The sequence below is a fragment of the Diuraphis noxia genome, unplaced genomic scaffold (genome assembly GCF_037042655.1).
Source record: "Diuraphis noxia isolate RWA-SAM2 unplaced genomic scaffold, SU_Dnox_SAM2 contig0006, whole genome shotgun sequence".
In the NCBI taxonomy this organism is placed as follows: Eukaryota; Metazoa; Arthropoda; class Insecta; order Hemiptera; family Aphididae; genus Diuraphis; species Diuraphis noxia.
The window spans coordinates 1,842,923-1,987,101 of record NW_028301716.1 but is presented as its reverse complement, the minus strand read 5'-3'; the positions used below and the strand labels follow the sequence as shown (position 1 = coordinate 1,987,101).

At 30.7% G+C, this 144,179-nt stretch overlaps 6 protein-coding genes and 1 pseudogene across 11 annotated transcripts; 3 read left to right on the top strand and 4 right to left on the bottom strand.

Moving 5' to 3' along the window:
* The first annotated feature begins 1,335 nt into the window (after positions 1–1,335).
* On the top strand, positions 1,336–1,955 carry LOC149054496 (uncharacterized; annotated as a pseudogene).
* Positions 1,956–3,526: 1,571 nt separating this feature from the next.
* On the bottom strand, positions 3,527–11,348 carry LOC149054495 (uncharacterized). The gene is made up of 2 exons (XM_089229970.1): positions 10,352–11,348; positions 3,527–4,520 (listed from the first exon to the last, which is right to left on the bottom strand). The coding sequence occupies exon 2, from the start codon at positions 4,518–4,520 to the stop codon at positions 3,867–3,869; it is 654 nt and encodes a 217-aa protein (XP_089086096.1). The 5' UTR covers positions 10,352–11,348; the 3' UTR covers positions 3,527–3,866.
* Positions 11,349–11,554: 206 nt separating this feature from the next.
* Positions 11,555–13,476, bottom strand: LOC149054494 (uncharacterized). The gene is made up of 2 exons (XM_089229969.1): positions 11,869–13,476; positions 11,555–11,757 (listed from the first exon to the last, which is right to left on the bottom strand). The coding sequence occupies exon 1, from the start codon at positions 13,446–13,448 to the stop codon at positions 12,363–12,365; it is 1,086 nt and encodes a 361-aa protein (XP_089086095.1). The 5' UTR covers positions 13,449–13,476; the 3' UTR covers positions 11,555–11,757; positions 11,869–12,362.
* Positions 13,477–21,222: 7,746 nt separating this feature from the next.
* Positions 21,223–58,663, bottom strand: LOC107169618 (uncharacterized). Of its 4 annotated transcripts, XR_016192254.1 has the most exons (9): positions 58,296–58,663; positions 58,169–58,224; positions 29,200–29,460; positions 28,804–29,118; positions 28,298–28,594; positions 27,879–28,213; positions 26,434–26,617; positions 22,630–22,848; positions 21,271–21,498 (listed from the first exon to the last, which is right to left on the bottom strand). XR_016192254.1 is itself a non-coding variant. In XM_089229967.1 (8 exons), exons 1-8 carry the CDS (start codon positions 58,319–58,321, stop codon positions 21,320–21,322), a joined length of 1,653 nt encoding a protein of 550 aa, XP_089086093.1. In that variant the 5' UTR covers positions 58,322–58,662; the 3' UTR covers positions 21,223–21,319. The 4 variants fall into 4 exon arrangements, 3 of the variants coding, with proteins under 3 accessions (XP_089086093.1, XP_015374905.1, XP_089086094.1); XM_089229967.1 differs by lacking the exon at positions 22,630–22,848 and having other exon boundaries at positions 21,223–21,498; positions 58,296–58,662; XM_015519419.2 differs by lacking the exons at positions 22,630–22,848; positions 58,296–58,663 and adding an exon at positions 30,655–30,940 and having other exon boundaries at positions 21,223–21,498; positions 58,169–58,183.
* LOC149054493 (uncharacterized) lies at positions 50,799–51,405 on the top strand. The gene is made up of 3 exons (XM_089230008.1): positions 50,799–50,972; positions 51,053–51,215; positions 51,284–51,405. The coding sequence occupies exons 1-3, from the start codon at positions 50,799–50,801 to the stop codon at positions 51,403–51,405; spliced, it is 459 nt and encodes a 152-aa protein (XP_089086134.1).
* A 12,629-nt stretch (positions 58,664–71,292) lies between the features above and the next one.
* LOC107169615 (GATOR complex protein Iml1) lies at positions 71,293–136,917 on the top strand. 3 transcript variants are annotated; one of them, XR_016192253.1, is made up of 27 exons: positions 71,293–71,552; positions 71,622–71,759; positions 79,616–79,911; positions 80,206–80,346; positions 80,574–80,716; positions 88,330–88,541; positions 92,851–93,047; positions 94,887–94,948; positions 95,244–95,471; positions 95,708–95,907; positions 95,984–96,160; positions 96,239–96,337; positions 96,405–96,536; positions 98,533–98,750; positions 99,417–99,598; positions 110,246–110,420; positions 110,549–110,758; positions 110,841–110,911; positions 111,016–111,102; positions 111,183–111,396; positions 111,476–111,587; positions 111,649–111,798; positions 113,916–114,076; positions 114,141–114,312; positions 114,733–114,867; positions 115,611–115,737; positions 136,095–136,235. XR_016192253.1 is itself a non-coding variant. In XM_089229964.1 (27 exons), exons 1-27 carry the CDS (start codon positions 71,507–71,509, stop codon positions 136,895–136,897), a joined length of 4,350 nt encoding a protein of 1,449 aa, XP_089086090.1. In that variant the 5' UTR covers positions 71,295–71,506; the 3' UTR covers positions 136,898–136,917. The 3 variants fall into 3 exon arrangements, 2 of the variants coding, with proteins under 2 accessions (XP_089086090.1, XP_089086091.1); XM_089229964.1 differs by lacking the exon at positions 115,611–115,737 and adding an exon at positions 136,703–136,917 and having other exon boundaries at positions 71,295–71,552; positions 136,095–136,291; XM_089229965.1 differs by lacking the exons at positions 71,293–71,552; positions 71,622–71,759; positions 79,616–79,911; positions 115,611–115,737 and adding exons at positions 84,403–84,478; positions 136,703–136,917 and having other exon boundaries at positions 136,095–136,291.
* Positions 136,918–141,461: 4,544 nt separating this feature from the next.
* Positions 141,462–143,656, bottom strand: LOC107169614 (zinc finger MYM-type protein 1-like). The gene is made up of 3 exons (XM_089230046.1): positions 143,627–143,656; positions 142,703–143,396; positions 141,462–142,525 (listed from the first exon to the last, which is right to left on the bottom strand). Exons 1-3 carry the CDS (start codon positions 143,654–143,656, stop codon positions 141,462–141,464), a joined length of 1,788 nt encoding a protein of 595 aa, XP_089086172.1.
* Between the last annotated feature and the right edge of the window lie 523 nt (positions 143,657–144,179).

The window sequence follows — 144,179 nt, the reverse complement described above, 5'->3', positions numbered from 1 at the left end:
TTTTTTGTTTCTATGATATTTAATTTTCTCAATAATGTTTATATTTTATTTTAACTTTTAATAAATATTATTTCTAAAAATATTATTAAATATGTGAATTTTGTTTTTGGTCCACTCGACCACTTCTTCAGCAGGGTGACTTCCCAAATTTTTATTTATACTTTGTTACTCCCTAGAGTCCCTTGGATCTTATTGGTTCCTTATATAATTATATGTGTTGAAGTTAATGTTTGGTGATACACATCATGATATAATAAGTTAAGTCGAAAATAAACATATTATATAGGCATGTACTTACATGACATTATATATGTTTTTTTAAATTAGTTGTTTTAATTTTAATTTCTATAATTATCTGTTATTTATCTGGATAAAATATTTTTATCTTTTATCTTTTTGTTAGATGAATTAAATTTGTTTATCTTTTATCTGTATCTTAGATAAAATTTAGTGTTGTTATCTTTATCTTTATCCAGATGATTTTTTTGTTATCTGTTCCTAACACTGCTGATAAGGTAAGATTCATTATAACTAAAACTGTTGATTTATGGTATTTTGTGTTTTGTATGTTTTATATCATTGAATTCAAATTTCAATTACAACCCTACTATTTTGGGAGTTTTGGTGATAGAACTGAACCACTTTCAAACAAATACGATGATGACACTAGTTATACAACTAGAAAGATTATAAGTACAGGTAGGTTAGGTTTACATCATTATTATTAGTAATAATAATTATAATAATAATAGTAATAATTTATTACATTACATTTTATTAAACATATTATCTAAAATATTAGATTTACGTAATATTTTAGTAAGTATAATATATAATTATTATAATTATATTTTATTATAGGTAATCTATAAGCTAAATTTTGTTCAATGAACATTTTTTGTAGAGCATATAGTCTATCTTGTACTTGTTGCATTTTACTAATACCTAATTTTGTTTTGATTAATCAACATTTTAAAAATATTCAACTAGTAACTGGAATAGTAACAAATGTTAATACTACTTTTGTTTTCTTTACTAATGAAATTACAATTTGATTATCTTCACATAATTTTATAGCTTTTTATGAATATTACCAAAATGAGATTCGATATTTCTCATATTTTTTAGTTATTTCTTTAATTATTCAAGTATAGTTTACTAGTTGTTTTGCAGTTAAAACATAAATATTTATTATTTTTAAAAATGCACCAACTTTTAGTTCCTATCAGACATAATACAGGATCTAGCATATTAATATTAATATAAACAATTACTTATAGTATAATATACTATTATTATTAAAAAAATTGTCAATCTAATAAATTATGTGAAATTTTTGATTATACACTTAAGGATGATCACATCATAGAGAATGTGGATGTGGAAGTTATACATTTTGATTGCAACGTTGAGGAATTTAATGTTTCTGTTGATAATTTGGGTTGTACTAGTAGTACTAGATTTAATAACATTTATATTTTAACCATATTATTTATATTAAACTAAAATTATCTGTACAATATCTTGTTGTCTATAGCTAATCTCAGTCCTGAAACAATAACCCATGACACAACTAATATCTCACCACAATTGATTACAAAGAATGCTGCTACAAATGCAGCTGAAAACGAGTTAGATAATGCTCATTAATCAATCACACCATTCAAAGAAACCAACACTAAAAATCTATCTTCTCAAAAACAAATTTGTGACGCTTTACAAGAGTTGACCCAAAATAAAATTAAGAAACTGCAAGATATGGGACGTATTTCATCAGAGTTAGATGACATAAAAATAAAAAAGTCCAAATTAGAGCTACAATTAGCAGCGGTAACCTTAGAAATACTTCAAACAGAACTTTTAACTAGAAAAATTGAAATGGAATCTAAAAAAAAAAAATGTTACTCCAAGAAGAAATATTAAACTTACAAAAACATAAAATGTTGAATAATTGAATATTTCACACTACTCATATAGTAGTTTTAGTGTGTGATAATACTGTATATAATATTATATTTAAAATTGTTCAATTTACAAAACATTTTTTCCAAATTTCATCAGCCCCCCCACTTTGTCCGATCCGTTCTAAACCAACTTCAATATTTAGCAAATATGAACAAAAACGCAATATATGATTTAAAATGTATTTAATTGAAAAACACGAAGTTAAATTAAATGTTTCAAAAATAAATTTTAATATGTCATTAAATAAAATGGATATCAAAAGTAACCCGCAGTATGTATAATCCTCAAAAAATCTACTTCGGAGAAGTAAAAGAGTCTTTCTGTGCGTAAGTTGAAGAGATTGGGAGAAAAGATAGAACTTTGGTGTTAATGAAGATGTGAAATCAATCTCAAAGTTCTGTGCCAAAAAGGGCCACGGTTGAAAAAATAGAATTTGGAGCTTATTAAAGAAGTGAAATCAATACCCAAATTATGTGCCTCAACTTGAAAAAATATCTTATTAAAAAAAATGTCAAGATGTTCAACTGTACAAACATTGAAAAAAAATATTAGCACAGAACGGCGTACAATAATAATGAATTACCCATAAATCGGAGTTGTTGACTTGTTTAGTTGTTTACGAGTTTAACTGTCTGACTAGAACTTTTGTTGATTATCTGTAATTCACGCCGTTCTGTGCTAATATTTTTTTTCAATGTTTGTACAGTTGAACATCTTGACATTTTTTTTAATAAGATATTTTTTCAAGTTGAGGCACATAATTTGGGTATTGATTTCACTTCTTTAATAAGCTCCAAATTCTATTTTTTCAACCGTGAGGATTTTTTGAGGATTTCAATTATTTTTTCGAAGTACGTTTTACTTTGATATCTCTGGACAATTCAATTATTTTGCTTCGAATACTAAAATGTGGGCGTTTTTGGAATTAATATATAATACGAGTGAGAGGTCCGAGCGCCGAGACGAAACTTAATGTATAATAGTCACGTTATCGGTCGGTGTGCTGTTACTTATGCACAGAATATAATATTTTTTTATATTAATAATACAATTACTTAATAATAATTATTATTATTATAGTATTAAAATAGTTATAATAGGTACATATAATAGCTCCCTATACATAGGCGCACATAGGGTGTGAATTTAGGGGGTGCTGAAATAATTTATAATACACAGACCCGTGGGGAGCGAAACCCCCCACTACACCACCCTAATACTATAACAATTGCATTGCAATAATTATAAATTTTATTAAAAATAAAAATAAATATTTTGTAATTATATTAAAAGTTATAATAACATGTAATCATTAATTATTAATGTTAGACAAAATTTAATTTTCTGTTTGATATTGCAAATGTTTGCATTATAATTTCCCCCTCTATTTTATTGGTAAGATCTCTCCTAATGCTAAGCGTAGATAGCTTGGTAAATCTTTCTATCTTTCTTGGCCCATATTGGTGCGTAACCAGTTTTTCAATCTACGCATAACTGAGAAGGAGCGTTCACACGTTGACTAAGAAATTGGAATTGTTATTCTCAATACCTTACAGACATTTGGAAACGAACTTATATAACATTGATTTTTCATGCCTTCATATATTGTAGGTGTTATCGGAATGGGGCTTGAATAATTACTCGACACGCCGTTTTGTATGAATACGTTTATTTACACACTTTACAAAAACACTCAGGAACGTGTGCAGCGTCGACGACGGTCGGGCAAAAGCTGCCGACCCCGCCGTCGCTAGCCGCCGCCGGCGGCCCGTGCCGCCGGCGACGGCCAGACCGGTTTTCGGTCGCGATCTCGCGGACGTCGATGGAGACGCCGCGGTCGTTGCGATAACGACCGCGACATACTCCCCCCCGAGTCCGCGAGGCGCGCCCGAGCAACCGGACTACTCCGGGTCGGGGTGCGGGGCCTCGGCAGTCACCTCCATGGCCTCAATCCAACGCTCGACCGCGGACAGCTGTTGCTCCGGCGTGGGTGGCAGCTGAACAGATGGCTGCTGGACGGTGGGCTGCTGGGCTGGTGGTAGGACGGGTGGCTGCTGGACGGAGGGCTGCACCGCGGGCTGCTCGACGGCGGGCTGCTGGGCTGGTGGTAGGACGGGTGGCTGCTGGACGGAGGGCTGCACTGCGGGTTGCTCCACTGCTGGCCGCTGGAACCTGCCTCGCCTATCCCGCACATCGTGGCGTTGGTACGCCGGCGCCGCTCGGCGGGGTGGTGCTCTCGCCGGAGGTCCTGCCCGAGTCCTGGCGGCTTCCGGCTGCGAGGTGTTCGCTCGGGTAGAGCGACGTCCCTCGGCGAATCCCCGCTCGAACAGAGCCCACGCAGTCGGGCTTGCCCGTATCCGGCCGAACGACGCGGTGGCCGCGCGTTCGGCTGTCCAACCGCCGACCGTGTCCTCTGGGCCATCGCCCGACAGCCTCCTGGCTTCCCGCAGCAACTGCGCGGCCATCGCCCGGAGCTTTTCCACATGAGTGGCGATCATGCCACGGGATGGCCGGTTGTTGCGGGTTGGTGGCGGATGGTTTGCTCGTTCTGCCATCTAAAACAAAGGTATGGTTAGCTAATGTTCTCTGACGGTCCTACAGCTCGCTTCATCGCTGAGACATGTAACTTAGTAGGGTGTTTACCCTCCGTCAAGAACACTCCGGTTCCTAGTGGCTTACCCAACTTAACCGGACCTAACCATTTCGGGGCGAACCCCGCGTGAAAACGCTTCTCCGCACTTGACTGCGGATGCGCTTTGTAGTATACCCAATCCCCAACCGACAGACATGCTCTTCCCGGGGATTCTGAGGGTATATGGGTACTGGGAGATTTGGGACCGAGAACCACCGGGTCACCCCCCTCCACCACCGGAACATCATCCGGTTCCACCGGAGAATCTTCGGTTTCTACCGGAGGGTTCCGTACTGCTCCGGACAACTCCGGAGATCCTTCGGCTAGCTCGAGCTGCCAATCTCCGGGGGCCTTGATCTCACGGCCAAACATTATTTTTGCGGGTGACTGTCCGGTGTTTCGGTTTTCTCGGCTTCTCACGGAGAACAACACGCGTGGCAGGTAAACATCCCACAGATGGTGAGGCTTATCAACGAGTAAGGTTCGTAACCCTTTCTTCAACTCTTGATTTTGCCTTTCTACCGGGTTGGCACGTGGGTGGTATATTGGAGTCGTCCATCCTTCCACTCCCCACCTCTTTAGTGCATCACCCATTGCCTTTGACACGAACTGCGGGCCACTATCTGACAATAATGCCCTCGGGTATCCGAACCGTGGGAACAACTCCCGTTCGAATGTATCAACAATCGATTTAGTTGTCGCCTTTCCTAAAGGGTACGCCTCTACCCAGCGACTGTAACAGTCAGTTACTACCAAAATCGTTGTCTTACCCCGCTGCGTTCGTGGGTATGGACCCATTAGATCGATGCTCAGCATCTCCCAAGGTTGACGTGGGACTCGGGTGCACATCCGATCTTCTGGTTTGCGATTCAGTGGTTTTACACGTGCACAGACGTGGCACGCCCGCACGTAGTTACGCACTGCTTCTCGCATACCGGCCCAAAAGAAACGACTCTTTATGCTTCTGTACGTTTCTTTCCACCCTGGGTGATTTGCTACTTCGTGGTCGTGGAACCTTTGTAGCATAATCGGAGCCTTGTCTACCGGGACGACCACCCCCTCTTCTCCATGCGTGATGGATCGGGGGTGACGGTGCAACACATTGTCCCGAATGACGTACAATTTCGGAGACGACCGAACCTTGCACCGTCTCCGGAGAGTTTAGCAACTATCTCCCGTATGTTCGGGTCGTTCTGTTGCCACTCTCGGACATCTTGCAACGTTACGTTTCCGTCGTCCTTTTTCGGTTGGATTGCTCCACACTGGGTGACACCCACACCAGATCCTTCGGACACGCCGGACAGATCACCGAAGACTCCGGAAATTTCTCCGGACACTCCGGGCCGAATCACAGGGGGGTCGTGGATATTATTCTCCAGCGCCTCTTCGTCCACGGTATCCGGTCCCGCCGGACAACGGGATAGCGCGTCGGCTGCTTCATTTTCTACTCCGGGCACGTGCCGGATTTCAAAATCAAAAGCCCCGAGTTGTAACGCCCATCGCGTTAGTTTGCTGTTGGTACAGCGAGCCTGCTGTAACCATCGGAGTGCCGCGTTATCGGTAAATAGCATAAACTTACCGGACTCAAGATACGGCCTGAACCTGTCAACCGCCCAAACTATGGCTAGACATTCACGTTCGACTGCTGAGTATCTTCCCTGAGCTGGATTCAGTTTCTTGCTGGCGTAGGAAATGATTTTCCTGTCACCACTCTCCCCCCGCTGGAAAAGCACGGCACCAACTCCGACCTCGCTTGCGTCGGTCTGAAGATTGAATGGCTTACCCGGAAGAGGAGGACAGAGCCGTGGTGCGGACACCAAAGACTCCTTCAACTTCCGGAATGCCTCTTGCTCAATTTCTGACCAACGCCATTTGGTCCCTTTGGCCAACAGACTCGTGAGCGGTGCTGTGATTTCGGCGTAGTGCGGCACGAACTGGCTGTACCAACCACAAACGCCTAGCACCCGCAACACGTCTTTTGTCTTCTTTGGGACCGGTAATTCCTGTATTGCCGTCAATTTTTCCGGCTCCCGGTCTATTCCTTCATCGTCCACGACGTGTCCTAGGAATTTGATTTGGGCCACACCGAATGTACATTTTTTCGGTTGGCACGTGAGACCGTAAGACTGGAGTCACTCCAAGACTCTCTGTAAGTGGTTTAGATGTTGATCGGGACTCTCGGAGTAAACCACAATATCATCCAAATAAACCAACACAAATTTACCAACTAACCCACGGAAGATTTCGCTTACCACGCGACAGAATGTGGCGGGGGCGTTTTTTTAGTCCAAAAGGCATTACCCTGAACTGGAATAATCCTCTTTGGGTCCTAAACGCCGTGAGTGGACGTGTCTCTGGTGAGAGACCCACCTGCCAGTATCCTGATTTAGAATCCATGGTGCTGTAAATCTTCGCTCCACCCATTCCTCGGACCATGTCATGGAGATCCGGCATCGGGTGAGCGTCCGACTCCGTCTGCATGTTCAGACGGCGATAGTCAACGCAGAATCTACGTGAACCATCCTTTTTCTTCACCAGTACCACCGGTGCAGCCCATGGAGATATGCTAGGTTCAACAAAACCCTGTTCTTCCATGTCTCGCACCATTTCGGCAATCACCTCGTTTTTCTCTCGGGAGTACCCGTAAGCGTTTAGAGCCACCGGATTTGGATCCTTGAGACGGATCTGGTGCTCTATGACCCGAGTTCTGCCTACTTCTCCGGAGAAAACCTCCGGATATCGGCATAGGACTTCCTTGACCCGCATACCGTACTCTCCTTCGGGTAAACCTGCGGTTGTTAAGTCCACTCCTACGGTGACCGGAGTTACTGGATTTCTCCAACTCACGGAAACACGTCTTTCTTTCCCCAGATGGATTATGCAACCACTGTAGTCCCATGCGACTTGTTGCTCCACGAGGAAATCATGGCCCAGGAAGACATCTCTAATGAGATCGTCAAACACTGCCGCCCTGAAGCTTACCTCCAGATCCACTATTCAGGCCCGAAATTCGGAAAACTCCGTAATTTCTCGGGTCCGACCGTTCGTCATCCGGATAGTCTCCGGTTCTTCGTTAAAACTCCGGCCAAACTTCTTTGCCACCCACGGTTTGACGTAAGTCCTCGCCGCTTGGGAGTCCAGTAGCGCTACTACTGCCCCGAGTGCAAACTCTAGTTCTATGGCCGGTAACGGAACATCCGTTACTCTTGTTTTCCCCGTTGACACCGTTGCAATTGCTGGAGACTCTAACTCTCCGGTCCGCAGATCCGAGAAGCGTTGTCTCAACTCAAACTTTGAGTCTGTATCTGAGTCTCTCCTCTTGCAATTTTCCCGTGGATAAGGAATGAACTCCTCGGAAAAATCTTCGGATGTGACCGGACAAATTAACAACTGCTGTGTTAAGTTTTCTTGTTCCGCATCACTTGAAACGCTGTTCGTGACATTGTTATCGGAAGGATAACTCACCTCGGTGATATCTTCACATTTGTCCGAAACATTTCCAATCCTGATTGATTTTCCCGCCTTGTTGTCCAGGTGGTCTTTCCACCTTTCCGTCGCAGAACCATTTACCCGGTCCATTGTCACGAACTGTGGTTCCTTCACCGGAACGTCGCTTTCAATGGATTTTCTCGGATGGCTTTGGCGATTTCTCCGATGTTTTTTCGGAGGTTCGACGGTTTTCACCGGACAACTCCTCACTCCGGAGGTTATCTTCGGGTGACCTAAGTTTTCCTCCGGAGGAATTCCGTCCTTACCGGAATTCGCCGGTTCAGAACTCGTCTGGCCCATTTTCTTCGGACCCTTTCCCGAGTCTCCGGTCCGTAACACTCCAAAGTTCCTTTTCTCCGGGTCAGTTTTGGTAGTTTGTGGTTCCTGTACCGAAACGTTACCAACTGCCGAAGTAGAACTTCGTTGCTTACTTCTCTTCGGACGACTCTTTGTTTTTTCGCCGGTTACTTCCTGGCCGGTCGGGACCCGGCGGTCCCGCCGGTCGTTTTGGCGTTTCCCGACTCCGACTTTCTTTTTGGACATGCAGCTTGCCAGTGGTCATGACTACCACATACTCTGCATCCTGATCCAGTAGTAAGTCGTTGCTTCGGATTTGGCACTTGGGATTTCTCAGCACTCTCAGTTTTCCGGTTATCCCACCATTTTAACTTTGGTGGTCCGCCAGTGCTCACTCCCGCCTAAACCGGTATTACGGCCTTGCTTCCATCCAGAACATGGGCAAGCGCTCGTAATTCACTGAACGCTCTCAGTCGCTGAATACGTGCATGAATTCTAAATTCATCACGCATGAGTCCAATCACTGTCATTACCACCGCTTCTTCAGTCAGCCCAAGTTTTAACCTCCGATACAACTGGTACTTGTGTAGAACGTACTCCACCAGTGTTTCGTTCTTGGTCTGAGCGGTACTTAACAGTTCCGATTGTAGGCTCGACTGTAATTCGTCCCCGTTGAACTTTTCCAATAGTTCAGATTTGAACTCTTGCCATGGTAAGTCCAACGCTCTCATGGTTCCCCACCATGTTCCTGCCTGAGCCTTCAGCTGAGGGGCCAAAACGGTCACCCATCTAGCCACGTGGATACCAGTTTCTTCGAGTATTGCCTCGGCCTGGAGCAAAAACCGCACTGGGTCTTCCTCCCTCTTACCGGCAAACTCTGGTATCGACGCACGGGCCATATTCAACTCATTCTGTGGAATGAGCAGGCTGTCGGGGAAATGTACGCGTTTTACACCGGAAGAACTACTCCGTAACGCCTCCCTTTGACTTCTACCGAACCCTTCGCCGGACACTCCGGACAGATCACCGAAGACACCGGACATTTCACCGGACACTCCGGACTGGTTAACGGAAACTCCGGTACAACTCCGATTTCTTGGGTTTTCCCCGGTCAATCTGCTCCGTATGTTCGCCCATCGGCTCTCAAAACTCACACTTTGAGTTTTTACCGGAAGATTTTGACTTTCGTCCGGGCAAATCTGATTTGCTCCGGATATATCGCTGGTTGATGGTTGTTGGGTATTTCCACGGCATGAGCAACTTGCTTGCTCCACCCGTTCGGTTGACTTGAGCTTTTCTTCGGCTAACTCCCTTTCCAAGCGTTCCACGCTCTCGCTGAGAGTAGCGATTGTCAGTTGCTGCTTGTCGACCGTTGTTTCCAACCCCTCCAGCCTATCCAACATCTGCTCCATGAACTGGTTTATCAAACTCTTTTCAGAGTCGACCTCCTCCTCCCCAGTTTGAGCCACCGATGTTTTCCCTCCCGGTACCTGGGCTGACGTCTCGTCAGTTTCCCCAAACCGTACTGATCCTGGATCCATATTTTCCTTAGCCCTAATATACTCTTCTAATGCTAAAAGTTTATCGGCCTTGGACCCCCCGGTCTCAATACCACGTTTCGATAATTCCCTGTAAATATCGACAATATTTAACTCACTAATGCGTTTAGCAACCATTGTGGAGATTAAATTTAATTGCTATTATCTATCTAATTAAATTACGATAGATACGAAATTACGTAACACGGGCTATCGCTGTTAGAGATATGTACTTTCCAATCTATAAATAGCCTAAACCACCTTAGATTGGACAATCCCTTAATATTTTATTTATAATAAAAAATCAGAATAACAAAAAAAATATTAGGAACCAATATGATCAGGACACCTATTGTAGGTTCTTTTAACCTGATATGTGCTAATTTAATTTAATTTACGTAAAATTATTTTTATTAAAATTAGCACTTACCTTACTCCTTTTCCGACTGCGCCAATGTAGGTGTTATCGGGATGGGGCTTGAATAATTACTCGACACGCCGTTTGGTATGAATACGTTTATTTACACACTTTACAAAAACACTCAGGAACGTGTGCAGCGTCGAGGACGGTCGGGCAAAAGCTGCCGACCCCGCCGTCGCTAACCGGTTTTCGGTCGCGATCTCGCGGACGTCGATGGAGACGCCGCGGTCGTTGCGATAACGACCGCGACAATATAAAGCTGGCTAATAGACTATTCATTAAAACCCGCAAAAGATAACTGTTGATATTTTCAAAATACCCTGATATACATAAACAGATTTATATAAAAATATTTCAAAAGATATGACTATGTAATAAATATTTTAAATAGTTTATGCGGTGCTAATTTTAAACCTGGGAGTGCTAAGCACCCCCAAGCACCCCCCTATGTGCGCCTATGTCCCTATAACATAAGGAGTTGCACCGCACGTAGCTGTTGTTTTGTATTACAATAAACCGCGTAAAATAATGTACAATGCACGAGACGACGAGAAGACGGTAGTATGTTGTAGGTTCCGCGGCGTTTGCAGAGTGAATAGCTGTTGTTGTGTATGAGGTTCGCGGTACGATAGCGGTACTGCGCGTGGCGGTTGCTACGGCGTTGGAAGGGGAAGTTTGGGCGGCCGCATCTCACCGTACGACGGAACGAAAGAAAAGACCCACAAAACTGCAGTTTTTAGCTCTGTCTCTCTCGCACTCCGCATTCAACCAACGCGTGCGAGTGAGAGGTCCGAGCGCCGAGACGAAACTTAATGTATAATAGTCACGCTATCGGTCGGTGTTACTTATGCACAGAAAGGAGTCTCTAGCGAGACTCTTCGATAAATTTAAATAATTTTGTTTACTTGTAAGTTATACATTGCTATTAATAATGGTATATATATAAGTTATGAAATTTTGTATATAGATAATTACATAAGCTTGAGAAAATTTAGTAACATTGTGTAATAAATAAGAGCAACAAATTACAAATAATTAAAATATATTTCATATGATATTAAAATGGTAATAAAATAAAAATTCAAACATCTTCAAAGACTAAAATTAATAAGACATATTATTTTATAAACGTTATTAAAAAATTTAAAATATTATTTAATAAATTAATGTCATTAACGAAAACCTTTTTTTTTAAATTATTCATAATTAATATTTAATAGTTACTTAGAAAATATTTTTGTGATTTATTTTAATCCATACATCAACATATGGGTCTTTATATACGTGTTTTTTGGACTACGACATGTTGCAACTTTTTTTGAAGATCATTTTGGACTTCCCACTGGCCTCCTATACGACGAGTGTACGATACATAATGTCCAGGTACATAAGCTATTGCTACATATAATATATAACTGTAACATATCATTAATGAAATTCTCAATTAAAATGTTTTAATTGAATAATTACCAATAAATGGTACAGTTGATCACTTTTCTTATTAAAATAAATGTTATAATACTCACTTTGTATTATTGACTTCAACTTCCAAAGGGAAATCTGTTAACATTGTTAATGCTTCATACATGTCTGTTTCAATAAAAAGATGCCCATGCAGTTTCCTTTTAGATACAGCATTATGACCACATTCTGTGCACTCAATTGGGATCTCTTTGCAATATTGTTTTAAATCCTTTTGAAGATTTAAGAAATTATTACTAAGTTTAACAATTATTGTTGGAGACCCAAATTCTTTCACCACACAGCTGTTATTTGAACATCTTATTATTTGCGTTGCTGATGGAATATTTTTCAGTAAAACATTAATTATATGAAGAACATTGCATTCTGCGTTAATAAGTATAAATCATTAAATCCTGAATCATTGTTGAATATTGTTTTTAAAATAGTAAGACGTTTTTTGTAAATAATTGAACTTGGTCCATTTTTAGCTAATTCTTCACAAAATAGCAATAGTTCATTAGAACTTTTTTTCATATATTCTTGATAGTGTTTGCAATCAGTATATGCCATAGCAAGAATAATGCATACTGAGTCGAAAGCACAGGTATTTGACAGTAAATATTTTTTTTTTATTTATTTTAATTGGTGTTTTCATACTGCCATTGATTAATAATGTCTGATGTTTTGACCGTAAACTTTTATTTAATATTCTTTCAATTTCAGGAGTTGGATCCATGTATTTAGAACTCTTTTTTTTCATTTTGGGCAAAATTAGATCTGTATTAGGATTCTTTCCTTTTCCTCGCCAGTTCTCGATATCATCATATGAACTTTCAAATGAACTTGAATCATTTTCGTTTTTTCTACTATTGAAGTCACTTTTTTTGCAAACATTTGATTCTAAATCATTATCTTTTCTGTCGTAAGTATAATCAATATTGTCAAAAATTGATTTGTAACTGCGTGTAAGACGATTATGGTTATCAGCAGATTTTTCAGTTGTTATGGTGTCCTCTTCCATGTTCTTACTAATTTCTTCTGAATCGCCATAATCATTATCATTCAAATTGTCTTCATTGTAATCGAAAACATTATTATCAGAGTCATTGTGATCACTGTTGCCATTGGCATTACCATCACTACTTGCTCTTCTATGAATTGTATTCTGGATTTTTTCATTGTCATGTGTAAATCTTATCTGTTTACTTCTGAATAATTTGCTATGTTCATTAATACTTTGAACATGCCGAATTACGAAACGGTCAGCAGTTATGGGTTTTTCTGAAAATCTTAATACTTCATTTTTGAGTTTATTGAAATCATTCTCAACAGATGAACTAATAGCAGTAACATAAGGAGATTTAAATTTATCAATCATCACTCCAGTCCATAGGGGAAAATTATAGCAATAACGTTTCAAATCTTTCATTAATCCTGGTAAGTAGTATGCTGATTTTCTATTACCTTCAACTAAAGCATCAATATTACTTTCATTTTCTTCTTGATCAATGAAAATCTTTACTTCGTCTTGCTCATAGATTGTTATTGAATTTTCATCAAACTCCTCAATTACATTTTCCAAATCTTGAATTTCCAATTCGTCGAAGGTATTGTCGTTATCGTGTGCTGTAGAGGTTTTCATTAATGACAGTAAAAAACTAAAAACATTCTACAACATTCTGAAGAATTTGGTGTCGTGTTGCATTCATCTAGATAACCATCTGTGGGACTTAAAATAACTGTCATTAAGGATTTTAATATTTGCTTGAACATTTCCAACGTTGTTGAAGTTAATAATAATCGAAATCCACGTACATAAAGTTCTTTTAATCGTTTGTTTCTAATTCCATTAAGTATTTTTAAACGGCAAAAAAGTTTAAACATATGAGAAACGTCTATTCTTATGAAACATGTGGGTATATCACAGTTTGAACCGTTCAGGTTTAAAAAACATTTTTTTACGTAAGTCCTAAGATCACATGAACAAAATGATTTGCACATGGCTCCAAGAAGAGCTTTTGAATAATCTAAAACTGCCTCGTTTGGTGGATTCGCTCCAGATTTGATCCACATATCTAGCCAAAAAGATATTACAGTTGTAGAATGCCTTTCAGATATCATCTGACTCACAGGAAAATGTCCAAACCCTTGACTAACAACCGCTTCATATAAAAATATATCTCCAGATATAAGGTTTAAACTGGTGCGCTTTAATTTCTTAACCAGACTTCCAGTAGCATCAACTGACAGTCTACAATATTCCTTATTCAAGAGGATCACATCCTATATTGTAAATGTTTCCAGCTAACGATGTATGTTTTAATTCAACCAATGATTCTCAAACATTTTTTTGGGGAATTTTAAGTAAATTGTCGGTATAATTTTGCTTAGCCTTGCTTAAAACATTATTTGTATATCAATTAGGTGGTGAAATGCAATCAAACTCCATATCTTTGGTATTTTTTCTTCTCCAATTTGCGGGTATGTCTGTGGCCAACTCCTCGCCTATTTTCAATCTTTTTGAACCCATAAGAGGTCTTTTTGAAAAATGATTACGCTCTTCCCTTCGAGTATCTTTTGTTAAAATATGTACTTCTAAAGGCTCAAGATTTTCAGGTTTCTTATAGCACCATCCAAATAAATCCTCATTGCAGTCCTTATATTTGGCTTGGAATTTTATAAAATATTTTGCATTATTAATATCCATACTAACTTTTGCCCTCTTATAGATATAATTGCAAGGTAGCTTATGTTTTTTAATAAAAGCGTAATTTATAACATCTGCCCAGGCATATTGCTTTAATATACTATAAGATCTTGATGTTTCTTTTTTTTTGTATCGCGTAGTACATGGTATTATACTAGAGTATTTGGAGTATTTGTCATAAGGAATAGTAAAATAAAAATCAATCCTATTCCCTTCTGATTCTGTATCTGAATAATTCGATGATTCAGAATCCTTGTTGTGAATTACAGTAGGAAGTGAGTTTTGGATACCATATAAATCACGAAGCCGATTTTTCCATCCGTAACGGTTTTGATAGACACATATGTAAAGACTATTTGGAGTTATTTTATTTTGAATATCAAATGATAATTCAGTCCATATTTTATCAGAAACAGGTTTTAATTTTTGTCCTATAAAAATCAGATGGTTCTTCTTAGAGAGAGCGTCAAAATCAATTTCAGGATTAATTGCTGGTTTTCTACCTCGTTTTTTATTATTCTATATAAAAAAAAATATAAATTTACAAATGATATAATGCTATTAAACATGAAATTTTTCATTTTTTTATCATGATATAGAGTTTTAATTTACATGAATATTCAAAACATACATGATTACGAACATTGGTTATTTGATCAATCTCTAAAGAAATATTGGCTCCTAAAGAATTTAATTTTACTAATACCTATAATAAAATATGTTTTATTATTTTTATTGTTTGCTGCATAATAGGTTACAATTGGGTCACTGTAATGGATGGTATTAAATTTGAATTCAATGATATAAAATCATTGTAAACGAAAAACGATTCTGAACGGAGACGGTTTATCTATCTAGGATACATTATAGATTATTAAAAATGTTCAAATCTTAGATATAAAAGGAAAAAATTTTATGAATTTCTATCTAAGATAATTTGAAAAATGCCGTAATTTCAACGTATGTTGTCGAAATTCAAACTTTGAATGCTTGTAAAAAAAATTATAACTATGAATTTCTTTTATTTTTCAACTGCTATTGTAAAAATGTGTTAGGAACCTTGTGTTAAGTTTTCAAGCTTTTCTACCCAACAAATAAATCGATATTTATATAAAAAAAACTAAAAAAGTTGAAAAATTAAAATGTCAGTAAACAGCTCAAAACAAATCTAAATATTTTGAAAATTTTATCAAATATAGAAAATGTCTATATAAAATTCAATGAAAATTTCAAGTATCTGCGTACATTTCTTTTAGAGTTACACCAAAATAAGGAAATCGCTAAATGTGAAATCCAGTGAAAATCCAATGTTGTAAAAATTTAAATTTCAAATCCTCATAAAAATTTCATTTGAACTTCCGGTGGACTTTTTATTTGTGATGATGATTGACAAACTTGAAAGGAATCTTGTATTAAATTTTCAAATCTTAGATTTAAAAAGAAATTTTTTTATGAATTTCTAGCTTAAAATAATTTGTGAATTTTTTTGATTTTTACGTATTTTGTCAAAATTCAAACTGAATGCTTATAAAAAGAAATTGTGGCTATATATTTCTTTTATTTTTCAACTGCTATTGTAACAATATGTTAAGAACCTTATATTAAATTTTCTAGATTTTCTGCATATCAAATAAATGTTTATCGATATTAATTTAAAAAAAAAACTAATAATGATCAAAAATTTCAAATACCTATGAATAGTTCAACTTAAGTTGAAAATTTTTGAAAATTGTATGGTGGATAGAATATACTTATATAAACATTCGGTGAAAATTGCATGTATCTATGGTCATTTGTTTTAAAGTTACATTAAAAACCAAAATCGATTTTGTCGAAAACTGTTTGTGCGTAAAATTTCTCGTTTTCCCCTTAATTTTTAGTTTGTTTTTCTCGATTATTTAGAAAAGTATTAAGAATTTTTTACTTTTGACCGGGGGGCCCCCCCCCCAAAGTACCAACTAGATTCACTTTCTGATCGAACGAGGTACTGAAGTAAAAAATCGAAGCATTTTTACTGCCCCAAAAACGTGATGACTAGGGATGAGAACTTATAGGAGCTAAAATAGACATAATATGCAAGGAGAAATTATGGTATATGCATCAAAATTTGAAAATATGCAAAAAATATATTATAATATGCAATTTTTTTTATAAATAAAAAAACATGTTTACAATAAATTAATATAAATAATATTTCGTTAAATTTGATTCTATTAAAATATAAATAATTTTTAATTGAGTGATAAAAAAAATAATACTAGGTATAAAAGATATGGTATATATAAGGTATGAGATAATAAATGATTGGTAGGTGTATTGATTATATATTGATTGTCAGGTTATTTAATCTAAAAAAATAAAAATACAATTTTTAACCTAACCTAATCTAACCTGTAAATCTGTGCATTGAACCACCAAAGTTTTTTAATATGTTCGACATCCAATCTCCGACGATTATCCGAAAGAATATTTTTGTTATATGTATAATGTTATTGGTTATTGACTACAAACTTATAAAATTCAATAAAATAATAAATAATTTTAATAAATATGCATTTTTATGCACAAAAAAACATCAGTATGCAACTTTTAAGAAAACTACCAATATATGCAAAAATATGCAAAATTTAAATACCAAATTTAAATTCATTAGGTTATAGAACAGATTTTTAGCTCACCTAGCTATGAATAGGAGATATAGAAAAAAATATGCAAATCCTATGACTTCTCATCTCTAGTGATGACAGACAGAAAAAAAAATAAAAACACACATCATGGTAAAATCAATATATTCATCGCTCCGCTCAGAATCTAAAATCATAAATAAAATACCGAATTTAATAAAAATTGTGCATTTATTAAAAAAATTTAAAATAATTCTATAATTCATTTATTAAAATAATATCTAACCTCGTCAAAATTAAACTTCAAACAATTACATAAAAATACGTGTCTATGTACCTATTTTCGATAATTTTAAACTACAATAAAAGAATAAGTTGTAAATTATAATGAACCTTGTATTAAATGTTTAAGCTTTATAACCGAGCATATCATTTTATTGACACATAGTTACTAGGTATATAAACAAATAATTTTATAAAAATACTTGTTATATTATTATAAGAAAAAAACTTTTAAAAAAATCGAATATATCAATCATTTAAAATACCTGTTTGGACTGCCAGCTATTCACTCAGCATTTGGCTGGGCAGCCACTAGAATAAAGGAAAATGGTGTTCGACTTTGGACGGGATAGGTGACCAATAAATATAAATAATAGCACGTCGTATATAAATGACAATAATATATTATAAGGCACGAAAAATGTGCATATGTTGGCCAGGAAAACGTCTTTTCCCGGGCGCAACTCAAAATAATAATAAACAATAAATATCAAATAATGATAGGGCAATAACGACAATTTACAATAATAATGATGATTTGATTACCGGTCGGCACATGCGCCGCGGTGGAGTGGTGTATCGGCGGCGGCGACTGGAACAGCTGTTGCGATGGTGCGGTGACACGCAGGTGAACGGGGAGCGGTGGCTGTTGGCGGCGGCGAATGACCGATTACGTGATGTGCAACTTACGTAATCACGGCACTGAAATAGCGTCGCACGACGGATACACACACAATAATAATAATGCCGGGGAACGATGTACCGGGTACGAATTATAGCCCGTCGGAATCAGACGACTGTGATGTACCGGCACGAATAAATAAATAATAATATGTGCGCGAATATCGGCGGCACCCACGCGACGGCGAGTAACGGTCGCGCAACGGACAACCGGTCGACGAAAATCGGTACGACGTCGAGAACGACGACAACGGCGTCGAACGGCGCGACAGCGAAATAACACAAATCGCGGAACAATATAATTACGACCAAGTGCGGATAAGTCGCACCCACGAGGTTGTCGCAAAACGGCACCGAATAACGGCCGGACGCGATACACGCACGGTCCGCTCAAGTCGAGCGTACGAAAAAGACAAGTTTTAGTCGCCGGCGGCGACTTGGCCGAAGCCCGGTGTCCGCGGGCCGCGCGACGCGCTGTCTCGCGGACCGGTTGCCGAATGTTGCGCTGGAAGCGGCGGGAAGTTCAAACAATACCTATTTAAGTGATTGATATAAGAAAGTACCAATCTTAATTGAATACATTTATTTTAAGCACTTTATAACTTCTCCAAATAAATACGATGAATTATTAAAAAAATTAATATTCTCGGTTAATTTAAGCAGTATAAAAATATTATATTAATGTATAATATTATGTAAATAAATTGTATTAAATTTTTCTTTTTTCATTGATCTTGACAATTTTTTATATATATTTTACAATTCGTGTGATTAAATATGGCAGTTTGTGAACCTAGGCTTGACACAAAGCACCTAAAATATTTTGGTAACAATTAATTTAGGCGTACCTACAAGTGCTACAACAAGATTGAAATATTTTCAGCATAAATGAATGTAAAAATAATTTAAAAATAATAAACTAACCTGACTGATGTTTAAGAAAATTAGTGAACAAGTGAAAGTTAAATAGACATAAACTTAAACTAATATTTGTAATGAAAATTAATTTATTTGGAGGTCCCTTTAGTAGTTTCATACAATAATACCTTTTACCTACCTACTTTTTATTATTTAATACTTTGATATTTAATTTTAATTAATATCCCACATCGTTTCAAGGTTACAATTTATAACAGTTTGAAGTTGGATATTTTTCCACAAAGCTCTATAGTTGACCATGCCTTTAATACATTTTGTTTTATTTTAAAAGTACGTTTTTTTATTACCTACACTGGAATTTGATGGAAAAATCATATATATATATAGTTAAGTATATTTATTTTTACATATTAGTGTTTGCATATTCCTATTTCCGATTATTCATGATCAGTATCAAAATTAATTTCGAAAAAGAAAGACTACCTGGCCATGAATTGCATTTGTTCCAACGACAGTGACATTGTATTATTATAATTGACGAACTTTAAAAGACAATAACTTGAAACGAAATCTGAATGAATACTTCTGATTGCACCATCGTTTTTTGATATTTCAAATGCTTTCAATTACTTTTTGACATTTGTATTTTAAATACTTTGAAAATATCTGTTATTTGTATTTTATTCCAGAATACTAATTATCAACTTATTTATCATCGGTATTTCATGGATTAGTATTTTTGTGCCGAATATTACGATTTAAAAAAATATTAGTAATATTATGTTTTATTTTAAATCTTAGGTCTTCATTGACCTATGAGTGTATCAAAGTCCACAAATTGACCGACTTGCCTTAGGGCAAACACGTGGTGCAGCATGTGGGTCACGAGTGAAGAGTTCCCCTCGCTCATAACGATTTTTATCTTCAAAATTTTGACGGAAACAATTTTTGTGTTCAAAATTTTGACATTCAAGGTTCTGAATGTTCAAGATATTGACATAATATTATATTCAAGATTTTAACGTACAATATAATGACGTTCAATTGTTTGTTGTTCAATGTTTTGAAGGTCTCCCAAAAAATTATATGAATTTTGTATGTCAAATGTCCACGTTCCAATATTTTAACTTTTAGAGAGGTCATGTATTCGCCTTAAAGACAACAAGATAGCTGATCATCCGCAAAAGTTGTAACTGTACTGATAATATGATCTATTATTAAGTCTAGTAAATGAAAACTTAAAAATTAAAATTATCAAGTAAATTTGGTAGATAACATCAAAATATTATTTAGGTATTTTTAAACTAGGCACCGATGGACAATCTATAGTACAAACTATTCGGTAGGTAGTGACATCACTACTTAAATGCATCCATGGACCAAATATCTTAAAATAATATATTATGCCAATAGTAAAATATCTCAAAAACCATTTTTTTTCTTTTCTTTTTTTTTTGCGGGACGGAGATGTGTAGCGTCCCAGCATACAGGAGGACAAACGACTGGTGTTGAGGTAGATGTATTGAGTGTAATAAGTATAACAACTTAATTTGTGATTAATTATTAGATATCTATTTGATTACTATGTAAATAAAACACTTTTTACTGCACAAATGATTTAGTTGCATAATATTCTAAGTCCGAATAATTAAATTGGACTGGTGTCTGGCGTGAAGGTGCTTGTTCTGACTCTGGTGACTCACGTCTGAATTGGGTCTAATCGGGGCTCTCCTATATAGTCCAGATAGTCCTACTCCCTGTGTTTCCTCTTCTATCGATAAGATAAGTAGGTATGTGTCCATGGCCGAGTCGCGCAAAAGCGTACGCGTGTAATTTTATGATATCGCAGCTTCCCACGCTCGTGCGACCGGTCGGTCCACATCCTGGTTATTCGCGACACGTAATCTCAATAACCAGATGACATAACTCCTCTCTTTAGATGTGCCCGTCTATACTACGATTTCATATTTAGCATTTCGGAGAATTAAAGTTAACGAATCCGATACTACGATTTCATCTCGGGTTTCATATTTAATATTTCGTATAATTTTACGATACCGAATTTCCGAGAAGTCTAGGAGTTCGGCATTCGACACAGATATTGAGGTCCTACACTAACATAGCTGGTTGGCGAAATCGTACGCCCCGAGGACACTTACGTACACTTACGTGTATATTCGGTTTTATGTGTTTTAGCGGGACGTCAGTACATACCAGATGAAACAGTAAATAAAATGTTCGTCTACACCTCAAACTCATTTATTTATGTTATGAAAACTAAGGAACATATATTTTAGTGGACAAATTATATTCTTACAATAAATCAAAACAAACAAACATTTAATTTTCAAAATATCTAATAAGTTGACTTTCTAATTGGTAAACATTAACTTTTGATAAGAGCTGCAGTGAGTGTTTATCGTTCATGTAGAACTGGCCAAGTGTATTGATAAATTCATATGTTACTGATACAGAAACTAATTCTCTGTAACCATCTTCGTCTACATCCATCACATTCACTGGAAACAATAAAAATAGATTAGACTATTAATATAATTTATATTATGTATGATTTAAAAAAACAATTTGCTAAATAATTGATATTAATCCATACAAATGATAAGAAAAAATGTTATCTATTATTAGTAAAAAAAATTAGATATGTTTATAAATTTATAGAACTTAGAACAAAAATTTAACAATACAAAATGAGTGTTACATTTGTATTACTCTATAGGTTAAACATAGTGTATTATAAATTATCATTCGAGTTACATAATGTTTAAGAGATAAAATGAAATAACCAAGATTTATTTTGTAATTTAACCGATATACATGTTAAAAATTTACTTTGGCAACTTCAATGCTCCAAATTTATATATTTTAGACAAAAACTTCTAGATTTTAAAATAAAGCTATCCACATTGTAGTGCATTTAACGATGACTCAAACTTGGAGCCAGCATGTTCTTACGCTGTAAAGTTGATTAAAAAAAAAAAATTCTTAGAAAATGTGTTTTTAATTAATTCCTCTATTGTTGATTATATGTAATATGTTTGACAGATTTTTTGAACATAAATATACAAAACCTACCAAATATTATAAGATAATGATAATAAATGTGTAATGCTTGTTTAGCATCTATCAATTAATAATATTAACTGTTCGGAACACCGATAAGATAATATGATATGATACGGCCATCGTCCTTCGATACAAACGATTTGAGTGGTAGTATACAAAAGTCCGCGACAATCAACGGTCGACAAAATCAATAATGTTTTAATTTATACTCTTAAATAAAACAGTATTATAATAATAACTATAAGTAACAGTTAAGTGTAGTATTTATTATAAATTTTGTTGTAATGTTATAAGCTAATAAATAAATAGTAAAAAAAAATTAATAATAAATTTAAAAAGTGAACGTACGAAATTAAACGAAAACATATACCTCATTTCCCGTTCCAAAATTTAAACATTAACAATGTGCGATTCTAGTTGAGCATATACCTACCTATCAATGAATAATAATAATAATAAACAAGCTCGTTTAGCATGTATCAATTAATATTAATAACAATGTGTTATTTAATTGAACATATACATAGTAATGAATAATAACAACAAACAGCTCATCAGCCGATTACCTGGAGAGCTGATGTCTGTTAACGGCTTCAAACCGAATGCTACCGCCTTGGAATTCACATATTTGCACAATAAAAACTACCATATTGTAAAACTAAAATATGTGACAATCCCAAGAACGTATGACTAACAAGTCACCAGCTCAAAACTAATAATTCAATGGGCACAACACGCAAATCACCAGACGAAACTTGCATATTTCTGCAAGTATGTTGTACGCCCTGAAGTGGGGAAAAATATTAATGACATGAATTAATGATTTTATGACTGAACGATACTTACAGAAGTTTTAAAAGAGACACACTATAATACAGTGACAAATATGCAGCGTGTGGCTAAAAATCGAAATTAATAACTACACACAATGAAAAAGAACTACATAAAAACATGATTTTTTCGGGAACTGTCAAAATCTATTGCTCGACCGACAGCCAGAAGAAAAGTACCGAAGTTTTTTGTGGTTAAGATCCACACACTAACTAAAAATAAGATACTGTTTATCAACAAATATTCACAGCCCTTTTTATCACAAAACATAACGGCTGGATCATAGACCTTATACTCATAGACGGAGCATCACATGTTGGCGGGGTTGGGTGGTGCGATCACAGCTATCCTTTTAGTAGTGTTGTCATTTCTGACGACATAAAATATGATTATTTATTTTTTTTTTTATAATAATGTTATAACATATTTATTAGGGCTAGGAACTATCATAGACCTTATACTCAGTATATATATTATTATCATACAATACATTTTTAAAACATACACAACTTGGAATTCTGCTGCACGTGTTCGTAGGTCACCGAGTCCTGTTGAGCAGCACAGCCTTGCAAGACTTCAAGAGCTACACCCTTACTCCGTTTATTACATAGTATAAGGTATATGGGCTGGATACACTTACCGGGCAGCTATCACGCTGCAGTGATAACTGTGTCAGACACGGGGATAACGTATAACCAAATCCACTATCACATCAACACATCATAATCAAAATGAACTACACTGGAGCAAAAAGTCTAGAATTCAAATTAAATTCACTAACGCAACATATTCCTTCCTTTTGAAGGAGTTACCGTAGTAACTTTAGTACCTTTATACACATGGATATTGACCTAACAACGGAATAAGCACTCCAAACACATATCTAAAACCATAAGAACCGCTTTGTAATCAACTAACTTCCAAACAATGATACAATTAAAATACCTTATAACTCGGCCCTCATTATAGTACTAATAAGAATTATACAATAATAAAAGTAATACACACAAAAAAAATAAATAATAGCTTTATCATTTTTACAACAAAAACAAGCAGAAAAATGTCCCTAATCTTCATCTTTCGTGGACGGCAGCAAAGACAATTGTATTACTGGACGTCTGAATTCGGAACTCGCAGCATTTCGCACGGTTACTGCCCTCACATAACCATCAGCTCCAGGTTAAATAGCTGTTACACGATCCATTTTAGTGGAGGAATACCATCATCGCGCAAAACTTCTAAATCACCGACTGAGAATTTGCGATTCACATTTGTCCTAACTTTTCTCTGCAATTACGGCAAATACTCCACTGACCAACGCATCCAGAACACTTGAACTTGTTTTCGTTTAAGTTGATATCGCCTTTACACGGGGAGGTGGAGACACTGAACTCGGAGCAAACACAGGTGCAAGTAAAAGTGGTGGAATGGACATTGACCAAGAGTCAAGAAACAAGTGTGGACCCTCAAGTCCGGGTAACGCAGCGGAACCAAAGAAAAAAGCCTTAGAGGCGAGTAATATTGCTAAGACGGTCATTGGTCACCTTGGATGGATATTACTCTGGCAACGCCTCAGATAGGGAACAAAGTCCATGATTGGTGTCTGACAAACTGCACCGACAGCGATCACAACGTGCTATAACTTATAATGTCAGAATAAGTTCTGCAAGACCACCAAGGTCAATGGAACACAGGTTCAATGTAAAGAAGGCTAACTGGGTAAAGTTCACCCATAGTTTAAGCAGTCTCAGAATTGAAATAGACAGGTCCACAGTGGATCGTTATGGTAGCACGATTATCCAAAAAGCGGCGTTGGAGTCCATACCACAAATAAACAATGAGAGGCGTAGAGTAGGAAAGCAACCTTGGTGGACAGCTGAACTTCCTACGCTAAAAAGAGAATTCGATAAGAAAAGAAGACTAGGTTTACATATAATAAATCGACCGTTATAAAATCAGGCGCGTAATAATTACCTAAGCAAAATCAGATCCGCAAAAATGACTGCATGGCGGTCTTTTACAGGCGACATCAATGTGAATACATGGAATAAAGCCTTCAAATGTGCGAAAAATGGCACACGGACAAAAAGAATACCCGTCACCATTGTCCGTGTACATGTTACGAATACACAAACGATTGATGAAACAGCTGAATTATTTCTAGAGTCTTTTTTCTCAAGGGATGCGACTAGAAATGAGTACATTATACAAAGACCGTAAACGAGTATCAAGGTGAAATCGATTTTGAAAGAGTAAAGGCGGCGATATGGAGAATACGCCCAGGGAAAGCTCTAGGAGTAGATGGTATTACTGCAGGGATGCTGCGGAAAGCATGGTCAGTATTATATGAGGATATTATATACCTCTTTAGAATGTGCATTGAAAACGCCAAATTCCCGTTGACATGGAAAAGTGCTAACCTAGTGATCATACCCAAGCAAGGAAAGAAGGACGAAACAAGTCCAAAGGCATACAGGCCGGTTAGTCTTCTGCCCACCTTGGCAAAAGCGCTTGCGACAATAATCATACAGGACTTAGAAACCGAGACGAACCTAAATGGCTTCAGGCAACAACATAGTTTCGTGCCCGGGAGGTCAACAACCACAGCCATGAGAGCGCTGTATGACTGGACCAATGGTAGCAACAGCCGGCACGTTTTTGGGGGTGTTCCTGGATATCACCCGAGCATTTGATAACATTGGTTGGTTTCCGGTGCTCTCTAGGCTAGAAGCGCTGGGCGCCACGATAAGAACAGTAAGAATAGCAAAATGTTATTTGGAAAATCATGTGTTATATTTTGTATAAAAAAGTATATAACAACTTTGTAAAAATAATAACTTACTTTTTCTTAATAACACAATGTGTATTAAAGAAACATGGCATACAAAAGAATTTGTTACAACCCAAACATTTTGTTCTGAATTGCCTAGTGTTACGTACCAATAAAATATGTACGAGATTGTGATATAAGTATTAACTATGACTAAAACTAATAAGCCATTAATATCAAAAGAAAGCATCCTATTCTACAATAGGAACGTGGTGATATAAAATTGATTAAATTATAAAACTGTTTTCACACGGGTCTACAGTCATTTCTGAGAAGAGACGAAGAAAGGATACGAAACGTTCAGCATATTAAGTTGAATCACAAGACCGAATGTTAACATGTAATAGGAAAGTCACCACCACTCCTAAGGACCAAATCATATATAAGAGAGACGGGGACAAGAGCTCGTCAGACGGTTTTTAAAATGTGAGCCAATTTTATAACAATACAAAGCCAAACAGATGTTTATAATTCTAAGCAAAATATGTTAATACACAAAAATTAATTGCATTAGATTTGTGATAATGGGTCTTATAAACAATTTCAAGTAGCCTTCGTTAAAGAATCTTTATTTATTTTCTAAAATTCAATGAGTATTTTGACTATAATTTTGAGTGTACTAAAAAATGTATGGTTGTTATTGTCACATTAAAAACTTGGGTTTTACATTTATGTGAAGACGAAATAGCTAACCAAGAACAATACTTACATGAATATTTTTGATATTCTAGTCTAGGCTGACAGTTTGATACATTTTCACAAACTTGTAAAATTTTGTTTGAACTTATGTTCTTAATGTGGAAATCTTCAGGTCTGGATGAATTATATGTAATTACTATAACTTGTTCTAGAATGTACTCAACTTTTTCGATGTTAGTGAGCTTAATTTTATTCTAAAAAACATGATAAAAAAAAATTTTGTTTCATTAATTCTATTCTTTAATTATAAATTCAGGTCGTAGCCCTTTTTGTAGATTTTTATTTGAAACTAGTTACAGAAATGTTTAAATTGTACCTAACTTGAATATTGAGTTACATACTAGCAATATAACTCGCAAAACACGCATATTCTACAATTGAAATAAATGCAAAAGTATTTAGTTTGTAAATAGTATGTTTTGATTAAGCAATCATCATATATATTATGTGGTGATACATTTTCGTGTTGTTTGTGAACTGTAATAGTTTCGTTATTTCAAAATACTAAGAGCCAATGTAAAAATTCAACAATCCGACAAAGACGTTTCTATCATATTATATATAATATATATTTCTGCAAAATTAATAAGAATGTATAGTTTTATTTTAAAATAGAAATATAGCTTATATAAACGATTACTTTGTTTTAACTATCACTTAATCTGAATCTTAATTAACATTAAAAAATGCCTCAATCTTACTCATTAAGAGTTTGAACACCAAACTTAAAATAAGCCAAAACAAAGGACCCATTGTTGAAGAAATCGACAAACAAAAAAAACTATTTTGAACCGATTAAAAACCTAACATTACATCGACTTCTTAGAATAATCTGAATTAAATTTTATAAAAGTATTTCGCTCTGCTTATTTTGAAGGTTTGGGAAGTATTAAGTAGTCATATCTTATAAATTTTTATTAAAAAAAGAAATGTTGAAATGATTACCCAATATTGTCAATCGAAATTGGACTTCTTAAATTTAATTACAATTTCATAAAACAAATCCCACACAAAGTAAAATCTAAGATTATTAGATCTAAATTATGAAATTAATATGTGCTGTTTTCAATATTCTAAAACATTTAATATTTGATATTCTATTCACTAAAAACATCTCACAATATTAACTACATTATTTTTTTGTTTTAGCTTGTTTTCTGAGATTCTGTAAAAAATTCCGGCCACTGAGAAATCACTATTGGGCGTCACCCAAATCTCGTCCGTTCTCACACATTTCCACTACCAAACCTTACATTTTTCTGGCCACCACCGCGTTGCAAGTGGGGATATTTTGAGCGTCGAATAGGTATTAGAGTGGGAGAAAAATGTGTACGATAACGCGGAGGTCGTTCATTTGGATGCGCCAAGGAGTAGCACGGTCTCGGTGGCTGGAGTATAGCAATTAAAAATGATAATTTGTTATAATTAATATTATAAATAGAAGTAAAAACTTACCTCAATTGTTTGAGTATCCCAAGACCAAATTTTGATAACAAATCCAGATATATTGTCGCGGAATTCAAAAGTTACTGGCTTCATTACATAAGATCGATCAAATTGTTTAGACCAAATAATTTTTTTAGTCCTATTAATCACATACAAAACTGTCATACAATCAGTAGAACAATTGTAATGGCTATTATTGATTTTAAGATAATAAGGCCCAAGCATTAAAAAATATTGATTTTCTTCAATTTGATCGTGTTCTTGTTTGGTTTGGTGAACAGAATCTGGTATCCAATCACCAGAACAATTTAACATAGTTTTAATAGGAATTGTTTCTAGAGTGTCTAAATATGTATAAATTATAATAAATCAATTTTAATAAAAATAATATGTTTTGAAGATATACTTTAGTGTTTAAATCTACATACCTACAACATTATTTTTACGACAAAAATAAACTAAAGACATATCATATTTTAAAATTAGATCAGTCATCTTAGTACAATTATCATTACTAATACTCCTCATTAATTTGTTTCCACTTTTGCCAGATAATATATCTAATGTAGGTATATTATTTTCATGGTGCACAAAGGCCATTTCATTAACACCATCAGAATTGCAATCGGGTATAATGATAGGAAACTCCATGTACACTAAATCGTTTTTGTTATTTAATTTAGTAGTGTTTAACTCTGATCGAATTTTCTTCCATACAAGTTCACCTATAGAACAAAGTAATATAAATATATTTTTTAAACATCATTTAAATTAACAAAATTACTTTACAAATAACAATAATTAAAAAATAACATATACACAAACAGAAATCACATAGGTTTCAATTCCTACATTTACAATAAAATAACAAGAAATGTGTATGTTGTAAAATTCATAAAACATTTGAATATTAATATTCCAAATTAAGAAGTACCTTTATGTTTATTGCTGGATATAACAGCTAATATATTTTTATTTGAAGCTCCTACTATACAATATACATCTTCATTTTCTTTGGACTGATTATTTAGTAATGTACAATCAATAGTATCAGGTAGTGAATCTAATCGTTTACGCCACATTTCTTTACCAGTAATTGTATCAATTTGCAAAAGACCACCACCAATAGATGGTAAACGTTCTGTTCGAGGTGGTACATTTGGACTGTTAAGAATTGATCCTCTAACTATAAACAACAATTTTTTAAGTTTCTGGTTTAACTCAATCATACTCGGCTTGCCTTTTAACTCTGTTGATATTCAAATAATAATAATGAATTAGCTACATGAAATATAATTAAACAAGAGATATATATGATATACAAAAATACCTATATCAAAGAAAATAGAATCAGACCAAATTAACTTCATATTTTTTGAAGAAATACAATTCGACCATTCACATGGTTCTATAAATAAAACACCAAAAATGACAGCAAAACCAAAGAAAATTGAGGATATAAATAAAATTAATCTGAATGGTGACATATTGTGAATATTCATTATGAATTCTTCTAGTATAGTATTCTTACTGTTTATTGGTTTAGTACGATTTGTTGAAGTTGCTACCAAATTAATTGGCTCTGTAAAAACTAAAATAAAGTAGGTTTATATTATCATAACAAATAATACATAAATTTTGTGACCAGTCATAATTTAAGTAATATGTTATATAAATACAATTTAAATATTTTTTGGACAATATAATATGATACATATACCGGGTGATTCTTTTATAATTGAATACTGATTATTTCAAAGATTACTAATGTTTTTGAAAATATTTTTTTACATGATTTCAAGTTGCTCAAAAACCAACGTTTTTATTTAAAAAATTTATTTAAAAATATTTTTTATCCTTATCATTTTTTAAGTTTTTACTTTTTTGAATGACAACATAAAGTTTTAATTTCATATCCCAAAGCAGAATATTTTTCTAAGTATTTTGATTCATAAAAATCAAATTTAGGACGAGTAGTTTATGAGTTATAAGTATTTAAAGTTTAGATTGGCAGTGTGGAGTGGTACGGGGTTACCCTGCAAAATGTTTGTCCACTATTCTGCCGCTTGTCCAAACTTTAAATACTTATAACTCATATATTACTCGTCCTAAATTCGATTTTTATGAATCAAAATACTTAGAAAAATATTCTGCTTTGGTATATGAAATTAAAACTCTATTTTGTCATTCAAAAAAGTAAAAATTTTAAAAAATTATAAAGATAAAAAATATTTAAAAATATAATTTTTTAATAAAAACGTTGGGTTTTTAACAACTAGAAACTATGTAAATAATATTTTCAAAAACATTAATAATTTTTGAAATAATGAGTTTCAATGATAAAAGAATCACCCGGTATAGTATAGTTAGTCATGAAATATATTAATTTTTGTAGTATGTATACACACAAGAATGATTAAGAATACAAGATTAGGAACTGTTAGGATAATGAATTATTCATTATAATGCCTTGACAATTTAAACACATTTTTGAAATAAATGATTATAAATAAGTATATTAGTTTGTACTATTTTATTTAATTATTTTTATTATGAATGACAACAGTATCCATACTCTGGAAAATAATACATACATGATAAAAATAATTGATTCATGATTTTACAATAGAACGAGAATAAATTAGCCAGTGGTACTGAAAAATGTGTTAAAATTATGTTATAGGTAGTCATTTCTTACACGTTGCGCTTTTTTGATTAGGTAGTTTTTTCGAATGGAAGATAAGCCTATTTACGTTTTTAAAGCATCAGAAGTTTTGATATTTACCTATCACCCAAATCTTGAGTTTTTCTGATCCAGTAGCATTACAGCACTCCAATAACACTGCAGCACAACAAAACGGTCAATCTCTTTTATTTCTTTATTCCCCTATGTTACTTCACTCCTTTAAAATCCGTTGAACGGTCGAGCAATAAATTATAAAAACCAGTGTTTTTAAATTTAATATCTTCTCATCAATATTTTTACTTTATGATTTCTTCAACTGAACGGACTTTTTAAGTCATTCGTTTATGTCTCTATCTGCAACTTAATTGGCCTCGCCGCTCAAAACCTGACAAGAATTATTATATCATTTTTAAAATCTCCATAACCAACCATCTGAATTCACCATTTGCTCAATTCCATTTGAAATGCAAATCTTCCTTGCTTTCTTCCGCACAAATGCACCCGACAGTGGAATATTGAATATTTTAATTTTTTGTTTTTGGTATATTTTACAAAATCATCACTAGATGGTCACACTGATTTCATAGCTGATTAGTGATTATCGGGTCACGATTATGTTTTTCTTTGATGTATTTAAATTATAATTTAGAATAATATTATTATATTAAGGATTTAATAAATATAAAATTTTTATTTAATTTGAATTTAACCTATATAAGGATTTAACTCAGATAATATAATAGGAACCCTGATTATAACTATATCTAATTAGTAATTATAAAATATTAAATAAACATAAATCAAGAAATTTATATAGATAATTCATGTGTTTTGAAACTTTTTAAGCATAATTATACGAATTTTATACTTAAATTTTACCACGATTTAAACAAAAATATATGTTCATAATTTTTTGACGGTCGGTACGTGTCATAACATGCTGTCTTATACATAGCAGTAATAATTTAATGACAATTCCTATGATAGTAAGGGTAAGCAAATTACGTGTGCGCAGATTTGAACCATATATGGACTTTTGCGATCATACCATGTATTATTAATTGTACTGTACCTACCACAAAAGTTAATAAAATTGAATAGTGTACTGTGTACTCACTACTCAGTAAAATGTTTAATAATTCAAATTTCATCATTTCGTACATTGACAAGATAACAGAATAACGTAACCATTGATAACCAGGTTACCATAAACAATGTTAGTCTGGGGCTCTTCTGGCACGCAAACCCATGGGTTGTAGGTATTGGAATAGCCTATCCTCTATATATTATCTATGGAAACTAGCCACGATATTAAATTCATACTTCTGATTGGCCTATTTGAATTGGGCGCGAAATTAATTTACTATCAGTTGTTATCATTAGAAATAATATATATTATATTATATATATAATAATAATATATAAAATATATACAGAAATATGCATTTATATTTGTAAAAGAATTAAAAACCATACAATTTGCAGTATTATGCATTATTATGCCAAGTAAAAAATAGTTTACTTGATTCGATAGAATATATAAATTGGATTGATAGAAAAGTACATGGAATGTCTTAAATATCTGAGCCCTGCAGTTTATTTATAAAAAATATAGGTATAAATAATTGATTTTTACAAGTTAGTTAAAAAATTATCAAGTTGTTATAAACACAAATAGGTTATATTATCATGAAGATAACAATTTATTTGATGAACATGACTATAAATTATTTATTTTTTTTTTTAATAAGTGTTAAAAAATAATTAAAATATCAACATTGAACTGTTTAAATTTTGATTCTAACTGTACTGTTATAAAAAAAAAAAATGTAATAAGTACTGATGAATTCAGTGTTACTATTCGAACTAAAATTGAAATCGAATCAAATTCTTACAGTAATGCATGTGATGAATGGGTTCATATGTTTTCGACCTCCGCAAAAACTAATTGGATTGTAAAAACCACATTTTCAAATAAAATTAACTATGCTTATAGAAAAGACTATGTGTGTCAGCATTCTTCAAAAAATAAAAGTAAGAATCATCTTGAAGAAAAAAATAGGACTAGGGACAAAAACTGCAAAGCTTTTATAAAAATAGTTATAAAAAAAGATACAATAGATACCAGAAGGAGAGATCAATACCTACAAAGAGGATTAATTTTCGAAGTACAAGTATGTTCTCAATTCTTGTATTTGTTAATTTTAAATTATTTAGTTAGGTGTTTATTTTTTACCTAATTTAATGGACACACATCATAGTAGGCATCGTACAAAACTGCCCAATCATTTTATTTTCTATTGAAAAAAAAAAATATTTCACTAAATAATTGTATTATTAATTGTGTTTTTAAAAGATTGATTTTATGCACTCCCACAAAGTCCACAATGCAGAAGCATATAGCTTTTTAAGAGTTAGCAATGAAGTACAAAACGATTTTACTAACTATTTTAATACTGGTATGACTCCAGCAGCAGCAAAATCCTATCATGAAATAAAATTAACCACGCTCAATGACTTGGATGATGAAATGGAATATATAAAAGTTTTGGCCAATGCACAATTAAATCCAACTGAAAGACAGGTTTATCAAATGTTTGATAAATGGAGACTTGTATTAATTTAGGTATTCTAAATTATAACAATCATATTCCATATGGTGTTTTAGTAACTTAATTCTATGTTAAAAAAAATATTACGTACATATATGTATTATAATTTATATTTATTACATTTTATGATATACCAATATTAATAATTATTAATATAGGTATCTTAAACATTCTTTAATTTACAATTATGAATACCTAGTTCAAAAATACCTACCTAATATTTAGGTTCTTATCTATAATGAATTAATGAATTAACTTATAGGAGTTTATGTAATGTAGATCCTTATATGAAGGGAGTCATTTTTTTTTTTTGAAAATCAATATTTTTTGATTAGGTAATAGTTAATACACAACAATATTAATACATACAAATTTATTTATAATTGAATGTAATAATAACTATTTAAAAATTCATATATATATATATATATGTATACATATAATATATTACTGTTATGCTTTATGAAAGTAGAAAATCAGATAATCCCAAAGTAAAAATATTAAATATTCTTATTTTTTTATAAAATATATTTAAAGCATTGTTTGCGGTAAACTTAAAAAAATAACTAATTGTGAGAAAAAACGGATGAGTTATTCCATACCAAATCAAGTTTATGATTTTAATAATGAAATTTAATGCATTGAATATTAAGAGCCTTTAATAATGATATTATATTTCTTGTACTAAAATATTTTCATTTCTCTATTATAGTTTGAAAAAGTGGGCCTATTTAGTTTTTGCACCAAAATTTAATTTTTCATACATATATTTTTTTAAATTCAAAATAGATTAGGTAGATAAAAAACAAAGTATAAAGGAATTTATTTCCACGTAACACAAAAGTAGTGTAAAAATATCAAAATTGAATATTTATATGTCTGATTATTTATATTTATTAAAATATTTTAGTTTTAACATGACAAAAATAGTGGTTTTAATTTATTTTTATTTGAAATCACCAATATTTTATAGTTAATAAGCAAGTGATTTTTGTTTTTTCTGTACACATTTTGGTGACCACACAAATAGTGGAATTATAAATATTTTGAAAGAAAAACAAAACGTGTTTCAACAAAATGGAGGTTTATTAGAAATATCTGAAAATCCATTTGCCTTAGCAATTGTTACACCAATTATGAAAAGAGCTCACAGTTTCTCTTTCTCAAATGATATTGTTTTTGTAGACTCGAGTGGCTCATGCGACCAAGGTAATTCTACTATCACATTTTTCTTTGGTATTTCTAAAGTAGGTGGAGTTCCCCTTGGAGTAGTTATTCATCAACATCAAACAAAAGATGACTATCTAAATGCATTCTTATTATTGAAGATATGTTTAGGTGAAGAAGCATTTAACGGTTAGCTGCATCCAACAGTTTTCATTTCTGAAAAGAATAAAAAGCAGATTAAGGTCATAAATGGGTCAAGAAAATTTGGATGCCTTAGGAATACTTTCAATAGAAAGCGATGTCACGGCAATTATTGATTTTGATGAAATTATAGATGTATTTTCCAAACAAAAAGCCAGAAAAAAAAGTTTTTAATCATTTATTACAAATTATTTTATTTTATAATTTTTAATTTTATTTATGGACAAGTGCTTGCTTTAAAGAATAAAGTATTATTTTGATATTCATATTGTATTTTTATATATTTATTCTTTATTTACATTATAGGCCCAATTTTTTATTTTGTCCTGGGTCATATATTTGATAAATCAGGCTCTGAGTACAGTCCTTCAATCTTCAATTTAGTTATTCTATTAATAATACTGATCAATATTCTAAACATATTCTTTAGTTAATTTTATTAGGTGATTTCAATTAAGGCTATCCTTTTCATAATAAAGTCATATTCTATAACGAATATCTAATTGAGAACACTCTCTGGATATTATGATACAGACGATAAAGGAGTATTCATTTTATCGTAGGTAATACATTCGTAATTTTTTTTTTTATAATCTTTTACGGATAATCAATGAATAATATGATTTTATTTTTTTTTAGATTATCCAATATATTACCGTTCATAGATAATTGTTACGTCCCGACTGAACGTCGATTCATACATCAACGTAGAGATGAAATACTGATGTTTACAATGTAATAATGTCTTTATTTTCACAAGTTATTAATAATTTATACAAAAATACAGTTTATATGCTATAAAGGTGTTAGTGAGCGGTGTTACGACCTTACTCTGAAATATTGTTTTAAATGACAATGAGTGGTTTTATGACCTGCCTCTAAGTGTCTTAAATGTCCCTAACCGTCTGATGAGCTTTTGTCGTGGTCTTCCTTATATATGCTCGTGTCCGTAGCAGTAGGTGGTCGTACGTGGTGGTGAAATCTGGCACAAGGCAGAATTTGAGTCTCCTGGTGTAATTATTCTAGTCGATTCACATCCTTTCTTAGTAACAGAGACTTTTTCCGAGAAGATACGCGCGACAATGCTTTTATAGTTTAATTATTTACGTTTTTTACGATGACCTCAGTATGTTATTTTATATTAATTGCCTACTTAGTTATTTCACCACTCATAGTAGAAATGTACACTATGTTTTGAATATTGATAGGGTACGTAACATAATACAAGAATATTATTATATTATTTGTCAATGCCAGTGTTTAATTATAATTATTTAATTAATTACCAAACTATATATAAACTCTATACTCTATACAATATATATATATATATATATATAATATGTAGCATTATACCGTAGCTATTATTATAATAATTTATTATTAGGTATCTATATTACAAAATTACTTGTGTTGATTTATAGACTGTTAAGTGTTTTAATTAAATATTATGTACCTACATCCAAATTGTACAAATGTATTTGCTACATCTTATCGAACAGTTTAAATTTAACGAATTAATATATTATTAAAATACCATTTTTTTTTTACAAAAATACCCGAGGTAGATCTAAAGTTAATTCGCTGAACAATGAACAGCATAGGGGTTTATCGTTTGAATCGTGTAAATCCTATGATATATACCCGTAGTCGGCTATCTAGTTGTTTTATATGTCTATGGGTCACTCACACAGTTACACTACCACGACAGTAATACAGGCATATGTATATTATACATAGACATATAAAACAACTAGATAGCCGACTGGCGACTACGGGATAATATTGAAGTCAGCCGCCATATGCCAACAGGGCAATGTTTACAAAATCGCATGGTTGATAAGAATATTTATTAATGATAACAAAATTAATATAAATATTTATACTGTATCTAGTATATTATGTACTTATTACTACTTTTTGTAATTTAATTTGTAGTTGACATTTTGACTATAGAATATGAAAAGAAATTCGATTTTTCATTATTTGAATTATTATTTATTATCACTGATCAATATAGGTATCTTATCTATTGAGTTTTTATGTAAACATTGCCCTGTTGGCAATTCAGTGTTGCCAAGTTGGTCTTTTTATAACTAAATCTGGTTTTTTCTTGCTGCATCTAGTTGTTAAATTTTAGAATCTAGTTGATAGCCATTTTTCTAGTTTTTTCTTTCATTTTTTCCCCCGCTTTTTTTTGAAATATTGCCTTATAATGTATATTATTATACTACGTCGTCAACAATTATATTATACGGTAGTATACGATTGAGAACGTTTTACCTTTTTAGCAACGCGATTAAGAACGATTGTCGGCAGATCAAAGAAACAGTATTTCGTACCTTAAAATCAAACGATTGAGAACGATTTTTCGAGCAACGTTGCCATTTATCTTAACTGTGATTTTGATGCATTTCATTTTTTGCATTTCTTTGACAAAATTCACCTTAAATGCATTTTCCACAATTTGTTTATAAAATGAACTAAAATTCTTGTGATTAACAAAACACTTTCAGAAAACTGTCAACGGTTAATAATAAATTATTATATAGCACAACAAGGTATCATCGATAACCATTTTATCATAGCCAGGCCTTTCCGCTCAAATTACAACCGTTATAAACATATAAACCATACATACATACATAGGTACAAGTTATCGTCGATGACAACAGCTAGGCCTCGACAAGTATTACTGAATTAGTAACCAATTAGTACGTCCAGAACTAAACAAGTAACAATACTATAAAATATAAAACTTAATATACTTATTTAGTAATAAAGATAGTAAATACGATAACGCGATTTACGTATCTGCGTAAAACCAAAATATTGCCAAATTCAGTTGTTTGGTGGACAGTGAGCGCGGTAACAACGCATTATAGGTAGTGTTATAGTGTAGGTATGGTATAGTGTCGTATAATGGAAAACTTTAAAATCATAACGTCTGAACGCGGAAAAGATCTTATATTATTAAATAATGATAAATATTTATTCGCAAGAACACGCAAAGACGGATTAATGAAATGGAAATGTTCCAATAACAGTTGTAGTGCCGTTTATTAACGGAAATAGATAAAACTTTTCATTCGCCAAATGGCGAACATGTAAATCATGCAAGTAATAACAATCAAAAAATTGAAAGACAGATTTTGAGGGAAAATTGTAAACGAAAAGCTGAAGAAAACACATCGACAAGACCGTTAAAATTTTAATCTTGAAAAAATGCCTTAAGATGAAAAATAAGTGATAAATGTATTGATTTTACAATGATCCGTTTGTTTACTTTTATTTATCAAATTAATTTAATTTATTCTGTAACCAAAAACTCAAAGTAATATAGTAATTTTATATACATATATTGTATATTTTATTTCTATTTTGTATTTTTAACTAGGAAATGTGGCAACGTTGCATAAAAGTTATCAGGTAAAAACGTTCTCAATCGTGTTATTAAAAAAGGTACTGCCGATAAGGACCGTTCTCAATCGTGTTCTACCCATATTATAATATCCTAACCCGTGTGTTCGAAACTGGTTTTGATTTGAACAATAAAAATAAGTACCTGGATCTATTGTAATCATTGTAGGTGAACACATTAAGATAAAGAGTATAAGACTAGAGATATGTAGTATTCTAAAGCTATTAAATATGTTACCATATTACAGAATAGAACTCTAGTACTATAGTAGTAGGGGCATGTAAAATATAAGAATATACAAATATGATTAATAGCTGGAAAACTGGTATTTTATATTTTCCAAATAAATTGACAAGAAAAATTATTTCAGTTTAGTACTCTACAAATCATTGAGTTCCCATATTGTTTTTTTGGTTTTCTTTTGATTTTATGTTGTTTTGAATTGTAATTTGCACTTTGGTTTTACTTCACTTGCTTGACACGGCAGTATCGAGTATATTAAGGTGAATAATGGGAAAGCCAACATATACACAAAACTTCCGTCGAGTGTGGAAGAAGGACAAATTATTTATGGACTGGCTGCAAGAAATGAAGGATGATACAGAAAAAGCTTACTGTAAGGTATGTTGTTGTAGTATCCGAGCAAGAAAGGCTGATTTAGTTAGTATTTAGCCATAGTGCGTGTAATAATCACAAATCTGCACAAGATAATCCCAATCTAATTTTAATTAGATGTGTGTGCCACTCACTCTAGTTGGCCACATCACAAGCTTGTGCCGAAACAGTTCCAAGACATTTAGATTTTCTAATTTCTGAATCTTATAATTGGTTTTCAAATTCCACACTACGTCAACAACGCTATAAGGATCTTTATAAATGTATTAATGAAAATCATGAACCACTTAAAATGGTTCAAGCATGCAATACGCGATGGTTATCCATAGAAACTGCCATTGTCAGAATAATTGATCAATGGAACGAACTAAAATTACATTTTGAAATTAGTAGATCAAAGGAAAAGTGCTATTCTGCAGAAATTCTATATACTCTTTATAGAGATGAACATAACTTAGCATATTTGCTATTTTTAAAACCTCTCTTAGGAGAAATTCAAAGAGTTAATAAACTTTTTGAATCTGAGTATGCAGACCCGACAAAATTGGGATCAGAGTTAATATCACTTGTCACTTGTTTGGAAAAAATTATTGTTGTACCATCATTTAATTTTAGTAAATCAACTAATTTTACTGATCATTTAAATCCAAAGCCTTATCTTGGGTATGGATTTGAAAATAAAGTTGATGAATTAAAAAAAAAAAGGTAAACTCTCATCTGATCAAGAACAAGTACTTAGAAGTAGGTGTATATCATTCATTATATATGTTACGGGTAAAAGTCGAAATCGTAGTAAGTCATTTTCGTCATTTACATTATTAATTATATCATTGGGTAAAAATGACATTTTTAATCCAAGACTAACTTTTTTTCCAAACATAGCCTCATATGGAGGTTGTTTGATGCCAGCATGATAAGCACTATTTTTGGCAAATTGACAAAATCTCAATCCTTCACTCCACGTTTTAGACTGATTTTCTTCCATCCAAGCGTAAATGATTTTTCGATGTCCTGGTTAGCTCGCTCAACACTCCCCTGGCTTTGTGAATGACGTGGCTTCCCGTGTACAATTTTTAAACCATCCCACATTAGAACTAAATCATTTATAATATGATTCACAAACTCTCTACCATTGTCTGATTGTAGTATGCACGGAGCTTCAAATATACAAAAAATATCTATAAGATTGTATGCAACTTCGCTTGCAGTTTTTGTTTTTAAAGGTCGTAAAGAAACAAACTTAGTAATGTAGTGATCACGTCGCCTACAGGTATCAGTAGTCAAGGATGATGTTTGGAAGGTGACTCTTGAGTTAATTACACAACGTAGAATTCTTCTTAATTAGATTAATTGTTTATTTATTGTGGTAAAACATATATTTATTTATAACATGAAAGCTGAATGTAAGTTAAGTATTCTGAATGATTAGAATTAATTCGGTTTGACTCGAATATTTTCTAAGTTCAAAATATTGTTCATAAGAAATTTTTTAAGTCCAATAAATTAAATTAAACAACAGACTGGCGTGAAGGTGCTCTGGCTAGTCTGGTCAAGTCGCGTCTGAATACAGGCCGTTTCGGGGTCTCTTATATAGTGCTACCCTCTACTCCGCATAGTCTACTTGCTCTTGTCGCTGTTCTCACGGATGTGGTATGGTTATCTAGATTGACGGAAATGCCACTCGCCCACGTACGAGCTAAATGCGCATCCCATGCAGCTACAGTCCTCGATAATTTATATTATTATTAACATTATTATTATGTAAAAAATATACATTATAATATTACATTATGATATTGTTTCTTGTAACTTTTGTATTGATGCATAACCCCCACATCCTGTGCACACCTATCAACGATCTTTTATGGTCGTCTAACCACATGATTTCGTGTTGCCCTAACGTTAATGATTTCCACGAAATGCTTTCTCTCTTATAATTACAAAGTTGGTCGCACCCTACCCTATCTTGGTTCGGCTGGTACCTAGTTGACCGTGAACTAGACAATGCGGGACGCTAGTCCATAGCAGTAAAATGGTCATTGTAAACCAAGATAAATTTAAAATCACCATCTTTATTACTTTGCATATCTATCAGATCGACCTGTGCACCAGAATTAAAAGTTTTAGATAAAATTGGTTTTATTACTAAACCTTTTTTGGGATGAGCGTATTTTTTATTACATATTTCACATAACTGTAAATATAATAAAATTATATCCCTGGTAATATTTTTGTATTTTTGTTTTATTGAATGCTCCATTCGGTTTCGACCACCATGACCACAATTTATATGAGCCATGTGCAATATATCGAACATTTCATTGCATTTTATAAATGTTGTTTTACACAAATGGGAAAAAACTAAATCTGCGTTAGAATTTCGGTCTGAAGTTAATAATTTCACTGATGCTGGTGGTAATAATCCATTTGAAGATCTTGTTGATTTGGCTTTGACAATACTTTCCTTGCCCTGGTCTAACGCTGCATGTGAGCGAATCTTCAGCCAAATGAACATTGTCAAGAACAAGTCGAGGAATAGAATGAAATCGCCAATGTTAATATCACTTCTACATATTCGTTCAGGCTTAAAAAGAAACAAGAAATGTTGCCATAATTTTAAATTCCCAGAGTGTTGTTAAACTTATTGGGACAATGGATGTTTATAGTAGTAGTAATGTAGATAAAGAAGTATCTGAAATTACTAAAATGCTTGATGATCTATACCAGCATTTATGTAAATTTATTTATATATATTTATGTTTTTTTTTAAATTAAAAGCACTAGTGCAGTACACTCATTTTATAATAAATAAATATACTAAATATGTTCTTACTTCTTATATTACCAATGTTTGAAAAATATCTGGTTGAATATATAGTGATAGTCATTTAAAATTTTTTCTGGTTGAAATCTGGTTGATTTTTATCAGGTAACTAGTTTTTCTTTAATTTTAATATTTGGCAGCACTGGTTGGCATATGGCGACTTCAACGTTCTTATGGGAATGTAATTCACAGTCGGCTATCTAGCTGTTTTATATGTCTATGATATTATACAGTATCGTCGTCCGTCGTCCATCACTCGTCACTCCGACTCGGATAGTTCATACTATACTATAATTTCGTATATAAATATTGAACGATCATTTTAAGTTGAATACGTTATTCACAATATAGTGCTTAAAGCTTAATAGTTTGTACATTCGCTGTTTAAAGTATGTTAATAAAAGCATCATTGTCCAACGTGGTTAACAAATATTGAGCTATAATAGATTGGCCGTTTGTCGTTAAAAGTATGTAAATAATAACATAATAATTTACCAACGTTTAACAATATTATACAGCTTAATAGTTTTGTCATTCGTCGTTTAAAGTATGTAAGTATAAACATCATTGATCATAATTTTAATACCTATAAATAATAAATAATTATATATTGTAATTTTATATTTAGTGAATATTGCCTATAGGTATAACATGTAATATAATCTAGGTATCAACTAATACAGACTCAATTTCATATAATTATTCATAATACATAATATTATAAATAAATAATAAAATATTAATCCATATAGCCATACCTATACATAATCCAAATATTAAATAATCACTGTCATTGAGCAAGATATTCTGAAAATATTGATTGTTATCCATGCCTATATAGGCTTGGTTTCATGGTAATTATGTAGCTAAATAATAAACCTAGGTATAACTTATAAGTAATAGAACAGAGAAGCTAGTAATAAGCTTTTGTTAAATTAAATAGGTAGTGTTGTTGTCTTGATAGTATTATTTAATTTTAGTTAGGTATAACTCATATAATATAATGGATAATTCAAGAAACGGTTTCAGAAAAAAAAAAATTGTTTATCAAAGGAACTTAATTCTTTAGATCATTTAAGAAAACACAATAATACAACATCTGTTACTTTACCCGTTAGTTCCAATATTATTTCAAGTGCACAAACTCAATTTAATTTTGAAGATACATTATCTAACAATATCTACCCAAATGATACACTTTTTAAGAAAAATGATGTTATTCCACTTAATATTTCATCTCAAATTTCTTCTGAAAATAATAATTTTGTTTGCCAAACATTATCCCTATTGGATGGGTCTAATTCTACTACTTCATTAAACAACCAAAACTCAAATAACTACAGTGCCAACTTTGAAAAAACATCAATAACTGATCAATTAAGAGAGTGGGCTGTTAGGAATAAAATAACTCATACAGGCTTAGGTGAATTATTATTAATTCAAAGGCAAATACCAGAATTTGAAAATATTCCAAAAGATCCTAGATCATTTTTAAAAACTCCAAGACAAACAAATTTGTGCGACGTTCATCCTGGAAAATATTATCATTTTGGATTAGATAGTGGTAAATAATATGCTGAAAAATGTAAATTACTATGATATTCCCATGACAAATAAGACAGGTATGTCGGCAACATCCGAATTTACAGCAGATTTCGCGCAAACATGGCCGCCGGCTTTCGCCTATTATCACTAAAAATTATTATCATTATTTACATTCTAAATGTTCTGTGATATTACAATATTACATTATTACCTATAACCTACTGTTTTCAATATTATAACTTTTATGGTATTTTTTATTTTTTTCCATAATTATTTTCTTTAAATATAATAAATTATCCTCAAAATGCCAGTGTGTGTTTATGAAGGTTGTTTTAGCGGTAGCAAAAGGCAAGACAAAGAACAAATACCTGGTGTTCATATGCATAAATTTCCTAAAAACCCTGAGCTGCATAATAAATGGTTCCAACAAATCCAGAAAGGAACTTCAATAAAATTTGTGAACTTTGAAAAAGGTAGGTATTACAACTATTTAAGGTTTAGTGAAAATGGTTGTTGATAGGTGTATGTAAAATATAATAATAATACCATCAATATATTTAGATTTTTTATTGTATTTCGTGTTCATATTAATTTTTATACAGTAAAGTGTAAATGAGTAATTGAGCTATTATTTTACAAACTAACAATTTTTAGATGTGGTATGTTCTCTGCACTTTTCTGCACATCATAAGATGGAAAAATCGTATGCTCAAAAAGTGGCTGGGTATTCACCCATAAATAACAGAAGGCTTAAACCCGATGCAATACCTTTAAGGTTAATTAATTTAATATATATTTTTTTTTCAAATAATAGTATATAAAAACCCTAAATTTTTATAGCGTTGAAGGTATAGATTATGATGATATCCCATATTTAAGATTTCCATTAATTACAACACCAAGTGGAGTATTTAGTATAACACATTTTGAAGAGTCGTCCACCATTAAAAATATCCCACGGTAAAAATCCTAATATAATCACTTTTGTAATTGATTATTAATTATTTACATAAACATTTTTATTTTTAGTACATATATTGACAAAGTTGGAGAATATATAAGATCACCTAGCGGTATTTTTAACATCAGCCCAGTTGATAATGTTAATAATAAAAAATGTCGTGTTGAATTATTTACCAATAATGATGAAAATGTACAGTCTAATGAGCCAGGAGTTGAGCCTCTAATTCTTGATATTTCATCAAATAATTTGATTGAGAGGTAACAATTATTATGAATTATTATTATTATTTTGTTCTGTGAGCATTGTGGTAGTATTTAGTTAATGTTTTAGTATAGCTTCTAACATTTTATTTGTTTGTATACTAGTGCAATGGGAGAAAAATGAAAATATGTAATTAAAGAATATAGAATTCTATGTTGAAAATATTCGTTAATGGCTCATAAAGGGTTATATGTGTGCATATACAATTAAAATATACCTTTAGAATCATTAACTTGTATTTGATACTAAGAGATATTTAACAGTTGAATAAATGTTAGTTAACAATATTATATTATATTCATTTTATGTTGCGATTTTATACATTTATGTGAATTGCTTTATTTGTGATTAGATATGACGATTTATATAATTAATTAATTTAATAATATTAATTATTATATATTAGATTAATAATATGTTTTGAGATTTTTTGTAAGTAATAATAAACTGATTTATATTTGATTAACAAATGTTTATTTTATTTTTTTATTTAAATATACATAAATATCCTTTGTCCTTTTAACATATAGATTACAAAATGATTTAGAACAATGTAAAACTAAAAATGAAATCCTATTAGCAGAAAACAATAAATTAAGGACAACTATTAAATCTTTAAAAGATTATATGAATTTAGAAGAGAACCGCTTTGAAAACCGTTTTGGAAAGTTATTATCAAATTTTTTTACTTCTACGCAAATTAAATTTATCCTTCATCCTACTAAAAAAATTTGTCGTTGGATGCCAGAAGACATATCGTCTGCAATAACATTACGCAGTATCTCGCCAAAAGCTTATCGCTATTTGAGAAATAAAAAAAGTTTACCATTACCAGGTTAATGACCAACTCATATTAATTGTATTATTTATTCATATACTAAAAATAGTTATACATTCTAAGGTCTTTCTACGCTTAGAAGCTGGGCTTCAAAATTTTCTGTTGAACCAGGTCTTTTACATGGAGTGTTGTCATTAATGAAATCTAAAGGTAATTTAATTTAATCAAAATAAATAATAAACTAAAACTCATTATAGTAAATTAATTAATAGTATTATTTTATTCAAATTTCAAGGAGATACAATGGAAATTAATGAAAAATTAACTATAATGTGTTTTGATGAGACTTATATTTCAAAGCGAATATGTTTTGATAAAAAAAATGAACAAGTTATAGGCCCTCATAAATCTGTTCAAACAGTGATTGCACGAGGTAAATAAACAATAAAATGACGCCTATAAAAATCAAACATAGTTAAATCAACTAAAGGGCTACTAGCATTTGATAATAATCAATTTTCTTTAAAATAAAGGACTAATAAATAACTGGAAGCAACCAATATATTATAACTTTGATGAGCGGATGACTAAAGAAATATTGTATAAAATAATAGAGGAGTTAAGTGAAATTGGCTTCAATGTAGTGGCAATAGTCAGTGACAGTGGTTCTACAAATGTAGGCTTATGGAAAAGTTTAGACATTTCCATTAATCATACCTCATTTGAACATCCAAAAATAAATGCCAGAATCCATGTTTTTGCTGATGAAATTAGCTAGAAACCATTTACTTGATAGGTAAACACTTCTGACTTTTATAGTATTAAAATAAGTAAATAATTTATATTAATAATAATTTAAGTGGGTTTATACTTCCAAATGGTAAATTCATTGGAAAAAATATACTCCAAGAACTTCTGAATATTAACCATGGTAAAGATTATAAATTTGCTCATAAACTATCTGAGCGACATCTTTTTGTAGAAGGATCAAGTCGCATGAACGTTAGATTGGCAGCAAATGTATTTTCTAATTCAGTTTAAAAAGCCATTGCATACTGCGGAGAAAAACATTATCTGGATAAATATAATTGGAAAGAGGTGATTATATAAAAATAAAAAATGTATAGGTAATTATTTATTTTTATTATTATATATTATGTAATTTAGGCTTCAGAAATTATACAATTGTTTAACGACTGGTTTGATATTTTCAATACCCAACATAAATTTGACAAAGGAGTTGCAAGCTATGGACTAAATATAATAGATCAAGACATATTAATAAATAAAATGAGTGCATTTATCAATGATATGAGAGTACATGGAAAAAAATCATTACTTCCTTTCCAAAAAGGCTAGTCTATTGGTCCAATTGAATAGTTTTATAATACACAGCCATAAATAAAATAATATATAAATTAGATATACTTAAGTATCTACTTAAATTAAAATAATATCTTATGCTTGTATCTTGCTTTGTAGGTATTTTAATTTCAAATAAATCATTGAAATATTTATTAAATGATTTAAAAAACATTTATGGACTAGAATATATAATAGGAAGGAAACTAAATCAAGATGTGTTGGAAAATCTTTTTAGTTTCTTAAAAGGAATGTGTGGGTATGCAAGTAGTAACATTACTGCTTTAGATTTTAAATACAGGTATCTAATGAAATTGATCATCTAATGGTTTTAAAATTATAATGTATACTATATTCGTATACCTTTTATTAGCAATTAGATTATATTGTTTTATTTCAGCTTACGATGGTACATTTTAGGCAAACATTCTGACATCATATTTACTGAAAATACCAATTCAGAAGTTGGTCTCGAAACCAGTCTATTGGATGGCCAAGACTGCTTGGTTGGTCAAATGTTCAAAAGTTTAGATCTGTTAGAAACTAGTGTGCCAGAATCCAATAGTAATATTGTCAATGTTCAATCTAATAATGAAGTGATAACAGGATCTATTTCAAAAACAAATTTAGATCTTTTAGAGAAGTTTGAAGTAAATAAACATATTACCAATTATTACTTATTAATTAATACATAACTAGGTGCATATTTACTAGAAACTATTATGCATGTGTTAACAGCTAGAAACTATAGAGCCATTTGAAGATTTGGAAGAGGAATGTGTTGAATATGTAGGCGGATATATTGCAAATCGGTTTTTTGTCAAGTATCCATATCTAACTAATGAATCAAGTGATTCTAAAGTTATTGATAGTTGGACTAAATTTATTTCAAGAGGAAACCTTAAAATACCTTCTGATGATCTTCTGCGAGCAATGAAAATAGTAGAAATAGACTTTAAGGAGCTTCACGGAAACTATTTAAATAAAGAACCCAATATTATTAAACAATTAAGTAATAATATTATGAGAAAAATCAATAATATACCTGAGGAAGTTATTAGGTGTATTATACGTACTAGAACATATATTAGAATAAATAATTTGAATAAAGATATTTTAAAGACTAATCACAAATATAAAACAAAACAAAAATTTACGAAATAAATAAAACTGTACAATATTGTTTATCATGCTCAATAGTTTTAGTTATTTAATTACTTATTTATCTATTAATGGTTAAAAAAAAACTTGTTGAGTTCTTAATATAATTAATTAATAATATACAAATAATTTTATTATTATTGTGATAATGTAATATCTCTTAACTGTGATAATAGGCGAAAGCTGGACACCATTTTATATAGTTAAAATATGCGTATCATGACGATTGCTGACATACCTGTCTTATTTGTCATGGATATTCCTATATTCCTATACTATAAATGTTGCTATTAATATTGATGGACTCCCATTCAGTAAGTCATCTTCAAGTCAAGTTTACCCAATACTATGTTTGATAAATAATATTAATGTATTACTTTTAAATACATTTTGTGTGGGCATTTATCACGGTTATGAAAAACCATCGGACTTTAATGTATTTTTGAAGGAGTTTGTAGAATATGAAGCCATCACATTAACATTGAATGGTATAAGTATTGCTGGTAATCATTATAATTTCAAAATTAGTATGTTCTTATTTGATGCTGTTACTAAGGCGAGTGTTTTATTTATAAAAGGCCATAATAGTGGATATTCATCTTGTTCCAAATGCACACAAGAAGGGGAATATATACATTCTGTTTGTTTTCCTGAAATTGAATTTATCAAAAGAACTGATAATGATTTTATAAATCAAATTGATGCAGATCATCATACTGGCCGTACAATTTTAGAAAAGATTCCAAACATAGGTCTCGTGACAGAAGTTCCCCTTGATTACATGCATTTAATTTGTCTAGGGGTTGTAAAAAAAATGCTGGTTTCTACTTGGTGTTTTGGACCACCACCACACAAGTTACCAGCTAGAATTGTTAAGAACATATCAGATTCACTAATAAATATGGTTCCTGTGAATTTGTTAGGAAACCTAGGGCTCTTACGGAAGATAAACGTTTTAAAGCTACCGAATTACGGCAATTTATTTTATATACTGGTGTTCTTGTTTTAAAAAACAATCTGGAGAAAAAGAAATATGATCATTTTTTAACTTTACACTTTTCAATTAGTATATTATTATCAAACCAAAACATGCAGACTATGACCGATTATGCTGAAGAACTATTAAAACATTTTGTTATTTGCACAAAATTAATTTATGGTCCACAATTTATGTCTTATAATTTCCACAATTTATTAAATTTAACTGATGATGCAAGAAAATTTGGTAATCTTAACAATTTTAGTAACTTCTCGTCAGAAAATTATTTACAAAAAATTAAAAAAGTGTTAAGAAAACATAATGATATTTTACCACAAATCGTACGTAGATTATCTGAAATATATACCTGTCAAGTATCACCAATACACAAAATAAAATCAGCTATCAAGTTAGAAAAAGAACACAGTAGTGGTATTTTAATCAATGATACGTGTGACCCACAGTATAAAGAAGCAGTATTTTCTAATTTTAAACTTAGAAACAATGTTCAAGATTTATGTCGTAAATTAAAATGTTCTACTGTTATTGAAATTTCCAATTTTGCATTCAGTAAAACACTTAATCAGTCTGTTGTAATTGGTAAAAAGTATAACAGAACTACAGATTTTTATACCAAACTTTCCCCATCATCACTAATTGGAATTGAATTAGTTGATAATTTAAATGAACATTTTACCTATTGGTCTATAACTCTCGTTCATCAAAAATTAATTCGTTTACCGTTTAATTCTAGTTTTGTAGTATTCCTATTACTTCATACTTATGAACGCTGAATAAAAAACCCTGTATTTATGTATAATGTATATATTAATATTATTATTATTGTTGTGTATTATAGGTATTAATTATATTAAATAATTATACCTAATCTAAATATTGACTCTCTATATTTAAGAAAATAACACAATTCTCACTTGAACATTCTTATACTAGTTATACTTATATATATAAACTATAAAATCATTATAATATTTCTTACAATTTAATTGTAACAATATGCAGAAAAATGGTTGGTACATTGTTAAGTTTATTAATGAAAACACCATCGAAACAGTACCAAGTAGCTGGATGGTGAACTTTGATAAATGTGTGTGGCCCATCACACTAACAACCAACAAAATAACTTTAGCTATAAAAAGTTGTTTAAACCCTTCAAAAAGTTCCAAAGATTGGAAATGTTGTTAAGTAAAAAGCTATTGACAAATTTCAATGGAGCTTCAAAATTAAAAAATGATTTTTTAACACAATCTTCCACTGAAGCTAAATCATATCCAAAAAAAGTATTAAAAAAACGTAAAAAAATTATTTAAAAAAGAGAGAAGACTAGTAATATTGACTATTGTTCTGAGTCCATTCAAAATAGCAGCAGCAGCAGCTATAGCAATAGCGAAAGTGAAACAGGCCTTCCACCATTACCAAAATTTTCAAGTAATATATAACAGGAGTATATTTTTCTTATTTTATCAAATGATTATTATAAATACAAGGATTTAATATTTTAATTTATATAATATATTGTATTAGATTTTATATATAATGTGTTTCATAAAAATAATTATGAAGTTTTAGAAACTGACAAAGTACAAACAAATGCTGCAGAAGAATATATTTCAACTAATGTGTGTGAAAAAAATTCTATTAAAAATATTTTTAGCCCTGAAAATGTATCTCCAGAAGCTAAAACAGGTTATTACTTATACAGTAATTTATGAAACACAACATTTTTACAATTAGTAGTTTATTTCCTAGTATATTATTTTATATTCAAATAGGTCATAAAAATCATAGTTCTATGCTTGAAAATTTACTGGCCGATGAAAATTGGATTGATAATGTTTCAATAATTAATGAAGATAACATTCTACTAAATTCAGATGATCAAATTCAAGAAATTGGTGGTATGTACATATATTATTATAATGTAAAAACAAAAAAATTGTATTATAACTGCAGTTGGGTAAAATTTTGTTTAAATTATCTGTAGTTATTATAGATGAAAACGCTGATAGTGTAAGGATTAATAATAACTAGATTCAAGAAGATCTATCAGGTATAATAGCTACTGTATTTATTATATTTTATTTTATAAATACATTTATATATTAAATACTTACCTATAATATGTATGTTTCATAGATTTTAGTAGATTTTAAAATGTTATTTTATATTATTTTAAAATTTGCGTTCAATAATTTTGTTTGTCTAGATATAATATACTTTTATAATATGTTTAATATTTTTAAAATATAATTGTAGAAGTTCTAAAACAAATTATTCGTCAACTGGTTACTTTAAATGCTCAAGTTAAAGATCAAGGTGAATACACACTATCATGATGATAGTAAGCGATGTGCAAGAAAAACAAAAACTTATAATTCAACCGAATACAGCATTATTGAATAATCAAGAGTTTGAAAGTGCTTATAAAATGCTTCCAATACAAAATGAATATTCATTAAATAGCTTAAAAGACATTTTATGTTATGATACCTTACATGATCAAACTGTAAGTATTTGTGAAGTACCTTCTTAATATTAAACCTAAAATTGTTACTATATTATCTGTTTCTCTAATATGTTAAAAAGGTAAATATGTTGTCCAAAATTGGCGGTTCCAGTTATAAAGAGACCATAAGGAGAATTTTAAGAAAACTGATGACTGATGAATTTGCGAAGTCGTACAGCTATACTGGTCATAAAGGCAATAAAAATGCATTTAATAAAACAGTCTTATGTTCTCTACTACTAAGTAAGTTATTATAGCCAGTTAGCAGTTATTGAAATTATTTATAATATTATTTAAGTAATTAATTTTAGAAGCGGTACATTCTTCTTCTTTCAACACCACAACAATCAAACATATTGAAACTGTTGCAAGTATTTGGCTCACAAAAGCAAGTGAACGACTTAAAACAACAATAACACGAGTTAATTGCTAAGCTTAATAAATTGTATTCATTTACTTTTTTTAACCAAGCAATCTGTACTAATTATTTTCATAAATAGTTTTTTTGAATGTATTTTTTTTTTATAATTTCTTTTTAAAATTATCACCTGTTCTACATATTCAATTCTAATCACTATATAATTTAAATGCAAGCTGTGCAAATATTATATTAAAAAATACCTTTATTTTTATTTATTTTATTAATTATATAAGTAATAATACTTAACTTATATTTAAAATGTTAATCTAGCTCGGCTAGTTACATATTATATTGTTAAACAATTTTTTTTTGAAATGTATTTTTTTATAATTTCTAGGGATGGGCCGATATCACTTTTAACCGTTAACCAATAAGCCGATATGTTATGCAGATTTAAATCTGATAACCGATGTATTCAAAACTTTGAATTTCTATCCAAAAGCATGAACCGATATTATAAAATACCCGATAATACTTACCGATAAATACTAAGTAGTAAGTAATAATACTGTAATAATCAATATTATTATATATTAATATATTATATAATGATTAAATTAAATAATTAATAAATATTAAATATTAAATAATAATTAATTATTTAATATTTAATACAAATAGAGTTAACACTGTTGTACATAAATAATAAATATTAAATGACAAAGTTAAAAATTTAAAATGAACACTTTTCTTTTTAGTTAGTTGATAATGAATTATAACTTATTAATTTAAGTTATAAATTTATAAGTTTTAACTATAGTCTATAAGTATAATTTTAACTTTTTAATAAAACAAATAAAAATTATAATAAAAACAAATCTCATGTGTAATATTTAGTTATTTTTCAGTTATTAAACATTCCTTGTTTAAGTCTTTTTTTAATACAATTAAATATTTAATCTATGTATGATAATTTTTTTTTTTTCATATCGGTTTTTAAAAAAACCGATACCGATAAAACCGATATTGCCAATATCGGCCGATAATCGATATCGGTTTGTATATCCGCCCAGCCCTAATAATTTCTTTTTAGAAATTATCAACTAGCTGTTATACTATAATTCATTTTTAATCACATATAATTTAAATGCAAGCTGTGCAAATATTATGTTAAAAAATATCTTTATTTTAATCTATTAATTAATTGATTATATAAGTAATATTATATACATTTATATATTTATAATTTATACTTAACTTATACATATTTAAAATGTTAATTTATTGCTCGACTAGTTTTTGTAATAAAGTTTTTATAATGTATTTCTTTTAATAAAAATTAAAGTTATTGAAATCTAAATAAATACATTGTCTTGATTGAATATAAATATTTAAGTTGAAAACAAATTATAAACATAATAGATAATATAATAAAAAATATTTTAGGCATATATTATGATATATGTAAATTCACACATGAAATGAATTATTCTTAGTTCATAGATTTGATTGATATCTTCATATCAATATTATATTATTCCATGATTAGTTAATTTTGAATGAACTACTTATTTCTCACTAATCTCATCATATTATTATTATATTATTCTATGGTAATTCCATTTTGAATATACTTTGAATATTCTATTACTAATTATTAATATACTATGAATAATAGATATAAACTATTGATAGCACATTGCACATTGATAGCATATTCATAGAATGATTAAAAGTGGCGCATTTGACCATTTTTGGATTAAATTATCAGATTGATAGAAGAATGATAGACCATTCAAAAATATGATATGAATATTCTGTACGAATAAGATGAATATTCATTTCATAAACTATGGCTATTTTGGTGCTAGTTGGGTACGTATGTTTATTAATTTATATTTAACTAAAATCTGCTGAAATATGGCACACTTATTGGAGCAAAATACTTGTCTTTATTTATACGTTTTTTTTTTTTAACAATAATTGATTTTGTATTATAAAGAAGTTATTGCTAATATTTTTTATTTCATTGTATTTAAATAGAATTTTTAACGTTCAAAATCTTCCTTCAAAAGATGTTAAGAAACCAAATTTTAAGTACGAGTTAAAGATACGAGTTAAAAGGTAAGTTATTTTAGCCAAATCAATTAAAAAAAAATTTAATCATGTTAAAATTTACTTCAACTTTCTAGTTAAAGTATTATTTATATAGATATAATATATATATATATATATAGATCTAACTCTTATAGTTTTTTCATTTAAGTATCATAAACACCATGATTCCTATAATAATAAATTGGGATTAAACAAACAATTCAATTTTTTTTTATATTATGTCTCAAATACCCAATGATTATTTTTGTACTCATAAACATTTTGTAGCAAATGTATATATTTTTTTTTTTATGTTGCCATAGAAATTAGTAACACGGGCAAAAAAACTAAGTGATGAATAAATGGCTGAGTTATTTTAAGGGGATATATCAGACCTAGAAGAACTAGATGAAGGTGATGACATTAATATTGACAATCTAAATGAAATATTGAATCAATTTCCTGATAACATTGAAGTGAGTATCTCTATATATTCTATTAAACTATACATTTATTGAATAATATTATAATAATAATTCAGGAATTGTTTCTTACGCAAATAATTTATTGGAAGAGGATGAAGTCAATTTTGAAAATAATTTAATTATGCTTAACCAGAGGGAAATAGAAGCAGAAATTAAAGAGGAAAATACCATATCAAAACCCTGATTCAACATGGAAAGGAAACTTACCTGATCCACCTACTCACATTTTATCTCCCTATGAATATTTTAAACAGTATTTTGATGATGATATTATTCAGAATTTATGTGAACAAACTAATATTTATTCTGTACAGAAGTCAGGAAAATACATTGCTATATCATCAGCTGAGATTGAAAAATTTATTGGAATTCAAATGTATGTATTTATTTCTCACTTATAAGTTAATATAAGTTATTCTGTTTTTTCAAAAATATCATGCTTTGTTTTGAAAAATGGATATTGTCAAAATGCCATCTTATAGAATGTTTTGGAATGTTTCCAAATGTTTCTGATGTAATGGCAAGAAACAGATTTGACAACACGTCAACACAAGGTCTTACATTCACGTTAATGAAAATACTCAGATGTTACCCAGAGAACATAGCCAACATGACAAATTATTCAAAATCAGACTTTTTTTTTTTTTTTAAATACACAAAATTAAATTTATATAAGAGTAATTCAAATTATTAAATGAATCAAGATTGTCGGTTGAAGTAGAAATTATTTTATTTATTTTAAATTTAAACTGTTTAATTTTTCTTATCGATGTATAGTATATTAAAAACCACAATGTTTTATTTGTGGAAAAGTCCTTGCAAATGGAGGCATGAAACCAGCTAAACTCAAAGCACACTTGGTTTCATAGCAGAAGTTTCAATTATGGATGCAGCCGAAAAAATAAGTTCATTTGTAAATAAAATGCCCCTGTTGAAGAGAAGATTGCAGTCGGATAATTTAGCAAACTTAAAGTAAAGTTAAAATAAGTGGCGATTTGTGCCGCACAATAAATAATACAAGTGGCGATTAGCGCCGCACAATAAATAATATAAGAATAATTGACGATTCGTGCCTTACACAATATACTCAATTTGAGTTGCTATAATTTAACTACAATAAATTTGCACACGCTGGTGTGAGCACGACAACGTACGGTACACTACTATAATACTATATCACGGCGGCCGTGTTAATAATTCGCCTAGACGGCGCGGCAGCGTATGATAACATGGTGTAGGTAATCTACATGTTATATAACTCACAAGACATTAAAAAATTCAATTATAACTATAACTATAACAAAAATAAACAATACGATAAGTGATTATGTGTGTAACCAGCTATTTCTCCTGTGATTTCTTATTTCTTAATTATTATCTATTTACATAACATATATATATTTACATTGTTGCGGCGGCAACAGATGCTTTATTACAATGTGGAAAACTTCTAACGCCAAAAAGAGGTAGACCATTATCTAATACACCATCAAGTAAAAAAAGAAGAACTTTTACTTCAAGACCAACTAATGATGTTAGACATGATGAAACTGGACATTGGCCAATCCGAGTCATAGAAAAACTAAGGTGTAAGAATTGTATAACATGTTAGTCTACAACAAAATGTGATTAGTGTAAGTTACACTTATGTTACAATTTAAAAAACAATTGTGTTTTAAACTAACATAAAAAAAGTTTCTATATTTTATCCTATCATAACGTCTGAATATTAATCTAAGTACCTATTGTTATAATAGGATTATGTTATATTTTAAAGTTTTTATTTAAATTTTGTTTTCATTAAGTTTTGATTAATATTAATTTTGTTATCAATAAAAAGCAACAAGTCGTTGAATTTTGTACACAGTTTGATTTATATTTTATTTTATGTTCTATGATTTTAATCTTACCTAACCTATTGTGTTGTGTAGTTTGATTTGGGGTTATAAGTTAACTAAATAAATTCAATTCTTGTAATTTGGAAAATAAAACAAAAAATTTTTTAATTGCTTTTTCCCAATGATCATTTTAAGCATCATGCCTGTAAAACGTTGGCAAGTTTTTCAAAATTATAAAAAAATTTTTTCTTTAATTTAACTCAACAAAAGCCAAAATTGAGAACAGAAATTTTTTTTTTTAATTAATATTATTGCTTGAAGGGGTTAAGTATTTGCCTATTAATCAAGCAATTATAAATGGTAGTTTGGCTATAATAGGTTTGTAATTATAGCTTTATAATATATATATATATAATATTATACATAAACTTATTGAATATATTGTGATATAATAATATGTGTACCTAAACAATGTAATTTATTTGTTAATACATTATACAGGAATAGGACACACACAACTAAGCGAACTTTCTGCTTCAATTGAGATTCCTTCATTATCTTCTACTGCATATTTAAATAACAAGTCAACTATTAGTGATGTAGTTCAAGATGCCGCAATCGAAGAAATGATTAAGGCAGGTGATGAAGAGCGTAAGTTAGCTTATGAATGTGGAAATATTGATAAAGACGGAACACTAGTATGTATGGTTATTGCTGATGGACAATAGTCAAAGAGGAATTACCAGACAAAATTCAATGTATTTTCAGGAGCGGTATTTGAAAAATAAATTTAATTGGTTAATTTAAAAGTAATATGCAGTTTATATATTTTTTTAAAAGCATTTATAGTTAAAACAATATTGTTTGTAACATAACTTCCATAATTAAATCAAATTAAATTTTTTTATACCATGTATAATTGAATAAATAATAAAACTAGTGTTTTTAACTCTTAAATGTCCTGCAGACAATAGTAAAAAAATAATATATATAGGCAACAATCATTGGATTTAAAACAACTAAAAAGGTTTTATTTGTCAGAATCAGAAATAGTTATTGTTCAATTTGTCAACAGGCTATGACCAAGAAGGTTAAACCACCAAAGCATAACTGTTTTATGAATTGGAAAAAATATATAAAATGGCAAAATGCTTGTGTGTAAAAAACTCTGCAAAAATAAGCATCCAACTATTTCGAAATTGATTAGAAAAAAAAAAATGGAAATTCCTGCAAATGAAGCACACCAACTTTAGATGCTGTATGAGGTTAAAAAATATTAAAAATGGGACAAACTCAGACTGTAGAAAAATGTCTACAACATCTAATTTTAATTACAAAATACAAGCGTACAATATTGATGTGTTCGATTTTTTAATAGCTAAAAGTCATAACCTAAGAAAAAGGTGTACCTAATTAAAAAACTAACTTTTTATAGAATTATTATAATAACTATTTAGGTTCTATAATTGTATTAAATTACATTATTTTAGGGAACGGAAAGTCTCGAGGAAAAAGTCTCTAGGGCACAAATGTTATCACACTGTATAATTTATTAGTTTTGTGTAAAAATAAGTTGATAAAAATATAAAATCTACTATTCACATGCTATATCTAATCATATATCTTATATTTAGTGTGGAAAACTACAAATAAAATTAAGTTAACAATTATATACCTGCAGTTTTATATTTCAATCGTACAGTATAGTATAGGGATAGACAAAACACTGATCATTTTTTGTATTTACCTATGACGTCATCAGTAGATTATAGATTTGAAAGTGATATAATAAAATAAAACATTATCTCATAACCCGTATTATTATTTTTATAATTGTGTGACTTCTGGTATAGTATAAACTATAGACAGTGCAATATGTGTAACAGACGTTGAGACGTAGACATAGTACACAGTGATTTTAAAATAGTTTCAATTTTTCAAAAATGGAAAATTTTAAATCTAATAAAGGCAACATCAATTTTGCCTATAAAAGTTAAAAAAAAAACCTGCAAAAATCATATACAGTAGAAGTATATAGTGGATCCAAACCATCAGCATTGAAATATTTTGCAAATTTTACTACTGGTTTGGATTAAATTGGTCCCAATGTATGTATAATTAATGTATATAACGGGGTATATAATGTATTTATAATCGTATTAAATTATATTATTTTAGACATTTTTAATTAATTGACTTTTTCCAAGTTTAGGATTTAATTTATCTGGACTTTTTTCCGTGATTCATTAGATAATATTGATTTAAAAATATTAAAACAAACTTACAATTCATTATGTTTCAATGTATACTGAGTAAAACTTATATATGATCTAATTAAGTATAGTACATAAAGCGCACAATAGTGAATTGTAGTGTAAATAGTAAGTTTTCATTGTTGAGCAAACACATAATTACCTGTTATTGGTTGGTACATGGTCATAACTTGTACTCTACTATAAAGAAAAACAACACTTAAGTACAGTTTATAGCTGTTCACTTAAAACATGTCACACATTTGACATTTCTAGAATTCAGGCCGTACCTTGTGAAACAACAGCAAAAGACCATTTGATATGCCCATGCCGATCGCGCAATTAAAGGATCAGATTTTGATGTGCTGAACCAGCATATAGGTACAATATTTTCAATGTACTTGTTAAATTGTCTGCTGCAAACAATATTATGGGTTCTGGAACTTTCAGACTGGAAACAGCTACATAAAGGTCGACGACGGCAGCAGCCAGATAACGATGGGCTCGACACAATAATGAACCAGCGATTTACAGATTTTTTTAAACTTATAAGCTCGGACTAATATAGTAACACGTTAGGTTTATAGTAAATAAATAAAGCATTCGAGATTTGACTAATAAGTCACAGTGAAAAAGGGCGCGCAGTTATCAGAGAAGCGTTCATAAAAATTGTTATCAGGAAAAATTTTGACAAAAAACGAGGTGACATTAAACTGGTCAATGATCACATGGATCCCTTGACAGAGTTCTACATAACTGACGCAATACAATCTAGTTGCGGAGGATTAGAATGAACAAAAAAATTTTATGAATTGTAAACTTTTATACAATTATATGATTAAGCATGCTTTGCGCAGGGGCGTAATTAAGAGGGTATAAATCTCCTCCAAAATTTTTTTTTCTATTAACATTTTATATTTGGTGGGGTAGGTTACTGTATGAGGCTTACAGATTTTCCTAAAAACATATAATTCCCCCCTCCCAAATCAAATTCCTAATTACACCACTGACTCTAGGTTATTGTATTGTATATTTGTATAGTAAGCAGTAAGGGCTAGTTCACATGAAAAGCGTTAAACGCGCGTTAACAGTAGTAGGTACCTAATGTCTGGAGCAGAGGCGTGCCCAGGATCAAATGTATCTAGGTCAGGACCGGTTATAATTATTTTAAATTATATATAATATACATTGTACACAATACCTACACATTTTTTTTTTTTTATGAAACTTAATAATATTAGATTCTGAGGGGAGCGATGAATGTATTGATTTTACCATGATGTGTGTTTTAGATTCTGAACGAAGTGATGAATGTATTGATTTTACAATGATGTGTGTTTTTTTTTTGTGTGTCTGTGTACAACATAACTAGACGAAATAATGCTTCGATTTCAAACTTTGGGGGTGGTTTCCGATGTAAAATTGAAGATCCTTGGTGCATTATAGAGGTCAAAAGTAAACATTTTCCAACAGCTTTCAAAAAAAAATGACAGAAAAACGGGATTTTTTACGCAAAGTCAGTTTTCGACCAAATCGATTTTTTTATATGGTTGTAATTCAAAAACTAATCACTGTAAAAACTTGAAATTTTCACCAAATGTTTATGGTAGTGCTATCTATATACAGTTTAATTTTCAAAAAATTTTGACTTTTTTTGAGTTATTTATAGACCACTGAAATTTTCGACTTTTTTTTTGAAGTGTCGGTAAAAAAAAGTTGGACGACCAAAAAAACTTGAAAATTTAATACAAAGTTCCTTATGAGTTGTTCTTATTATAGCTAAAAAAAATTAAAAATCGTAAGTCACGATTTTTTTTAATAAGCGTTTATAGTTCAAAATTTTACGAAATCTGTCAAAAACGCGAAAATTTGCAAGTAATTTTGAAGTTGAAAAATCATAAAATTTTTTGCGTTTATAACTAAGGATTAAAAATACAACACTAAGTTTTCCATGAGTTTTCCATCAAGTAGCTATAGAGAAAACTCGAAGCATCATTATAGGAAAAATTTTAAGTGCGTTTGAATTTTAAATTTTTACGAAATAGTGTACCGATATAACGATTTATCTTGAAACGATTTTAAATATTTGTTATTATTCAAAAAGTATAAGTCGTAGATACTTGAAAAATTTACCAGTTATTTAGATTGGCATTTTCTTTACATGATTTAATTTTCAAAATATTTTGACTTTTATTGAGGTATTTATAGATAACTGATATTTTCAATTTGTCTGAAAATTTTTTTTTGAAGTGACGATAAAAACTTTTTGGGCCAATCAAAATACTTGAAAATTGAATACAAAGTTCCTCATAAGTTATTCTTATAGTAATTAAAAAATTATAAAAATACATAGGCACAATTTTATTTTATTAGCATTTGAAGTTCAAATATTGACTTCCCAGAAAACATTATAACAATTTAAATATTATTTGTCAAATATTTGCTAGTTTTTTTTTTAAATTGGACATCATTTCTATAAAACTTTATTTACATTTGCAAATATCAACCAAATGTTTGATAAATTAATTAATACGTAAAAATGATGGCAATATTCAAATTATCTTAGATAGAAATTCATAAAAATTTTTCTTTTTAGATCTAAGATTTGAAAATTTAATACAAGGCTCCTAAAATATTTTTACAATAGCAGTTGAAAAATAAAAGAAATTTATAATCACAATTTTTTTTTAAAGCATTCAAAGTCTGAATTTTGACAAAATACATAAAAATCACGAAAATTCGCAAATAATTTTAAACTAGAAATTCATCAAGTATTTTCCTTTTATATCTAAGATTTACAAAATTTAATACAAGGCTCCTAAAATATTTTTACAATAGCAGTTGAAAAATAAAAGAAATATACATGAATACATTTTTTTTTTTTTAAAGCATTCAAAGTCTGAATTTTGACAAAATACATAAAAATCACGAAAATTCGCAAATAATTTTAAACTAGAAATTCATCAAGTATTTTCCTTTTATATCTAAGATTTACAAAATTTAATACAAGGCTCCTAACATATTTTTACAATAGCAGTTGAAAAATAAAAGAAATATACATGAATACATTTTTTTTTTTTAAAGCATTCAAAGTCTGAATATTGACAAAATACATAAAAATCACGAAAATTCGCAAATAATTTTAAACTAGAAATTCATCAAGTATTTTCCTTTTATATCTAAGATTTACAAAATTTAATACAAGGCTCCTAACATATTTTTACAATAGCAGTTGAAAAATAAAAGAAATATATAGTCACAAATTTTTTTTATAAGAATTTACAGTTCAAAATTTGATTAAATACATAAAAAATACGGCAATGTTCAAATTATCTTAGATAGAAATTCATTAAAGTTTTTATTTTTAATTCTGAGATTTGAGAATTTAATACATTGCTCATAATATTTTTTTACAATAGCAGTTGAAAAATAAAAGAAATATATAGGCACAATTTTTTTTTACATGCATTCAAATTTTAATCTTGACAACATACGTAAAAATCACGAAAATTCATAAAAAATTTTCCTTTTATATCTAAGATTTGAAAATTTAATACAAGGTTCCTACCATATTTTAGATTCTGAACGAAGTGATGAATGTATTGATTTTACAATGATGTGTGGTTTTTTTTTTTGTGTTTGTCATTACGTTATGGGGCAGTAAAAATGCTTCGACTTTTAAGTTATAACTTCAGTACCTTGTTAAATCAGAAAGTGAATCTAGTTGATTCTTTAGGGGATCAAAATTGAAAAATTCTTAATATTTTTCTAAATAATCGGGATAAACAAACTAAAAATTAACGGAAAAACAGGAAATTTTACGTACAATCAGTTTTCGACAAAACCTATTTTGATTTTTTATGTAACTTTAAAACAAATGACCATTGATACATGAAATTTTCGCCGAATGTTTATATAAGTACCTATGTTCTATCCACCATGAAATTTTTAAAACAATTTTACTTAAGTTGAACTATTCTTAGGTATATGCAATTTTCAATCATTATTAGTTTTTTTTAAATTAAAATCGATAAAAATATATTTTTTGGTAGAAAATCTTGAAAATTTAATACAAGACTCTTAACATATTATTACAACAGCAGTTGAAAAATAAAATAAATTCATAGTTACCATTTTTTTTTTTATAAGCATTCAAAGTATGAATTTTGAAAAAATACTTAAAAATCACAAAAATTCACAAATTATTTTAAGCTAGAAATTAATAAAAAATTTTCTTTTTTAAACTAAGATTTAAAAATTTAATATAAGATTCCTTACAAGTTTTTCAATCTTTATCACAAAAAAAATGTCCACCGGCAATGCAAATTAAATTTTTATGCTAAGCATTTGAATTTCAAATATTGACAAAAATTCGTCAAAACCATGAATATTTGCGAATTATTTTGTAGTTCAAAATGCATAATATTGTTTGTATTTTTATCTAAGGTTTTAAAATGCAACACTAAATTTTCCATAAGTTTTGCTTCAAATAGCTATAGAGAAAATTTGAAGCGTCATTATAGGAAAAATGTTTTGAGCGTTTGAGTTTTAAATTTTTATGAAATCGCGTAATGATAACGATTTATCCTCAAATCAGGTATTATGAATTATGATAACTACATGATAACTACACTAATTGATTAACCATGCCTTATGCAAAATGCGTCTTAATTGAAAAATCAAATATTTGTTTCAAAATAGAATATATGACAATATTTAAATATAATATATCCTAGACTGACAAATCATCTCCGTTCAGAATCGTTTTTCGTATACAATGATACCTATCATTGCATTCAAATTTAATCCCATCCATTACAGTAACCAACTGTACAGCAGAGCGACATCCACGACTTACCTGCTTTTTTTTTTGTGTCTGTCATCACGTTTTGGGGCAGTAAAAGTGCTTCGATTTTTGACTTCTGTACCTCGTTGATCAGAAAGTGAATCTAGTTGGTACTTATTTGGGGGGTCAAAAGTAAAAAATTTTGAATACTTTTCTAAATAATCGAGAAAAACAAACTAAAAATTAAGGGAAAAACGGGAAATTTTACGCACACTCATTTTTCGATAAAATCGATTTTGGTTTGTGATGTAATTTTAAAAAAATGACCTTAGATTCATGAAATGTTCACCCAATGTTAATATAAGTATATTCTATCCACCATGCAATTTTCAAAAAATTTCGACTTAAGTTGAACTATTCATAGGCATAACACATTTTAACAATAGCAGTTCAAAAATATTAAAAATACATAGGCACGTATTTTTTTTTTAAGCATTTAAAGTTCAAATTTTGACTAAATACGTAAAAATTACGGCAATGTTCAAATTATCTTAGATAGAAATTCATAAAAGTTTTTCTTTTTAATTCTAAGATTTGAAAATTTAATACAAGGCTCCTAAAATATTTTTACAATAGAAGTTGAAAAATAAAAGGAATACATAGTCATAATTTTTTTTTAAGCAGTCAAAGTTTGAGTTTTGACAACATATTTTGCAAAAATCACGAAAATTCACAAATTATTTTAAGCTAGAAATTCATAAAAAATTTTCTTTTTAAATCTAAGATTTGAAAATTTAATACAAGATTCCTTACAAGTTTTTCAATCTTTATCACAAATAAAATGTCCACCGGAAATTCAAATTAAATTTTTATGAGCATTTGAAATTTAAATTTTTACAACATTGAAATTCCACTGGATTTCACGTTTAGTGATTTTCTTATTTTGGCGTAACTCTAAAAGTCTAAAACAAATGACCGCAGATATTTGAAAATTTCTCTGAATGTTTATATCAAGGCTCCTAACATATTTTTACAATAGCAGTTGCAAAATAAAAGAAATAAATAGTCACAATTTTTATTTACAAGCATTCAAATTTTGAATTTTGACAACATACTTATTATGTAAAAATCTCGAAAATTCGCAAATTATTTTAAACTAGAAATTATTAAAAATGTTTCTTTTTAAACCTAAGATTTGAAAATTTTTAATAATCTATAATATATCCTAGATAGATAAACCGTCTTCGCTCAGAATCGTTTTTCGTATACAATGATATAAATCAATGGATTCAAATTGAATTCCATCCATTACAGTAAGCCACTTGTAACCTACTGTACAGCAGAGCGACATCCACGACTTACCCGCCTTTTTTTTACATCTAAAATACGTCTGTACAATACATTTGGGTGAATACAAAAAATAGGAAAAAAATTTGGTAAAAAATGGTGATAAATCCGCTAAATATCGTCTAAAGTCATTTGTATTGAACTAATCATACTTTTTTTTTTAAATTTATTTGTTAAGCAGAAAAGCTTGAAAATTTAATACAAGGCTCTTAACATATTGTTACAATAGCAGTTGAAAAATAAAAGAAATTCATAGTCACAATTCTTTTTTATAAGCATTATTCAATGTTTGAATTTTGACAAAATACGTAAAAATCACGAAAATTCACAAATTATTTTAAGCTAGAAATTCATAAAAAATTATGTTTTTAAATCTAAGATTTTAAAATTTAATACAAGATTCCTTAAAAGTTTTTTAATCTTTATCACAAATAAAAAGTCCACCGGAAATTCAAATTAAATTTTTATGAGCGTTTGAAATTTAAATTTTTACAACATTGGGTTTTCACTGTTAGCGATTTCTTATTTTGGTGTAACTCTAAAACAAATGACCGCAGATACTTGCAATTTTCACTGAATGTTTATGTAGGCATTTTCTATATTTGATAAAATTTTCAAAGTATTTAGATTTGTTTTGAGCTGTTTACTGACATTTTAATTTTTCAACTTTTTTAGTTTTTTTTTTCTTTAAATATCGATAAAAATTTATTTGTTTGGTAGAAAAGCTTGAAAATTTAATACAAGGCTTCTAACACATTAAATAATAAATAATAGAAAATAATAAAATGTTTGATATGTTGTCATTTACAAGTAAAAAATGTTTGTTACGATTTGTAATTAATAAATAACTTATATTATCTAAAGAAATATGTAATTCATTCAAGTCCTTAGGTAACTTTGGCATAATAGATGATCAAGCATATTATGGTGAATATTTTTTTTTTATTAATGTTAAATCGTATGTTGTCAATGTGTCTACGTCTTGTGTAAGGTGGCTATGAATAATTTTACTTGGCTTCTCAGTTCTCATTAATATCATCGATAGCTTTACGTTTCACTTGATAACTTACAGTCTGTCTGTTTAATGTTTCATCACTATCTTTTTCGTGGTGTCCATGATTTAAAACTTTTTTAATAATTTCGTTATTATTTAAATGAATATACGCTGCATACGTTTTTTTAGTACAGCAATATCGAACATTATTTTTTAAATTTTTATGAAAACGAAATTTATATCCATCGATTACAAATAAAGTGTGATTTTTTTCACTCAAAATTTCATTCGACATTATAAATAAATTAAAAAAGAAAAGCGACGGAACGTTCTTAGCGGTAGTAAAGCGACGACTAAGTTGTACTAATATAATTGGTATCTAGTATTATCTACAATCTACATTATAGGTAGTGTAGTCTGTAATTATATTTTATCAGTCAAGATTAAATTATCTAAAATTAAAAAAAACCCGGGCTGCAACTCGTCTGTACCGGACTGTAATTCGGATTAGACCTTTTTTCGTAGACATTTTCGGGACGCAACTAGTATGCAGCCCACTGTCGACTCTCCCATCGAGTCATAATAAGCAAGAAATGTAATTTTCAAGAAAAAATAAATATTTACTTTTCTTCTCAATGATGGAATTTTTTATAGGGAATGAACTCTATGAGTTAATTCAAGTGACCATACCAATTACATACTAATTTTATGAATTAGGTAGTACCAGGCCCGTATACAGGGGGGGATTTTTAAAGTAGTTATATATTTATAAAATGTTATCGCAATCTTGTCGGAAGACGGACTTAAAATATTTAAAATATTAAACCCCCCCCCCCCCCCCCGAAAATTGATACTTGCTTGGGTAGTACAATTAGTCACGAGTTGAGTCACGAACAATAGAATATATTAAATATGAATAACAGCCTTAATCTTACACTATTCATAAATTGTAATTCTATATAATTGTATACCAAGGACTTTTAACCAGTTCACGAATTAGCTTAATATCAATTGGATAGTAAGGTTAGGTTATTATAGATAGTATTCACAAGGAGGGTTGCAGCACACGCGGATCGTGAATCATAAAGGATTCGACGTGATTTATAAGGAAGGTCAGAGCACACCAGAGGGAAGGTGACACCATAACCATTGACACCAGAGCACTTTAACACCACTCATAACAATATGGATTGTACACTCTATAATTTTACTTAAATTTATAGAAAAAAATTATAGTCACTTGTTTTAGATTCTGCAGAGCGGAGCGATGAATGTATTGATTTTACCATGATGTGTGTTTTTATTTTATTTTATTTTTTGTGTCTGACATCACGTTTTGGGGCAGTAAAAGTGCTTCGATTTTTAACTTCAGTACCTCGTTAATCAGAAAGTGAATCTAGTTGGTACTTTGGGTGGTCAAAAGTAAAAAATTCTTAATATTTTTCTTAATAATGGGGATAAACAAACAAAAAATTAAGGGAAAAACGGGAAAATTTACGTTTTTGATGTAACTTTAAAACAAATTACAATAGATACATGACATTTTCACCGAATGTTTAAATAAGTATATTTGTATATTCTATCCACCATGCAATTTACCAAAATGTTCGACTTATAAGTTGAACTATTCATAGGCATATGCAATTTTCGATAATTATTAGTTTTTTAAAAATTAATATCATTAAAAATTTATTTGTTGGGTAGAAAAGCTTGAAAATTTAATACATGGTTTCTACCATATTGTTACAATAGCAGTTAAAAATAAAATACATTCATAGTCTTTTTTTTATAAGCGTTCAAAGTTGGAATTTTGACATAATACGTAATAATCACGAAAATTCGCAAATTATTTTAAGCTAGAAATTCATAAAAAAATTTAATTTTAAATCTAAGATTTGAAAATTTAATACAAGATTCCTTACAAGTTTGTAAATCTTTATCACAAAAAAAATGTCCACAGGAAATTCAAATTAAATTTTATGAGCATTTGAAATTTAAATTTTTACAACAATGGATTTTCACTGGATTTCAGATTTAACGATTTTCTTATTTTGGTGTAACTCTAAAACAAATGGCCGCAGATAGTTTAAATTTTCACTGAATGTTTATGTAGGAATTTTCTATATTTGATAAAATTTTCAAAATATTTAGATTTGTTTTGAGCTGTTTACTGACATTTTAATTTTTCAACTTTTTTAGTTTTTTTTTCTATAAATATCGATAAAAATGTATTTGTTCGGTAGAAAAGCTTGAAAATTTAATACAAGGCTTCTGACACATTTTAACAATAGCAGTTGAAAAATAAAATAAATTCATAGTCACAATTTTTTTTATAAGCATTTAAAGATAAAATTTTGACTAAATACGTAAAAATTACGGCAATGTTCAAATTATCTTAGTTAGAAATTCATAAAGCTTATAAAAAAATGTCCTTTTATATCTAAGATTTGAAAATTTAAAACAATTCTCTTACATATTTTTACTATAGTAGTTGAAAAATAAAAGAAGTATATAGTTACAATTTTTTTTTATAAGCATTTAAAGTTCAAATTTTGACTAAATACGTAAAAATTGCGAAAATTCGCAAATTATTTTATGCTAGAAATTCATAAAAGTTTTTCTTTTTAAATCTAAGATTTGAAATTTAAATAGGGGAAAGGTGGGTAAAATGGGGTAGTCGAGTAAAACAGGGTATATCCGTATAGGTGTTATTCGTCACACTGGAATCGATTGATGATAACTAAATCGTAAATTACCAATACAAGGCTTATCAAAACATGTGATGTTTAAATATTTGTTCTAAATCAAATATTCTTATCACAAAAAAAAAATTAAACTTTTAGCGTGTAGTCTAGAAACTATTTCACTGTCAGCGATTCACGTTTTTATGGTCTCCTTTCGGACATTAGTAACAGTTAATTATTATTATTAATTTAGTACTTTATAAGCTTTGTTTTTAAAAACTTCCAAGTTAAATCGTCAAATCTAAATTTTCATAGAAAATATTTTGTGTGACTTGTTAGTTTTGTTTAAAATGGGGTACCCCATTTTTAACTACTTTATTTTAAGCTTGGTTTTCATAACTCTTAAGACAGTCATTTTTTTTATGTATGATATGTTTACTAATTAAAACTAAATAAAATAATATAATGAAAAGAAATATTAATTTTAAGGACATTTTAACTATTCCCCATTTTACCCAACCAAGTACCCCATTTTAACCTACCATTCGGCTAAAATGGGGCGAAATACAATTTTTTTTTTTATATAAAAAAATAAAAAAACTATTAGATGACTATAGAATTTAATTACATAGATGTTTAGTGTACATATTAAAGAAAGTTCTTTGGTTTAGAAAAGTTCATTAAGTTCAACAGTTTAAGGGGTGAAGGCTATTTTCCCTTATTATGGTCCCCATTTTACCCAACTTTCCCCTACAAGGCTCCTAACATATTTTTACAATAGCAATTGAAAAATAAAATAAATATATATTCACAATTTTTTTTTATAAGCATTCAAAGTTTGAATTTTGACAACATAAACATTTTTCTTTTTAAATCTAAGATTTGAAAATTTTTATTAAGTTATAATTATATCCTAGACAGATAAACTTTTTCCGCTCAGAATCTTTTTTCCGTTTTTCGTATACAATGATATTATATATCATTGGATTCAAACTTAATTCCATCCATTACAGCAACCCACTTGTAACCTACTGTACAGCAGAGTGACATCCACTTTCCCGCTTTTTTATTTAATAACCACTATATAATATCTGGAATGCTGGCAACAAGTTAATTTCATATAATAATTGTCCTATCTACTCGTCGAAGGTACAACATTATCAAATTTATTTGATTCTATAGTTTCTTGAACAGATGTATCCTCAATTGACAGGCCCTGATTTACGCAAGTGGAGATGGAGCACTTGCACTTGGCCCCCAATTTTGGGGGGCCCCCGATCTCCGTGAATTGTAAAAAATTGTCTGTATTAAAATTTTTTTTTTAATTAATTATAATTCCCAAAGACCTTATACTAGTATAAGTCATTCCACGCCTCAATATAACATATTAAAATAATAATAATAGAAAATTGTTTGAACATCGGAAATATTTGATACATAATAAGTAATAACTATTTATAGATTTCTTCCATCCAGTATTTACTTATTACCCGTCGTTGGTAACGCATTTCGCTCCCACAATTACCATTTTTGAACCATTGGTTTAGGTTATTCAATTATCCAAAGAAATGAATTGCGAAAAACATTAATTAAATGTTATAATTATTATAAATAAACTAATTTAGTTATTGTTGTCCAATATTGTCGTACATCATGTTAGCGTTGTGCCCGCACGTCACTGATCGCTTTACCATATATTATTTATTTTATGACAATATTATTATCTTGTTATTTTATTATTATGAATATTATGCTTTGGCTGTTATTTCATATTTTCATAATTCTATAATAATTGTCAGTATCGTGGTTTATAAATTTGTACGCTTGTCACTCACACGAGTTACACGTGTACTTGAACAGGTGAGCATCAATGTGAAAATTTATAATATTCGAAACTTCTTTTTTTAAATTTTCATGAATATTATTTAGACTTTTAAATATAATTGTTTTGAAAGTTTAATAGGCAATAACCAATAACTAATATGTCGCGGCTGTATTTAAACGAAAATTTAAATAAGGAAAATAAGAACAAAAAAAGCTATCAGGGTCTATGGATCGATTCTTTGATAAAATACTAGTTTTGGCTTGTGGTGGTGGGGGTAGGGGACCTCCAAAAATATTATGCACTTGGCCCTAATTTTATTAAATCAGTGCCTGTCAATTGAGGAACACGCTTTTTCAGATGAGTTAATTGTTATAGTTTGAAGAAATAAAATATTATTATAACTAGGTACACTGAAAGCGGTCTGTCAGCAGTATAAACACGCGCGCGGCTTTGCGTTTCACATGTTTGACACTACGGTATTAAATAACTCCCAATTTTTCTCGAAAACAAAAAAAAAAAATCATAAAATTAACAAAAATAAAGTTTTGAAACATCAATATTTTCAGAAAAATAAACTCTATAAAATGGCTATAGTGAATTATTTTTTGGAAATAATTAGATAAATAAATGTATTTTTTAGCTTTTTTATCAAAACATTAAAATATGAAATAATTATAGTTATTAGTGTTATTACTTATTACCCCTTTGAGTTTTATTACAAAACAAGAATTTTGATATCTCCATTATTTCGGGAAATATCGTAATGGGTAAATCCTCGCGGGACACTGTATATTATGTGATGTTTATAAATATAACTTCTGGCAACGCGCGTCATAATCTTAATACACTTGTTCGGTTATGGAGGTAATGATAATATGTGAATTAGGTTGCCAATGATTTTCTCCTTAATAAATAGTCAGCACCAGGAGCCTTAAGTTGAATTAATAAAAAAAATGTTCGAAAGACATTGCTTTTTAAAATGGCATTGTACTTATAGAACTATAATATATAATTATATTATTGTATACTTTAAAAGTTTCACTCTAACCTACTCATGAATAGGTTTTATTTAATAGTTTTTAGATTACAATAAAATACGCAAATTTCCTAGGGTACAAATTTGTAAATTAATAGTATAATATAATTCTTTTTCTTTTTAAATGGTACTTATTTTGCTTATAATTAGTTAGATGAGTTTAAACAATATGGATGAGAAAGATTAATTTTATCATAGCTAGGTGCCTAGAGTAGGTACCTACTAGGTACAGTATTCTTATATATCTACAATATTATCCATATATAATGTAGGAAATATAATATCATAAACCATATATTGTAATATATATTATTATAATATACCATACTTATATTACATATTTAAATAATGGTATTTTATCATAATACCGTATTATCACTACAGTTTTACATCGTACATTTATAAAATAAAATGTAAAATGTAATAACACATTTTTCCATGAATAGTATTAATATAATATACTCCCTGAATGGAGGTATCGTGACGCAACGATTCAAAACGTTCCACATATTATACGCACGTGAATATCATCCTCATTATTGTTGGGCCGTGACTTTTGAAGAAAAGAATTTTGTTTGATAATATCACATGTTAATTGTTATACTTTGTATCACGTTAAGTATTTTAGTATTTGTTATTTTGAATTTTTTACCAAAACTTGTTGACTACATTTTTGTTAACTATGTAGATAAAAACATTAATAACAAAATGGTGGTCAACGACTTATTCTCATTTGTTTAACTTTAAATGTATGGTTTGCCAGTAAATTTATATGTCTTATTGAGTAAAACTCAACGATTCACTATTAAATATTCAAATACTCATCACCATGATGAAGACTTACAAATTAACCGTTCATCAAAAGGCTTTCAGTAGTGAGTATATTACATATTGTTAATTCATGGATATTACATTCAGTTTTTTTTTTAATTTAACAATTTAAGGTTCAGAACTTATTGTCAATATTAAAGACTTTCCGAAAGCAATCATAGGTGATATTGTAGAAGTTTATCATTCAGACTCTGAACAAAATAAGTTGTTGCTACAAATTATGGCGTTTAAAGATGATTTACAAAGTAAAGGTAACTATTGTCTTACAAGTTTCTAATTCATATATGATAGTTATCAACTATTGTATCAATAGGTAACATATGTATTTAGACTTAGGGGGTAAGGGGCAGTTGGGATTTTGGAATTTTTCCTGTCGTGCTAGTTCTATAACTATTTTAAAATAGTATTTTATGTAAAAAAAAAAAAAATCATAATGAATTATACATTTTTTTCAAGGACATTTTTTCTTCTAGTGCTTATCAAAATCAAAATAGCTATTGGATTTGTTAGGTCGCTGTTTAGTTTTTTTAATATCTGTGGTAATTACTTTACTTTAAAAAGAGTCATAAATAATAAAGAAAAATTTAGTACTTGGTTTTATATGATATGAACATTGTTTTGTATATTTACAAATCTGAATAATCTATAGACTATAGACGACTAATAGTACTATACAAGATACAGTCAAATATTTACTAAGCACAATTATGGAAAGATAGATTTCTATCTTTAATTGTGTCATAAATTAAACTTAAAATTGGTAGGCATTTAATTGAATTGAACAAATAAAAACAATATTTCAGATAGTTCTTAACTATATTGTATACCAATTTGGAGGCTTAACTATCCCTACAGCTAAAGTGGTTCTATCCCAACAAAACAGGTTTTTGTGTGTTGTTGGTTTGTAAGACAGAAATTTACATGCGAGTGTAGTGTCCTCTTAAGTGAGAAAACTTGAAGATTTTATTCTCTTGGACCATGGCAATAAAAAAATAATTTATGTACAAAATAGATTTTAATAAAATTATTAAGTAACTAAAGTTTTAAATAATTTATTATGAAATAAACTTTCTTATTGAATGTAAAAATTGTAATAATAATAATTTAAATTATTCACTTTTACTGTGTCTTATAGGTATAAATAAACTAAGACTATTGATGATAAATATATACTATATAATAGGTATATACTAATACAGCTTTTCCAAATATGTAAAACAAATTTTAGTTATATTTATATAATAATAATGCATGTTGGCTAAATTTTAATATTTGGTAAATTATGAAGTATGCTAGTTACTTTTCTGGGCCGAAATCTTTCTTCAATTTGCCCATAGCTACCTTTATATATTTTAAAAGCAATTTTATATTATTAATTAAAAATAAATAAATAAAATTAAAGCTTAGGCTAACCTATGTAATCGAAAATATCTTTATCTCATTTTGTTTAAAAGTTATTATTTATTTACAGTAGAACCTCAATTATCCGAACTAATTGGGACCATACCAAGTTTGTATTGGCAAAAATTCGGATAGCAAAAATTAAAAATGATATTATTTGTACAATGGATATAGAATATTATTATTGCATATTATTGACTTATTATACTTATAATTACATGTTATTTATTTATTTTTTATTTTTATTTTTTAATTATCCCGCGGCAACTAAGGCCATTGGGAAGGGGGTAGTACTGTAGGTCCTTGTGGAACTGTAGGTTGGTTTTACACGTGGGTGAGAGTTTTGGCAGAATTTCTATTGGGGTACCCGCAGGTTTCTGTCATGCACCGGAGTGGGGGATGGCGTCACTTGTTCTCCGGACACGTATTTACGTATCCCACTTGATTTGAGCATCATAGTGCTAAATTCAGGTACGATTTGGATACCAAAAAATTAAATACATTCCCTACTGGTATTCAGCACTCATATCTTTTAAGACTATATATATTATATTATTATTATATTATATTTTTTATAAGTATTTTATAATATTGAAAATTTTCAATTTGACAGGTTATACATTATAATTATAAGTAAAACAGTTTCTAATGTTAATATGAATAATATGAATATAAATATTAAAATATATTTAATGAGTTACTATGATTTAAATAAATAAATAAATAAATAATAAATAATAATAATAATAAAAAATAATAAATAATAATAATAATAATAAAAATAATAATAATAATAAATAAATAAATTCAAACAAAATTAATTTTTGTTGAATCATTAGGTTTTGTTATTGAAATTAATAGTTTATTTTAAAAAGACATTTATGGGTTAAGTTAATAAGTTATTAAGCGTTAAATATATTTACTTTTATTTTTTCTAATATATATAACAATAGGTTATATCATCATTATATAATTATATAATAAATATATAAGGTTAGGTATGTTACATTATATATGACAATATGTTAAGTTATATATATTATATTATTTTATTATATTTTTTATAAGTCATAAACAAAATACTGAAAAATTAAATGTATTTAATGAGTTTTGCGTTTGGAGTATTTTCATCAATATTTATTGCCAAGCATCTTTTCTTTTTCCTTTTAACTTGAAAGTTTGCTTCTGTTTTTGATGGTCGGCCAGCTTGTATGCGTTTAGCACCTCTTGAAATAATAGATTTGCGTCTAGAACGTGATGTAGATTGTGTTCCAATAATTTTTCCATGTCGTTTACGGACTAAATGTTTTGAAAATTCAGATAATTGTTCAACTGAAGTAATGCGACTCAAGTAATTATTTATGTTTTTAAAATTTTTTATGACAAATTTATCATTTTTATTTTTTTCCACCAAACATTTAATATTGTCCATATTAGCTTGAAATTGTTGAAATTTCTGAATCAATTATGACCCCAAGTGTCTCATCAACCTCTGAAGTACTCGTTTTCTGAAAACCACTGTTACATGTCTTTGTGATACAAATATCTTTGTTTCTTTGGATAGGTAGATTTAACAATCCAATTCGTTTTAGTTTCTAGAGAATATTTCTGAATCCATTCATCACATGTAGTACTATAAGATTCATGACTGTACTCCAGTTTGGTTTTCAAAAATATTTCAGAAACTGTTTTACTTATAACCTGACAGTAATTGTCAAATTGAAAATTTTCCATCTTGTAAATTACTTATTAAGCATATATTATAATGAAGTTAAAAATTAAAAACTTAAAACAGTAAAATAATGATTAGTTAAAAGATTATTGATAACATGATAACATTATGAAAATGCATGAAAATATAAATATTAGGACGATTTGAGTGCTGATATATGCGTAATATTTAATAATCAAATGTATGACCGTGCTAAAAATAGATTTATTCAAATAAAATAAAATATGATAATTTATTGATAAAGATATTATAAACATGATAACATTATGATATAATACAATATGTATTATAATTTTGTTTATGACCATATAATGTAACTTACCTTACCTTATATATTTATTATATAATTATATAATGATGATATAACCTATTGTTATATATATTAGAAAAAATAAAAGTAAATATATTTAATGCTTAATAACTTAACTTAACCCATAAATGTCTTTTTAAAATAAACTATTAATTTCAATAACAAAACCTAATGATTCAACAAAAATTAATTTTGTTTGAATTTATTTATTTCAAACCATTGCTATACTTAAGAATAATTACAATAGCATTAAGTAATTAGATTACCAAAATATTATACAATAGTTATTAGTTACCTATACATAAACACAAATAAAGAAGAAGTAAAAATAATATTTGGCAATCAAATACTGTTAAAATATACCTAGGTACGTAATAAAAGTAAAAATTTGTGAACAAATTTTTATTCTTAATCATAGTAACTCATTAAATATATTTTAATATTTATATTCATATTATTCATATTAACATTAGAAACTGTTTTACTTATAATTATAATTTATAACCTGTCAAATTGAAAATTTTCAATATTATAAAACACTTATAAAAAATATAATGTAATAATAATATAGGGAATAATATAATATATATAGTCTTAAAAGATTATTGACAATATGATATAAAAATAATATGAGTGCTGAATACCAGTAGGGAATGTATTTAATATTTTGGTTTCCAAATCGTACCTGTATTTAGCACTATGGTGCTCAAATCAAGTGGGATATGTAAATACGCTTTCCGGACACCGTGACTTGCCCGGAGAAAAATGCTGCCCGATGGTCGAGGATTGAACCCGGTCCGGCTGAGCCACAGCCAACGCAACATTATTTATTATTTTATTACATATTATGAATACAAGACTATTACTAAATATTATAAACTTTATAATGTTTGAATTTTCATTTGTTTTTTGACAAACTTTATCAGTTTTTTTTTACGAATTGCAGCTACACGCTAATAAACTGCAGCCAGGCGTGTGATATTTTATGTATTGACGTTTGGATAAAAGTATGTTTGAATACATGTATTGAAATGATATAATGTTCGGATAATAGAGGGTTTGTATAATCGAGGTTCGGATAATAGAGATTCTACTGTACTATAAAATATACAGGCTGAGCTCTTTGTACATTTAAGTAAATAAACTTACAATAATTTACTAAAATATACTATAATTTAGAAAATTAAGACACATATTTGTTTAATTATGTGTACAATTAAAAATTAAAGATGAGGTCTATTTTTGCACGAGATATTAAATGTCTTATAGGTTCATTACTCATATAGTTTATGCAACTGGTAGGTAAGTGTAACATAGCAGTAGAGTTAGAGGACCGTTGGTTTTTATAAGAGAATTATACTTTCAAATTAAATAGGAAGACCAAATTTTAATAGTATTTAGATATTTAGTTACTTGTAATTTGAGGTTTGTGATTTATATATTTAGTTGAAAGTTAATCAAATTAACTTTAAATTCATACATTTAAGTATAAAGATCTTCTTTTAAAATATCAGATACTGCTCTCACTGTTCTAAAATCAGGTTTTCTTCTTTTTGATTTAATATAATTTATTTCTAATATAACTTTACATAGTGGCACAAAGTTTGAGATATCAATTTGCAATTTATGGTAAGATTAAACGTTATTATTTGAACTAGGCCAATTTTCTTTATTAGTTGGAATTAGTTGCATCAGGTTTAAAAGTTGATGTAATTTACACTGGCCTTTTAAGGACATACAGATACACAATTAACAATATTAAATGCTATTGATAATGTTTCCCTTGTAAATAAGCTCAAACTTTTTGGTGTAACTACTGTAACTCATTCCTTGTTATGGTTCAATTCTTATCTTACTTTCTGATCTAGATTGTAAAATACATAGTTATTCTTCTTCCCACATTACCATTACCTTGGTTGTCCAATAGGGAGAAAACTCTTCTTTGCGGCTATTTAATATACTTATTAACAATGTGCAATGTTTTTAATTCTGTAAATTTGCACTTAGCTAATGATCTGAAGGTATTTAATATTGTAAATAACTCTTCTGGTTGTATAGATTCCCAAAGATGCATAGAGCATAGATAATTTTCATGATTGGTGCTCAAATAATGACTTAATCATTTTATACAATCCTTTTTCTGAATACATTCACTTATACATTTTAATTATTTTATTAATTCCACCTCTAGTTCCAGTCTTCACTATAAAAGATTTAGGTATTATTTTTTCTACCTATCTATCATTTAATGATTATATTAATTATGTTTTTAGTAAATACTTGGATTTATAAATCGTAACACTATCTGTCCCTCTAAAATGTATATATTAAACACCATATATATGTTACTAGTTAGCTCGGTGCTCTAATACGCTACTATTATTTGGTCTTCTCATAAAATATCCTATATTAATCAAATAAATAAAGTACTGCAATGCACCTATTTCGTTTATTTAAACCGAGTGGCGGTTAATATTTATACCAAATCCTATTCAGTTAAGGAGTAGTCGGTTATTTATTTCTACTACACGAATCGGCCTTGAGAACTGGGCTGTTGGATCAATAAAAATAAAGTTTCCTAAGTTATATTTTACAGTTCTTAGGAACTTATGACCTGCGTTCATAGACTTACACAATTTAACAGGGTATATTAACAAAGACAATATTTATTTAATGATTGACTAATAATTATGTTTGGTACACTATTACCTATACTCTGGTCTTGAGGGTAGTATATTAAAGATTACAGGAGTAGTGTAGTATGAGTTTAACAATTTAATTATGTAGGCTTGACCGTGGTTCAGACTTGATCGTGTTATAGACCCTATTGTGTTTCAGACTCGACTGTCTGGCTGTGCCAATAATATATATTATGCTCGCAATCTACGTTCCTGTGTTCTGTTAACCTAAGCAAATTTACTGAGTGTGACATAAATGACGAGTCAATAATCTTTAAATTGTTACAGTACAAAACAAGTTATTAAAAATGAGCTTATTTCTTTGCTCTGCAATCCATGTAAATTTAAACCTCTAACTGAAAGATGAGTTGATTTTTATGTTACCTTTATTTATTAATTATTTAATATTGATATTGATGCTCCAGACTTACTTTCTAAATTATCATTAGCAATTTCTTATTTTTATTACAGAAATTCTCAAACTTTTAGAACAAAATTTCTTTCCATAACTCACTATTATAAGTTAACTATTATATCAACATTTTCTTGTTATTTCTTACTATTTTTCTCTTTTTACCTTAAATTATAATATATTATCAGACTTTGTACTGTACTTATGTCCCCGAGGCATTGATATTTACTTAAATAAATATATAAATTAATTAATTAATAATATTATAAACATACAGATAATTACTTTATTATTTTTCTAGTAATATTTACTGCCTAGTTGTTGTCATTGCTGTGTATCATTCCATAATCAGATCTGAGAGAGCATATATTCATTGTTTTTATTATTTTTATATACAGGGTGATTCTTTTATCAAACAACACTCATTATTTAAAAAAGTATTGACTTTTTTCAATTTTTTTTTTTCAAAATTGTAGATTTACACTCTTCTTGAATTGTTTATTATTTTTATATTTTTCACCCTTATATTTATTAGATAAACCACTATCAACTTTTGATTTTCAAACGGTAACCTATACTTAAAATTTCATAAATTAATAAAGCTATTTTTTTTATTAACTATTACGTTAAAATTTTAAATTTAGCACTAGTAGTTTATGAGTTATAGGTATTTAAAGTTAAGATTGGCAGAGTGGAGTGGTACGGGGTTACCCCGCAAAATGCTTGTCCACTACTCCGCTTGTCTAAACTGTCTAAACTTTAAATACTTATAACTCATAAACTACTCGTCCTAAATTCGATTTTTATGTATCAACATTTTTAGAAAAATATTCTGCTTTGGAATATGAAATTAAAAAACTTTGTTGCCATTCAAAAAAGTAAAAAACTTAAAAAATGATAAGGATAAAAAATATTTAAAAATATAATTTTTTAATAAAAGCATTGATTTTTTAACAACTTGAAACTATGTAAAAAAATATTTTGAAAAAAGTCAATACTTTTTTAAATAGTGAGTGTTGTTTGATAAAAGAATCACCCTGTACTATATTAGTACAATAAACCTAGAATATCAAAACCATCACTAAACTGTTTATATTTTAAGTTTTTACTTAAATTATCTTTTATTTACCATTTTTAAGTATTATAAATGCGTTAAACTAAAATTAAAAACCACAATATTATAAGGGTTTTTTTAATAAAATAATTTTTCTTATATAAATTTTTTTTTTCCTTTTACCTATTTATTTATTTTTTTATTAACATAATAATATTGTAATAATATTATATTATTCATCTAGACTAAAGTGGTCTATATTATTGGGTATAAATAACACTCACTTTATGAATATTTTTGACATTTTATGTTAAAAGCTTTTAATAAATATTTATAAATGTTTACTCGAAAACAAATTGAAGGTTTAAATATCATCAAGGGAATCAAATAATATTTAAACAAGTGGTAATAAAAATACTAATAAGGTGAATTCTATGCGTATCACAATGCCAATGACCTTTAAAAAGATAAACTATTTAATGGTATTATAGTATCTAATATGTTAAAAAAAAAATTTCAGATACAATTAGCATTGAACATAGTGTTGCTAGCTTATTTCAATTGCATGCATATAGCGATGTAACAGTAAATATTGTAAGTCCAGAATCTGTCATGCTAGATTCTGTTGAATTGACATTCAGAGACCAATATCTTGGACGATCTGAAATGTGGCGTTTAAGAAATTCAATGATTGATACTTGTGTTTACAACAATAAAAAAATGGAATTTTGTGGTGGATATACTCGTGTTCAAGTATATCAAATGTGGACCAAAGGAAAAATTGTATCTTGTGGAGTTATCAGCCATAATACAAAGGTTTTTATTAATTCATTTTAATATCAGTAATTTGATGTACTTTTTAAATTATTTTTATTTTTTGCCTAATACAATGCTTTTTTTGTCAAAAAAAAACATATAATTTAACATACCAAATATATTGGATAGTATTATTTTAAATTAACTTTAAAAAAAATCAAATTAAAATAATTTCACTGATACATATAATGAATGCTAAGTATTTGTGTTCCAGGCCTTAATTCTATTGTAATTTATGTGATATTTTTTTACTTAAATTATATATTTATATTTATTGAATTCTTATTTGTTTAGATAGTTTTTAGATCTGCTACAAGTATGGTGTATATTTTTCTTCAAATGACTTCTGAAATGTGGGAGTTTAACTTCTTAGGAGATACTTATTTTGAAAAATCTGTGGATGGTTTTCTATTTGATTTATTTGAAAAATGGCGGGTAAGTTTATAAATTTAACGTAAATTTCTAAATTTATGTATTACTTCAAATCATAAAGTTAATACTATGTCTTATATAATTTATAATGTGTATTAACTATATAATTATGTAGTGTGTACCAATTACTAGTAATTATTCATCTAAATTTGTATCAACAGTAATTAACTATATAATTATGTAGTGTGTACCAATTACTAGTAATTATTCATCTAAATTTGTATTAACAGTATTTTGGCAGTAATCATGAAGTAACACTTGTTGTATTTTCAAGAGTTTTTTATAAAGCTAATAAATTAGAAGAATTCCCCGAAGCTATGAGAGAATGTCTTCAAGTTGATTATAAGAATCGTTTTTATGAAGATTTTTACAGGTAAATTAATAAATATAAAATAAATGCTAAAATATGCATCTAATTTTTTAACAAAACATTTTAGAATTATTGCTTTGACATATTTAGAGGTAGTCTATGTATGTGAGAGTTTAGAGTAGATTTTTTTGTTGAATGAAGAATTTGATAAATTTATTTTTATATATAATTTAAAAAATAAACCCATTAATAATTTTATCTCAAAAAATTTGATGTGTATAAAAATATTATTTATTATGATTTCTTTTGAAATTTGAAACTATTTTATGTATAATATAATCACACCTAACTCAGATATTTTTAAATAATATAATAGTTATTGATGGAGAAAATATTGATAATATTGTTCCCGTTGTCTTTATACCATCATCCAGTATCTGAACCACTGCTTACTGTGAGATTTTACCGATATATATAATCTCTTTATGGGTATAGGGTAGTTGTCAGAAAAATGATAAGAATGTTTAACCACGATTTATACCAGTGAATCAGCAGTGACACAAAAGTCAAAAATAATAATTACAGCCTACAATAATATAGAAATCACTGATGACAAAATCTTTACATAATATTTAAATTTTTTTTACTTTTTAGCTCTATACGTCTATACTCTATACCTCAGATTAAATAAAACTATGCAATAAATAATATAATTTTCAAAAAAATGTAACAATTGTGGCATTTCTGAATGTTAAAGAATTATTAAAATTGAAATTTTAGATTTTACTAGATGGACTCGACGTAGAATGAGTTTGTTTGGAACTTAACCATAAAAATTTTCATCAGCAAAGTAGCTGTGTTATTTGGAACCTATAAAAAAAAAAAAAACAATTCTTAAAAAATTTAAATGTTGATTATGAAAATTAAAAAAAATATATTAACGGCTACCAAATACTACCATTGAGTAATTGCTATAATATGTCTCTCATTCTTCATAATATAGCATATTTGTATATATTAAATACAATATAACATGGTGGTAAAATATAGAGTAAAATTAATTATTATTACTGGAGATTCCCTTTGTAGAAATCATAGTATAATATAGAATAAAATAAGTTTTTATTACTGGAATTTCCTATGCAGAAATCATAGCGACCTTTTCATAGTTAATCATAAAATATAACCAGTGGTATAATTATTTGAGTAAACAAGATTTAGTCTGTTGACAGTCACTGATGCGTCAATGTGATATTAAGTACTATAAAAATTAATTCTGTTGACATTTAAAATTTCTGTTTTAATTAAAAAATTTATTGTATGAGCTTTTGGATCACGATTACTTACAAAGTAGTTTTACTCTTCTAATCTATATTATTTTTATAATAAATGTATATATATTAATTTAACTATGTATTTATAAGTACTTAACCACTAATATGATTAACTATATTTATAAATTACAATGTGGCTATGTGGTTATGTCGATTGTTGAACCATAGAAATATATAGTTAGTACCATGAACTATGATTGATCATATGGATAGTACCACAAAAATCCATTTTAATTTTATGAGGTTGGCAACACCCTTGTTGTCGTATAACCATAATATTAAACTGCCGGGTAACCACTCTTTTCATTTTTCTGACAACAACCATTCTACGTCTCTTTAATTATTTTATTAATTTGGTTGTATTTATCTGTAAATATTATTATTATTTGTTATACATGCTCATACCCAAAAAACTATTATCAATATATGAATATTTAAAAAAATGTATCTATGCATATCCCTTGATTAATTACTATGATTTAAAGTTACAAATTGTGAAGTATAGAGAGAGATGCTTGATTTTCAAACTCAAAATTGAGTTTATTTCAGTGTTTCTTAACCTTGTATTATGATAAATTATTGAAGTTTGAAATATTTTGTATTTTGCAAAAGGTACATTATAAAAGAATAAAAGTTACAATTGGGGCCTGATTTACTCACTTAAATCCAAGGACTTTAATTTTCAATAGGTTACTATCCCCGTGCATTATGTGACAATCAAAACAAAGTACTACCGACTGTTGGCAAATCTTGGTTGATAGTATGATTACATTTTAATGCTGATAAGTTCTCACTTTTAGGTTTATCTTTATTATTATTTTATTAATTGATACAAAAATGTTGTCCTTAAACAACTTAAGTGTAGTAAATTTAATAAATCAAAACAATGCCTTTCATAAATGGAGGCCAGTCAACTGACTAGTCACCAAGGTACTTTTCTAAATCAAGACCTGGTAACAATGAGTAAATAGTATTTAATATATTTTAATGCTTAATTTTTTTTTAAAGTTACAAATGTTTATTAATAATAATGAAACAATATGTATTTAATGAAAAATTTAAGACTGATGTTTCTCACATAACATTTATACCCCACATTACAGCAATTTCTTAACTTCTCTTTGATATACATTAGTAATCCTTCCTTTATTTAACTTTATTTTGTCCAAGGCTTAAAGTAAAAAGCTACCTCACATAAATTTAATGTTTAAAATTTGGATAACACGGGAAGAATTAATTTTGATTAATTTTGATTTTTTTTTTTTTATGAAAATCTGATTTGTTTATAATTCTGCAAGTCCTTCTTCCTCTATTATATAAGCTGTATTATTTCCAAACTAAGATAAAATGGATTCTTTTACTAATCAAACAGTTTTAAACGAAGCGATGATCAGGTTCTTTTTCAGGTCAAGTTATGTTAATAAACAATTGATAATTGACAAGGCTGGACAAGTAAATTATTTTTTAAACTTATTTAAATAAGAAAATATTTAAAGTGAAAGTGAATTTAAGTTTTGGGTGACTTAGTTGAGTTATAAGCAGGGCTTGGGACTTATAGCACTTATAATCATTAAAATATGCGTTTAAAAAAGCTTTTAAAAACATCATTACAAGCAGTCAAATAAGCATTAAAAAAAATGTAAGCAAAAAATTATCAAAAAAAAAAAAAACTAAAAAATTCTAACTAAAAAATCAAACAAAATAAAAATAAATCTTTATCTTTATATTATAAGATAAATTAAACTTCACTTTCGAGATTTTAAGAATTTTATTGATTTTCCTAGAGATTTTCTGAAAAATGAAATATAAGCGATATTTATAATAGTTGAAAAGATTATAAAAACGTAGAAATACTGGTCAAATAAGCAAAAATAATCAGAAGAACTGGAAATTGTTTTGAAATAACACTGAAACAAGCGAAAATAAGCACTTTCAAACTTCATAATTAAACGTGATAACATTTCATACATTTCCATAGCACTGTGCTACATTTTAAGTCAATCCATAAAAATAAGCAAATGCTTTCAGTCTCGAGCCCTGGTTATAAGTTTCATAAGTTAGTACACATTTTTTTAAACATTTTTATTAATTGAAAAAAGTTTATTTTTTTTTATGCATCGATAACATATTTTATACTTGACTAACCAAAAATTAAATAATACACTAGTGCTTACCTTTATATAGTATTTACATATATATATTTATTTCATTGAGTTTTTTGAGGGTATTCTTTTAAAGTTTTTTTTTTTATATATCAACCCTAAGGTTGGTTTCGCAGTTTTCCGAAATTTCTCCACTCATCTCTATTCTCAGCTAGCTTTTTTAGCTCCTTATAATTTGTTAGACCAGTATCGGAAATCATCCTTTTTATGTATGACGTTTTTCGTAGGTTATATCTTCTTTCCTTTTGTGTAGGTTTCTTCAGTTTTTTATATGCAACATTGATTTTCATCATTAAGAAGTTATGGTCGCTGTCCACATCGGCGCCTGGGTAAGTTTTACATCTCCGTACTTGATTTATGTAGCGTTTTCTTACCAATATATAATCGATTTGGTATCGTCCAATGTCCCCTGGCATTTTCCACATATGTATACCTTTTCCTCCAATGAACATTTTGGCATGTGTTTGTTATGACCAAGTCATATAGTTTGCAGAAATCTACAAGTAACCCTTTCGTTTCTAGTGCCCAATCCATCTAGACACGCTGTAGCCAAGTTCTAGCTAACAGAACTGGCGAGCAGCACCGTGTGTAATATTACACGAACCATTTGGAGCCACTTTTGACCCCCTCATAACTCAAAAACTATTCCACATAAACATGTCAAATTTGACTCATATATTGAGACTTAGAGATACATATGTTTTCCAAATTTCATAAACATACCTCAAACCGTTATTTAGATATTAACGTCCCTAAATCTTCATTTTTATCACTGACTGACTTACCTATAGATCAAAATTCTAACCCAGTTCCAGATAACCTGGAAAGTTCAAATTTGGCATACAAATAGGTAGTTAGGTTAATACAAAGGAAAAAATCAGAAACTTGAAAATTTTTAATTTTTTAATCAATTGATTTTATTAAATTTTTTAAATTATTTAATCCATTATATTTAATTTTTCAATTAATTAATTAATTGCCTCTAATTTAATGTAATGTTAAATGGACGGAAATGGATGTTGACTTAAATACTCGTAGCTCCGCCAACCTTTCCAGTATCGCGGCTCCAAAAATACGTCCAGTCGAATATGTGTCGTCGTGTCGATATTGGCGACCCGCGCGCAGCAACATACTTCTTTTCTATGTATGTAATTAATATTAGTTTAAAAAAAAAATACAATTAAAATAATTAAATAATTAATCTTACAATTATGAATTACCCATCAGTAGAAATTATAGTAAATAAAATTATGATAATTAAAAATAATATACTCAAAAGGAGATAAAATAATTTTATATTAATTTTACATATTTTATACTCTGTATACAACAGAAAATATTTTGTAATAAATACCTATTATTAATGTTAGTAACTGAATTATAGTATATAGTAATAAACTGTATTTATAGAATACGTCATGGTAAATTATTTTTATCGACGATCGAAACAAAGTCGTTTCGGGGGAAAAATTAAAATCAGTACTAAGAATAAACAAAAATAAAACCAATTATATTGTTAGATAATAATATAATAATATATATATATATATATATAAATATTATTTATATTTAAAAACATAGATAATGTTCTCATCATCGGTCAAAATAATGAATCGTCAAAATGAACAAAATATTTGCCTCGGTGTAGCGGGGAAGGGAGCGGTGCGATAAAACCTTGACGTGAAAAAAAAAAGAAAAAAATAAATCCAGATACTGAATGGGTAATTCACTCCAACATTTCAAAAGTACAAGAAAATATAAATAATAACACAAAAAAGACAATTATAACCCGTAAACGTAGGAAAATACAATAATTTAGCAAAAACCATTTGGAAATAATATTATTGTGAATAAGTAGCAATTAATAATTTACAAACAAAAAGTAATGATATCCCACCAAAACATACATGTAAAATGATAGCCAAGTTCAATACTATAATATATACCCTGGTTGTTGACTTCAACGACAAAAGAAGTGAGATCTAAATGGATGCCAAGTTCAATGGTCAATCCAGAAATTTATTTATAACAACATAACATATAATTTCTTCTTATCACTTAAAATAATGTTTTGAAGCCTAAGGTCTGACTTGGCTAGTTGTCATATACGAATTATTATTAAGTAGGTACCAACTAAAACAGTCATGGAAGAGCACTATGTTCGATAGCTAGTTTCTACCAGCAAGTCAAATTTTTAGAGGGATAAAAAATAACTCACAACTTTAGAATTTGTGAAGGCTATAACATAATTGGTATATGGAAACTAGCCAAGTCAGACCTTAGGTTTCAAAACATTATTCTAAGTGATAAGAAGAAATTATATGTTATGTTGTTATAAATAAATTTCTAGACTGACCATTGAACTTGGCTTCCATTTAGATCTCACTTCTTTTGTCGTTGAAGTCAACAACCAGAGCATATATTATAGTATTGAACTTGGCTATCATTTTACATGTATGTTTTGGTGGGATAGGATGCTACTACTTGCCCTTCAGCACCTTCGCCTACAACAGCGTTCCAATCCCCTATTATTATTAAGTTGTCACTACCTTTCGCTAATTTACAGAGTTCCTCGAATCCTGCGTAACTTTCTTCTATCTCGTTGTCCTCTGCTTCAGTTGTTGGAAAGTATACTTGAATTACTTCGATATCGCTGGGTTCAGCTTTAAGTTTCACCATTATAAGTCTGTCATTGTATGCTATCTTATTTATCACTTGTTGATCCCGTTTTTTGTTTATTAGAACTCCAACTCCGGCTCTTCCTGTTCTTTCATCTCGAGAGTGTATAACACAGTAATCATCAGACCAGAAATCTCCATTTCCTACCCATCGTGTTTCACTTACATCTAATATATCTACGTCTAACCTTGTCATTTCAACTTTAATATTTTCTAGCTTTTCAGTATTTAACATAGTTCTTACGTTCCACGTTCCAATGTGACGCTTGCTGACGACCTGAGAAGCCTTGTTTCTTCTCCTGCCGAGACAACTGATATTTCCGAATATATATCTGGTCTAATAACTTCCATCCCTTCATAACTTCGGTTCATACTGCTTACTAAGATTTCTAATGTGGTGGTATCCTTCTCCTTCCACATCACAGTTGATAGGCCAGTATTTGGAATATGCTCAATCTGCCCCATCAAAACCTTCCATTGCCGTTAGTTCTGTTGCAAAACTCGCCGATGGTCAGTAGTAGCGGTTACTGCTACCCTCCGCTACCTCCTTTTAATCGCTTTCTACGATAAACAGGAGTTACTGTGGGTCTATTCTAATCATCGACCCCACAGGGAGAATTCCTTTAAAGTAGGTGATAAAAAAATATACACAATTTTTAACTTTAAAAATAATTCACTGTAATTTTCTTTTTACATGAAAACAAAATAGACTGGAATAGTAATATTTTAATAAAATTGAAAACAAAATAATTTAACTTAAATTACTGCTTAAAATGAAAAATTAATTCGTTAATTTCAAGTTAGTTAAATATAACGAATTCAGTGAGTCAATAGTTAAGTTAATAAAAATACAAAAGAAAATAGTTAATTTAACTTATTAATTAGTTAATGCTCAGCTTTGATAACTGCTATAATTTTATCAATAGAATTCATACATTTTGATTTTCACCTAGCATGCTTAAATTTAAAAAAAAAATCAGTAATTTGACTTTGTTTGTTTTTGGCTTGTCACATGAACAATGCATGGGAAATACGGGTTACTATCAAAATAAAATTAATGATCCATATTAATGGTAGATAACTTAATTTTAATCATCGCCAAAATACCAGTTAATTTTTATAAATTGTGTTAAAAATGCTTGTACATTTTTCATAATTTTATATACTTTATCTTATGCAATACTTGGACTTATCTTGTGACCCACCAGTGTATTACAATTAATAGACCCTGATTTATCATTTAATTTCATAGCTTTTGTAATCTGAAAATTTCTCTAACACTTAGTTGTACAATAAGTATTAAAGGTATTAGGATATATTTTAAATAATATAATATTAAAAATGTTTGTATTTTTATCAATTTTTTTAAGCTTATAATAACAGTATGTTCACATCATTATATAATGTTAAACATTTTAAAATGATTCAAATATTTTAAATATGTTAAACTAAATATTATAATTTAATAATGTTAAATTAAATATTTTTATTTCTTTTTTTAGGGTAGTAATTCAAAATGAACGTTATGAAGATTGGGCAGCAGCTTCATTAATGCTTCTTCGACGTCTTTATTATACATACAAAATAGATATTTTAAATTATCATCATAAATTACTTCAAGATTCTGGGGTTTCAATTAGCTCTATACCTGAAGGTTATTTATCACATGCTTCTCAAGGCAACTTTCTTGAAGTATTAAATATGGCATTAAACGGTAAGTAGATACATGAAATTGTTATACAGTATCATGCGTAATAAAAATATTTAAAAAAAAGTACCAATTGATTTTTTGTGTACGGATGTATCAAGAAGTTTTAGTATACCTATAGAAGTTTTATATCCCAATCATTTATTTAAATATTTTGAATTACCGAGGTAACTTAAAGTTTTTATTTTTATTTTTGGTCGTTTGAGACTTAAAAAAATTCGGAGGTTCCACTGTTTTAAGTGTCGATTGTACTTAAAAATTGAGGAGGCCACAAAATGGATTTGTTAAATTGGAATTCAATGCTAGATAATAATGTACAGTAAATAGTCTGAGCAAAGAATATTTTGTTATAATATTTATTTTACTATAAATCTACTTACTTTGGTTTTTCATTTGAGAACCTACATGTTTTAATACAAAATGTGAATTAGATGATTTTTCTGAAAACGTTGACTTATTGTTTTTGAACTGCGTAAAATTTTTCTGAGTTATTCCATTTGAAGTTTAAAGATATATATTTGATTTATATTTTCATTTATCAGGGATTTCTTCAAGACAAATAATAGTATGTTTCTCAACAATAAACACAGATTTTATTTATTATTATTTTATATTTTATTATGCTATTATGTTATATACAGAACTTGCCTATTAACAAAGAAACAGAAATAAATGTTTATTATTCATTCAATTTCTTTAGTTACTATTTCTACACTATTTACATCTTACCCTATAATATACTAATATTTTCATATTACAATATTGATTTGTTTTATTATCTTTTTCTTATTACTACTACTAACCACACAAAATGTGCATAGCACAGTAAATTACAAATTACAAATTAAATATTATTTACGTATTCTTTACATATGTTATATTTGCGGTTCTCTTTTTTGTTCACGGAGCTCCTGTTGTTAAAAAAGTACTAATACAAATGCTACAAATGCAAATTTTTAAACCACAAATAAATTTAAATTATCCATATATTTATTTATTTTATTTAAATCAGCATAATTCAATTACATTGGTAGTCAATTATGTATTATATAATAATTGTTGATGTATATACAACTGAGTTTAGTTCATGTCTGGTTTACGTCGTTTATGATGTTCCTAGTTAAATATAATTTATTTATAGAAAATGTCTTTATACAATTGGAAAATTAACTTATTATCCTGGTATAAAATATTGATTTAATTAAATTACCAACATAATATTAATGTGTTATTTAGATTTACAAATAGATATCGACTTTTTATCATTTGATTGATTGACATATTCTCATCAAGATTAACAATTCTATTAATTGTTTTGTTTATAAGAAATGTATTATTTATGTTGATTATTTTTTTGGATTGAATTTCACAAAAAAATTGTATTAGACTTTTCTGTTCTCCCATCTTATATTTTTATATTATTAGTTACAAATCTATAATATAAAATACTAGGTGTTTAATAACATACTTATCACAGCATATTATTATCCCCACAAAAACACTTTGTCAAATCCGTGTAAAAAATGCCAAGTCAAAAAAAAAAAACTATATATTTATAAGACTTAAGCATTATATTATATCCTAAATAAATTATAAGTAAATTAAATTTATTAAATTTAAGTGGTTTGTTTACTTTGCTAGGATAAATTTTGATAAATAAACATGTTCATTCGTAACTAGACTATTTTAATAAATTTTCATTACAAATATTACTTAATTTATTTTGTTAAAAGGTCTTAATCATTAATTTATAAATATAATAAATTCTACTAATAAGTCTGTGTGTCTGAGTACTGTTCCAATGTAAACGTATGAACGAAGAAGACTTGAAATAATAATATTCAACTCAGGTTTCAGGTCGGAAAAACTTTTATTAAATTAAAACAAACATAAATAAAATTAAAACACCCTTTAACCAATAACCTTTGTTGTTGAGGCTTAAAAAAAAAATAAAAAAATAAAACGCTTAGCAAATCCAGATTGCCTAGCCCGCACTACGATTGTCGTTTCACATGTACAATCGTCGTACCCACATTCTCGCCGACTCATTCAGCGACAACGGGACTCTCCCACGCCTGTGTGTCTGGTGGTGTTATATAAGAAATATTTATGTTGTCTCAGCATATCCAGCTTCACTGACCTATGTTAAAAATTTACAATTTAAAATATTCCCACCTACATAACATATACGTATATTAAATAATATTTTTTTGACGACTGTCTACAATATACCACAGTACCTACCAACAAATTGTATTATTATGTATTCACTATAGGATTCTTCATTATTAAAATATTGCGTTTTAGATAACATGTATGGATTTCACAATATTTTGTTTCCTGCATAGTTATTTATAGGCCCACAACATTTTAGAACAACTACAGTCTTAATACTTTATTATAATTTGGCATAAATGTAGTTAAATTCCTAAGAAATTTTTTGGAATTTTTGTTTCAAATATGTTTTTGCATGCTAAACTTGATAGTATTTAAAGGAAAAATCCCTCAAACTTCATTTGAAAGTTACGGTCAAAAAGTTTGCTGGATATTTTCAATGAAGAAGTTATAGTTATGACCAAAATTGTTTAAATTTTGTTTTGATAAATACATTTTAATTTGAAAACATGCAATTAACAATTCACTATTGAAATAATAGTTTGATGTAAACCTAAAAAAAAACAAGGAATGCAAAATTAGAACTTAGGGTTGTAAGACCTTTTTGCACCCTCCTAGTTGCTTCAATGCTTATTGGAATTTAAAATTTAAAATATTGAAAAAACATCTATTTTTTTTTGTGACAATTTTTTTTTATAACCATCTTTAATTCAAATTTCAACAAAATTGAATTTTTATGTATGAATAATAACTGTTTTAGATATTTAAAGTAATAAGTTATCTAAGAAATATTATTTTTAGGCTTTTTAAAATTTTTACCACTATACATTTTTAATTTTCCATACACAGTACAATTTTTAAAATATCAAAGTTAATTTTAAGGTATTTATACTATGAAAACTGTTTTAAGTGCTGTGTTGTAATAAGAAGTTAATAAATTCCTACTATTATATGAAATAAAATTGTAATAATTATTTTACAATAAAATATACAATTTGTATTTGTCAATGCTTTAAGGTTAGTTCAACTAGTATTACTAATAGAAATTAAATTACAAATATAGATAATAGATATTTTATTATAGTGAAAAATAAATTAATAATAATAATAATAATTTTTATCATTATCAATTATTAAAGGTCTTATCATTGAAGCCATTCCTCAGTCCTCTGACATCAAACTCTTCAATGAATCAAAAGATGTACAGTTTATTGGTTCTAAAATATTTTCAATATATTGTTCTCTTATGCCTCCTCTTGATTTCTTCCTTGTTATTTTTCCTTTAAAGATTTTAGCTATAAAGTTTCTGTCATATGACGTGACCAACCAACTTTATTCTCCTTGATTCAATAATCTTTAACTGCTGTCTTTTTTTGCATTTTTCTAGTCCATCTTGTCTTTATCATTGTTTTCCATGCATAATTCGCTATTGCTTCCACTTCCAGTTTGCATCTTTTTGTACATTGTCCATATTTCACTGACATAAGTATCAGTACATTCAAAACAAATGTCCTAATGAATATTTTGTGTACTATGTTGATGCTCATGTGCTTATTGGTGTGAAGTTGATTGTTGTTTTGGAATGCTTGCTTTGCTAAATGTATTCTTCTTTTGATGTCTGATGTCGATTTATTATTTAAAGTTACAGTGCTTCTAAGGTAGTAGAATTCTTGGACTTATTGTGATTGTGTGTTGTTTATTTGTATATTAAAGTTTAGATCTGAGTTAATTTTTTTGGTTTTCATAACATTTATATGTTTACATTCATTGTTTTTGATAAAAATCACTAAAGAATTCCATATTATTAATTTTAATATAAATAAATTATAAAATATCCTTAGAAAAAGAGGTTTCAAAATTGTTTTTACTTATACAAGCATAGCAACTTTCTAGGTTTGGAAATAACACTAATTTATTGTTATTATTGTTTTTTGTATTTTGCTTGTAAGCAACTTCTTTATTATATTAACTGTTGAAACTAATTATAATCACAAAGTATAAGAAAAAAAACACTAATTGTAATATAGAATACTCATTATTATAGTATATAATCAATATATTTTGTTTCCCTCAAAAATTGTTATTTTTAACTAAAAAGAATTAAATTAATTGGTTAATTACAAAATTTTAGTCTTATTTATGTAAGTGATGTTTTTATTATTATTATTATACTTGTATTTTTAATTTTTTTATTTTTTAGTTTTTGAAAAACATTACATTGAAAGAAGTTTAGATCGGACTGGTCAATTAGCAATTGTTATATCTCCTGGTATGGGTGAATTTTACGTGGATAGACAGTTAACAAATATTACAAAACAAAGAGTTATGGATAATGGTGTAGGAATTGATTTGATCTGCGTGGGTCAAGAGCCTTTGTATGCTGTCCCATTATTTTTGGTAAGGTTAACGCCTGATTGGCTAAGGTATAAATTGTATGATTCCATTTTAACACATAGCAAATACTTATGATAAATTAAATTTAAATTTTTATATTGACTAAAGTTAAACCATATTAAGCGTCACTGAACCCAAGTCTTCTTTTTGATACTCACTGTTTGTTCTGTCCATTGACTGACTAAAAAATGTAAAATCTGATGTTGTAGTTGGTTTATGGGCGTTAGTATTGATTTTGTTTTAAGTAATTGGCATAACTTAAACCTGTACAAGAGTGAAACATGTAATTAATTTTCTTTTTTTTCATCAAATCATTTGGAAGTATCCAAATGATAACTGAGTAGTAGTGGGGGTATATACATGCAAGCATGATCTAAAACAAAACAAAAACATAATACATTTTAAAAATTCAATCATTTCTAAAAACAAAATTTTGTAATATTTATATCAACTAAATATTCTGGGTGGCTACTTAGTATGATTGTATAAAAAGGTTTAGTTGATTGTTTTAATCATAGACCTTATACTAATAGACGGAACATGGCTGTAGTTCCGGCGTCCAAACGTGATGGCGCTGATCAAGGTAGTACACCGTACACCCCATATGCACACAAGAACTATGGAATTGTACAATAATTTTTATTTTGACTCACGCAATTTCGTCAGCAATTTATCAAGACACCGCATACTATTACTATTACCGTTATTTATATTACCGCACCTATTACTACCACTAGTGTTGGATCACCAAAATAAAGGCGTGACTACATTTCATTATATCATCCATACATAGGTACAGGTCCTAACCTTTTCCTCCCACAAAAAAATTGCTTTAACCCCCCAAAAATTCGGAGAACATAAAATTATATGTATACTTATGACTTATCCGCTTTTTCTATTATTAGTAGAATACTGGCATGCTCTATATAAGATATCTTAATTTGTGACTATACTACTATTAATTGCTTTATTAGCTATAGTGCTATACAATTTTACCGTATATACGATGCAAATATACTATGTATGTATTACTATTTTTGTATTGCATAGATGATATTTAATGGTAGTATGGTACCACCTAACTACTCACGATCCCCCTTAAAAATTTTGATCGCTGTCACGCCCTTATACTGATAACTACTTATTATACTATTATTATTTATTATATTTTGGTTCAATTTTGAATTATTTTAATTGCTCTCTTGACTATCAAGTATAAATTGAACAATTCAATGATATTATAGAATATATTGTAGGTACTTATTAATTATACAAATATATTTTTACTTTTTTTACCTTTTACTGTCAAAAAAATATCCTATTTATGTTTTTACTATATCCTTCAACCATTGAATATTGTCATTTTTGAGAATGGAAAATTAATTTACATGATATATTTATACGTCATACTTAGTATTATTATAAATCATGATGAATATGTACGATCATATAACTAACTACTTACTTATTATAGTAAGTAAATTCATTATATTATCATGATTTATACACTAATATAATATAGTAATAGTAGTATACATTAAACTTATTTTATACTACTTTTTATAAGTATCTACTTATAATACTACCAAAGTCTAGTTAATTATAATTAATTATAAGTATATATAGCTTTAGTGTATACATTATAAAATAATAAAGTTATTATAGCTATAATATGGTTAGTGTTAATAACAATGTTTTTGGTCGCAAGGAATGGCATCATTGCTGGCATGCAAGGAAATACCCGCACTACCCACCCGCATCTTGACTGGAGGTTCTGTCTATTAGTAAAAGGTCCATAGTTTTAATATACTATTTTAAATATTGTAATTGTATATTTTTTAGTTTCAAAATCGTGATGAATCTTTAGGAGATGACTACAGTATTCCACATTGGATAAATTTAAGGTTTGTTTAGTAATAATTAATTATAATTTATTGTTATTTGATAAAAGATTGAATATTATTGCACTTAAAGCTGAATAAAATGTAAAGCGTATTTTTTTAAATAACTACTTTAAGTTTGAAATGAACAATAAAATATAACGTAATTGTATGCTTACGAGTTACTTTTATAAACATTGTATATTGTTTATATTTACAGTATTACTATATTTACCATAATTATACTTTTAAAATGTTTATTTAAATGTATTAATATTATTGTCCTAATTTCTCAACTTGAATTAATTATTTTAATTAGCTTTTACAGAAGTAACCACATGCCACAGAGATCTACATTTGTGCCTAGGATTAAAGTACCTCATCAATTTTCAAACATTTTATTAAATCGTCCAAAAATGGGTTTGAAAACAGTGTCATCAAATAGTTGTTCAGCTTCTTTACGAAATAAGTTCACCAACTCTGCAAAAGATTATATAAAATATGATATTGGAATTTTCAACAAATACCATAGAACTAAAATGCCTAGGTTCGGTAATATACATTTATCTAAACATATTAATGAGAATGATTTTAAACATTAGAATCATCAAAATGACGACAGTCTTGTTTAAATTAAGTTTGTAATATAATTTCTCTTACATAAATGGTTAGTATTAATATTTCATAGTAAGTATATAAATCTATAATAGTTGTAACTAGTAACTAATCAAAAATATTAAAATATTCTTCTTATTAAGGAAATACCTACTTTATTTTTTTCAGCAATATCAATGACATTCAGTCACTAAATAAATCTAACGAAATCAGTGCTTCGAAAAATATTAAAATCAGTACATGCAGTTTTGATGTAAATTCTGATGATTCGATTTCTCTAAGTCATAGTGTTTCTCCTCTGAAACAACGTAGTAATACTCCTCCGCCCAAAAGCCAAAACGAACTTATAGATTTAACACCCATAAACAGTAATCATGGATTAAGATTTTTTATTGACTCAATAATAATTTTTTTAAATAATTTATTTTACTACTATTTACTCAGGAAATAGAAGTTGTAGTATAGATGAAAGTTTGAAAAATTATACTAAATTGGAACAAAATGCCAAAAATAATTTGAGATTTATACGTTCACGAGGTCTAATGAATCCATTTGACAAATCACAATATCACGTTAAGTTAACATCAAATCGGAGAAGGTGGAGTCATATATTCCCAGAAAGTAACCAACTACATTGTGAAAAAATAATAATAATTACTGAATATTATTAAAATAATTAATATAATTTTTATTACTTAGAACCTACAATCACAAAAAAAGTTTATGACTGTAATGAATTTAATAAAAATACAAAGAACTTAAGTGAAATGGAAAAAATTCAAAAATTAGAAAAAAATTGTATGGTTTTTATTATTGTAATTCATTATAATTTTAATTTGATGAACTAGTTTATTTTATGTTATAGTAAATTTTAACATAATAAAACATCAAAAATTAAGAATCGAGGAAAAACAAAATATCACAAGTTCTTGTGATTGCTTAAGTGATAATGAAATGACAGATATGGATTTTGAATTGACAGATATGTGTACACCAGGTTAGTGTAATGTAAATAATAAATATTTAATTAAATAATTTTAGATTCTGAGCGGAGCGATGAATGTATTGATTTTACCATGATGTGTGTTTTTTTTTTTGTGTCTGTCATCACGTTTTGGGGCGGTAAAGTGCTTCGATTTTTGACTTCAGTACCTCGTTCGATCAGAAAGTGAATCTAGTTGGTACTTTGGGTGGTCAAAAGTGAAAAATTATTAATATTATTTTAAATAATTGGGATAAACAAACTAAAAATTAAGGGGAAAACGGGAAATTTGATGCACACTCATTTTTCGACAAAATCGATTTTGGTCTTTTATGAAATTTTCTCATTGTGAGTTTTAACACTATACTAACACTATACAATTTTTTTAGGCAAAGTAAAAAACAATTTATCATTATATGTTATACTTATAATATAATATAAATATTCTTATAATTATTACTATTACAACATGCTGTAGAAAAATGGCATTTTGAAGTGCACAAAACATTATTTTCTAATGCAAATCCACTTTTTATTTTAACACTTTGTTTTAAAAACACATTTTTAAACCCTTGGCCAGGAAATATAAGTTTTGTTTTTCCTTGTACAACCAGCATAATATCATACCTACAACAACAGAAAGAAATTAATAAAAATAAATCTAAATAAAAAAAAGGTGGGAAAATTGTGACATTGTGTTTTAAATATTTTTCAACTAACATTTTAGTAATGTAGTAAGATTCTTATCTTAAATTTTTAAGTTTTTTTACCTAACAAATAAAATTTGATTGACATTTATAGAACAAAAAACTTGAAGTTGAAAATCGAAGCATAATTTTAAGTACTTATCGTGTAAAAATACATATCTTTGTAAAATCAATACATTCATCACTTTGTTCAGAAATTTAAAATAGTTGCTTGTAAGAATTTAAGGGATATTTTTTAATATGAATTTCTTACCTTTTAATTTAATGGAAGTCTTTAGGCTGTTTTTTCTTACGTCCAACTTTATGTTCTAAAATAATTTCTATCAACCAAGTTTGATGACCTTGTATGACTAGAACACTTTATAAATGAAATAAAATAATTCCTATCAACTCATTATATTATTGTCTATCAGATAAAAAAAAACTAGTATTATTAGTCAAACCTTTTCGATTTGTATGTAGCTTATTATATAAATTTGACTTCATATTAATCATATCCTCAATAAAGCCACACTGCTACAAGACTCAAAAATGACGATAATGTAATACAATTATAAGTAATAACTAATAAGTATTTTCATATAATTGCTCATTATTATTATTTAAGTAATAGAATAAGAATTTTAATCTTTATCACATCAAATTGTCACACATGACACGCGCATGTATGATAGGCAATATACATTAAGTTGTTGGTAACTGGCAATACCCAATTTTGTTTATATTTATCATATTTTCTACTCTATGTTTGGCATTATACATAATACCTAAGCAAAGCTAGTATTATGTATATGACCGAGTAATTTTTGGCATTTTATATAATGCTTAAGTATTTTGCTATATACCGGATTATCCATATTGCTGGTAACATTATATATATTATACGAGTATACTATACATGAAATGTATTTAATATATTTATATTATATAATTAGTTATAATTAAATTATGATCTTTATCTGAAGTCAATTTTATTTAATCCTTTGTGTTTATAAGGAAAGTTATATCTAACATTTGATTACTATTAATTTTTTTAATAATTGTCATTAGCTTAGTTGCTTTTAGTTAGTCTTTAAATCTTTTTATTATTTAATTTTTAAATTTTCTTTAAAAAAGTGTTCTTGAAAATCAACTATCTTAAGTTTTTTGATTTTATTATGAGTGTAAAGTCAAACAAATATTGTAAAATAAAGCATTGCATAATGCAAATATAAATGTTTATGAAAACAAATTCCAGATGAATTTCAACATATTTAAGACACACCTACAAAAAATTAATAAAACAAAAATAAATATTTTAACAGGTGTTGATTGGAAATCACTTGTGTTTCCTGCGTGTTTACCAATAACAACTGACTATTTTCCGGATGAGATAAATCTTCAAACATATTATTTATTTTCAAATTACAATCTGTTACCTGATTATGTAAATGCTGAAGTTGCCTTGCAAAGAGCCGTTTATCGTCAACCACTATCGGCTTTAGAAGTTTTTTATCAAATGATATGCCAACGTTTATCTCAAGTAAGAGCATATATATAAAACGTATTCATTACCTATTTCATTGATAGAACGTTTTATGAAGTTGTTATTTTTTTATTTTTTTCGATATATTTATTAATCTGGGAAAACTATCCTTTTTATTCCATTACAATAATGTTTTATCGTAGGTGTAATTTGATCAGAATTTTTTGTAAACTATGTATAGAATTATTTTGTTGTAGTATTGTAGCTACATTATTTTCCATTAATCATTATTAATTAAGATTATTTTTCCACTATTAAATAAAATGTCCAACTGTCCATCAATCAGATGGTTAATTCATCTCTAGCCTCTACTTTACATTTTTAATATGATTTTTTTTTTAGTTAGTTAAATACTTTCTGGGTAATTTAAAAGCTTACAGCTATAATATTACTTTTACTTATACTGCAGCTTAAATTAAATTAAATTATAGAAAATAATAATAGGTATATTTCGATTTATAAATAATGAGAGAATAAAATTTTAGTTAACACACCTAAATCACATTTTAAGCTTAATAAATTATTTTATTTTAGTCTCTAGAAGCTTCTTAAATTCATCTTAACTTAAATTGTGTTACTGTAAAAAAAATCTGAATTAATGTTTTTGTAATTTATTTGTCTCAATAATATAAATTTTTAGATCATAAAATGTTTATTTAATAGGGTTTCCAGTTGGTTGTAAGTAAAGATGAAAATCCCGAACAAAAAAAGAAGATAAATAGTATTGTCATGAGATCAACAGTTCATGATGAACGATTTATTGAAATGCGGCTGAGTATTGGGAGAATAGTTCATACTGTTACTTTATTTGGTTCAGAAATTCAAGTGACGCGTTATAGACCAAGGTAAATTATTGTAATATGGTCTGCTTTTCTATTCTAGGTAATTCATTTAACTCATTATACAAAAACATATTTATAGTAAAGATTTATTTTCCTAAAAAATGCTTTTTTTAAATTGTTTTTAATTTTTATTACCAATTACTTGCCTAATAAATATATTAACTTGGTTTTCAATTGTCAACCTATACTAAAAATGTCATACATTATAAAAGCTATTATAAAAAAATACATTTAATATAGCTTTACCTAAATGTTGATAAATTTATACCCAGCTGTGATTTGATTTAATATTTAATATTAGTAAAGTATTAATATCTATTCTAATCAGTAGTTGACTTGGGAATAAAGTAGTAGAGGTACTCAAGCTACTTTAAAAAATGTAATCAAACACATAACTATGAGGAGGGGGAGTCCCTTAAAAAGTTTAAGAAGCATAATAAAAAACTAAGAAACACGTATTAATGAATCATTACATAATATAAAATAATATCATAATTTATTAGGTAGTTTTTACTAATAATATAGAAAACAATGAAAAACTTTTATACCTATGTAGTATAATTATTATTATTATTTCTGTTATTATATTTCTTCATCTAAAAGATTTCACAGATCAGAATAATTATTATCACTGGTTTTTACTTGTCTTTTTGGACAGCATACTTCAATTTCACCTCTTCCCTTCCATTGAAGATCCATGACTTATCGTAATTGGCTGGATTAAAAGCTATTACTGGGGGACCAGCACATTGTATGAAAAGGAGTGAAGAGATGTGCTGTGTATTTAATTAGCCAACCCCTAGCTTGGGTATCCTAAAAATAAGTTGAGGTACTCAGTCTCCCCGTGCCCCCCTCAAAGTCAACCACTGATAATTTTTAATACTATAAGGCTAAAGAACTAAAAAAGTTTGAACGCGATAATATCAGGAATTACGGGTTCGAATTAAAAAATTATTTTTGTATTGGATTGTTATTATCGAGAAATGTTATAGGCTACCTGTATACAACGTTTTCAAAAAGTCCACAGATTAAGTCACAAGAGTTACATAAGAATTTATGAATTTGCTTTTTAAAAAGCCGTTAAATTATTGCTGCGTATCGAAAATTCTATAACGCAGTTGAACTTCAGTAGGACTATTGTACTAAGTGTCTCGAATTTGAACCAGTTTCAATGACCTAAACTTAATGCATTGTTTTCACATATTTTTATTCTTAGTACTTTTATAGTTATTTTAGTTGGTTTAGAAGTAGGTCGCGTCTCTGGGAAGGTTTTAAATTTAATGTAGGTATAATATGTTATAATATTTAACTGGGTCAGCTTTAAATAATATAATAATATTCGATCCATTAATGATCTGCTTATATAAATGTGAAATGAAAATCTTTGTACGGGGTAAACTCTGAAAGTACTCATCAGATCTTCTTGATTTTTTTTTAAATGAAAGAGTGCATTGTGTAGCAGGATTTTTGCATACATTTTGTCCAATAAAGTTGCGGGGGTAAGAGAATGATCATACAACTAAAATAAAAATACAATGGTGTCACCATCTTTCCGCCAAAAATATACTAAATATTAAATATTTATATATATATATATATATTTTAAATATGAAATTACAAAACATAAATTACATATTATTAAAATGTTTACAATAAAATATCTACCTTCTTTAAGCGCAATGTTTGTGATGGTGGTAGAGAGTTAAATTATATACTAAGACACTAAAATTACATGCTAAAAATAATACAACCCAATTTCATAAATAAATAACATGACAGTGAAACACAATAAAACTTCATAAGCTACATTCAAAACCTTTTAACACAATATCTTCTTCTTCTTTTGGGTTTGTCGGCCATTAAGACCATCTCGTCACACATCCAATTCTCCAGCCTTCTCTATCCAAATCTCGTGCTTTCCAACCCGATTCACCATTCAATGCCAACACGTCTTTTTTATCATATCTTCTTCCCTTAATTGGGGTCTTCATAGTGATCTTTTACCGACTAGGTTCTCGTCCATAGTCATCCTTATTATATTGTTCTGTATTTGCCTAGCGGTGTCCGGCACAATGAACTCTTCGGTTACTTATTGTATTTACTATGTTTACTTTTTTAAATACGTCACTTTCCAATTTATTATTTTTTTTTTATTCTCCACTCACCCGTTTCTCTTCTTTCGTTGGTCCAAAAATTTTCCTTAGAATTTTACTTTCAAAGATCATAAGTTTTCTTTCCTCATTCTTTCTTAATGTTCAGGTTCAACTGGGCGTATTAAGGTTGTATGTACCTAACTGTTTTTTTCATTTCTAACGACAAGGATTGTGATTCTATTATTTTTGAGAATCCATAAAAGCACTTATTTCCTGATACAATTCTTGCCGCAACTTCTTTGATAGTTTCATTTTTTTCTGTTACTATTGAACCTAGGTACTTAACTTGTTTGGCTCTACTGAACTCATACCTACCAACTTTCATGTGTGGGAATATGGCACCGCTATCTCTTCTCCCCATGACCATGTATTCGGTTTTATCTTCATTTACACGTAGTCTAACTTTCTTAGCCATTTCTTCTAATCGGGTAAACAGTGATTTCAGATTATTATGTAAATTGCTCATTAGTATCACATCGTCCGCATACGCCAGCAAAGCTACATTCGATTCCTGTAGATTAAAACCTTCTTGTGGTTGTTTGTTCATTTCTCTTATTACTTTCTCTAGAATTATTTTAAACAGAATTGGTGATATAAAGTCTCCCTATCTTAGCTTATATTTTACTAGTATTGGTTCTGTTTCTGCAGCTCCTATCTTAATCTTAACGAATGTTTTTGTAATGCTCATTTCAATTAAACTTTTATGTTTGTGTGGTAAATTAAATTATTTCAAATAGTTGATTATGCTTGTCCTGTGGATACTGTCATACACTGTTTTGAAATCAATGAAAAGGACGTGTATCTCTTTGTCAAATTCCAATACTTTTTGGAATAATTGTCTGAGGATGAATATCTGATCTATCGTCGATCTTCCTGATCTAAATCCTCCTTGATAGTTACCTAAGATTTCTTCTGCTTTACCTTTTAGCCTTGATAGGATGCAATTTGAAAGAACCTTGTATGTTACATTTAGAAGAGCTATTCTTCTATAATTGTTATAGTCTTGTTTGTTTCCTTTCTTGTGCATTGGACATATCACCGCTGTCCTCCATTGTACAGGTAATTCTCCATTTGTCCATATTCGGCAGATCAGTTTCCACACTCTAAATGAGCTTTCATCCCCACCTTGTTTAAGGAGTTCTGCTTGGATTTCATCTTCCCTTGGTGTCTTGTGATTTTTTAAATTGTTTATTTGAGTTTTTACCTCATCTAGAGTAGGTAATCTTGAGCATTCTCATTTTCTATGTTAAAAGGAAAGGTTTCTTCTGGTTCTTCACAGTTTAGCAAGTCTCCAAAGCATTTCCCCCATTTTTTGGCTATATCGTTGTCAGTTGTTATCAGGAATCCATCTTCTTGTCTCAGAAATCTTTCTTTTTGTAGTTTCCTCTTAAATTATTAATACGACTGTCCATATCTCTAATCCTATTTGCTTCATAATCCTGTTCCGCATTGTTCATTATATGTTGTATACAGGGTGATTCTTATATCAAACAACACTCATTATTTCAAAAACTATTGACTTTTTCAAATTTTTTTTTTCAAAATTGTAGATCCATCTTGTTCTAGAACTATATATTTTTTAAATATTTTCACCCTTATATTTATCATGTAAACCATTATCAACTTTTGATTTTTAAATGACAACCTATACTTAAAATTTCATAAACTAAAAAGGCTATTTTTTCAATGCATTTTCACGTTTAAATTTTCATTTTTCGTTAATCCGTTTACAAGATATAGCCTACCAAAATTGGGTGGTTTTGGGTGGTGTTTGTGTGTTATAGGTGTATGTTACGTGGTATTTACACAAAAATACCATATAAGTGTTGTTTAATAAAAGAATCGCCTTGTATATTTACTCTTTTCACATCTTATGATATTGCTTGTTTCCCTCTGTTGAATTTAACATGATATTCCATAATTAATTTATAATTTGATTCTTTTTAAGCTATTAGTAATTATGAATTAAATTGTTGTTTTATGCGTGTAATTCTAAAAATCCCAATTGAAGAGAATATGAGTTTTTTTAATAGTAATGACATTGAATTATAATAATTTAGACTTAAATAATCGATGAATTATTTACCAAAAGATTTTTCGGCTATCTTCTTGTATGAACTCTACCTTTTTTTCCACCCTTCAAATATATTTCGATTTTAGACAATATATTCTAGTAATAAGTGGAATTAGGTATGTAAAGTAGTTTTAATAACGAACAAAAATGATTATATTATATTATCAACGCTCGTCCTTGTTTTGTCGCCGTCTCGTTATTTGTTTCAATAATAATTATGAATAATAAATATAAAATGTTTTTTTAAATAAAATAAATAAATATTAGAATAGTTAAATCCATGTCCCTCAGAAAAGCGTTAAATGTATCACTTTTATTAATACCACGTTTCAACGAGATACCTGTAATTATTATTATATATATATTTACCTTCGTATTATTATTATTATTATATTATAATATATTATACCTTGGAAGCAAATCTAGAGTTGTACCACAAATATTTTTCACGATTTTTAGTCTTAGAGGCCGCCATAAACATTCAATTCTCTGGGTATGTGCCATTGATTTTAAATCTACGAAATTTTCGCAATGATTTACAACATAGTGGTTGTGGTACAACCGTTGTACCCGCGGTCAGACAGTTCATCATACCCTGACCAGTCATCGGAATGTTTTGTAGACCCAGCAATAACCTCTTTTTGTATGATTTGGTGTTAAGTCGTTTCGTCCTTTTTTTGGACAGCAAATTGGTAAACGTTGACTTTGTACTGTCCATTGTTTAAAATTCAGAACGCGGAGACTTAGTACGGTCCGGTAAAAAGGTACATTGCAAAACGCGGACACTTTGTACTATTATATACATAAAGTATATATTATAAATGTAAGTTTTATACCTACGTAGTAACTAGTAATTATGTATAGTGTTAATTATTAAAAATAAAATTAGTAAAAATAATATTATAATCAATAATATTATCAAACTACATGTAAAAATGTGTACAATATAAATATCAAAAAAGTCAAAAAAATGTCAAAGAGTAGTATAATATAAAAATAGTATTTATATTTAATGATTTTTACATTATAATGTATATTAAATGTGAATGTCAAATGACAATATAAATATTATGTCAAAAGGTAGTAGTGGCGTCGAACCCTATGTTAAGGTCGGGCTATGGCCCGACATATTTGGAAAATTTAAGATAGGGCCGCTTCATATTGACCATTTTCCTCTACGTGGTATGCCATTTTTTTTTGATATTAAGATGTTGGGCCTCTTGAAATATTTTTCACCCCACTAGATTTTTAGGACTTCGTTGCCACTGAAAGGTAGTATAATATAAAAATAATATTTAGCTGTAATAGTTTTTACTTATTATAGTCAACTTTATTGTCATGACAAATTTTATTAGAAATGTTAAAAATATTATTTGGTAATATTATCTGGGGAATCATGGGTATACATCGATAATATTTTATCATTATATATATTTCTTAATCGTGATATATAAGTTATTAGAGTTAAGATATTTGAGTTAATCATTTAAAGATATTTCACTAAGATATTGACATAATTCTATATTACTCTATTTTTATTTTTATTTTTTATTAGCTAATTATCTAAAAATCATTACATCTAAATACTATTTTTATATTATACTACTCTTTAAAATTTTTCGACTTTTTGATATTTATATTGTACACATTTTTACATGCAGTTTGATGATAGAATGATATTATTGATTATTTAGTTTATAATTATTATTATTATACCATATTTTATAACAATATTATTTTTATTTTTTCTATTTTAATTAATTAACACTATACATAACTACTAGTTACCACGTATGTATAAGACATATATTTATAATATATACTTTATGCATATAATAGTACAAAGTGTCCGCGTTCTGCAATGTACCTTTTTACCAGACCGTACTAAGTGACCGCGTTTCGCACTTTTAATGCCTGACCGTACAAAGTGACCTGGAAACCAACAAAATACTTTCCTTCTTTATTGTCACACAAGCCGAATATCCATGGTCCATCAAATCGTTTTCATAGTTTTTTGCTCCGTTTTCTAAAGGATTAATATTTTCCAAGTCCGAGTCGTTGTCAACGTTAAGATTTTTGGCTGGTAAATCTGCAAGTCAAAACTGACCTTTATTATTTTTCCTCGATCCTCGTAATAAACATTCGTCAACTTCGATAACTATTCCGAGTCCTCCCAATTTAGAACGATTTTCGAACATTCTGACAGGTACATTACGGCACAAGTTCATCCAGTCACACACTTTATTATGTGATATACCGGTTAAACTTATAATTGTAATCTGTTTAATATTTTGACACCAATCATAGACCAGTTCAAGTTGTGCACCAATGCTCAATCCACTATTTTTACGGCCATTTTTGTCAATGTACGTCCAAAAACTATTATGTTTTATATATATATATACAGGGTGATTCGTTTATCAAACAACACTCATTATTTATAAAAGTATTGACTTTTTTCAAAATATTGTTTTACATAGTTTCAAGTTGTTAAAAAACCAACGCTTTTATTAAAAAATTATATTTTTAAATATTTTTTATCCTTATCATTTTTTAAGTTTTTTACTTTTTTGAATGGCAACATAGTTTTTTAATTTCATATTCCAAAGCAGAATATTTTTCTAAAAATTTTGATACATAAAAATCGAATTTAGGACTAGTAGTTTATGAGTTATAAGTATTTAAAGTTTTGACAAGCGGAGTAGTGGACAAACATTTTGCGGGGTAACCCCGTACCACTCCACTCTGCCAATCTAAACTTTAAATACCTATAACTCATAAACTACTAGCGCTAAATTCAAAATTTTAACGTAATAATTAATTAAAAAAATAGCTTTATTAATTTATGAAATTTGAAGTATAGGTTACCATTTGAAAATCAAAAGTTGATGGTGGTGTATATAATAAATATAAGGGTGAAAAATATAAAAATAATAAACAATTCAAGAAGAGTGTAAATCTACAATTTTGAAAAAAAAAAAAATTGAAAAAAGTCAATACTTTTTTAAATAATGAGTGTTGTTTGATAAAAGAATCACCCTGTATATATACAGGGTGATTTATTTATCAAACAACACTCAGTATTTAAAAAAGTATTGACTTTTTTCAAAATATTTTTTTACATAGTTTTAAGTTATATTTTTAAATTATATTTAAAAAAATATATTTTTAAATATTTAATTATATTTTTAAATATTTTTTATCCTTATAATTTTTTTACTTTTTTGAATGACAACAAAGAATTTTAATTTCATATTCCAAAGCAGAATATTTTTCTAAGTATTTTTTGATTTATAAAAATCAAATTTAGGACGAGTAATTTATGAGTTATAAGTATTTAAAGTTTAGATTGGCAGAGTGGAGTGGAGTGGTACGGGGTTACCCCACAAAATGTTTGTCCACTACTCCGCTTGTTTAAACTTAAATATTAATAACTCATAAACTACTCGTTCTAAATTCGATTTTTATGCATCAAAATACTTAGAAAAATATTCTGCTCGGGAATATGAAATTAAAAAACTATGTTGTCATTCAAAAAAGTAAAAAAATATTTTGAAAAAGTCAATACTTTTTTAAATAATGATTGTTGTTTGATAAATCAATCACCTTGTATAGGTGATTAATAAATAATATTACCCCTAAAATATTAAATAACACCTATGTTTCTTATCTTATACTTTGAGTGGTTTGACACCCTTTCTTTTTACACTTTAACAATTTTCTTTCTTTCCCGCGCTCTTTTTTTATGCAATATTTCATTTCGCTATCACATATATTGCACAATAGATTTTTCGCAATTAATTAATTACCTAGTAACTGATTCTTCGTTTTGTATAATAAATTTTGTAAAACCTTGTATGAAATGTGAACTCAAATATTGTCACCCAATGACTAATTTATGATAAAAAAATATGATATGATGTAGCAAAAGAGAGTTCTAATCTTTATTACCATTAAGTCACTATAATAAAGATATAAATTGTATATGATATCGCATACAACAATCGTCCACTAATCGCAGGTAGACCGCAATCTGGGGTAGAGCGCATATAAGAAAATAACCGATTTTAACCGTTATAAAACAATTTTGACATCATAAGCCCTCATCCCCTTTTTTTTCTTATATTTTCCATAGCAAAATTGTGAATAAGTGAATACAAAGTTTCAAAACGTCATAATGACTTCTTTTGTAATATCACAATATTTTTGTTTGAGTTCGGACACTCCTACTTGACCACCATGACCATTAGAAGTATGACATGTATTTAGAACATCAAATAAATCCTCATTGGTTACATACATAAATATACACTGATTGCCCACAATAACTGGTGTGCACCGGCATTACTGATATCACCTAGTCATTACCGTTATTGGTGGAATTACCGATAATGACGGTAACATACACAAATATTAATAGACCCCAAAATTATTCATTAATTAACCGTAAATGTCACATGATTCATATTTCAAAAATATGATTTATATGACAGTCTGTACCTTAGAGGCAGAAGGGTCCAAGTCCATTGTTGTAAATTTTCAGGAAAGCCAAAAAACCGTTTTTCAACTATTTTTATTTTACTTAAATGGTTGGTGTAAATTCAATTTAATGATTATATCAATGCGGTTTGTTTTAAATTGTAGGTTATAATATTCTCAATAGTATGAATATTTTTTCTTTTATTTATAACTTACCTATAATTGTTTATTTTACAATTTAAATTAAATATTTTGGACTTAGATCATTTTGCTTAATCACATAATTGACTTGGATTCTATTAATATCCATGTTAATTTTGATCCTTTTGAAAATAATACAATATTATAATATTATTACATCATTGACTGTTGTAAATTGTAATATACCTAGCCATATAGGTAAAAATTATAATATTGTATTGAATAATTTACAATTTTCACTATATAAGTTATTACCTAAAGTTAAAAGTATAATATTATAATATTATATGACTAAATGTAAAACATACCTAATATTATTAATATATAAGTATAATACCTCCAATAGAACGTTGGTCCTTGACTTCAGATAAACTGATGACTTTTTTTTTATTTGGTATTGGATTGTCAACAACCATCAAACAATTTAAATTGATTTCTTTTTATTATAAATGGTAAAACAAACTTATAATTCACCATAATATTGTTTTTTTAAGTTTTAGTATTACCTACTAATATGGTATTGTATAAAATATGATTATAATATTTTTAATATTAACTAGATGTCTAGGAGCCTAAGTGAATATTATAATATTATAATACTATATAAACTAAAAAATAATAACTAATATCATAATATCTATGATACCTATTATATTACATATTTTAATATAATTTAAAATGCATAATATTATGTAATAATTATTATTATTTGGACTTACTTTTGTTAGAATTTGCAAGTTTTGCATTGCCATTTGCAAAGCTTACAAGCTTTCTCCCTCTGTTCATATTATTTTATGTACTTTATATAATATTCTATTTTATTATATGTTAATTAACTATGGTTGTTTTTATAAAATAAAACAATAAAAATATTATATTATTATGATGATAATAATAAATTAATATCGTTATCAATTAGATCTAAGTCACAGTAAATCCTAGCAAGAAGAGCCAAGTCCAAAAATAGAATTTTATCAATTGGATCCAAGTCCTCACAAGAATTTTGCAAAATGATCCAAGTCCTAATCATGGACTTGGATCACAATTCATAAATCAAAATTAATATTTGGACTTAGTTCTTTTTGTTATTTCCCAATATCTCGGTAAATATTCGTTATTGGATTAAAATGAAGATAGGTAAAATGACGCGCGTCAAAATTTCACATAAGAAAAAACCATAACCTCAATTTTGATAAAAATGGACTTGGACCCTTCTGCCCTTAGATCATATAGTATGGATGTAGTTATGCGTATACCGAATTGTGTCCAACATCATCCCCACCACCTTCAAAATTTCACGGTACACGAAAGAAATGCGCATGCCCAGAAATCTAAGCGAATGATACTGTTATACTGATAAAGTGATAAGCAATAACGTTGAATTTCAAACAATAAAAATTAAAAATTATAAACGTGTTATTACTTATCAGTTGACATTGTTGAATTTTGATACCGATTTCTGGCTTTCGGGCATGCGCATTAGTGTCGTGTACCGTGAAATTCTGAAGATGGTGGGGATGATGTTGGATACAATTCGGTGCTCGAGCATTTATACGCATGACTACATCCATAGCAAATGATCTAAGCTTTTGCCTCTCAGGTACACATTGTGTATATGTATATTACATTATACAACTATGTATATTATATTAAATATCAACATGTATTTTTTATTAAATGTTTTTTACTTGCATAGTTATTTGTTATCGCATATTTTTAATGCTTAATATTGTTGGTGCTTAGATTTCCTTATGCAACATTTGAAATACGATATCGCTATCGTTTTCAAGCGCCAGACCATTCAACCTATGGAATTTCATGGATATCATTTATTACTGAAAAATTAGAAAATTTTAATTGGAATTATATGGATCATTATTTATGTGCTCGTGGGGATATGGATTATGATTTACACGAGGTTACATTTTTATAATATTAAGTTCAAGAATAATACTAAATAATTAAAATTTTAAAATTTTTACATAGAAATTCACAAAAATTCTTTTATTGGATATTTGTATACAATTTGAATATGATTTTTTTTAGAAACTAAAATATTGGCGATTCCGTATGTATCTTCTACCTTTGCGTCATGATGCAACAAAAACTATTATGAGTCATTTAGATGATACATTTTACTGTGATATTTACAAAATACCAACAATGGAGGAACAAGTTTGTTTTACAAATAAATTTGTTAAATTTATTGAAACTTGGATAAATCGTATTAAAAGATCGACAACAATCAGCCTCAAAGTTAGTTTTAAATATTTTATGTAAATTACTAAAAAGATATTTTCAAAACAATATCTGTTTTTATCTGTTTTAAATAATTTAGAGTTCAAGTGATACATCACCTTATCGAGATCGTGTCAACTCTATACGTACATCGGATAAGCCTCGTCCAAGGTTCGCCCATTAAAATTATTGCAATTTGTTACTAAAATACATTTTTAAATACCAATTAGTCATAACATATGATTGAAAAATGGTTTTTATTTTTAAATATTTAGGTCAGGTTCTAATGTTTATGATAAATCAATCGTGTCATTATTTCCTGAAAATACTGTTCAAGATGAAATTATTGATAATATTGAGAAGTATACATTTTAAAATTTTAAAATTATATGAATAATAAATAGATATTTTTAAAAATTTTGTTCGTATTTAATTTTTTCAGTCCGATCAATTTAATCAACTCTGAATTGCTTAAAGAAAATATTTCCAACGCCGAGCTAGTAGAACATTTGTGTAATACACAAGTTGGTGTTGGTTTTGTTAACAGACACATGGGATTACCACAAAATACTTTTGTTAGTAATGATGCAATTACATGGCTTATGAATAATTTAAAGACATTAAATAATAGAGATGAAGCTGTTGAACGTTTACAGGTTAGTTAATATGAGAGTTATCTAGTATTTTCTAAATTATTAATTTTAATCTGATAATATTTATTTAATCTGTTACTAGAACATTTTGTGTGAAGGATTAATTTGCCATGCATCTGGAGATTTTTCTCATCCTTTCATTGATGGATTTTATTTGTATTATTTTCCTTCATGTGAATCGCCTACTGATCAATGTAAATAATGCTATTATAATTTATTATTCAGCTTAATTTTATCTCATCATTTTAATTTTAGCTTCTTTGCCTACACATGATTTCCAAGCATTTGAAAATGAATGGGTTGAAGTGGAAGTTAAACAACCTATTAATTACCCCAAAAATATAGACTTTTTAATGGATGATTTATCACTTCCTGAGCCCCTACAATATGGAAGTAGGCGAGAAGGTTAGTTATTTTATATTAAGAGAATAAATTAAATATTGTAGCCACGAATATACGGTGTGACAATTAAGTAATGAGATTGATTTTATTGCCGTGCTTGTGGTAAACCTGCGACCTTGAATTTCCCTTCCCTTTCCCCTCTCCATTGATATATTTACCATCGCTCTAGCTTATTTAGTTCGCCTGCTGTGTCGAGTTGAGTAGACGTGTGTTGATAGTTCTCGTTACGAAAATGGAAAAACGAAATCAAGAGCAACGCATCGCGATAGAATTTGTCGCCAGATTGGACAAAACAGCTTAGGAAATTTACGCTAAAATTGTAAAAGTGCATGTTGATAGTTTTCTTAGTCGTGCCCAGGTGTTTCGATGGCATAAAGAGTTTAAGGAGGGGCGTGAAAGTGTGGAAGACGAGACGCGGAGTGGGAGACCACTCGAAGTGCGGATTGATGCGAATGCGCAGCGTGTGCGCGCCCTAATCCGTGAAAATCGGCGTTTAACAGTTCGAATGTTGGCTTCGGAACTAGATATGAACCGTAAAACAGTCAGACAAATTTTAACCGACGATTTTGGGATGAAAAAGTTGTGCGCGAAGATGGTTCCAAAGAACCTTTCTGAGGAGCAAAAGCAGCATCGAATGACCGTTGCAAAAGACTGTTTGGAACAAGTGGAAAACGATCCCACGCTGCTTGATCGAGTTATTACAGGCGATAAGAGCTGGTTTTTCTAATACGACCAGGAAACCAAACGCCAAAGCTCACAATGGTGACGCACGCCCCCGTCCGAAAAAAGCTCGCATGAGCAAGTCGAAGGTGAAAACGATGATTATTGCCTATTTTGATAGCTGTGGAATCATCCACAAAGAATTTATTACATCGGGGCAAACCGTAAATCAAGTCTACTATCGCCAAGTACTCGAAAGATTGTGAAAACGAGTCAACAGGGTGCGCCCAGACATCGCTTGTAACTGGATCCTTCATCACGACAACGTGCCGTGCCACACCGCCTTTAGCGTGTCCCAGTTTGGTCTCTAAAGTGATCGCCGTGTTGCAACATCCACCTTATTCACCCGATATGTCACCTTGTGACTTTTTTGTTCCCTAGAACAAAACCGGTGGTCAAAGGAACCCATTTTGAGTCGATTACGAACATCCAGGTGGCCGTGACGGTAGTACTCGTGGACATCCCAGTCGAAACGTTCCAGAAATGTTACAAAGCATGGAAAACGCGCTGGAATCGTTGTATAGCTGCCCAAGGGGATTAATGTGAAGGGGATGGCAGAGTTGTAGAATAATTTTTAAATATACGGTTTTTATGGAATCAGTCTCATTACTTAATTGTCAAACCTCGTATAACAGCAAAAACCTAAGTTGAAAATAATTTTAATAGTAAAATAATCAATTTTTATTTTATTTTAACGGTTTTTCCATGGTATATTTATAAGATGGTTCTAGTTTGTCGTAAAAATATTGCTTTGAGATTTTCACTGTGGAAAGATTTTGAGGATTTTGTTCTTCATTTTGGCTCTAGTACATACGATATCGTATTCATATGCTCACGTGAATGACAATACCGAACAAAGATGAAAAGTGTGATTTTTAGCACAAAACATGCTTTATAAGAGAACTCCCATGATTCATATAGTGGTCTGATTTCATTATTTTTTGATTTCAATGCTTAAAACAAAATACTAAAAAAAATTATGAAAATTGATGATATTTAAAATCGTAATTAAAGGTTTAGAAAGAGAATTTTTTTAAATATTTAAAATTAATAAGTTTCAAATTCAAAACAAAAAGTTTGAAATCAGATACAAATCTTGAGCTTTTTCTATAAGACATGTTTTCGAGTAAAAAACAGGTCACGTGATGGTCATTTGAAATTTTTAATATAACTCTTGTTGGTTGACGGCTACTTATATTAGGAACTAATACATAATTTTTAAATTTTACCTTCTAAATTTTATGAAGGAATTTACATTTATGTAAATTAGGATAAGATCAGATAATATATAAAATTATAAAATTTCTAATTTTATTCATACGCCTACTTGTCTAATATTATGTTTAGTGATTAATATAGAAAAATAGAAAAATATACTACTATATTTTTTCATTATACAGTACCATGGTACAAAGAAGCTCATTTAGAGATGGATGTAAATAGTAAAAGTGATCGTGTAGAATGGGGTCATGCCAGATATCAATCACTTTATCGTTGTGATCAGGCATATGAAATTATAGCTCGATGGGTAGCAGCATCTGGTTCAGTTGTGGCTGATTTGGTACAAGCAATGAATAACATTTTATTTTTTATTTATTACACGATTTTTTTCGAATTATTATTAGATATATAATTGGGCACGTAAAGCACAAACTGGTGGATTTCAGTTGATACCATTGCCTGCTGATCCTTTTGCTTTGCCATATACTTTAAAATCAGATCCTCTACGTGGTCCAGTATTCGTACCTCTCAATTTGGAATGTCTTTTGACAGAAGAAAACAATTGTTTATTTCATGGTAATACAACTAATTTTATTACTATTAAAATATATTTTAATTTTGTAAAAAATTATACTATTTTGTTAAATTATATTTGAAATTTGCTTTTTCTTTACTCTGCATGCTTTTCTACCTACATTTTAATAGCTTACCAGTATAATAATAATTCCTTATTCATAATTTTACAATTCTGAATAGTAGTTTTTGAGTAATATAATATACAAATATTAGAAATTAATATCTAGTTTTATTTCTATTTAAGTAACATATTGTAGTAGATTAATTCAATATTAAATAACTAATGTAGTTTTTTTAATGGCATTGCTATATAGAAATATTTTGTTAAAAAAAAAGAATTTAGTATCCTAAATTTTATTGTTATTCTTTTCTATTTAAAAATATTAGATATTAACAATACTTAAACATATATTTATACAGAATATCCTGAAGATTCATGGCTTCGAAGATTATTACTATTCCAAGAAATTATACTTTACAGATTCGGGTTTATAATATGTAATTCAAAAACTAATGGAAATGAATCATATCATAATCAATATATTCATCTTACAGGTGAGTAGTTAATATTAGTGTAAAATCTTATTATCTTTTCTTCGATAACTCTAATGTTTTTCTTGCCTATTGAAGTATTTTTAAAGTATGATTGAAGTATATACTTGAAAAATGCATAAGTCAAATTATTATTTAACCTTTGAGATTCCAATCGAAACTTGACTGTAATATATTCAAAGTATGCAGTATTTTAGATATTAGTATTTAATACACGTATTTGAGATGCAATTGTATCGTGTATCGAGATATATAGTTTTAAGGTGGCTGGATCAAGTACAAATAATCATTTAAAACCAAGCCAAAAGCTAAACAAAAATGTAAGACTTGGGTTTGACGGATTTTAATTTTGAAAACTAATTGAAAGTCTTCAACAACTCTACTAAAGTATGGCCGTGGAAATTTATCATCATTACAAAAATTAATGCCGTATATAAATATATATATATATATATATATATAACACAAATTCTTATCTTTTAAATTGTTAATATTTTATCGAAGAATTAGTAAAAATAAAATCCTCTTGACCATTCCCTAACTAACACAATAACTAATTAATATTCATTTTTAAAATTAAAATCGGTCGAATCCAAGCCCCACAATTTTGTCTTGCTTTTTTGGAATTGTTGTCATTTAAATAGTATGGTATTTATTTAGAAAAAAGTGAATTGCGCTTAGAATTTGTATTCATACACTCAAAATCTATATCAATCTGAAATTAGAATTATTTTATTTTTATTCAGGTAAATTATATACGTATATATTTATATGCTTATATATTTGAAAAGAAAAACAAATTATTTATTTCTGTTGAAACATTTAAATTTATGGTAGTGCAGCGTCCCAGCATACAAGTGGACGAAGGACGAGGTAGATGGTTTGGGTGAAATAAGTATAACAACTTGGCTTGTGACTAATTATTAGATATTTATTTGCTTTTGACTTGAACAAGACACTATTACTGATAAGACACTGCTAGTAGCTTAGCTGTCGAAGACAGTTGACACTGATAAAAGTATTAAATGGCTCCAGTAATTTCTTAGTCCAAAGATAATTTAGTTAAAAATATTCTATGTCCAAATGATTAAATTGAAATTGTGACTGTCGTGAAGGTGCTTGCACCGACTCTGGTGGCTCACGTCTGCTTTTTGTCTATTCGGGGCTCTCCTATATAGTCTTACTCTCTGCGTTTCCTCTCCTATCGATAAGATAAGTATGTGCCCATGGTCGAATCGTGCAAATGCGTACGCGCGTATCTCCAAGATACCGTAGCATCCCACGTTCACGTGGCCGTTTGGTTCACATCCTCCTATTCGCGATACGTAATCTCAATAACCCAATACCCATATAAGTTTATCTAATAATGATCCCAATTGTTTTCCTGTCAACACGATAATTTTGTCCTATGGGTTTCTCTTAGTTTGGCATTCTACTCACACCAGCTATCTCACACATTGATATATGGTAGGTGAAATCATATGCCCCAGGGATACTTACGTAGGTACATCTACGTGTACATGCGTATTTAGTTATCTCAGCGGGACGTCAGTACATAGCAGTAGCTACACTATTGTAGGCCAATTTTGAAAGAAAAATGATCATTTTAATATACATATATTAATTTAAAATAGGTAACTCATAAATAACTAAAAACACCTAATCTATAATTCCAAATAAACACGATTAAACAAACATACCAAACTATAACCAAAAGACTGTTTGTATGTTGGCCATTCATCAATGATATCTCGAATAGTTTTGTTTTTCGCTTTATTTGGACTTCCTTTACAGGCTCTATATAAAATGTATGCCATTGCTTGACACTATTTAATTCAGCAGCTGTAGAAAAATCTTCACCTTAATGTTTTAAATTGGTGCCAATTTCAATTGTTAAATTGTTTTAATTTACCTTCTGATTCATCATGAGACAATTCTCGAATAGAGTTGGCATTTGAGTTATTTTCATACAATTTCAATTTCTTAGGACCACTGCATAAGTTATAACGGCGCAATTGGATATATGGTGTTTTGATATTTTTGATACAGCAGTCCCTTAGGTCATTGCTTGGGTACATAAAGTTAAAATGTTTTCTAAAAAAAGTTGAAAAAAGTTGAAAACTTTTACAATTTTTTATAACAAGAATACAAACCTTTATTTCAAATTTGAAAACTTCAAAAGTACCAACAGAGATTTGTTCATAGAGTTTAGGTGACGCATGTATTTTCTGTTGAATCAAATGCTCAACACGTTTTCCTCAATTCATCAGTAACAGGGGCGGCTTTAGTTCTTTGATTGAGAAGGGGGGCAATATTATTTTTTATGTATATATTTTTTTCTTCTCCGTGCCACATTTGAACCTGGTGATATGTTCGATATATATGCTGTTTTAAAGCCTCTTTTGATGGTGGTAAGCTTGCCAATTTGAATTTATTTCCAGCCGTTTTTCGGGTGAATAATAAATATCGATATTCGTCTATATTTGTTTGACTTTGTGGTGCACCATATAATTTTAATGTGTATCTTTCCCCAGCTTTAAAAATGTTTTCAGGTGTGTAGTTTGGACAGTTAAATATATTTACTATTTCTTGAAGTTCTGGATATTGGTTGAGAAGTTTGAAATGTTTTAATTTTCCAATATTATAGAAGCATGAAACAGTATCGCATCCACTTATAGCATGTAAAAATAAAATTGATATTTTTATGCCATTAACCTTTTGGATATCTTGAATTGAATATATATTATTTTCATTTCCTCCATTTCCTGGTTTTAAAAATACGATCTGATTTTCTACCGGTGTAAGAGCTATTAATAAAACCAGTAAATCGATATCTTGACCAATAATTACAACAACAGATTGACTTTGTGCCCTCTTTATAGCTTCATTTACAATTACAGTGTCGGCATCGTCATTGGCTTGTTTAATAATGTAACCTTTACCTATCAAATATGAAGACAACATTTGTATCAATCTACTTTTGTTTCTTATATTTGATAAGAATGTAGAACCATATTTTCATCAAATAAAATGTCCGCCGAAGTATTTTTTACACGCCGATTACGTTCCATATTTTTTGTACTTGTCGAGCTTTCATTGTAGCCGTCAAAAACTATAACTGCATTGGTCCCAAAATGTTTTGTTATATAGGATAAGTACAGTTGAAAAATTTGATTGAAAGTTAAATTTAATTGCCACACAACTCCATGTAAAAGAAAACCACCATCTATTACATATAACGCATATAACATATAAAATAAATCGTTTAATTGTTTTTTCTCTTCACCACTAATTGTAAATGACTGTAAAATAATATTTGATAACGCCAAATGGACCAACGTATGTCCTCTTACAGCTCTGGAGTATGCATGACCAGTGAGCATTTTATCTGCAGTTATCGGTGTATAAATTGTACTAAAAATTTCCTTTAAGCCACTTCCTGCCATTATATATCCAACCGCGTAAGAACGACATAAGTAAATGAAAACCTCCCAACCGAACAATGACATTTGATAAATTTGGACTTTTTGCTACTATATCACGAGCTTTGATATAGAGGGGCTGGTTATGACACAGGTATTTTGGTCCAATGACGAACATTTTTTAATGCGAAATGTAAGACAGTATTTATAGTGTCGTAATTGCTTGGAGGTAAATTTACAAATGGAAGTGGAACTATTCTTGACTGTGAAAATGGTTTATTCTGTGTTATTTTCGCCATAAATGCATTCCATCCTGGGATTGAAGGATTGTTGATAAACTTTCATAATATCCACAGCAAATGAGGCAAAGATAATTCAACTTATTCATCTACACCAAAATTATTTAAATTGTCAAACATAATATTTTTAATACCATCTTTGTCAGCTGGTTCTAATATTTTTATATTTATTTTTCGTAAATTTCCTATATCTTGTGACGATGGCATTATTTTGAGTCGATTTATTTTATCTACTGGACAAACTGAACTAGTAGTTGTCACACATTGTTTACCGCCCATGCTGTGAAAAGTATTTAAACCATCCAAAGTATTAATATTAAAATCGTCGTTGTCAAAAATAAATTGGGAAAATGAATTCGGTAAAATATCTGGCTGTGGATGATACAACGAAGATGCTTCGAATAATAATGCTTCGCGATAGGATGCGCAAAAACCAAGATTGCACAAAATATTAATAATATTTTTAGATTCAAATGTTCTATGTAACATGACTGAAAGGCCTAATTGTAACGGTGATATGAATGATTTTGGTCTTGTTGCAGCCAAAATTGAATGAGCTATCGCAGTACTTTTTCTTGTAAATTCAGTTCTTTTTTTTTTTAGTAATGATAACTTCGTCTAAAAATACTTTCAGAGTATTTGGTACAACCGTATCAACATTAAAAAAAAAATCAAAACAAGAATTATACGAAGTAAGGTCATGTACCTGTGACCTAATATCCTCTCTAATTATTTCTGCTGCTGTGTATATTATTCTTAATCGTTCTTCCTCAACGTTACTACTTCTATTTGAATACCAATTTTCATTAAGTATCCGATTACCGACCGATTTGAAACAAAACGTTGTACCTATTCCGCTACTAATGATAATATCACTGCCATACTTTTCCATCAACTTTTTACTCACTGTTTTTTTATCGGGCTTATAGCCATCAAGATCTTCAATAAGATCGTCTATTGAAAATTGACATTCCTCGATCTCTTCAATATATTTAAAAATGATATCCATAGATTCTGATATATTGCTTACCTCGGGTCGTCCTCTTTTTTGTGTTGAAATGGAAGAAATTCGAGAAAACTTCACATAACAGTCATGGTGGTAAATTGCCTCGGCAGCTTCTAGATCAGGTTCACTAATAACCCTTTTCCAAACTATTTTACCAAACTCGTCATCTCTATTTAACGCCATTTGTAGTATACTTCCACGCAAAGTAAGACTTCGAACATTAAATACTTTACGACGTTTATTTGCGGGTTTTTTATTTTCATTTTTTAAAAAATTATCATCAATATTTTCCGCACAAAAAAAAAACACGTTAATTTGATATTAAATAAAGGACGAGCGGAGCGCAACTGTGTTTTTATAGGCGATTTAATTGGGACATCACTATTATTAGTAATCTCATCCGGTTTTATACGATCAATTCTCGCGTAATGTTTACGACAATTAATGTGTACTTTAATAGAATCGAGTCCTCGCAAAACACTTATCTTTTTCATAATTACGCACAACACTCGCGTGTTGCGTGTATGAGAGATATTATACCTTTTCTTTTTACAACAACAAAATCATTGACAGTTAATTCGTTGTCATAAATAAAAAAACGGTATCAGACATCACGATTACTTAATATTAATAATACGCTGTGGAAAATAATCAGCAAAGAGCATACGAGCGATATTCATACGTATTACGCACTGTAAAACAGCGAAGATACAAAATATCTCCGTTAGAATGCGACCCTCCCGTCTGCGTCGTTCAACAATAAACGGTTATTAATAACTAATAAGTAATAACAATAAATTAGTAGTGTTATCGGGAAAGGACACAACGGTTGGGTCAACTGAACAGCCACATACAGAACTCCCACAATATAATTATATAAAATAAAATTCAATGTAGGTACCAACATGCTATAAAAAAATATTTATATTTTAGTAAAATATAATACGCGGTGTATAATATATATTATATGATTATAAAATATTTAAATTGTTTATAATATAGCGTATATCAATAATAATGTATATTTGTAATATGTTAATATATAAAACAAACGTAAATATTGCGTTTTCTAGTGGGACACAAGTGTGACGCGCGCCGCCTACGGGCAGCCTATATATAGTATTATAGCGCGCCGCGTTTAATATTATAAGACATGGTTAAATTTTGCTCTTAACCTATTCAAGCTACAAAAAAAAAAAAAAGCGGGTAAGTCGTGTATGGCGCTCTGCTGTACAGTAGGTTACTGTAATGGATTGAATTAAATTTGAATCCATTGATATTATATCATTGTATACAAAAAACGATTCTGAGCGAAGACGGTTTATCTGTCTAGGATATATTATAGATTATTAAAAATTTTCAAATCTTAGATTTAAAAAGAAAACATTTTATGAATTTCTAGTTTGAAATAATTTGCGAATTTTCGTGATTTTTACATATGTTGTCAAAATTCAAACTTTGAATGCTTGTAAAAAAAAAATCGTGCCTACGAATTTTTAATATTTTTTAACTTCTATTGTTACAATGTGTTAGAAGCCTTGTATTAAATTTTCAAGCTTTTCTACCGAACAAATAAATTTTTATCGATATTTATAGAAAAAAAAACTAAAAAAGTTGAAAAATTAAAATGTCAGTAAACAGCTCAAAACAAATCTAAATATTTTGAAAATTTTATCAAATATATAAAACGCCTAAATAAACATTCAGTAAAAATTTCAAGTATCTGCGGTAATTTGTTTTAGAGTTACACCAAAATAAGGAAATCGCTAAAAGTGAAAATCCAATGTTGTAAAAATTTAAATTTCAAATGCTCATAAAAATTTAATTTGAATTTCCGGTGGAATTTTTATTTGTGATAAAGATTGAAAAACTTGTAAGGAATCTTGTATTAAATTTTTAAATCTTAGATTTAAAAAGAAATTTTTTTATGAATTTCTAGCTTAAAATAATTTGTGAATTTTCGTGATTTTTACGTATTTTGTCAAAATTCAAACTTTGAATGCTTATAAAAAAAAATTGTGACTATGAATTTCTTTTATTTTTCAACTGCTATTGTAACAATATGTTAAGAGCCTTGTATTAAATTTTCAAGCTTTTCTGCCTAACAAATAAATTGTTATCGATATTAATTTAAAAAAAACTAATAATGATCGAAAATTTGAAATGCCTATGAATAGTTCAACTTAAGTCGAAATTTTTTGAAAATTGCATGATGGATAGAATATAGTTATATAAACATTCGGTGAAAATTTCATGTATCTATGGTCATTTGTTTTAAAGTTACATCAATAACTAAAATCGATTTTGTCGAAAAATGAGTGTGCGTTAAATTTCCCGTTTTTCCCTTAATTTTTAGTTTGTTTTTCTCGATTATTTAGAAAAGTATTAAGAATTTTTTACTTTTGACCCCCTAAAGTACCAACTATATTCACTTTCTGATCGAACGAGGTACTGAAGTCAAAAATCGAAGCATTTTTACTGCCCCAAAACGTGATGACAGACACAAAAAAAAAAAAAAACACACATCATGGTAAAATCAATACATTCATTGCTCCGCTCAGAATCTAAAACAAACCATATTTGTTTAAAATTTTATCAGCTACATTTTTGTATAGAGGTATTTTTGATATAAAATTAGTGTTTTCAAAGATAGTTTGAAAAAACTGAAAAATCGCACTTAAAATCCAAGATGGCGGACACTTCTGGACCTCGGAGGAATGGCGACTTTTTTTTGGTTAATCAGGATCTATAACCAAACTTTTTGCAAAGTTTCAAAGCTTTCCGATTTAATTCCTCAAAACACAAATTTTGGAGCTTAAATGACTGGACTAGTTAGAAACCTTGTAATTTCAAATAATAATAATGTTTTTTAAAAATGTTTTATAAGAAAATTTAAGAAAAGTTTTTTTCACATTGGATACGAGTTGATCAATGTTTTTATATTGGTTTCTTATTTCTTCAGCAACACGATGAAGCCCCCGTGTGTTAAGCAAGGTTGCATGAATTATTTTAGTGCACAAATTTTGAATCGCTTTGCCTTAGCTATTAAATATCTTACTTTATTATTATGTCTTTTACATTAAATTAAGAATGCTCATTTTAATTATGTTCAATATAAATTAGATATTATCTTTATTTTAACATAATTTTCTATTTATTCTAGTTCAATAACAAAACTTTAAACCAATTAACTAAATTCATAACTTATACCATATTTTTTCTGAGTGTATTTTGTCAAAATTTGAACTTTAAAAACTTATAACAAAATTGTGACTATGTATTATTTATATTTTTTAAGTGGCATTGTAACACTATATTAGGAGTACTTACTTAAAAGCTTTTTTACCACGAATACAATTTTATAGACATTTATAATAAAAAAAATTTAAATTTCAAAATACTTAAAAATATTTGAATTATTTTGAAAATTGTATGAACTATAGAAATTGCTAATTTAAGTAGTCAGTGAAAATTGCATGTATCTACGATAATTGTTTTTTAGACTTACACCAATATCCAAAATCGATTCTCTCAAAAATCATTATCATCTCAAGTATCATATAAATGTATACAAATTTTTACTAAGTGAAAAACCTGATGGTTGTAGGGTGGGTGTCAAATTGATAATTGTATAGGTTAGGTCCTAACCTAACCTAACCTAACCTAACCTTTTTTTTTGTTTTTTGTTTGAACCACGGCGCTACAGGGTGGCACTTCACCCGTGGAGGGTCTTCCTTCCCCCTTCATCCGTATCATTTATTAGATGACAAAACAATGTACATCAATATACATACAAAATAGCATTATCGTAAAGTACGTTATAACATTAAAGAGCTTCGGTCCACAAAAAAGAGAGGGCTCTATCCCTCTTATCTTGTGGTCCGCTCCCCCTCGAATTTTCTTTGCCAAGACCGGAAAGTCTTCGCGCCTGACGTTTACCAGAATTGCCGGTGGTCTAGAGTGTTTGATTGGTTTAGGCACCAAGCGTGTTGATTGCGTGCCGTCCTCAGAAGCCGTGCTCGTAGATCCTGTTGCCCTGCTGGTTACCAACTTGGGTCCCGCATTTATGGGGGGTTTTCTTCTGACTACCTCCGACCACTGGCTGTTTGGTACCTCCAGGTGTGACGTAGTGTGTATCTTTTCCACAATTTCTGTTATTGCATCGATTTTTCCACTTTGTTCCACCAGGCGTGCGTGGATATCCATGGTGCGAGCCCCTTGTTCTTCTACCGACAAGTCCGCTGCGCCACCACCAATACCCCGTTGTCTTATGCCCTCTTGAATGTCGTTTAGAGCCTTTGTCGTCTGCGCGTGCTGCTGCAGCTGCTGTTGTTGTAGAATTTTTAATCTTTGCTCCTGGGCATCTGGGTTCCTTACCATTCCTAGTTTCTTTGCAAGGTTCGCAAACTCCCTAAGCCCGGCACCTACGGCTTTGACTCCTGTTTTCACGTCGAGCTTAGTATTTGGGGCTGCGCGAACCGCTGCCTCTAGTGTCTCCAGTTGAGCCATAGTATCCTCTAGCAGTTTAGTGTATTTTGCTTCCGCTTGCGAACGGGACAGTGAAGCGGGTGCAGTTGCCTCAGTGGCTTTCCGGCCACTGGAGAGAGCCTGTTTTGCACCCTCTCCGGCAGTTGCATTACCAGCTCCATTGCTGGCGGTAGAAGCCTGCCTCAGCACTTCTACACTTTTAGTGCTTACGGGTGATGATGACACCTGGGGCGAGCACCGTCCCCCAAACCGCCGGCTCTGGGGTTTCCGAGGCCCCTGTAGCAGTAACATCAAGATTGCTGGTTGTACTCATCATGTATGTTGGTATGTGGCTTGGCCGCCACTGCCGGCGCCAGCCTAGCGTCAGTTGTCTTTGTTTCCGGTCCTTGTGCCTGATCTCCCAGGACACCGGGGGTCGATCGCTCCTCCGGCGGTGGTTTGCGGTTTCCTTCCGTGTCCTTTTGCTGTTACTAGCAGGTGGACAAGACCTGCCCGACCAGTTAAGGTCAGGCTATGTGTTTAGGTCTAATTTAGACCGGGATCACTTTGTAAGACTCAGTTAAGAGCCCGCAAGCCTCCCCGCCACGACAAGGCGGATCCCGTGGGGAGGAACCTAACCTAACCTAACCTTTTTTTTTGTCTTTATCATGGCGCTAGAATTAGAGGGGAACCACACTCTGCCGAGTCGTGAACCTTCCCTCTAATCTATCCATATCCTTTATTAAAGAGAAAACATTACAATAATTTAGTTTACAGATATTGAAGGGCTCTACCCCTTCTGCTTTCACCTTCGGTGCACATTATAATTCTTAACTACGCGATTCGTTAATATAGTCAATTCAGCATTCTTCTTCTTTCCGCCTGCCTCTCTTCTTCTTCTTTTGTGCCCAGGGATTTTGCGACGAATGTTTTCACCGCCAGCCAATTCCTCTTGGACTGCAACATGATTTGTACAATTGATTCCGCTCCGATATCACTTCCTACATTGACTTCGAGGCTCCTCCTCTCCCGCCACCATCTATCACACATGAAAATCGTGTGTTCCGCATCATCGACAGGGGCTTGACAGTCCACGCATTCCGAGCTTGCACGAATTTTGTATTTGTTCAGGTAGTACCCGAAACATCCATGACCGGTCAACATTTGGGTTAAGTGGAAGTCTACATTTCCAAAACCTCTATTTGTCCATATATCTATATCCTTAATGAGTCTTCTCGTCCATCTTCCCTTTTCTGACTCGTCCCATTCTTTTTGTCAATCCCTGTATGTACTTTTCCGTAACTCCTTCTTATTTACTTCAAGGCCACTTTTACTTTGTCTGTATTTCTCCTGCCTTTCTCTAGCCACGAGGTGTGCCGGGATGGTCCCTGCCACCACCAATATTGCTGGTGTCGAAACCTTCCGATACGCCATAGCTATACGCAGAGCCATTTTTCTCTGTGGTCCTAGTAACGTATTTATATTTTTCTGGAATTTTAAAGCTCCTGCCGATATCGGCGCTCCGTAAAGTAGCTGGTTTTGAACAGTAGATGCTATTATTTTTCATTTGTCTTGTTTTGCTCCTCGTACATTTGGTAAGATTCTTTCTAAGGCACCGGCTGTTTTACCTGCCTTAACCGCTGCATATTTAATATGTGATCCGTAACCGAGTTTTTTACTGAGTTCTATACCCAAATACTTAAGCTTTTCCTTCGGTTCCACCCTAATGTTATTGATTTTGAACACTAGTTCTCTGTAACCTCTCTTTTTGGTAAGCATAACGCATTCTGTTTTATCTGCCGCCAGCCTTAAATCATTCTCCTTCATCCAATCGGATATCTTATCTAACGCCTCGTTCGCCCTTTCTTCTAGAATATCGGTTGTCCGTCCCGTCACTATAAGGGCCACATCATCAGCGAGGTGGATGAGTTTCCCTGCACACCTAATAGCTGCGTGTCTAAATCCATATGTAAGAGCTTGTCGTACATAATATTCCACAGGGTCGGTCCGAGAACCGATCCCTGCGGCACCCCACACGTTACATTCTTACTTTTGTCTTCTCCGTATCTTAGTTGCCTATTATATAGGTACTCCCAGTTAGCCGAGTTAAACGCGTTGGCAACATCCAGAGCTACCAACACGCACAGTTCTCTTCGACGCAGCGGACCTGAAGACGCGTTATCCACCTTCTCCATTGCTTTGGAGATGGCATCGGTCGTCGATCTCCCTCAACCTAACCTAACCTAACCTAACCTTTTTTTTTGTTTTTTTTTTTTACATGCAATCGACACATGGGGTGGTACTAACCTAGCGGTCATTTCACCCCCATGAGCCATCATTTAGTGTCGCGCCGGGCCAATCTCCCGACTTAATACCTTACATTTTGATTTACAATTTTTTTTTTTTTTTACATGATGGTGCCCTATGACAGTCTCCTAGTTACTATCTCACAAGTATTTTGGTTATGTTTGCTGTTCTGTCTGCTATCTTGCTATCTCCGTTGTCTCGTTGGCTCTCGGTTAACTTCTCGGGCCGACCGGAGTCCGCCGCCCTAGTTGTTCCCGTTCGTGGCTGTTCCTCAGGTTTGCGCGTTTGTCTGCCTCCTCCTCTCCTCTGCTTCCTTTTTCCTCGTGATCTCCACTATCACATCGGTGATTGTGTCCCAGTTTGCCTTTGAGGTGAGCATCGTCGGGATGAGACTGTTGGGAGTTAAGTCTATGTCCAGCTTCATCTCTACTTCTCTCCTTTTCATGCGCCAAGCGTCACATTTGAATTCCGTGTGTTCGGCATCGTCCACTGGTTCTCCACAGAATCAGCATTCAGATGTTTCTAGTTTTCCGAATCTCTTTAGATCTGCGGCGAAGCAACCGTGACCGCTTAGGGCTTGGGTTAGATGGAAGTTAGTTTCCCCGTGATGGCGGTTCATCCAAGGCCCGATTTTGCCTTTGACAGCGTGTGTCCATCTCCCGTTTTTGCACGTGTCCCATTCGGTCTGCCATGTTTCCAGGATGTTTTCTTGCGGTTTTCCTTGTTCCCTGTTCCTCTTCCGGTCGTGAATTTGTTTCCTTTCTCTAGCGAGCAGGTTTAGAGGGGTGATGCCCGTGATGACTGACACCGCTTCCCTTGAAATCGTGCAGTACCCGCATGCCACTCTCAGGCATATTCGTCTCTGCACTTTTAGGAGTTCGGTCCAGCCTTTCTCGCTCATTTCGTCTGCCCATACTGGAGCACCGTACAGCATCACTGAGTGTGCTACGTTGCTCAGCAGTTTTCTCTTTGTCTGTTTTGCGGCACTGATGTCGGGCATTATGCGTGCCAGTCTTTTTACAATGTTTCCTGCCCTGGCTGCTGCGGTCCTAGCGTGTTGTGTAAATTTCCACTTGCTGTCTATGTGTACCCCCAAGTATTTGATACATTTCTTGGCGGGCACGTGGTGTCCGTTTACGATAATGTCCATTTCGTTATGTGTTCTCGTTTTCGTTATAATCATGGCCTCACATTTTTGTTCGGCCAGTGTCAGTCCTACGCTCGTCAGCCAGTCGTGGGCTACCTTTGCCGCTGAGGAGAGTAAGTATTCAAGGTCGATCGAATCTTTAGCTCTAGCGACTAGGGCGACGTCGTCGGCAAACGCCAAGTATTCCACTCCCGGAGGTAATCGCGTTCGCAGCAGGCCGTCATAAAGGATGTTCCACAGGGTGGGCCCTATCACGGACCCTTGTGGTACTCCACACTTGACGTCTATTTTCTTCTCTTTTTCGCCTTCTCCAAAATGAGAGTTCGGTTTTCTAAGTAGCTGCCGATGATGTTTTGCATATATCCGGGGGCCTCCTTTTCATATATTGCATCCGTTATTGCCTTCCAAGGGGCGGAGTTGAAGGCGTTCCTGATATCCAACGTCAGTATACCGATTTTTTGATTTGGCCTGATGGTGTCCTTCAACGTGTTGAGGGACTCTACAGTGGAGCATCCTTTCCTGAAGCCGAATTGCCTGTCGTGAAGTCCGTCATTTGCGTCTAGGAATTTTCTTAGTCGGTTGTCTATTATTTTTTCTAGTAGTTTTCCAAGGCAGTCGAGCAGGCAAAGTGGCATGTACGATGACGGTTCGCCTAAGGGTTTGTCTCCTTTCCTTGTGAGTACCAGTCTTGCAGCTTTCCACATTTTTGGGAATGTCCCGTTCTCAAGGCAGGTGTTGTAGACCTTGATCAGTGCTTCAGGATTTAGTTTTACTATACTCTTGACGATTTCGTTTGGGATCCCATCCGGTCCTGGAGTGATTTTTGTTTTGAGGCTGCTGGCGGCGTTTTGTAATTCTGCCTTGTCTATCTTCCAATTAGGATGGCTGTACATGTTCGGTGGCAGATTGATTTTCTCTCTAATCAGATTTTGTGGAAATAGCCCGTCGACGATGTGGCGCAGTCTGCCCGGGATGTGCAGCTCTGCGATCGGGGGTGGTCTGGTGAGTTTGTCCATCACGATTTTGTACGGGAGACCCCACGTGTCTTTCTGGACCAGGTCGCAAAGGTTTCTCCAAGCAGTCTCTTTTGCCCTCTTTATGGCGTGTGCCAGTTCGCGCTTTGCTGCTTTGGCGTTTGCTTCATCTTCGGTGCTACCTGCTTGGCCGTGTTTCTTCCTCTTTCGCTGGAAGACTCTTCGGAGGTGGTTTGCGTTGTTCCGTAGCGCGTTTATCTCCGGATTCCACCAATGTACGGATTTTCTGTCCTTCCCACCGCTTTGGCCTGGCGTACGACATTTGTTTATGGCATCTGAGAGTGCCTGTGCCATATGATTTGCCTCTGTGTACTTGTCCAGGGTTCGGGCCAAGTGGTCTGATTTGAGCAGCGTCTCGAGTTTCTTGACATCGATCTTGCGGTTTCTGCGTGTTTCAGTATTTGATGGTCCGGTGGTAGTCTCAAACAAGATATAATAATGATCGCTCAAAGTCTCTCTATCTAGGACTTCCCACTTGGTCATGTTTTGGGCCGTGCGTGGGGTTGCAATCGTTAGGTCGATGATTGAACCTTTATGGAAGGTGCTTTTGTTCCCTTTGTTGCAGATCACTAGACCGGCGGAGTTGACCATGTCACTCAGAATGTCGCCTCTTCTGTCGTTTTTCGGGTAGCCCCAGTCCGCGTGTTTTGCATTAAAGTCGCCCGTGAGGAGGATCTCTGTTGTGCTGATCTTTACTGACCTCTCCAACCTTAAAATCCTTATAGTCCTGGATGGTGGAGTTTGATGACCAGTAGCATGAGTACAGTCTCAGGCCATGTGCTTCTACCCACCTAAATCCTACCTCACCCAGTCCCTCGTTGTCTAGTCTCGTTTTTTTGGAGTTGACTATGGCTGCCTTGCCCAATGTTTCGGCGTGCCAGTTTGCTCCTTCTTCTCTGTTATATTCGCTTGTCAATACGAAGTCTACCGCCTCCTCTGCCGCGACTTGATGCAACAGGGCCTGAGCTGCTTTACAGCAGTTCAGGTTTATCTGCAGGTACTTAATCATGGCTTGTAGGCGTTTGGGCGACGCTGTCTGTGTTTGGCCCTCTCCGCTCTTTTGCGCGTAGGTTTGTTTTGTTTGGAACCATCGCTCGCTGATATGCTATGCATTTTCCACTACCTGGATAGTGGTCTGTTTTTTCTTTTATGTTCTTGCATGTGGTTGCCGTGTGTCCTTTGCCTGTGCATAGACAGCATTCGTCCGTTCGGTCTGCTCCAGTGCAGAAATGCTTCCGGTGTCCGTAACCGAGACATCTAAAACACTTGATGGCCCTTATTTCGATCCGTGCTCTGGTGTAGACCCAACCTATTTTCACTCTTCCTTCTTTTTCCAGTTTGTATGCGTCCGTGCTCTTCATTCTGACTGTGGCTCTTTGAGTCCCCATGTATGATGGTCTGAGGCTCTTGACTTGGATGGTCTGGTCGTCTGTGTGTGCGCCTAGTGCGTGGCGGATGGATGTTTCGACGTCCGTGGCAATTGTGACCGAGCCCAAGTCCTGTATCTCCACGTCTTCGAGTTTGATTAATCCGCGCACCCCAGCTCGTGTGCCAAGATTATTTCTCAGCTCGTCTTCAAGTTCCGTCCTCTTAGTGTCTTTCTTGTTTAGCCTGATAATGATTTCACCGCTTTTGTTTTCAATTATGGTTGACACTTGAGCGCCTATTTTGTCTACTTCTACGTCGTGCTTTATTGTCTTCAGTATTTCGGCTGCGGTTTCCCCTTCTCCTGGTCTGACCGCTATGGCATCTGGAGGCGGAGGCCTTTGTCTCTTTCTCTTGTTGACTTCGGCTTTGTGCTCTTTGGGGCCTCTTTTTGCCTTCCGGGATTTTTCCACAGTCCACCACTCGTTTACTGCAGGAAATTCGTTCGTGGCCTGGTTGCTGCGCTGAGGCTGGTCTTGTGGGTTTTGTGGGTTCTTTAGACTCTTCCACTCGTTTCTAGTTGGTGCGTTCGTCCTGGGTGTCCTGTGCTCGATAGCTTTCTGTTGATGTTTCAGTTATACTTGTTTTGACAACCCATCTAGTAGTTCTCCTTGCTTCTCCATAACCTCGCGGATTTCAATAATGGCTGCTCTGGTCTCAGCTAGTGCCGGCGTAACTGCGTCTGTTCCAGATTTCTGTTCGGATGTCTCTCTGAGTAGTGCTTTTTCCGCCTCGTAGTACGCACCGTGTAGGCTACTGGTGGACGTTTTTAGGTTTTCGGTTGCCCCGGTGACCCGCTCGATGGCTTCCAATATCACTGGGGATTAACTTTTTTCCTTACAGATTTGTAGGTGATCCGTGGCTGCTAGTATGCCGCTGATTATTTTGTACTGCAGCTTGATCGTATGCTTCAGGTTTGTAAAGGCTGCCTGAGTGCTTGCAGGTTACTTACCGGAGTTTGCTGCTGTTAGCTTGCCATGGAGTTTTTATGTGCCTCCCTGGGACACACCTGCCTCAGCACTAGTCGCGTTTGGAGTTGCGGGGGCTAGGCTGGCCACCCCCGTACCCTCGTGGTCGTTTGGTGACGACCTTAATGGGCCCACTACGTTGGAACCTGCTTTTACCCCGGTTCCACCCACTACAGCCGACCCCTGGGGTGGTAACAATATTCCTGTCTTGGACGTTCATATTGGGTTTACAGTGCCTTCTGTCATTTTTACCCTACTGACAGGGGGTTTGCAGTTTTCCTTCAGGGTCTGTTTGCTGGTGTTAGCAGGTGGTTACCGTACCTTCCACCCCCAACCAGCTAAGGTCAGAGGTGGCTCTGGAGGCTCTGACCCCGACTAGTAAAAATCGGGGCTGGTGAGTTGGGTATCTCTTGGCACCGAACGAATTCGGTGAGCCCCCCCCACCGTGTCAAGGTGGGTCCCATCGAGGGGGGAACCTTTTTTTTTGTATGCTCTCCGTGGTCAACTGGGGGGAACCTTGCCTTTCGGTAATCTTACCCCCAGAAGGCCGGAAGCCGTTTATTAAACAACAACAACGTTGGACAGTGGCGGGTCAATCTCCCACTCACTGGTCCTCACAATATTAATTTACACAGTGAAGTGGCTCTATCCCCTCAAAATTACCCTTCGGGCCACATCACAAGTACTTAACTACTAATTATTTGCTGGAACCCGCTGACGTTGACGCTTCTCTTCCTCTCTTACTTTTTGGACGTTGACCACGTAAAAGCACACTGCGTCCCATTTTTCCCGGCTTTCAATCATCGTCTTCACCGCTGTTTCCGGAGTAAATTCTTTGTCCGTACTCACTTCAAGCTCTCTGCGTTGTCTCCACCACCGATCACATTCAAAGATCGCGTGCTCGGCGTCGTCAGTGTGATACAGACAGTCGTGACATTTTGAGACGTCGCGCTTCTTGAACCTACACAAATATTCGCCGAAACACCCGTGTCCAGTAAGAAACTGGGTGATGTGATAGTTTATTGTGCCAAACGACCTCGACACCCATGGTCTCACATCAGGAATTAGCCGCCGTCTCCATCCTCCAGTACCGGTATTTTGCACCCATTCACTTTGCCACTTGTTCATAGAGTCCTCTCTCAGCTCTCGCTTGGTCGGTAGAGTCGAACCCGCCTTCTTCGACCCGTGGACGGCATTTCTCTCCGATACCATGATGTGCAGAGGTAGCATACCTGCCACCACCAAAATGGCGTTCGTTGATACCGTCTTGTAGGCGCACGCCACTCTTTTGGCCATCAGCTGCTGCGGTCTCAACATCTCCCTTTTGTTGACTTCAAAAACTAATGCAGACGCCCATATGGGTGATACGTACAGCAGCTGGCTCTGTGCGACTGACATTAGTAGTTGTCGTTTCTTTTGCCTTGGACCGCCGATGTTCGGCATTAGCCTTGACAGCGAGGCAATTGTTGTTGTCGCCTTGGCCGCTGCGCACTCCAAGTGCTTTCGGAAGCCCAGTTTTCTACACATCTCCACTCCTAGGTAGCGCACGTGCTCTTTCAGTTGCAGCATTTCACCTTCCAGGTAGAAGCTGCGTGTACCCGCGCTTGGTAGTCATCATTATCGCTTCGGTCTTGCTCACTGACAATGTAAGACCTGTCTTCGCCATCCACCTTGACACCGCGTCCAGAGTTGGGTTCATGGATTCTTCCAGGAGAGCTGTTGTATGCCCTGTCGCCACCACTGCGACATCGTCAGCAAACGCTATGAGGCTAGAACTCGACATTCCTCGGATGTTACCTGGCATCGGGATGCGCAGCAAATCATCGTACATCACGATCCATAAGATTGGTCCGAGCACCGATCCTTGGGGAACCCCGCTGGTTACTGCACACCGTGTCGTGTCCCCGTATAATATTGCCCTCTCGCTCAGGTAGCTTCTCAAGATGCACACCAGGTATTCAGGCACTTTCTTTTTAATCAAGGCATCTTCGATATTTGCCCATGGGGCCGAATTAAACGCGTTCGCCACGTCGAGGCATACCATGGCACACAGCTCCCTCTTGTACAACGGACCTGTTCCTGCTTTATACACCACTTCCATTGCCTTTTCTATCGCGTCTACCGTGGAACGCCCTAGGGGGGAACCTAACCTAACTTAACCTAACCCTTTTTTTTTTTGAACCGAAGACCAGGAGGGAACTACGTTAGTATTACTTCCTTCTGGCCTCCATCGTTTATTAATTGATAACGACAATACATATTTACATTGGTCATGTTCAGGGGACAGTCCCCACTGTTCGTGACCATACAACAATTAATATTAAATACATCGTCTTGGAGGACCCTACTCCTCCTATATTGGCCGCGCTGGCCTACAATAAATGTCTTAGCTAATTTGTGATTTTAGATCTTACCCATCGACGATCAACCCCCTTCTCCGTTTTCTTCTCGACCCGGTGTCCTGGACCAGTCGGTCTGGATTCCCGTACTTAGCCGCGTTTTATGCCCCATCTATCTGCTTTTTTTCTCCTCTCCTATTCCTCTCTGCTCATCATGATCCTGGTGAATAGCTGGCTTATTCTCTCCCAGGAGGCCCTGGACCCGAGCATGATTTCAATCGCGTTTTCAGCCGTTAGTTCCGTCACCTCCAGGTAGACACACGCTTCATGTCTCCAGCGGTCCCAAGCGTCACACTTGAACACCGCGTGTTCTGGGCTGTCTGGGGCTTCTCCACATTGCACGCACGCGTCCGACTCCAGATTGCAGAACTTGTTTAGGTACTTTCCATAACACCCGTGACCCGTCAGTACCTGGCTGAGATGGTAGGAGACCTTTCCGTGTTTTCTCCGGTACCATGCTGCGACATCCCTGATGAGGCGATGTGTCCATCTACCGTTTCTTGCCGTATTCCACTGCTCCTGCCAGTCGACCAAGAGTTGTTCCCTGGCGGCTCTTCTGGCAATCTCCTCAAAAATTCTTCTTCTTTCTATTGCTAATAGATCGAGAGGGAGCATACTCGGCACTATAGCTGCCGCTTCGTACGAGGTGGTGCGAAAGCAGCACGCGACTCTCAGCATTACCCTCCTGTATGCAACCATCATTGTATGCATCGATTCGGCAGTTATGTACTGCGACCATATCGGTGCTCCATACAGCAGCCTCGACGTTACCACGGTAGCCAATACCCGTTGGGTCTTCTGTTTGGCACCTCTGAGATTGGGCAAGATCCGGGTTAGGTGCTTCACTGCTTCCATTGCACGTTCTGCCCTTGCGTGTTGTGCGAAATGCAATCTTGGGTCTAGGTGAACACCTAAATATTTCACACATCGACTAGAAGGGAAAGAGTGGGGTGGGAAATCCACGTTCATTGTATACCTTGTATTTCTGTTCGTGAAAACAATTGCCTCAGTTTTTTGGAGAGCTAGTTCCAGGTTGTTTTCGGACATCCATCTCACGACGTCCTGTAACACCGTTTCCAGTCTCTCTTCCAATAGAAAAGGCACTTGGGCCGTGCACACTATGGCGACGTCGTCCGCAAACGCTAGCAGTTCGGTGTCTTCCGGTAAGGCTATTTTAAGTAGGTCGTCATACATGAGGTTTCATAAATCTGGACCTAATACCGAGCCCTGCGGGACGCCGCAGCACACCTCGATAACGTTAGACTTGCCGTCGGTTCCGTCGAAGACGATTCGCCGATTTGTCAGGTACTGGCCCAAGATGTCTCGAAGATACTTCGGGGTCGCTGTCTTCACTAGAGCCCCGAGAATGGACTCCCAGCAGGCACTGTTAAAAGCATTTTTGACGTCCAGGGCGAGCATGCCAACATACTTGTTGGTCGCACTGGTACGTCCTTTAGCATTCTTTATTATGAATGAATATTATGACTGTTGATCTTCCCCGCCTAAAACCGTATTGGTTTTCTGAGAGGTTTCTCGACTTCATGAAGTGCTCCCGTAGCCTAAAAGTTATCAGCTTCTCGAACAGCTTGCTGACGGTGTCCAACATGCACAGCGGTCAGTACGCTGGCGGACTATCGAGTAGTTTGCCCGGTTTGTGCAGCAACACTAGTCTCGCTAATTTCCAATCCGCCAGAAAGCAGGCTTGCCCGATGCAGCTATTGAAAATTGTTGCAAAGAACCCCGGATGCGTCTTGACAGCCATCTTCAGTACCTCACTTGGTATGCCATCCGGCCCCGGAGCCTTGCCGTTTGGTAATCCGCGGGCTGCTGATAGCAGTTCGTTTACCGTGAACTTTGTTTGTTCCAATTTATCCGCACCAATCGTGCTTGTTGTTCTCTCGGTAATCGGTCTGCGCGGGAAGAGGGTGCCTACGATAGCGTCAAGTCGGCCAGGGATTTCCAGTCCGGGGATGGGCTTCCTGCGCACTAACTTGTTAATCACAATCCTGTATGGCTTCCCCCACGGATCCCCGTCTACCTGAGCGCACAGATCCAGTGTTTGTCTTTCGACTCTGCGATTTTGGCGGCCAGGATCTTCCTCTGCTGCTTAAAGTAGTCTCTTTCTGAAGCACTACCTGCCTCGTCTGCACTTTTCCTCTTCCTAGTGTATGCCCTTCTCGCTTTGAGACATGACTTCCGTTGCTCGGCTATGTCCGCGCTCCACCAATAAACTGGGCGTCTCTTTGTGCCACCGCTGGCGCGGGGCATGCACGCGTCGCATGCTTCCGTGAGCCAGGATGTCGCTTGGATACATGCACTCGCAGCGTCATTCGAGGTCGGTGGTGGTCCTAGTCGGAGCTTCTCGTTAAGCTTAACGTAGTCCAACTTTCTGTAGGCCCAGCTTTTTTGGAACTTTGGTTTCTGCTAGCTTCGGAGGGCGTTGATGTTGAAAACTATATATTTGTGGAGGCTGAGGGCTTCTTCATCTAGAATCGTCCATTCGGTTACGTTTCTCACTGACGCTTGGCTTGCCTAACCTAACCTCAGGTCTGAAAAATGTTCTGCACGCCCACCACTGCTATCTAGTATATAATAATAGTATCTAGTTTCTTTAAAAATATTACAGTATCTTGTGTTTTGTATTTAGATACTTTGTTTGAAGTATTTTGCCCAGCTCTGAATATATTTTTATAAGTTAATTAATATTCATTAATTTAATAAATGTAATAGATGAAATCTTTTAAATTTATTCACAGGAAACGTGTTTGTGTTAATACTTTCTGACTTGGTTGAAGAAGCGAAGGAAAAAAATGATTCTCCTGATCAAGTAGTTAATGAATCAGAAGCTAGTAGTAATCAGCAAGAATTACAATTTAGCCCTCACATGGAATACATATCACGACATGTTTATCATAGTTTACCGAAAGAAAATGATCCAAAAATAGAAAACAGGGTTGGTTAAAAGTAACACCTTTTTGATTATTACTTATTGTTATTAAAACAAATCTTCTTGGTAAATTATCATAGTCATACAGAAAATATAAATTTAGTTTGTAAAAATTAATTATTTACTAAACAAAATATATTGTCTATAAATATTCAGTAAAATTATTCTTATTAAAAAATTAAAAAGAAATTGCTCCATGAATAGGATAATAATTTATATATCATATATTATTATAAATACTAAGAACTAATTGATTGCCAAACCAAAAATATTTAATACATGAAATGTGTTATGTTTTTCTAAATAGCCTGATATTATTAGAAGTTTTTAATTCAGTGCTACTGCAACACAGCATATAATATAGTATTATCTGTATAATATAGTGTTACAATTTAATAATATTTATTCTCATTTTAGGTTGGTTTTCTTTGGGCTTGGAATCATATGGTAAGTCGTAGATGGAAGTCTTCAAATCCAGCAACTGGTGATGAACAGTTTCAAAATAAACTATTAGAAGATTTTAGATACTTTTGTAGCAATAAAGATGAACGATTATCAATTTTTTTGAAATCTTGTAAAGAAGAACATAATGCATTTAAACACCAAGAATAAATTAAATATTGCATGTTTAATGTATTTGATTTTATGATGGCTTACCCAAATGATAGATTTTAAGTTCCACTACAAATTAGTATTTTTTTTTATTGTATGCTTAGTAATAAATTATATTTATTAAACAAAATATATTTATTATATCAATAGTTTATTGAATTAATTGTAAACTACTGAACACAATAGAATATCTATGTAATGTAGTAAGTTCATATTGAGTAGATTATTTCTTTAAGTATGAGGTTTTCCATTCATACATATATTTTAGTACTAATTTTATTAGAGGGAATTATGGAAACTTATTATTTATTTTTCCAAATAGACTATTATAGCTTAAAGGGGTCGGTACCGGTAATTTATTTAGGAGTACAATTTAGGCAATTCAATTCACATATTGTATCGGCGGCGCTTGGATTGTGCATGTGTGTGAGTGAGCTAATATTTCGCACTCATCGCGCGGTTATCGGAATTTCATAATGTGTATGTGTGTTGAAGATTACGACTATCGACGCGCTGCCGTGTTGACCGGTTTCCCGTACGTGTGCACAAAGTCGTGATACTCGTAGACTTTGGTCCTTACGGCCGGTCAGCGGCGATTAAATCTGTGGTCTTTTGTGTCGCCAATACTATGTGGCGTACATCGTGCTGTCACCGCAGTCAGTTATACTCCGGACCTGCACGGCTGGTGTACGGGTCTGTCGTTTTGTGCCGTGGGTTTGTGCGTACGTGCTTTGAAAGTTCGTTCTGTCTTATTGTTGTTATTAACTTAACCATTGACGTTCGCCACTGTTGCTGTTCGACGTCGCTGTCGGTAACGACATTAAACATTATTATAATATTGCATGTTATCACGTAGCGCCGCCGATAGCAAACATCGTACGTTGTTGTCGTAGTTGGTGCACAGATTATATAAAACCAGATGGTGCACTCCCTATTCGGCCCATGTAATTCTCAAAAATGCGAAAAATCCAAACCTACCTCAAATCAGTGTCACCATGGATAGGGAAAATAAGGCTTTATAAGAAATTATTGTTTATTAACTACACATCACTGACTTTTTTGACAATGTTCAGCCGTTGTACCACAGATTATATAAATTATAAATACATAGTAATATAATATATAGTACCGAATTACTGTTATTGTTTTGCTGTTCATTGCTCAACGTACGCGGTATGCCGAGTGTGAATTTTTTTATTTATTAAACTTTTTTATTTAATCTTCATTATTTTTTCATTATTTTTCATATCTGATTCTGTAAGATACCCGATTTTTGATATCTGTAAAACTTAGTATAACATTAAATTTCATGTTAAACCATGCCCGTTTAGTTAGCTTTTCGAATTATTTTTTGGACGTAAAATTTAAAAATTAAAAATCGGGCTTCTTTTACGGAATCTGATTTTAATCTTCTCTACCTATAATTTTTTTTATTTATTTATCTTTTGTGTATTGAACTAGTGAAGAACATTATAATAAGTGAGCTTACACTCCTGCCACAGACCAACATTTGTTTTTATTTTAAAAATAATGTATTTCCTCCTTGTCTTTGTGATGGACACAGTAAAATATTTTTAAATTATGTAACAGTCACAATTTCTTGAAATGTAAATAAAAATATCGAAAAAGAGAAAACAAATTTAGTATTTTGGAATAATATGTACAAAAAAATATTTTAAATATTTAAAAAACACTTCTCAAAAAATGTTGGGGAAGTATTTGTGTGCTTAACATGAATATCTGTTAAAAGTTTTAAAAAATACAAGTAGATTTGATAAACATAAGCCCCAAGATTATAACAGACTAATCCATATATTGAATTAAAGATACGCAAAATGTTATATGATTTTTGGAATTCCATTAGCATTGAGCCATTGACGCTCAAGGTACATATAATATAATATTATTATGTATTAAATATTATTTGATACAATAATTAAAAATTATGGTAAAAGTTGTGGTACATTAATTTATTTCTCGTATGTGACCCTACTGATTTGAGGTAGGTTCGTGTTATCAGTAAATCGAAGAAGTGCACCATCTGGTTTTATATAATCTGTGGTTGGTGTTACGTCACGTCAATCGATGCGTGTGACCATTTCATCGTTACCGTCATTATAGCCGAGACCATAGATCTTTTACTCATAGACCGGCCCTCTTCACGTTTCCGCCGTGTCATGATAGGTGGCGCTTTTCGGTTACTGAGTTACTCTGTACAGTAAAAAATAATCGTATAGGACCAGTAGCTGTCCTATTTATCTTGGATATAATATTATCTCGTAATGTTTATGAGTTTTTTCGCGCGTTTTTATAATACGCGTTTTTTAAATGTAAATCCAGTTAAGTGTTCACTTTTAACACTTTTTTTCACTTTCTTTAGTTTATTATATGATATTATATCACATTTTTTTATAATACAGCTATTTAAATTTCAAATTTAATTAATATGGGTCTAAAATATATTGTATGCAGTAACACTGTTTAGTGACAATATTAAACTATTTTGGTTAGTATATATATTAGCATTATTATAGTATTATTGGTACTTAACTGAACATAATTACCTATTTTATCCATTTTATAGATTTCCAACAGATGAAAATCTTTAAAAAAAAATGGATGGACATCTGTTTGCTAAATAAATGTCTAGTTTCATATCGCGTTTGTAGTGTACACTTTTAGAATGATGGTTTGAAAATGAATGGTCTCTTATTATGTCCAAATTCTTTTCCCGTTTTAAATACATCAACAATTTTGGATGTTTCAAATATTAGCAAATTCAAGTAATATTTATGATTATTATGTACCTGCATTGTATAAAAAAAACATTAAACATTATACATTAACAGTACACCTAGCTGTAAGAGAAACTTGTAAAATATAAATTATATTACCTAATATATTGGCTATATTATATTTTTCAAATATTATATATTACCATTGTACAATATTTTTTGATACATCGAATGCATGATGTTATGGTAACACTGATCCGTAAATGGACTACATCATTGCGCAATGTCAGCTTGCGACTATCAATGTATTTAGTATAGGATCGGCCGGTCTATGAGTAAAAGGTCTATGGCCGAGACTTAACAGTCAACAGTTGATACCGGCCGAGGACCGTTCTCCGACAAATGATGACAACTATTTTTTTCTCCGACAGTCAGAGTGACCATCCATGAAAAATAAATGTCAAATCGTTTTAATTATTTAAACGTATTATATTAATTAAACAAATACAATAAATATACTTTATATTTTAAACTACTGAAGTATAAATGCATAACTATAAACAAATGCAATCAAATTTAGTTGGTTCAACAATTATTATAGTTCTATAAATAATAGTAAAATAAATTTAAAAGAATATTACAAACATTAATAAAGACTAGATAGACTTAAACTATATTGGTGGCGTTTCAATGAGGAATTGGATAAATAATTGCATTTTTTCATAACAGTATATTTTTATTATTTTATAATAAAATATAATTATACATCAAACAACTTCCAGCCCTGTGGTTTCCTCATCTGATGTTCATTAATACACAAACAAAAATAATAAATAATAATATATTATGTATTTAAATTTTATTTATATTATAAATGCATTTAGCCATAATAGTATTTACATTTTATTCATATTATAAATATATTTAGCCATGGTATTTACATTTTATTTATAACAAAGATATATCTACTACAAAATTTAAGTTTGTAGAGTCTACAATAATGACAAAAGTAAAAATAATAGAGCATTATAATATTGTTGGATTTAGATGGCCTTAATTTCAAAGATTTTCTTTTTAAGCGGGTTTATTCTTAAAAATGAGCTTTTAAGTTTCAACGATTCAGATTACAAATTTGTTTACTTTTTAGTACAAAATTTCCCTAACGCTAATTTAATAAAAATTATGTTGGTAATGGAGGATATTTGAGGTTATATCATGTTATCAAATTTATGTTTGTCGGAGAACGACCCCCATCTCAGTTGATACACCAGACAGTAAATAAAAACGGTTTATATCACTAGAAAAAAAAAACGGTTTATATCAGTATCATGGAAGAAATGTGTCATATCTGTTCGGCTTGGAATAAATAACAAATTATAGTATTGCTGGCCGCCAAATGGAATAATATTTAAATTTTTATTTTGTTTAATATTATATTATTCATAAATTGGTTAATTATAAATCGACAATAATTAATTAATGTCCACATAGTAGTTTCATATGAGTTTAATATAATGGCATCAAATAGTTTTATTTATAACTTCTTAATCATACATTACAATCATAGGCGGAACTAGACATTTTAATTAGACTGGGCCACTCTCGAGAGTCGAGAGTCATTTTGCACTTAGAATACTCAAAGGAAATAAGAGTGGAGGGCGATAGGGAATATTAATGTTTTTTATTACAATACAAATGTATAACATGAGTATTTATTGATGTTATTTAAAACTAAATTATATCACTTATAATATAAACTTAAATAGTTAAATTTTACATGTAAAATACAGATAGTAAACATATTTAAATTGCTATCTTAAAGTTAAGACTTATAATGCTAAACGGCGTTCATATGGGACCATTCTTTTAAATTCTTCGATCACATCATTAATGTCGACATTTTTGGCCATAGTTTGTTCGATATATGGAAGCATTAAATTTTCCAATCGTCCTTGAGTCATTGTCATCCGTAATTTAGTTTTAATATGCGTTAGCTTCAAAAAAGCTCTTTCACACGAAGCACTTGTGACTGGTATGACGGAGAAACCTTTTAATACTTTTCTATGCTGAAAAAAAATGGTCTCAATACCATTTTCTCGTAACCATTTTAACCAAAATGCACAGTCTTTATTAGTAAGAATATCATCTTTGTTTCGTGCCTTCAAAAGATGTATTTCACTTACAAATTCATCCTTTGATAAATCAAAATGATTTGTCAATAAATTAATGTCATCCTTGTTCAGTTCAAATTTCAACATTTTCCCCACTCCAGTAATGATTGAAGTGCTTTCTTGACTGAAACGTTCGTCAATTCCTTGTACTAACGAATCAATCAATGGATACATTGTAGTAACTCGGGTTTCCTCTTTTTTGGTCTCAAATACAAACTGATTTTGCCAATTTTCATCTCTACGTGCAGGCAGTTTTCTAGGTCTGATTGATGGTATGTTTACGCCATGTTCTTCACAAATGTGCTGACTTTGATCATAAATATCATCATAAAACAAACTATCGGAACGCATATTTTCTATTGCCAAACGAAGACACTTAATCTCCTCCAAAGCTGTCAAAATACTTAATCCGGGATCTTGAAGTACTCTACTAACTTTTACAATCAACTGTAGAATAGGATGCATCAGTTCGAGACAGATAATAAAATTAAAATTTAAGCATTGGGAAATAATACCCTTTCCTTTAGCTTTTATTTCTGGTTGCTTTGTTGAATAATTTATTTCATTAACTGTTTGAATTATAACCGAAAAGTTGTCTCGAATTGCTGTTACAGCTTCTGCCCTACACGCCCACCTAGTTGTTGAAAGGGATTTTAAGGTCTTTAATTCTACACCAACACTTTTTTGAATTTTTTCAAAAACCGCGTGTCTAGATGGACTGCCTTCAATAAAATTATATATTATTTGAACTGTTCCAAAAAAATCAAAAATCATACTATTCTCTTTACGGGAAATACAAGAATCTACAAGTACAAGATTTAAGCAATGAGCAAAACAGTGTACGTATAATATTTTAGAGTTTTTTTCTTTACATCGAGACTGAACTCCAGAAATATTACCTGCCATTGCGGCTGCGCCGTCGAAACAAACGGAAGAAACAGATAGCCAATCGAGTTTTAACTTATGGACTATTGTATTTAAAACATTAAAAATGGATTGTGCATCAGTAGTTTCAAGACGTTCCAAAGAGATAAATAATTCGATAGGTTTATTTTCTACATCATCAAAATATCTTATTACGATTGCCATTTGCTCAATGTGACCACAGTCACTGGTCTCATCAGCCATAACTGCAATCTGTTGACCGTTTAACCTCTTGCATATTTCTTGAAACATCACATTATGAACTGAGGCTATTAATTCATTTTGAATCTTACCGCTCAAATATTGTGCGTTTTTAGGCCCATGTTCTAAATGATTTTTTATAATAGGATCGTATCGTTTAAGTAGATCTACGATTTCTAAAAATAGTCCTTTATTCACACTATCTTCATGCTCAAGATGTCCTCTGAATGAACTTCCGCTTTTGGTTAATACAATTATAACATCAATCAAACGTTTGATGATTTCTCGGTTTTCTAAACGTATTTTTTCACGAGTTGCTAATGTGATTACTTTTTGTTTATCCAACTGAACATCAATGGGAATTCCTTTTTTCAAATGTTCCCACGAAATTACACTATCAATATGACATTGTGACTTTTCGTGTAGTCTAAAAGCTTCAGTGGCACCTTTCCAATTAGTAAAACCTTTCTTTATAAACGATTGATCGATATGACCTTTTTTAATTATATTATTCGAAGAGAATGCTCGACAACAAAAACAAAATGCTGCGTTTATACTTTCACTGTATTCTAACCATTTAAAAATGTCGTACCATGATTTTTGAAAAGAACGAAATCGATCCCCGAATTTTACTCTTGGATAAAGAGATAAATGGACTTGGCAGGGCCCTTTAAGTAATTTTGAGTGTCTTTCTAAACGATCAGATGGTAATGGTAAAGCTGGGTCATTATGTTCGATGAAAAATGTTTGCAATTTCAAATTTTCTGATTGTAAATTTTCAGAGGGCAATGCAATTGCTGTGGTATTTTGAGCTTCAACAGTTTTTAAATTGGAATTAACTGATTCCTTATTTGGACTTTTTCGGATAATATATCTAAAAACCAACCAATATACAGATTTTAGAATACATGTCTGTCCTAAACAATTCTGCATATTATTAAACAATTTTTAAAATTGTTTTATACTTTAAGAAATGCAAGATTAGAATCATTATTAGTTTATAAAATGTTATAACTTGGGCTCGGTTTTTTATGTAATAAAAAAAATCAAAGTATATAAATATTTATGTTCTTATTTTTAGCAAAATATGTATTAAAAAACATGAAATATTTAAATAAAAAAATACAAATTTAAAAACATATCGGTATTTTACATTAATTTAATTTATTTGATTCGATTTAATTCATCTAATCGTATCCATTGTTGTTTTTTTTAGAAAGAATTGGATACATTTGATTTAGATTATGGCTA

Bases quoted from the DNA above. Each gene is read 5' to 3' on its own strand.
- LOC149054495 (XM_089229970.1), bottom strand. From the start codon at position 4,520: ATGGCAGAACGAGCAAACCATCCGCCACCAACCCGCAACAACCGGCCA.
- LOC149054494 (XM_089229969.1), bottom strand. From the start codon at position 13,448: ATGAAAACCTCTACAGCACACGATAACGACAATACCTTCGACGAATTG.
- LOC149054493 (XM_089230008.1), top strand. From the start codon at position 50,799: ATGATGATAGTAAGCGATGTGCAAGAAAAACAAAAACTTATAATTCAA. The intron at 50,973-51,052 runs GTAAGTATTTGT...TATGTTAAAAAG, and splicing joins ATACCTTACATGATCAAACT to GTAAATATGTTGTCCAAAAT. The intron at 51,216-51,283 runs GTAAGTTATTAT...AATTAATTTTAG, and splicing joins CTTATGTTCTCTACTACTAA to AAGCGGTACATTCTTCTTCT.
- LOC107169618 (XM_089229967.1), bottom strand. From the start codon at position 58,321: ATGGTCTTTTGCTGTTGTTTCACAAG. The intron at 29,461-58,168 runs GTAATTATGTGT...ACTTTATTTTAG, and splicing joins CATGTACCAACCAATAACAG to TTTTTACAGAGCCAATTAAT. The intron at 21,499-26,433 runs GTAAGTATTGTT...TATTGTTTCCAG, and splicing joins AGAATATCAAAAATATTCAT to TGAATGTGATGGATGTAGAC.
- LOC107169615 (XM_089229964.1), top strand. From the start codon at position 71,507: ATGATGAAGACTTACAAATTAACCGTTCATCAAAAGGCTTTCAGTA. The intron at 111,397-111,475 runs GTTAGTTAATAT...ATCTGTTACTAG, and splicing joins AAGCTGTTGAACGTTTACAG to AACATTTTGTGTGAAGGATT. The intron at 111,588-111,648 runs GTAAATAATGCT...TTTTAATTTTAG, and splicing joins TGAATCGCCTACTGATCAAT to CTTCTTTGCCTACACATGAT.
- LOC107169614 (XM_089230046.1), bottom strand. From the start codon at position 143,656: ATGACCCAGCTTTACCATTACCATCTGATC. The intron at 143,397-143,626 runs GTTTAGAAAGAC...TCGTTTATAAAG, and splicing joins TTTACCATTACCATCTGATC to AAAGGTTTTACTAATTGGAA. The intron at 142,526-142,702 runs GTAATATTTCTG...ATTTTATTGAAG, and splicing joins CGGCGCAGCCGCAATGGCAG to GCAGTCCATCTAGACACGCG.